Source organism: Tenrec ecaudatus, chromosome 10 (assembly GCF_050624435.1).
Source record: "Tenrec ecaudatus isolate mTenEca1 chromosome 10, mTenEca1.hap1, whole genome shotgun sequence".
NCBI classification, from domain to species: Eukaryota; Metazoa; Chordata; class Mammalia; order Afrosoricida; family Tenrecidae; genus Tenrec; species Tenrec ecaudatus.
The window spans coordinates 7,902,737-8,046,431 of record NC_134539.1 but is presented as its reverse complement, the minus strand read 5'-3'; the positions used below and the strand labels follow the sequence as shown (position 1 = coordinate 8,046,431).

The 143,695-nt window shown below is 49.6% G+C and overlaps 1 protein-coding gene across 1 annotated transcript; it reads left to right on the top strand.

Annotated features, from left to right (window-relative positions):
• The first annotated feature begins 62,825 nt into the window (after nt 1–62,825).
• On the top strand, nt 62,826–143,381 carry GLDC (glycine decarboxylase). Its single transcript, XM_075558915.1, has 25 exons — nt 62,826–63,089; nt 63,532–63,610; nt 82,007–82,142; nt 90,505–90,669; nt 92,033–92,110; nt 93,403–93,550; nt 94,705–94,901; nt 95,916–96,012; nt 98,915–99,020; nt 99,534–99,673; nt 100,223–100,303; nt 101,167–101,264; nt 102,303–102,387; nt 102,550–102,591; nt 103,979–104,121; nt 113,811–113,886; nt 119,247–119,372; nt 120,716–120,865; nt 121,961–122,073; nt 123,754–123,895; nt 129,833–129,944; nt 137,752–137,847; nt 139,875–140,047; nt 142,097–142,177; nt 142,690–143,381. The coding sequence occupies exons 1-25, from the start codon at nt 62,826–62,828 to the stop codon at nt 142,831–142,833; spliced, it is 3,072 nt and encodes a 1,023-aa protein (XP_075415030.1). The 3' UTR covers nt 142,834–143,381.
• The last annotated feature ends 314 nt before the right edge of the window (nt 143,382–143,695 follow it).

Genomic DNA, 143,695 nt, shown 5'->3' with positions numbered 1-143,695 from the left:
GTTCTGAAGAAAAAGTCTAGACACAAGATCCTTATCAGAGGCTCCTGACTGCCTTGCCGGCTCCCAGCAGTCCCAAGAAATGTCTATGAACATTACCTTAGATTGAGATCGACAGTCCCACCATGAAAGCAGCATACAAGAAAGCAAATGGCTGTCGCAATAGTGAATTTGCTGCAAAATACCTCTTCAAAGCATTAGAAACGTAAAAGAGCAAAGGCATCCATTTGAGGACTAAGGTGCACCTGACTCAGGCCATGGAATTCTGATCACTTCACATGATTGCGAAAAGGAATGCGGAAGGCTATGAGAAGAATTGCTGCCTTTGAATTATGGTGCTGGTGGAGAGTAGTGACTGTACCGTGGATTCCCAGAAGAGAGGACGCATCTCTATGGGAAATACAGCCAGAAGGCTCATAGAAGAAAGGATGGTAGGAGACTTTGTCTCACACACTTCGATGCCTTTGGGGGGGAAAAGACCTGGCAATCTACTTCTAAATCTAACACAGAACACAGATCCACATCTAAAACCCAGCCATCGGCCATCTTAGGGAGCTTAAGAACTACCAGTCCAGTCCCACCCATAGTGACCCTATGCCCAACAGAAGGAGACACTGCCTGGTCCTGCATCAGCCTAGCAATTGTTCTTATGGCTGAGCGCCTTGATTTGTAGAAGGCTCTGGTGAAAGCCCAAGATCCGCCTACAGCAGTGGCTCTCAACCTGTGGGTCTTGACCCCTTTGGGGGTCAAACGACCCTTTCACAGGAGTCACCTAAGACCATCAGAAAATACATATTTCTGAGGAACTGAGACACCGTTCCTCTACCCATCTCCAGGAGGGTCCGCCCACATACCGATATGCCCACATACGAGTGAGTACCCCGTGTGAAGACTGACTCATGCTACACCATATGTCAATATTTCATTTATTTGTCATTAGAAATAAATATTTCACAATGTATAATTACATATTGTTTTGTGATTAATCACTATGCTTTCATGAAGTTCAATTTGTAAGCATGAAAATACATCCTACATATCAGATCTTTACATGATGATTCATAACAGTAGCAAGATTACAGTGAAGTATCAACGAAAATAATGTTATGGCTGGGGGGTCACCACCACATGAGGAACTGTGTGAAAGGGCCGTGGCACCAGCAAAGTGGAGAACCGCTGCCCTACAGGATCTCCACATAGATTAAGCCTCCAAGGAATTCTTCCTGATCATGAACCAAGGCTATAAATAATGTTGCCTTCAAGCAGAATACCTTGGCAAGGAGATTATCTCCACCCTTCTCCAGCCTGCCCAGGGAGAGGCAGTTTCTCTTAGGTCCTTGCCTGGGTATGTCCTTGATGGAGGGCGCCATACTGGGGACAGCACATAGGACCACATGGTCATGAGTCATGTCTTATCAGTCTCCTCTGACTGCCTGTGTAAGAAAGTCCTGGACCAGACTTGTCAGCTCTTCTATCTAACACCTTGAACACATCTAGTCATGGCCCTGTTCCTGCTTCTGCAGTCCCAACCTGCAACTGTGATGTAACCAACCATACATCTGTGACCTTTCTTCTGTTCCAAGCCTAATTTAAATAGTGCGTCCCCACTGAATCCTGGGATGCCATTTTGTCCTCTAGCTGATGGTCTCCCTTTTGTGGATGATGTGTCTTTGTCTCTCTTAAGCCTCAATAAGTGTTCTCCTTCAGTGATCCATGACTAGATGTGAGATTGGAGCCTCTTTTGGACCCTCACGGGAGGCAGCCAGTTTTCTGTTAATGGGAGAGGAACAACTTGGGGAGGGAGGACAAGGATGCTTTCGCAACTTTATAAGTGTTACCCAGGCCCCTGAACCATCATGTCAGAAAGGTTTGCATTGGGCGATGTTTCGCTGTGCGCATTCTCAACCACAGCAGCATAAAAACATACAAAGAAATCCATTTTGAACTATTACGTGAACTGTTACATAAGCGACTTCTGTTTTACTGGGAAAAAATGACACACAACCAAAATATATCCCCCTGAAGCTGAGTTCTACTGTGACACACACAGAGTGACCATTGTCAAAGTCAGCGGGACTCCTGGCCACTGGCTTTCTCCTTTGGCTTCGCTTCCTTTCTTTCATGGCTGGCAAATGTGGATGTGCAGAGAAGAATCCCAGTCGAACCAGCACTGTTTCCACAGTTATACTGGCCTAGCATTGGTCAAGCCCGCCTAGTGAACTGGGTTACCCATTGGGCTGCTAACTGCAAGGTCAGCAGTTTGAAACCACCAGCTAGCTCCTCAGAAGAAAGATGGATCTGTCTACTCCTGTAAAGAGTGAGTCTCATCTTGGCAACCCACAGAGGCAGTTCTACCCTGTGCTATCGGGTTGCTCTGAGTGGGATTGGCTCCATGGCAGTGAGGTCGGGTTTTTGGTGGATGTGCTACGTTCTGTTAGAGAAGTGCACCACGGTTGCAGCACCAGAGACTGCATATCCACTGGCACCTGACTTGGCTTCCCTTCCATGGGCCCCTCTCCCTACTTGTCAGGTCCCTGTCAGAGATCATCCATTCATCTCGGAGGTGAGGTTTCAAGGTCCTAGGTCCTGAGTTTGTCCACGTAGGAAGTAATTTTTTTTTTCTCTAAAGACAATTGCTTAGAGACAACAGCTGAGATCGGGAGCCGCCGGTAGGTTGAGACTGCCTACCTTATGGTTAGCCGCCCAGTGCCTCACCCACAGCACCACCAGAGCTCTTCATGAGGATCCAGGCGTCCTGACTCTCCACTCTCTCCACCCTCCCCCAAACCAAACTCACGGCCACCAACTCGTAGCACCCCTGGACGAGACCGAGTGGAACTGCTCCTGTGGGTTTCTGGGGCTGTGATTCTTTATGGGAGCAGGAAGCCTCATCTTTCTTCTGCCTGAGAGGACGATGGCCTTGAACTGCTGGCCTTGCCGTCAGCAACCCAACCAGTAACCCACTCTGCCATTAGGACTCCTTTTCTCCTCCCCCCGGAGGTGATCGTGTTGAGGATGTACTAGCACAGTAAACTATTGTCTTTAAGTCAATTCTGACTCAACATAACCCCAGGTGTTAGAGGGTAGAATTGATCCATTGAGTTTTCAGGGTGGGGGTCGGGGTGTAATCTTTATAAAAGCCATTGATTAGATGAGCAAATATTTATCAGGCTAGGGGCTAACCAAAAAGGGCATGAAACGTCCTTTTTACATGACCAGACTCCGTGAAGAGTTCGTGTTGGTGTCTTAGCGCCCAGGTCCACTCTTGAAGAGTCCGGTCAGCAAGCATTAGCTTAAATGCACATCGAACGCACAACACTCCTGCATCTCCTTTGTTCAAGCTTTCTAAACATCAGTAAACCAAACAAACAAAAACACAACAGCAAACAAATAAGAAAATGAGGTCTCCGTGAGACGAAAGACACAACCCCAAGTAATCCTAGGTCATTAAGACCCTATAGACTCATTGCTCACCTGCCACGTACCACACACGATGGGAAGAAATGTAGATATTTGTGTGCAAGGCCGATATAGGTTGGCCTATATGCCGCGCCCTGAATAGACTACAAACGCTTCTGCCAACAAAACTATTTCTGTCAGCCTAATTTCATTAGCTACATTTAGGGTGAGAGGCTCAATTATCCAGCAGCTGTATTGCTTAGTCTGATTGAAAGCTTGTTATTTTCTTGTTGGGTGATCCTCTCATCAGCCTTCATTTTTCTACCCAAAAAACCCAATGTCTCTTGAGGAAAGCCATATCCATGTCCACTGCTATTTTATATCCACTTTTCTTTTATTGAACTCGGCCTAATACCTAAAGTACCCAGAGGAGTCAGATGCACCCAACCTGCTGGACACGCAGGAGATCACAGCATCCCGCCACAAACGTCACCTTCGCGAAGAACCAAGAAAGGCTGGGGAAGCGTTACAAGTCAAAAGAAGATGCAGTAGCATGGCAGCTGGGTGGAATATGGGATCCTACAGTGGGCCCTGTGCCGCAAATAAACAGACCAATAAATGGAAACTCTGTGAAATATGATCATTCGAACAAGCCACTCGATATAACTGTAAAGATGTATGGCTAAAAAGACAATAAACTAAAATTGAACACCAAAATGGGTTCAAGTTCCCCAAAAGGTAGCAGGAAATGGCAAAGAAGGGAATGAGAAACTGAGAAAACAGCAGAGATGACCAAATGGTACTTAGAAGATGGAATCTAAAATATCAATGATCACAATACCTAGATGTGGTCTAAACATTCCAATTAAAAAATAGAGAATAGTTGATTAGCTTTGGAGGTAGCTAATGTGATGGTCAAAAAGCTTTTGAATGTCATTAGTGTCACTGAATTATATACTGAGATGTAGTGAAAATGGCAAATGTTATGATATACACATGTCTATACACCACGATTTTTTAAAACATAAAACACCAGGACCTGTATTGTCTGTTGGATTTATCATTTTAAATAAGCAACGCCTACTAAGAAAAGAGAGCTGATCAGAGTGAATTTAAACGTATGGCCCAATTATAAGCACTGGGCTGACAGACCTGTGAGGTTGGCAGTGCAAACTCACCGGCCATTCTGAGGGAGACAGACGCTGTTGGCTACGTCATGAAGACTGGCAGTCTTCAAGAGCCAGATCGAGGGTTGCAATAAATGGGAACAAACTACATGGCAGTGAATTTGGGTTATATGCTTTCTACTAGAAACGCACCCAAAATACGATGTTACATAAAAGCCAAGCTAAAACCCACCGACATTCAGACTTACCCCTTAGAACAGAGTAGAACTGTTGGGTCCCAGAATGGCGACTAAAGGGGGGTTGTCTCCCAATGCCCGCATAAGGGCCACAACAAAGGGGTTGGAAAGACAGCAGGCACATTAATTAGACAACTATGGGAAGATCAAAACTGAGCATGCTTGGACACAAGCTCCCCCCCTCCCTCCCTACACCCCAAGACCAGGTGGGAGGTCCACCTGGGTGCACAGACTAGTCCCTGCCACATGACATCACCCAGGTGCATTTAAACCCAGCCAATGAGATCAACCAATACCTTCAACCACGCCTCCCCTGCCGGAGGAGATAAGTGCCTGCGCAGGAAGGGCAAGCCTCATTGACTGCTCTTCCTCTGCTCCCTTGCTCAGGTGTGCTCTGTCAGGTGGGAGGGCGGGGGTGCCATCCAGGCCCTGGGACCGGAGCTCCCTCTCAGGTCTCTCTCTCAGTCACTCTTTTGGGATTTCCTATGACTACCTGAAACTTCCCTTTTCCCCATAAGAATCACTTGGATTTACAAAAATGCGGTAGCCTTATGAATTCTCTCAGTTGCGAAGCAAGCACCTGAGGTATAAACCACTGGAGAACCCAACAGAGCCGCGAACAGCCTCCGCTTTCTGTAAGGCGGTGGACAAGCTAAGGCTGAGCACACTGTGCCACACAGATGCCGTATGATAATATATCCTCCCAAATCCATGGTCATCGAGCGGATTCCCACTCCTCGCCACCCTATGCATCAGGTTCCCAAGTCTGAATCTTTATGAGAACAAACAGCCTCATCTTTCTCCTAGGGAGCAGTTGGTAGGTTTGAACTACTTATCTTGTGGTTAGCAACCCAATACCTCATCCACAGCACCGCTGATGCTCCTTTATGATGATATAAATGATGATATATAGGTAAGTTAAAATTTTATGATGGAAAGAATATGTAAAAATAACTTGAAAAAAATGGAAGTAGCTATAGTAATTTCAGGCAAAATAGACCAGAGGTAAGAAAATTACCAGTCGTTATCTATTTCTGCGTAACAAACAGTCCCAAAACGCAATAGCTTAAAGCAACGATCATTTCCTACGTTTCTCCCACGTCACTGAGATCTCTGGCTCCCACGGTGTTTGAATGGAACCGCGACACTAGCTAGACTCGCTAGCCGCCAGCCCCCTGGCTGATTCTAGGCAGCCTTCCACCTGCTTCTCACAGCCAGGTCCTGATTCCCCAAGGGACCTACTGCCCGTGACTAGTGTGTGCCTCTTACAGGTGTGCCAGAACGACAGAGACTGCCATCAACCTCCAAAGGTTGGTCGGGGCTGTGGTCCCACCCAAATGCTTGACGGGGGAAGGACCTGATTCTCATGTGTTGTCCATGGGATTCAATTGTCCACAGGACTAAGGTTCTCCTTCCTTCACTGACTGTTGGGCAGAAGTTACTGTAGTTCCTGATCATGTGATAGTTCATCCATGTCATCCTCAGAGAAAGCCTGGGAGAATATAGTCAGAGACAGAATGCTTCTCCAAAGGAAGATCTGGAAATCTACTTCTGAAAAATTATCCCCACCATGGAAAACCTGCATGGAGATTACTCTGAAACACACGTGGTTCCCATGAGCTGGAATCAACTCTCTAGCAACGGAGGGTTGGCTGGTCTATCATCTGTTAATCCTTTTGCTTGGGGTCTTGAGATGGAAGAGTCAATCCTGTCCATCACAACAATTAAAAAATTATACAAGAGCCATACATTTACTTTTGCAAACAAACGAAATCCGTAATATCTGAATTTAATTTTTTTCCATTTAACTTCAGAGCCACGTAAACATATCGAAGAGCCTCATATGGCTCTCGAGAGCCATAGTTGGCCTATCTTTGCTCTACAGATACCAAACCTGTGAACCTTATATATGTGTACACAGAGAGAGAGGTTTATCTCAGGAAGATGCAGGCACTGGCAACTTCAGGTTCACAGGTCAGGTATGAAGCTGGAAGCTTCTGTTGACTCGTGTAGCTGCAGGAAATGATGAAAGATCGTTAGGTCAGATGGCAGGCCGCTGCCTCGAGGCCAAAGATATTAGATGACTTGCCAGACGCAGAATCCAGACCCTGCAAAAGCTTTATCAGTGCGTTTTCATACATTGAAAGTGGACCGTATCCTGGAGGAAACTTCAACAATTTATAACAAATCTCACCACGGAAGTGATCACATCATATTTATCTCATTGTGGGGAATGACATCTTAATTGCCAAACAAGTTGACACACAACCTTAATGATCACACTATGATTAAAACCAACTGCGAAACAAAATTAATGCTGTTGGGATTAGGAATTAGAACAGTTAAAACTTCCACAAAGGAAGACTTCATGGTCACCATGGGATTATTGTTATCCAGAAGTATGCAATGATACAAACTCTACACTAGATGGCAGATTTCAGATAAAATATTCTGGGCTATAAATTAATTTAGGCTCTTCTGCAAATCTGGAATCTAACAGATTGATAAAGAGCCCTGGCTGCCTAATGGTTAAGCCATGGCCCCCAAATTTGTTCTTAATCAATCTTATTGAACACTTTCCTCTTTTTCATGGACTTGACCAAGCATGATCTTCTTCTCCAGCAACAAGCGCCTAGCTAATTGACAAAGTTTGTATCATTGTGAGTAATGGGGAGTGCAGAGTGGGGACCCACAGCCCATCTGTAGGTAACTGGACATCCCCTTACAGAAGGGTCCACGGGGAGGAGACGAGACAGTCAGGGTGCAGTATAGCAACGATGAAACACAACTTTCCTTTAGTTTTTAAATGCTTCCTCCGTCCACCCACCACCCCTACTATCATGATCTCAATTCTACCTTACAAATCCAGCTAGACCAGAGCATGTACACTGGTATAGATAGGAAGTGGAAACACAGGGAATCCAGGACAGATGATCCCTTCAGGACCAGTGCTGAGAGTGGTGATACCAGGAGGTTGGAGGAAGGGTAGGGTAGAAAGGGGGGAACCAATTACAAGGATCTACATATCACCCCCTCCCTGGAGGATGGACAACAGAAGAGTGGGCGAAGGGAGATGTCAGACAGTGTAAGATATGACAAAATAATAATAAATTATCAAGGGTTGATGAGGGAGTGCGGAGGGGGGCGGGAGGGGAAAAATGAAGAGCTGATACCAAAGGCTCAAGCAGAAAGCAAATGTTTTGAGAATGATGATGGCAACAAATGTACAAATGTGTTTGACAATGGATCTATGTATGAATTATGATAAGAGTTGTATAAACCCCAAATAACATGATCTTTTTTAAAGAGTGTAATGGATACTGCATTGGGGGGGGGGCTAACTGAAAAGTTGATGGTTCAAACCCACCCAGCCACCCTGGGGGAGAAATACTTGGAGATTTGAGTCTGTAAAGGTTTACCGTCTCAGAAAAGCCCTTGGAGGCCATTCTACAAGGTCACTGTGAGTAGAAAATCTACTACACAGCACCTAGCAACAATATCTGGTTGAAAACGTTGTAGGGAATGAAAAACAAACAGAAACCTCACTGCCATTGAGGCTGTGCTGACTCATAGACACCCTAGAGGACAAGGTAGATCTGCCCCTGCTGCATGTTCCAGACGGTAACTCTTCACAGGAGTAGAAAGCCCTGTGTTTCTCCCGGCGTGGCTGGTGGTCTCAAACTGCTGATCTTGTGGTTAGCAGCTCAATCTGTATCCACCGCTCCACCAGGACTCCTTTGCGGGGCACTACGTAGACCACACATCTCAACTGTGATGTGCATGGGGCAGTTGTAAAGTCGTAAAGAGGACACAGACAAGACACAGACACATCATCTGGATGAGGGAGGTCCTTGGCCTAAGTTCTTAATGGCTTTGACAGGGTTACAGGGCATCAGGGCTTTAAGTGGGACATGGGAGGATAAAGGAAACTCACCAAAGCATGACTGGTGGCAGATCAATTCATCACAGTTTCAGGTGGGAATTGGACCATAATTGAGCAAGGTACCCACAAAGCTCTGAAATAAAATGTAATGAGGGAATTGTGTGTACAGTATTGCCTGGATCGCCCCTAAGTTCTATTTTCATCATGAGAATTTTTCCTATTTTCATTTTATTTCAGAACATCGTTGGCCACAAAAAAAATTACCTTGGGGGCCACATGCGGCCCGCGGCCACCAGTTTGAAACCCCTGCACTAGACCATAGTCTCCCCAATTTATTTACCTATTGACCCTTTTGTTGCTTGCTTTTTTTAAAATTAAAAGCTATTTTTAATTGGTTTTCAAAGAAGCTACAGACGCCATTGGATCTGACCCCTTTTCAGAAAAATATCCCCCAGTGCCCCTGGCAATTAATTTTTTTGTACTATAGACCATAATTCAGGATAAATCATAGGTATCTATTTTCATAGCCCCTCTGTTTCTCCGGGCCTCCCCACACCCCTCTACCAAGGGATGGTGTTGCCCACTGTGGAGAACACTGGGCAAGACAGAAGAGCTCGCAAGATTGGCCTCGGGTCCTCCACCGGAGGCCATCAGCGAGTGACTCCTGACCATGTGACCTTAGCACCCCAAGTTCCATCATGGAAGTACACAGCTGGCCATTTCTTCTCTGAACTGGCTAGGTGAGTGGCGGGTTATCTGCTTTCTAATGCACCTCGCCTGAGGGCAGGGCGCGCATGCTGAGCTTTAATGGTCAGAAGGAATTCAGTGGAGGCTGAAGCAGGTGAAGTTCCCAGGAGATGCAGGTTTTTACTGCACCCTTCACTGAGACAAGTACACTCCTCCGGTAGATTGGAGGCCTACGCGTAACAACCCTGTAACCTTATCCTCCCACAAATACTGCTCCACATTTTAAAACAGGCATCATACAGAAAAAGCCACCCTGGGGAGAAAAGATCTGGCTGCCAGGTCCTGTAAAACATGAGAGAAAAAACAACAAACAAACTCACTGGCCGGGAGTCCATTTCCACCCATAGTGATCCCCTGAGACAGGGTAGACCTGCCCCTGGGGGTGTCCCACACTAACTCTGACCTTGAGGTTAGCAGCCTAATGTGTAACCCCCTACAATACTAGGGCTCCTAGCAACCCCATATTGTTAAGTGCCAGCTAGCCAATTCCCACCCAGGGAGAGCCTATGCACAGCAGCACAAAACCCTGCCGGTCCCAAATCGTTGCTATGCTTAAAGCCGTTGTTGCAGCCACTGGGTCGATTCATCCCATCGAGGGTCTTTCTGTCTCTCGCTGCCCCTCGACTTTATTAAGCATGAGGTCCTTCTCCAGGCACTGGTTGCTCCTGAGCACATGTGCAAAGTATGTAAGAAGTTGCCATTCTTGCCTCTAAGGAGCACTCTGGATGTACTTCTGCCAACACAGGTCCGTTTGTCCTTTTAGCAGTCCGTGGTCCTTTCAGTATTCTTCTCCAGCACCAGTTTAAATGCATTCAAATTCCGTCTTCCGTATTCAGGGTCCAGCATCCACATACATGACACAATGGAGAATACCCTGGCTTGCGTCCTTGCTTTCCTCCATCCTCTCAAGAGATCCTGTGCAGCAGAGTTACCCCCTGGAATGTGTCCTTTGACCCCTTGACTGCTGTTTCCATGAGCATTGATTGTGGACAAAATCCTGGACAACTGTGATCTTTCCTCCATTTATCAGGATGTTGGATCTGTTGGTCCAGTTGTGAGAATTTGAGTCTTCTTTTGTTGTTATTATTTTAAATTTTTATTTTAGATTTCGATCTTCTTGACTCTGGGTTGTAAAGTAAATCTGCCCCAGCGGCAGTGAGGTGACATTTATTGAGCTGCCTGGCTCGGGGCCGGATTGAGTGTCCGATCGCGTGACCCCTGGGAGATGGGTAGGACAGTACTCAAGCTGGACAATCTGGGCATGTTGTCTAGAAAAGAAGTCCCCAAACCAAGGAGTGAAGCCAGGTCTGCCTGCCCCTGAAGATGGCAAGTGGTCGAGGCAGCTCTGTCCTGCTAGTGTTTATCTCTGATAACAATGTATTGTATTAAAATATGTCAAGCTTATTTCTAGTTATCCATTACAGGATAGGAGACTTGATTGTGAAGGGAGGAAACAGAAGTCCATACAAAGCAACCACAGAGATGGGGAGACTGGAGAGGGGACGGCGCTGTGGAAAGGCGGGCTGATTGGAACCGAGGGGGAGGGGGAGCCTCTAGATTCTAAGTTCCAAAGCTCGCCATGCCTGTAAAATGCAAGGGGAACAAAAGAGACCAACCAGTGTCACCTGCACAGAGACTGAATCTCTGTCACCAAATTGATAAGAGATCACCTCCAGGTGTCCTGCTTAGGCAGAGCCTCTGTCCTGGGTTTCTCTGTTCTCCCCACCTTCTGAGTCATCCACCCAACTCACACCACTGGCTCCTCAGTATGCTGGGACTATCTTGTATCATTTCATCCCAACACCTAATTTCCCAGCCCGCTACCATAAGCAACAGCGTGATGAACGGTGACGTTGTTGACGTTGTCAAGGATGTCATCCTGCTTGGATCAACAACCATCACTCATGGAGCATCGGTCAAGGAAGCAGACAGCACACCACATCCCATTGGCAGATATGCTGCCAGGTCTCCTTTAAAGTGTCGTGAAGGAAAGATGTCACTGTGAAGCCTAAAGCCATGGTCTTGTCGATCACCTCCTAGGCATGCCAAACCAGACGATGGCAAAGAAAGACAGAAGAACTGATGGGGAGGAGTGGTGCTGCTGGCAAAGAACATTGAATAGTCCTCAGGCTGTCAGAGGACCAAACAAATCAGTCTCGGAAGGAATCCAAGAACAGCCTAAAGGAAAAAATAAATATAACCAGCGTGTTATTTAGAAGTGAGGATGGCAGGAGTTTGAACCCTTATCAGGATGATGCCTATGTTTTCCAGCCAGGTTTATCATTGTTATTTGGTAATGTTGCGTAGGATTCTATTGTGTCTATATAAACCAAACCAAACTCATGGCCATCCCGTTAATGCTGACTCATAGCGACCCCATGGATTTCTGAGACTCTGCTTAGAAAGGAGAAAGGAGTAGAAAGCCCAGTCTTTCTCCTAAGGAGCTTCTGGCAGTTTCCAACTGTGGACCAAGCAGATCGCCGCCCTTGTGTATATACACCCAAGTTTATTTATCCACTCTTCCGCTGCTTAGGTTGTTTTCATCTCTTTGGATATTGCTAATAGAGCTGTGATGGCTATCGGTGTGCATGTATATATTTGTGTCAGGCCTCTTACTTCTCTAGGATAAATACCAAGAAGACCTATTGCTAGCTAGGATGGTATTTCTCTTCCCAACCTGGTGAGTGTAGTAGTTACATAATCTGGTGTCAAGTTGGAACTTGAGAGGATTAAGACTGAAGGGGTGGAGTCTAGTCTGTCAATTGGGTCACAGCCAATGAGGCCTCTGTGTGGGCGTGGCCTTCTCCTGAGGACTCTGGGAACACTAGTATTTTCCTCCTTGGAGACGTGAGACACTTTCTGTCTCTACTCCCTCCCTGAGAGACACTCTACTGACAAGACACATGGCACTACACTGATAGACCTCGTGCCCTGGGAACCGGAGGAGCCGTGTGGAGACCCCTGCCAGTGCTGAGATGCTTACAACGCCACTGGATCCACAAGACTTCCAACCCACTGCCCTGTGATCTTCCTGCATCATTTCATGTACTCCGTGCATCTGAAGAGAACTTTATAGATTGGTATCAGGCATATGGGCTAATATTTGACTGATGGACTTGATCTGGACTGGGCTGGGATGTTTTCTCAATCTTCAATGCTCTTGTATATCTAGCTCTTTCTTATACACATATGAGTGTCCATGAATTTGTTTCTCTAGTCAACCCAGCCCAATGGCAAGAAAACACAAATGTGGGGAGGTAGCTGCAGCATGAAGAGGACGACGGACACTGACAAGAGACAAGGACCCACTCCTGCAGCTGGGGCCCCAAATCTGAACCCTTAGCCTCCTCACCTGTGAGGAAACAAACTTTTGTTCCTTAGAGACCCCCACTTGTCCTATTTGTTATCACAGCGCTGGAAGACTTAGACATTAAGTGCAGTAGGTGATACCAGTCTTCCCATCACACAGACAAAGAAACTGTCCCCCAGCAAGATTTCATCATCTGGCTCAATTCCACACAAGTCAGACATGCCCCCCGACCCCTCCCCACCAGGGAACTGAATTGGAAGTCTGGAAGCCTATATTCCTGACCCATCTCCACTCCTGGCCAGGTGAGCAATGTTTATGAATTGCACTTGCTCAACAAAGTCTCAATTTCTTCACCTGATAAATAGAGACTCTGTTGACTTCCCCAAGTTATGATCAAACCTGGGAGCATTTTCAAGCCTGTAAAACATTACACAAGGGGGTGTTAGAACATTTGTGGAAATACAGAAGGGAAAGCTCATGGACTTAGCTCCATCTGCTTCTTGAAGCCCCATCGTATGCACCCGAGATGTTATCTTCTAACCATTTCACAGTCTTGGCTAGTACTACCGTATGGCTCCGGTGAGCATGGTATGTGCCCTGTTCACTTGAGAGTCACAATTGGAGTTCACAGGCTTCTTTGCCCTATGGAATAGTTTGTTCATTTAGTTCAGATGACAAGTCACAATTGTTGAAAAGCTGTTACACGGATGAATTACCTTTGAGATCACCCCGAGACACCTACTACCTGTACAGATAGTTCCTCCCTCCCTCCAGGGCATCATCATCTAGCAATTTGCAGTCTCAAATATGGACGTTTTGAAGCTCATAGGACTATGAGAATCCTTGAATAACATTAATTTAAAAAAATTTTAACTTAAAATCCAAACAAAACTATTGTCCCATATTTTCTGGAGAACCAATGAGCCGCGTGCTTCCTTTTTCCAAGGGCAATGTTGTATTTCTGAGCACTCATTCTCCTGTGGCCTCCTGATGAACTTTGAAGAGGCAATGCCATGGCAACGGAGGAAATGACGTGGGGGCCACATCTGACTTCCTCGGAGGGCGACCTGAAGGAGAAGAATTGAAGGTCACATGAGCCCCAGCAAGGGTCTCAGGAGGCGGCGGTCAGCCACACCTCCACCCTCCAAGTTCCTTTCCCCTATTCTGACATCCCTCAAGCGTCCCTTCCATGGCCCTCTGCCTTAGGAAAGCATTGGAATAGCCACCTAGAACTCTCACACATAAACACAGCTAGGGGGTGTAGCCGAGAAGTGAACAAGTCACCTCAAATCCGCATTAGAAAACGGAGGGACGCTGTCTTTTTTGTCACCAGCCCCTCCGGAAATTAAAGAAAGAGTGAATTGAACTCCCCAATGCCTTTAAGAACCATTTACACAATTGAAGTATGTGTGGATTTTGATAGGGGTTGTATGAGCTCCTAATAAAATTATTTAGGAAAAAAATGAGCTGATATCAAGGGCTCAAGCAGAAAGCAGATGTTTTGAGAATGATGATGGCAACAAATGTACAAATGTGCTTGATACATGGGTGTATATATTGATTGTGATAAGAGCTGTATGAGCCCCCAATAAAATGATTGAGAAAAAAAAAGAAAACAAGCGGATGGGGTGGGTGGGGGTGAGCTGATACCGAGGACTCAAGTAGAAAGAAAATGTTTAAAAATGATGACAACATATGTACAAATGTGTTTGACACAATGGATGGATGGATGGATGGTGAGAACAGCTGTAAGATCCCTAAATAAAAGGATTTAATTTTTAAAAATTAAATACATAGCTTGGGGGGGGGGAGAAAGGAAACCAAAGCAACATTTAGGACGATGTGAAAAATGAAACTCTGGCTTGGTACAGGTCAGTATTTACATCTGGGCAAGGCTTGCCCCCATCAGGCACAGAAGCTGTGTTTGTCTGGTGCCCCTGGGCGCAATTGGCACAGCCGGCAGGACGGCAGCTCTTTGGGCAGGGCGTGCACCTGCAGTCTTGGCACCTGCAGGAGCCAGAGCAGCCACCAGTGGCGCAGCAGCAGTTGAGGTTCATGGCCAGGGAGGTGAGGGCAGAAACCAGAAGGCCTAATGTTATTTTTATGGTATTTCCCAACCATACTCCAAAGTCCTCATTTTTTAACAATGTTGCTTTAGTCAAGATGCTTCTTGGTACTCATATAACATGCAGAGTACGGATTGTTCGCCCCAGGGTCTCTGAAAGTACATTCTCAGAGATAACTGCTACCCGGTGGGGATTTCGAAGAGTGTTTATATATAGTCATGAGATCAAGTGATGAGAATTCAGGTTCAATCAGTTCATTCATTGGGACTAACGGGGGCTCTTTGATACTCAAGATTTCTCAAGTTCACAAACTGGCTTCTTTCTCAGGTAGGTGAAGGGACGTGTGATAAGAAATTTGAGGGGAGAAACAACAAAAAATAATTTACAGGGGGGGCCCTGCCTGAGTGTGGTCCTGGTGAGTCCCTGAACTTGGCTGCTACTTTGACTGAAAAGCAGATTTTCCAAGTAGTGGTAAACCAAGGAACCCACCATTCTTACTAAGAAATTTTTTTCTTGAGGTTTTGGGGTTCGTTTTATTTTTGCCACATTAAAAAAACTCATTTTATTAGGGCCTCACACAGCTCTTATCACAAACTAAGGGAATTTAGGATTATTTCTCAGTCTCTCGCTTAGTACCTAAGGGTCTTTGGGTGGCACCAATGGTTAAGTGCTCAGCGTGGAGCTGCTTACCTCAAAATCAGCAGTTCAAACCCAGCAGCTGCTCCTCAGGAGGAAGATGAGGCTTTCTATTGCCATCAACGGGTACAGTGTAGGAAGTCCACAGGGGCAGTTCTCGCCTGTCCTATGGGGTTGTCACAGTCAGAATTGGCGTGGTGACCGTGCGTTTGGTTGTTGATGTTTGATTTCTTATCCAGGAGGAAACTCAGAAGGAAAGCCTAGAGGAGCTACTTCCGAATAGTCACAATCACGGACAACTCCGGGGGCACTGTCCTGTTCTGACGCACATGGGGTTCCCACTAGTCAAAATCTACTTGATGGAAACTGCTGTTTAATTTTTTTTAATTTTTAAATTGTAGCTATCCAAAATAACCCATGAATGAATGAAACTTCTTGGTGAGTTATGTAAACTTTTGAAATGTGTACACTTTTTTAAAAATGTTAGAACCAAAGAGCCTTTGTTCCTGGGAGCTCAAGCCCAGAGTCAGGGGGAAGCTAAGGTTGATGGCATAACATAGTTTGTAGAGTTCTTTATCCTACTGTGGTGAATATTGCCTGAGATCTTAAAAACTTAGGAGCAGTGACCTAAAGTGCAGTTATTGGTGCCTCTTGTCCAGAGGAGCGAAGAGTGCTGACAACTGCCGACACATGGAGCAATTAGTCCAATGGACTACTGGACCCAGTGATCATCAGTCTCCAGGACCCTGAGACCCGCCAGCAGATCATGCCCAGTCACTCCTACCAACTGTTCAGAAAGGGGCCACATTAGGGTGTCCTGGATAGAGAGAGGAAAAGGTGAGGCAAAACTCAAAACCATGTCAAAGACCAGGCTGATGGATTAGTTGGATAGAGAGCGGTGGAACCCCAGGACGATGGCCCTTAGTCACCATTCAGGTCTGTGACTGAACGGACTCCTATGGTTCAATTGTCAGCCAAGCAACAGGTCTGTCTGTACAGGCAACAGCAACACGAGTGAGGTGTGCACACCTAAGAATAATCAGCCACTGAAGATGGCATGGACAGCATGACCCTAAGGACGAAATCCAGATGGGTAAGAAGAGGCAAGCTGGAGGCAGGGAGCACAGAGAGAAGGGGGCCCATGAGCAGCGTGGCACTGAAGGGACTGCAGTGATCGGGAGGAAGCTAAAGATGAAGCTGTGAATGGATGAATGTCAAAGCGATGGTCTGCTCTGAACACCTTTACCCAGTTCACAATGAAAATGTTCAAAAAAAAACTAAAGAGAATTTGCTTTTGATTGAAATAGAATTTAAGAATAGCCTCTTTAAGCATTCTGTTACTAGCTTATTTGAGCTTCAAGTTCCTAGGTTAGGAAAAAGCCTTTCAAAACCAATAGACCGGAATAGGTGATGGGCATTTCTCTCTCTGCCACAAGCTACCTGTTCAGGCGCTGGCCCCAGCTTGTGGTGGCTAGCTGCCATTGGGAAAGCCCAGGATCCAAGGTGCTTAATGGAAAAATGCCGTTGGGTCCTGCTCCGTCCCCAGGACCAGCTGGGACTCATTCTGCTGTGATGCATGATTTTCCATGGCTGGTTTTTCCAAATACAGATCACCAGGCCTCTCTTCCTCTTAGTCTGGAAACTATGCTAAGACCTGTTTTGCATGATATCAATACCAGAAGCTAAAGGGAGGACGGCTGTGCATACCACGCAGTGGCTGGACATTGAACCTGGTCTCTTGCATGGACGGCGAGACCTGCTCCTCATTCCTTCCTGGTATGTCCTAGTCCAACATAGTGGTGCTGACAGCACTTTCTTCCTAAGGCTTGTCTTCTTGTGCCTCGAAAGCCCACTCATTCCTGGCCCCAAACCAAACTCACATCCACAGAATTGATGCTGACGCTTCTGTCTGCAAACTGAGGCTCTTTCGTTCGGTACATACATGTGACTGTGAAGTCAAAGTGAAGTCAAAGTGAACTATTATGAACATGGTGATTTCATTTGTCAAAAAGAAAATCTATTTATGACTCTCGAATAAGTTTTAAATTGTTGCGAGGGACAGGATTGGTTTTCCATCTCAAAAGTTTGCCCACCACTAGTCTATAGAAACAAGACCAGCGGTACTTATCTATGTCTAAGAAAGATGTAATCTTGTATCAAGGTGGCATTCCAGCCCAGTCCAACTGAAGTCCCTGGGCCCGATGCTTGAGGGGATCTCCTGAGGTTCAAGTAGCTGCAGGATGATGACACCAAAAGGTGAAGCAGGGGTCAGGAAGATCCCAAGCCCATGGGGGCAAAGTCCTGTGGATTCTAGGTTGTCCATGGAAACATGGCAGAGTGCCAACAGCTCTCAGGGTCAGGTGGCCCACATGGGGTCGCCTCTGGCGGCAGGCGCAGAGTCCCTGCCAGGATGAAGGTAAAGGGCAAGATACAGAAGGAGATGGGAGACTCCCTCTTCCTTTCTTATTAAAGGGCCACACTTCCCAGGGACACATCACCAGGCTACCACCTGACTGACAGGTTGGATTCCACCCCCACCTACAGACAGGTACCATCAAGTTGACAACAAAATCTAACCACCACAGACAAAGTCAGCCCTCTTGCTTCAGTGACACATCCTGGCTGCCACTATTGCTACTGCAGCACACCACCCATACCTGGTGTCCCCAGACCTCATACACAGTCTACATCTTGAGAAGGACTCCATTCCCTGGGGTGTTGTGATAGGCCAAATTGACCGGAGAAACAAATCCGGTAACACTCATATAGGTGTAAGAAAGAGCTTTAAATCAAGAAGTAATTGTATACAAGGAAAACATCCCAGCCCAGTCCAACTCAAGTCAATAAAGCTGATACTAGTCCCTAAGTCCCTCTTCAGACTCACAGGCACAAGCAATGCTGGAAAATGCAGGAAGATCGCTGGCCAATGGGTGCAGGTTTGTGTGGATCCACTGGCAATGTCTCTGAGTGACTCTGCAGGAGGAAAGTGAAGTAGAGAGAGAGGAAGTTCCCAGGATTCTCCTTATGAGAAGGCCACACCCACAAGGAGGTACCATCAGGCTGTGACCTGACTGATAAACTAGACTCCACCCATTCTTCTTAAGGGCGCCATGTTGGCACACAAAAACCTATCACACGTGTCTAATAAAGCAGGTGCCTGAGCTCAGCGGGAGTCATCAACCAGAGGCCTGGCCGCCGCACAGCAACAAACCTGGTCAGACAGGACAACCTTGTGCTATGAGGATCAGATCATCATTGTTTGGTCCAGAAGTACAGGATGCTACCAAAGCTCAAAGAGCAAGAGGTTGTTGGATACAACTGCTAACCCTAAACACCACGGCAAAGATCAGGCGTGACTTCCAGCCGTGTGGTTAAACAAGCCTGAGAGGAGAATGCCCACAGCTCTTGCCTTGAAAAGGCAGTGAACTAGTTCCTCTGCAGGGGTTTGGGGTTCCTCTGGCCAGCTTTGGGTTGGCCAGCTCAAACCATGAGAAAAGCACAGTCGGAGCTGGATTCTTGAAAGTGCGAAAAGGGTGGAACAGCCGTTGTAAGGTCCATGTCTTAGGGACAGGTGGGCCGAGTGGGCAGGTCTTAAGCCTGCAGTATGGGGTTCCAGAAAGGAGAAGTAGGAGGAGGGATCCGGGGTGGAGGGGCTCGCAATCAAGGAAGTGTGCTGAGGGGCCAGCTGGTGCTTGGCAAGATGCTGGTGGAAGGACTGGGAAGGGTGATGCCCCAGGAAGGGAAATGGGAAAGCAGGCTGTGGGCAGGGGTATGAAGGAACTTGGGGGAGGGGGCTGTCAGCAGCTCAGTGCATCTGGCAGCAGGGATACTGCAGCGGACATGAGAGAAAAAGTCTCCATGCCAATGAACACTGGCTTCCTCGCTGCCTAGGCTGGGGCCCTCCCCGGGCACTAGACAGTGAAAGAACCTGGACTTGGGCTCTTGGGTAACAGCATCGGAGAGCGACTTAAGGTAGAAAGTGCCTTTTCGGGGACTTCCCCACCTAGGAGGCAGGAAGCGCCCTGTGCACCTGCAGAAACATCTGGATGTTGCCAAGGTCGGAGTCATGTGACCCGCAGGGCCTGGAAGCCTCATGTGACTTAGCTCAGTGAGATGGTCCCGGGCTGGCAAGCCCTCCTCAGCTTGGTGGCCCAGTGCCCCTGCAGCCTCCTTTGCAAAAACGAGAAGGCTTCTGCTGGGCGTTGGTGTCCAGCGCCTACCCCGTGCCAGGGGACACTTGGGAGGGTCTGTGTTGAAAGCCTTGGGCACCTGAAGTGCCGAGTGTCTGCGCCTGGCTTGGCCCACAGGTGTGGCCCGTCCACTAGGGGAACGCTTAGACGGAGGCCAGTTTGGGGCTTCCATGTGCCTCCATTCCACACCGTGTATCGCAGTCAGGTTGGTGGCATTGGTGAGCTTTTGCACCTTAGCGTCAGCCCTTCACATTCAGGTCTTTTGTGCTGCCAGGGATGGATGGTCGAGGGTGCCGAAAGGCCAGCCACCATGGAAAGACTTCTCTTAACTGCCTGATGCAGCTCAGCTGCCGGGGCCTGTGGGGCTTTTGCCCAGTTTCCCAGCTAAGTAAGGGTAGCCAGTGCTTACGAGTCAATGGATCTGAGCAGAATCTGCTTGCTCAGGTTCTGATTTCAACTTATATATATATTTAGTATTATATACTTAGTTGTATTAAATGTATCTAATCACATCATACTTGAGTCCCATCAAGTAGAATGGTACCATTGTTCCTGCTTACATTATACTTCGTTGGAAAGGCCCCCTTGCAGTGCTGCAAAACTCGGCCCCGGGTCTGTTGTCTCGGCAAACATCGTTTACTTCACACCTGAAAACAAATGAGAGCGCTGGTCGTGCCGTGGTTTGAATGTGGGGCTGCTAACCACACGTTGGCAGTTGAAACCCCCCAGCTGCTCCGACTGGGGAGAAAGATGAGATTGTTTGCCCTAAGAAAGAGTTAGTCTTTGACCCGACAGAGCAGCTCGACTCTGTCCTCCAGGGTCACCGTGATGCCAAATGAACTAGCTGGCAATGGTTACGTGCCACTGAATCATGTCTCCTCCATAGCAAAACACTGCCTGGTCCTGCGCCATCCTCTCAATGGTTCTTACGTTGGTCACCACTGTAGCAGCCACAGTGTCAGTCCATCTTGTGAAGGGCCTGCCTCTTCCACCCTACCCCCACCTCTCTACCAACATGACGTTCTTCTCCAAGGGCTGGTCTCTCCTGAGAATAAGTCCAAAGCATGTGGGATGAAGTCTCACCATCCTTGCCTTGAAGGAGCTTTCTGGCTGTACTTCTTCCAAGACAGATTTGTTTGTTCTGTGGGCCGCCCGTGGAACTTTCAGGATTCTTCATCGGGCACCATAATTTAGATGCAAGGATTCTTCTGCAGTCTTCCGTATTCAGTGTCCAACTTTCACATGCATATAAAGCAATGGAAAAGGCAATGGCTTGAGTCGGGCGCACCTACTCTTCAAAATCACCTCTTTACTTGCCCACGCTCGAAAGAGGCATGTGCAGCAGATTTACCCAAAGCAATGTGTTCGCTGAGCTCTTCACTGCTGCTCTCATGAGCATTGATGGTGGGTCCAAGCAAGATGAAATCCTTGACCACTTCAATCTTCCCTCTGTTTACGATGATGTTACCTATCGACTGCTTCCGTTGTGAGGATTTGGGTCTCTGAAGGCTGCAATCTTGGATCTTCATCAGCAAGTATTTCCAGTTCAGTGGGTTTAGCTTTTTTTGGTTTAGCACACAAGTGGGTATATTCTAAAAAAGGCATACGATCAGGTATCCCACTCAGGAGGCAAGCTGACATGGGTGAAAAGTGCCATAAGGCTACCAACCACCCGTGGGTTGATTTCAACTCATGCGGGCCCTTGTGTCAGCAAAACAATTGCTCCAGAAAGCAGATGGCTGTGATACCTCTTTACCAAGGCACCTCGGTTACCAGTGCTCTGTGTGGACAGTTGTCCATTAACAGCCCAGTGAGGTGGAAATATCTCTGTCCTACTTTACACAAGAGGAGATTGACAGAGTTTCACTTTTTTTGCTTTAAAGAAAATCAATACAGCTGTCCCTTCCTGGCAATGTAATGAGTCCCTTGATCCATTCTCTTCCTTATGAAAAGGCAGTTGCTCTGAATAAAATGGTAACTAAGACCATTCCAATCAGATGGCAATGACCAGGAACCCTCTTGGTACCCGTTTGTAAAACATGCCAGCCGGGGAAACCTTCTCAAAACTCGCTGCCATTGTGACTCACAGTGACCCTAAAGGACAGGGTAGAACTGCCCCTGTAGATTTTGGAGACTGTAACTCTTTACAGAAGAAAGGTCTGTTTCCCGAGAGCAGCTGAGGGTTTCGAACTGCTGACAGTGCAGTTAAGAGCCCACAATGTCACTGCTATGCCACCAGGCCTCTGTGGAAGTTGAGAAAGGCTTTATTGAGGCAGGGAAAGAACTCCTGGGAGGGAAGGGAGAGCAGAGAAAGACGGGGTTATCTTGAGACCCTGAGTGTGTTCTGAGACCCAAGTTAGGTCAGGGAAATCACGTCTGGCAGTGAGGCAGTGGGACATATATAGGGCTTGAGCCAAGGACATATGTACTGGCAAGGGGACCACCAGACCTCCTATGGGGCAGTTTATTGTCCTATAGCGGTCACAGTGGGTTGGAATGAGCTCCTTGGCAGCTTAATGAGTTAGGTGTCTCTCATCTAAATTGAGCATGTTTAGAACACTTTCATTAATCTGTCATGTTGTGGATCAGTTTTATTGAATGGAAGAATAGCTCATCAGCCTGAGGCTTGATAGTCGGGTACACAATTTATGTAAGCAGGGCAAGCCAGTGAGGTAGGTCTCTGCATATTCTGAGCTTGGGTCTGCAGGTCAACGCTGGCCGTGTTTCTACACTCCGAGCCATGGAATCAGGCATTCCATGAACACGCGTTCATATTAGGCGAATAGCAGTTGTTTTAAATGAACCCCCTGCTTTTTCCCAACAGTCCAACAAACTTTGCTCTTTAAAGGACTTATGCTCGAAGCCTGTTAAACAAAGAGCAAAACAGATGTTCGGGGACCTGTTGACACTGCCAACCTCACCTTGGGATTCGTGAGCCTTGGTGGTTAGCAACTGCGCTCCTCATCAAGGTGCCCCCATCAGCCCCCTCCCTCGCCCCAAGACAAACGGACACCTTTTTATTTATTAAACCATTTGCTTAAAAGGATTTCGCTGTCGTGACATTTGGCGCTATCTCAAACAGCCTTATCAGTGTTTGCTAAAACAAACAGGCATTTCGTGCCTGCGTGAGCAAAACGCCACTGGGGCATGGCCTTCTTCTTACGGTTAATAAAGGATATTTGGGTAACCATCCTAAACTGATGACCAGGGAAGTACGGGGGGCGTCAGCGTGGAGCTCGCAGCACATGTGGGCGCCTCGCGCCCCCCCCGCCCCGCCCCCAGTTTCATTTCCGGCTCTCGCGAAAGCGCCCAGTGAGGGGAGGCGCTGCCAACCGTGGGAGGAGCTATCGCGATAGTCACTGCCGCGACGTGCCCGCCTCCCCTGCCTCAGCCCTGGCCCGGGGGCCTGCGTCCCCGGCGCCCCCGGGAACCGGGAAGAGGCCTGGAAGCGGCGTCGGGAGAGTTAACCCTCCCGGAGGCGGGTGTGGGCCGCGCATGCGCCTGGGCCGCTGGCCCCGCCCACTCGCCGTCCGCCGCGACGCGGAAGTCGCGGGGCAGCTGGGGGCGGGGCCCGGTCACGCGGTTCCGCGCAGTCGGCCGCCGCGGCGGGGAGGGGGCGTTGCCCTCGGGGAGTCACGTGAGCCGCAGGCGCCGAGTCCAGCCCCCCCGGCCGATTGCCGGGCAGCGCGTGTGCGCTGCGCCGGCGCGGCCTCTCCTGTGGTGCTCTCTGGGGACGGGCATCCTCTTTCCCGCCCGCGAGGGCTGCGGGGGCCGCGGGTTCGAGGGCAGCCCGCAGGCCTGGGGCTCCGTAAACGTCCCTCCGTGCACTGGGCCCCCTGGCGGGCCTTTGGAGAATTGTCCCGCACGGTCCTGGGGGGCGTTTGGTCCTCGGGCCGCCCCTGGGCTGTGCCGGCTTCAAGGACCCTGTCGCCCGGGGTGCCGTGGAAAGTCCTGCAGAAGGAAGTCTGCCGCGGACACAGCCGCTCATAGAGCGCTTCTCCGCTATCACTGTAATGGAAAGAGCCCTCCCGAATCCGGCCGCCAAGGGTTCCCTGCAGAGTTGAACTGAACACCCGAGGAATATAGATCCCCACCTTCACCAGACTTCCAGAAAGAAGTAGAGGAAGGAGACAAAAGCAAGGGCTTCTTAAACCCTAGGAGTATAACCTTGAGCAAACCTGAGGACAGCAAATGAAAGGAAAATTGCATCCCAACTTTACTCAGGAATGTCGATGCAAAAAATCCCTTAGTAAAATATTAGCCGAATAGTATTACGTAAAACGTATGCCAGTGTTTTCTCTTTGGATACAGCTAAGACTCTTAAATGATGGCAACAAATGTATAAATGTGCTTGACACGATGGATGGATGGATGGATGGATTGTGGTAAGAGTTGCACGAGCCCCCAATAAGATGATTATATATAATAAGAGATATGGCTAAGACTCAAGATTTTAACAGAATAATGGGGAAAATACTATGTCCACCTCAATACACGTATAAGCATGATGAAATCTGCCATCCCCAATTGTTCCCACAGCCTTTGTTACGATATATTGTTATAATTGTCCTAATTTATTATCATCACATGGTGTCACTTCCATGGCATTAATGCTAACTCGTAGTGACCCTTACAGGACAGGGTAAAACTGTCCCTGTGGGTTTCTGAGACTGTAACCATGGGAGTCATTGCTAATCTCTTACTCTGTCTAATTTATAAAACTTTTATCATAGGTGTGGAGGCAGAGGCCTCCAGAAAGCTTATGGAAAAATGTCCTATGGACTTTGTGAAGCCCCCTTGTACACATAGGTCAAATACTGGGTAACAGGGTCCTGTGTTATCTTCCTGTTCAGGTCTCCATGGGAGTCTTTGAGGGGGGCCTACTGTATCTTTAGAAGACATCCACATTCTACTGAATGTTAAAACATGGAAAGCTTTCTCTTTGAGATAAGATAAGTATGTGGAAAATGTTTGCACTAGATGGCTTCAACGATGTAAAAAAAAGATTGGTAAAGATCATTAATTTAAAATGTGATTGAGCATGCATAAAAGTAAATATACAGATCGTTAGAATGACTAACCTATTCTGACACATTTGCTTAATAGCTGAATTGAACGTGCTGTATGAATCAACACACAAAATTCCATTATCTGAATAGACCCTAACTTAGGATTTTCCAAGTGTTAGTGCACAGCAAGCAGTGCATGTGTGTACTGTCTCACATAATTAAGACATGTTATCAGGAGGGACCGACCAGTCCTTAGAGAAGAATATCATGCTTGGTAGAATACTAGGTCATTAAAAATAAAAATTAAAAAGGAAGATCTCCAGCGAGATGGGTTGACGCTGGCTGCAACACTGAGTTCAGACATAATAGTTCTGATGAAGGCGCAGGACCAGGCAGTGATAGGTTCTGTTGTATGTGCGCTTGCTGTGAGTCGGGCCACTTACAACAACAACATCGTCATCATAGGAGCCTTGGTGTCGTGTCCTGGTGGGTTACAAGTCGGGCTGCTAACTACCAGGTCAGCGATTTGAAACCACCAGCTGCTCCTCTGGAGAAAGATGAAGCTCCACTCCTGTATAGAGTTATAGTCGAGAAAACCTGCAGGGGCAGTTCTGCCCTGTCCTTTCGGGTCACTGTGAGTGAACCTTGACTTGAGGGCAGGGAGTTCGGTTTTGGTTTACCAACTCCACTCCTCTCTGTAGTAATAATATATGTACGGTGTTAAGATTTATTACTTAGTCTCTGACCATCATAATGAAAAAAGAAAAAGACACTTGGCATGTCAGAACTGATGTCTGCCTTGACAGAATGTGACCCTGGCTTAAGTCTTAGACTGATGCGTTCCTGTACACTGGCCATAAACAGCCAGGAATCCAGTTTCGTGAGTGCTCCCTCACCCAGCAGCATTTTCATCTGAGGAAGCCTTGAACGTTTCGGTTGCTTTCCCATTCCCAGTGAAACGGTCCTTGGTTGGCAAATGTCCTCAGGGCAAGAGTAGTTTTTGCTTCTCAGAGTTCTCATCTTCTCTAAACTTTTTTACTTTTATTTAAAACATTTTATTGTAACCGAGTTAAGGTTTACCTAACAGACCTGTTTCACGTTCAATTTTGTTTCATCTCATCGATTGCAGCCCCCTGAATGTAAACTCCCTTATCTCATTTCCTCCCTGTGTTTACTCTTTCCATTCCTCCTTTCTAACCTTTCTGCACTTTGTCCTTGGGTAAACGCTGCCCTTTTGATCTCAAATGTTCTCTTAACTTTTGACCTCACAGTTCTGCAACATCTTGTCAGCAATTGGGTGATTTGAGGGCGAGATATTTTATAGTTTAACCCGCATCTTAGGTTGCTACTCTTGGCCACATTGATCTGAATAAGCTAGCTCACCATAACTGGAAGTGGACATTTGAGATGTCATTCCTTATTCTTCAGTTTATTGCTCTAAGGTCCCCATGACTTGGGATTATTAATTCAATGACAATGAGTTTTGAGTTTATTGCTTTTTTAATCTCAAAACACTTTGCTGGAGGTTAAATTCTTACACCGCACTTTCTTTCTCTACCTGCACAGAGCTCTGTAGCCTTTGCTCTATTTTCTCCTGGCATTGAATTTTCTAAGGAGATGAATCAAGTCAGCCTGATTTCCCACTCTTTATAGTCAACATGCTCTTGTCTTGTAGGTAAACATCTTTTTCATGGTTGGACTTGAATAAAATTTACTATATGAGTCCTTTAACTACAGTCATCTGCCACAATGTCCCTTCAGGCATTATCTGACTCCCATCTGTCTGATTCCGTAAGGTTATAAAAGTTCAGAGATTCCAATCAGAGAACAGAATGTAACAGATGCACTGCACGTCTCTCTGTGTTTTGTATACAAAGTACTTGTGCTGCTACATATACAACACCTATATAGCCTGTGATATGGATGTCTTGACAGAAATTAGAAACACCTGTGACTGGCTTCTGCATGTATCACACTTTCTATCTAATAAGTTTACCATTTACCATGCTTCAACTCATAGGCGGCAGCACCCAACACTATCAAATGTGTGTCTCTTGAGTCTTCTTCTCTCACTTCATTGGTCTTTTGAAAACAGTACCGTGACGGGCATCAGGGCCCCTTCATGCAGCAGAGGAGAAGTTATCAATTTTGGAAGTGAAACAATAGGTCATTAAACAATCATTAAAAAAATCAGGTAATTAAAAAATCAGTGAATGCTATTGCCCAATAGTCAGGCCCACTCATACAACATCCAGATCACCAAATCAACAATAACAAATAAACAAAAGTCAGTACCATCCAGGCAATACTGACTGATGATAATGACCTGCCGGGCAAGGCAGAACTGCCCTGTGGGTTACCAAGCCTGTCGCTGTTTATGGGAGTACAAAGGCCGTCTTTCTCCCACGCTGGTTGTGGTGGCTACATCATATGGTACCAACTTGAGACTATTAAGACTGCAGGGGTGGAGTTTAGCCTGTCAATCAGAACGCTGCTTGATGACCTCATTTGGAGGTGTTAAGGAGATAAATAGCTCACTGGAGGCAGGACAGACACACACTCTGTTTTGTATTCCTGATGCCAAGACACATGGAGAGTTGGAGGAGCCACACGGAGACCCATGTCAGCGCTGAGAGACTTTTACCACCACTACGTCCACAAGACTCTCCATCCAGTGGCCTGTGATCATTCTGTATTCGGTGTCATTGCATGTGTTTTGTGAGTCTAAAGAGGAATTTATAGACTGGTATCAGACATATGGACTAATATCAGACTTATGGACTTGATCTGGACTGCGCTGGGATGTTTTCTTAATGTATGGTTGCTCTTTGATATGAAGTTCTCTCTTACACACATAGGAATGTCTATGAATTTGTTTCTCTAGTCCACCCAGACTAACACACTGGCGGATTTGAACTACCGTCTTTTTGAACTTGCAGATCCCGGCATGGCTGTGTCACCGGCACTCTACATCACAGAACACGAGGCCTGCATCAGGTCCCTCTGACCAGATAACTGGGAAAAGAACAGCCCAACGCCCAAAGCGAAAGCAGGACATTCGTGACATTTCTTTCACTCCGGTTTTATACATGTTAGCCTTCACACGCGGACATGCACACACTATGACCGGAGATGGGCGTCGTGCCATGCGGTCACTGATTATGTCTCCCATGTCTGCTGTGTGCCATGAGCTGTACTATGTGGTGGATGGTAGATTTAAACATGACAGATAAAGCCTTGCTCCCTGGAAGCCCCCAACCCAAAGAGCTCTATTTTAAAGACTAACCGAAGCACAGTTGCTTCACTAGTTGTGGTAGTTAATGACAAAGTGCCGGGTGTTTGGAGAGCACAGAGCAGAAAGACCTCATTTTGTCTGGATGGTTTGGGTAGGTCTCTGTGAATGAATCACACATTAACCAGGGCCTGGGGGGAGGAGGAGTCGGTCAGGTGAGGAGTTGTGGGGTGTGCCTTGGGGGCAGAAAGAGCATTCTGTGTGAAAGTCCTGAGGGTGGACGGAGTCTGTGACCTGCAGCAACAGGAGGGAAAAATGTGTGTTACTGCAGTGATCTTGGTGAGGAGGAAAGGTGGCCAGATGGCCCAGAATGTCGTAAATGTGCAAAGAAAACCAGAAGTCCATCCTCCCAGGAGAGCGACTTGCTGGAAGTTTGTTTGTTTGTTTGTTTGTTGGAGTTGTTTTTAAGCCAGGCAGAGATTGGATTACAGTTGTATTTTTGTCCTTTTATTTGTGTCAGATGTTTTATTGGCACTTTAGCCACATATCATACAACTCAACAGTTCAGTCATCTCCAGAGGAATTACACAATCATTGCCACTATAAAGTTTAGAAAATGTTCTTCTTCCTTGTAGTCATTGTTCTTCTTGCAATTATGGTTTTTTTTAATTGTGGTAGGAAAGATACATAATGAAGCATTTTCCAATCCCACAACTTCTACATGTCTAGTTCCTTGCCATTGTTTATGCTCTTCATGCTGTGCGACCATATTGACACCCCTTTCCACATTATTCCACCACCATTAACATAACCTCTGCCCTAAGCAGAAACTCTCCCTCCTTCATCCATGGTGGTCATCGGTCAACTTTGGGTTCTTTTTTCTTTTCTTTGCTAGTTTTCTTAATATCTATTTGTTTTTAAAATACAGCACCACACTGGTGCAAATGGGGAGTGAACATGGACATAAATAGATGACATTGATTGTGATATACCATGAACACCAAGAAACTTTGTGTCAGGAGGTCAAGGCCGAGCAGCTCAGCTCTGAGCTCCAGATACCCAGCAGCCTTTAAGGATATCTGCCTTAAGGACACCTGGCTGACATAAATTCTACCAGATTCTACCCAGGCTCTATGTTGCTACTGGTTCTGCAGACAGAAGGAACCCATTCATTCACTGAGTTTGTATTCCAGTTGGAGATTCCTGGCCTGTAGTAGCGTCAGAGGGAGAGGACTCTTTCAGGATGTTGGACACAGTATGACAGCTGGAGAATGGAAAGTTTGTTTGGTCACTTAGGTCCAGCAGAGATGGTGAAATTTTAGCATCAACTTCAGTGGGCATTGTGGGTCGGATGCTATCAATGCTGTTGAAGATTTAGAGACCTCTGACTGTATTACAGGCACTGCGCATAGAAATTTAACTGAGAACTCTAGGGAGTTATTGCTGGGGACAACGAGGATCAAGCCAATACCAGCTGACCTCCTCCATGTTACCTGACGTAACTTCTAACTGCAGTAGCTTCTTGGCCATAATGATCCACTGCCACTAAAGACCTTTCAGAAGCCGCTGTTTGGAAAAGGGAGAGGAAGAGCAAGTATTCCGGTGATTAACAGTTCAGCTGTAAGGAATGCCTTGCCTGTGTGGATCTGGAAGTATGCTGCTTGGAACATCTCAACAGGCCAGTCCCATGTTTCTAGAGCAACCACGTTATACTCATTTCCGTTAGTTGAATAGGAGGTAGTACATTCTTGGAGCAGGCATTTAGGGTGTACTGTATTGTGTGGAATCAGTGCCTGTCCTAGTGTAATGCTACTTTACTTTATCATGATGTGGGGAGGGTGGATTTCAATTCATCCCCAATTTGAAAGATTTCAGATCAAATAGTAAGATTAATATCATCTTGAATTTTAGCTGAAGAACTCTTTATCCCATATATTTTTCAATGCGAAAGTACAAAACTCAAGTGAAAAGCTGTATGGAACTCAAGTGCAATGTTGAGTAGACCAGCTAGTGTGTTTTTCTTGAACCATGGTGAGCAGAACGGATGGGACTGGGTCGTGTGAACGGCATCTCATCTCTGAGAGTTGGATGAAGTACCGCCTTGGGGACGTCAGACACCTGGACCTGCTCCTGCCCGTGCAGTGTGCACTTCTGCATGCTATGAGTCAGGTTTCTACCTCAGGTAACACTTGAAGCCAGCCAGACATTTCCATTGCTTCCCTCTCCTCCCAAGCCTTGCTTTGATCCAAGAAAGGATTTAGACCAAGTCACTACCAGCATTTTTTTAACCTTCTGTTTTATTTTATGCAGTTTTTATATTGGTGATGTCTTGTAAATAAAGACAATGAGCTTTTCCATGGTTCCTCATTGATCTTACAAATTAAGTAGCACCTGACAAGAGGAAGGTGGCTTCTTCAGGTAGGAGCACTTAGCACCTGAGGTTTCGACAGTTTAGAGTCGCTTAAAAGCTAAGTGTCCATTCTGACTTATGATGACTCAGTGGGACAGGGTAGAGCTGCCCCTGTGGGTTTTTGAGACTGTAACTTGTTGAGGAGTAGAAAGCCTCATCTTTCTTCTGCGGGGAAGATGGTAGTTTCAAACTGCTGACCTAGAGGTTAGCAGCCCAACTTGTAACTATTATGCCGCCACGGACCCCATAATTACTGGTAGAGAATGGTGACACCTTTGAGAATATAGACCTTCCTCTCCAGGTTGGGAACTCACCTCAGTGTTAGAATGGTCAACCACCCAACATCAGAACCCAGCGTTTACCCAAGGCCAAAGACCAGAGCGTTGGAAAGAAGAAGCAAGGGGAGCAGGGATGGGGATAAGGGAGAGGATATTCAGGGATACATGGGTGCGGTGACTCAAGGCGTGTGAACGGTGGAATGCCAAAACAGAATCTGCTCTGAAAGCCGTCCCCCTAATCCACAATGCAAAGGTTGAAAAGCCAAACCAAAGCGAGCTGCTCCCGCTCCTCCCGCTCCGTACTATGGACAGCTGCTGCCCGGTGGTCTCCGTTCTCACAGAGATAAAGCAGGAGGGAGCTCTTTGGGAAAAGTTAACATTTCATTACAAGCTATTCATCATTTCCCGAGAATTCCCACCATCTGGTTCATTTCTCATAAAGCCGTATTGTCTAAAGTTTCTCGCTTAGATCACTGAAAGTGTGCTGTTCAGGTCTCAAGGGCAAATTTGTTACAAGGATGACAACCCACAGACCTGCGGTGAGTGTGGGTTCCTTCAGGGCGGACTTTCTCAGACAGGGACACCCTAGATGCCGGGGAAGCTATGAACTGGGATTTGTGGGCTGTGTTGGGGAGCCCCGCAACTTGAGCAGGCAGTGGGGTGTGTCTGGAAAAGCTGAAAGTCAGTCTGAAATTGAAAGACAGGGGTGCACAGCTTATTTCTTCTCTCAAGCAGCTCTGCGTAAAGAAGGCAAGTGCAGCCGCCTAGGTCCTTTCTTCTCACATTTGCAGTGGGGCGGCGGTGCTCGCCTCAGAGGGTTGTGCAGAGACTCGAACGAGTCTTGCGGTCCAAATGTCTGATACGCAGCCTGTCTCCCCCCACGCCCCTCCCAACCGGGACCGCAGGACCCACCCCGAGGATTTCCTCGACAGCCCACATCTCTACTGTGCTAGAATCTGGTTGTAATCCTATCAGCCCAGTGTGGGGTCGGTCCCACTCAAGTTTTCGCGAGAATCGCCTTCTCCTCAACCACCAACTCACGATTGTCCAAAGTGGAGGTGTACTTTTGATCAACGAACATCCTCAAAACCAAGGGTTCAATGGAAAAACTTAAATCGTCCTCTTTGAGGGGTATAGGAGCCCTGGGGAGGACTGCTAGCCACCAAGTCAACAATTTGAAACCCCCAGCCCCTCCTCCCAAGAAAAACAAGGCTATCCACTCCTGTAAAGGGTGGCAGTCTCAGAAACCCAGCCCACAGGGCGCTGCTGTCTGCCTGTCCTTTCGGGTCGCTGCAAGCTGCGCGTCAGAATCAAGTGGACAGCAGTGAGTTTGTTTGGTAAGGATGTTAAAAGGCGTTTCGTGTTTTGAAGCGAATAGTAGATGGTAGTGTTCTGACGAGACCAGATTTTTCATTTAATTTAATTTTTTAATTTTGAAAAATTAATCGTTTGACGTCAGATTTTTAAAATCCACCCACTCTACTCCCCCAAATCCAGTGCTCCTCCAGCTTGCATCTGTGGGTACTCTATTTGAGGGACGGGATTTAGGAATGCTCACGGCGACCCTATAGGACAGGCTCGACTTGCCCCCTGAGGGTTTCTGAAACTGTGACTCTTTTCAGGAGGACAAAGTCTCATCTTTCTCTTGCTGAGCTGCTGGTAGTTGCCAACGGCTGACCTTGTGGTTCAAAGCCCTGTGTGGAGCCACCGCACCACCAGGCCTCCAAGAAGGTCGCCACGAATTGGAAGTGACTTGGTGGCAGTGCATTGAGATGTAGAATTGCTGATGGAAGGGACTAATCTAAAAGAGGTACTGCCATTGTGGGTAAATAACAGTTAAAGTTTATATAGCATTTCCTTGTGTCAGGCATTTTTACACATGGTAAAGCAAAGTCTGAAAAGATGAATAAACAAAACCCCAGCCCGCAAGCCCCCTCTGGAACAGGAATGTATGTTCAAACAGCACAGAGGGATGAGGTATAGTGTCAGAATCTGGAAAGGTTGCATTGGAGTTGAATTGTTTCACCACACTTTTATTTTTATTTTTAAAATCATTTTATTGGGGGCTCATACAAGTCTCATCATCATCCATTCATCCATCCATCGTGTCAAGCACATTTGTTGCCCTCATCATTCTCAAAACGTTTGCTTTCTACTTGAGCCCTTGGTATCAGCTCCTCATTTTCCCCTCTTCCTCCCTTCCCACCCCCTCATGAACCCTTAATAATTTATAACTTATTATTATTTTGTTCTTTCCCCATATTTATTCAACCTGTATGCTGATCAAATAACCCAAAAAGCTGGATTATAAGAAGGAGGAGGAGGCATCAGGATTGGAGGGAGCTCATAACCACCTATGATAAGCAGATGACATAACGTTGCTTGCTGAAAACGAGAGGACTTGAAACCCTTACGGATGAAGGTCCTGGATTGCAGCCTTCAGGATGGATTGCAACACAATGTAAAGAAAACCCAAATCCTCACAACTGGATAAATAAGCAACATCAAGATAAACAGAGAAAAGATCGAAGAAGTTAATAATTTCATTTTACGGGGATCCATAATCAATACTCATAGACAGCAGTCAGGGTGGGGGTGGGGGATCAAAAGATGTATTATGTTGGACAAATCTACTGCAAAAAGACCCGTTTAAAGTGTTAAAAAGCAAAGATTTCATTTTGAGGACGAAGGCGTGTCTGAGCCAAGCCATCATATTTTCTCTTTTGGAGGTAGGTTCATTCATTTCTCAGCTTGCCCCAAATCTTAACAAAACAAGTCACATGGAACAGGAGACCACAGACAAGTCTCTTGTCTATATCCCCCACATTCTAACCCACAGAGCAAGGCAGGGACAGTGTCACCTTGCTCAAAATCCACAGGTTTCAAACACCTTGAGGGGTACAACTCTCTCCCAACCAGAAGCCCCACTAAAACCAGGCCAGCCAGGTACTGTACCCTGTGGAGTATCGGGAGCACCGTGGGTTGTGTCCCCACGGAACAGTGTTTAAAGAAAACCCTCCTGTTTTTAAAAAAAAAGTCCTGGATGCTCCGCAACTTCAAACTCTGTGTACCAAGCTTTCCCACGAACAGTATTCCCACGCACCAAGGTGCGTACCCTGCAAACTAAGGCATGGCTCAGAACTCACAGGGCTATCTAGCACACATTGCAGCTACACTGGCCCGAGGGAACAATGTCTGCTAACTGCAAGGTCAGCAGTTCAAACCCACCTGGTTGCAGAAAGACAAGGCTGTCTGCTCTCGCGAGAATCTACAGCCTCCAAAAACCTATTTTAAAAACCCAAACCAAACTCACTGCCCCTGAGTCGATTCCGAGTTGATCTCCACTTCTAGCGATGCTATAAGACAGAGTAGAACTGCCCCTGTGGGTTTCCAAGGCTGTCAATCTCTCCAGGAGTAGAAAGCCTCATCTTTCTCCCTTGGATTAGTGGGTGGTTTCAAACTGCTGACCTTGAGGTTAACAGCCGACTCATAACCACTATGCTACCAGGGCACCGACAGAAACCTTTTTTAAGGTCACTTTACTGGGGCCTCTTACAGCTCTTATCACAATCCATACATCCATCAATTGTGTCAAGCACATTCGTACATATGTTGCCATCATCATTCTCAAAATATTTTCCTTCTACTTGAGCCCTTGGTATCGGCTCATTGTAACCCCGAGAAACCTTATACAAGGTCATACTGAGTTGGAACTGACTTTATTGCAGTGGGTTTGTTTTTCTGCTCATGTTTTTTTTTTTTTGTCTGCTTGCACATCCAAGGCATCCATCCTACTTTGGAAAGTTCTGAACGAGCCACGGACAAGGCCAGTCCCAGCCCAGAGCTGCCGCAGGCTGGTGTCCTCCACAAAGCAGGCAGCTGGACTGGTGGCTTGTGGAAACACTGCCCTCTGCTGGCCTCAGGCACACAGGCCCTGCTGCAGTGGGCAGTGCCAAGCAGTAACAACAGGGGCTGTGCTGGGCAGAGCAGGGTCCTCCCTGAGGGGTGAGGGACAGCCCCAGACTGTGACGGTGTATGTACCCAGAGCTGTGCTCGGAAATACCTGACGGGCCCGGAGGCTAGCACGTTCATACTTCACCTGGCAGGTCCAAGACCAGCAAATCAGAACACTTTAGAAACGAGGCCCTTAGGCACCCCACATACACCGAGCAGCAGTGTGTTAAGGCAACGGAAAGTCACTTTCTCTTGGCACCCACCTTCCACATGCATCCTACCCTCAGCACTGCACACACACACACACACACACACACACACACACGGATGCCTCCACATCAATCATTGGATTCTGCACTCAGGGAGGAGTGGGAGGGAGAGAGGGAAGGGCCAGGAGACCTTGTGCACACTTCCAGGCTCCAGGTCCAGACACCTGAAGGCCAAGGCCTGCTAATTGAGTGTCAAGGTGGCAGAGGAGGGGCCAGGAGCCCCAGCAACCCCTTCACTGCAGTACCCTCACTGCCACAGGCACCCTGGCCGGAGGGAAGGGCCGTTCTCATGGCAAAGGCCCCAGGAGCTCCGTGCCACTCCAGGACCGGGGGTCCTGCTGCAGGAGCGTGTGTAAGGTGGACAATGACTAAGGAAGAGCACAGAAAAGCAGTGGGGTGGGTGGTGCACAGAGCAGGCATACAAACAGCGTTCTGCCTGGCAGAGGGCGGTGAGAGAGGACAGTGGCAGATGCCGTCAGGTTCAAATGGAACCTTAGCATTTGATCGCCCTTTTGACCCATTTCAAAGTTGTTCTAGCTTTTAACATTTTCTGCTTTCTGTTCAATTGAGGCTTTTCTCTGTTTTGTTAGCGCCGTTCGCGTCTGTCTGCATGTTTGGGTCTTTGACTCTTGTGTGTATGTTCTTTGGTCTGCGCAGTCCAGGATGGGTGAGTCTGTGGAGGGAGACAGGAACTGGACGAGCGGCTTCTTAGGGAAAGTGAGGAGATAAGACAGAGTACAAGGAGGAATAAAATGTTCTGAAATGGTTTGTGGTCATGAGTGTACAGCTCTTTTAGATATGATTGAACTGTTCACTTGTATGGAACGTGGAGATACATAAAGCTACTAAAAATTAAAATCAAAACGATACAGCCTAAAGAGAGAACACAATAGATAGATAGATAGATAGATAGATAGATAGATAGATAGATAGATAGATGATAGAAGATAGATAGATAGATAGATAGATAGATAGATAGATAGATAGAACCGTGGAAAGACAGTGGCCTGGCAGAGAAGGAAATTTGTCTTGAGAAAAGTACAGTCAGAGTACTCTTTAGAAGCAAGGATGGTGGGACATGGTCTTACTCCCTTTGGACGTGTTTCAGGAGGGACCAGTCCCTGGAGAAGGACATCATGTCCGGTAAATAGAGGGGCATTGATGGAGAGAAAGGCCCTCAATGAGATGGAGTCCGTACAGTACAGTGGATGGAATAATGGGCTCAGACCCAAGACTAATTGTGAGATGGCCCAGGGCTGAGGAGACTCTCAGAGACCGGGATGCCTGCCTTCATGTAAATGAGCCCCATTCCATTCCATTGTCACTGTGGCTCCTCCCAACCCAGATGGAGCAAGCCCAAGGCTGACTTGGTCTGGCAGTTACATAATTCTCTTGTCAACTTGTGAAGGGGTGAAGTCTAGGCCTCCCTGTGGGCATGGCCTTCTTCTGAGGATTCTAGGAACTCCTGTCTTCCTCCTGGGAGGCGGGACACACACTTTGCCTGCAAGACATTCCTGCTGACAAGACACATGGAGCTACTACACTGAGGGAACCAGAGCCCTGGAGCTGGAGGAGCCACGTGAAGACCTACACCAGCGCTGAGATGCTACCACCGCCACTGGGTCCCCAAGACTTTCCACCCACTGGCCTGTTATCTTCCTGCCTTTCGGCCTCATTACATGTGTTATGTGAGTCTGAAGAGGAATTTATAGACTGGTATTGGACATATGGGATAATATTGGACTTATGGACTTGATCTGGGATGTTTTCTTAATATATAATTGCTCTTGTATATAAAGCTCTGAGTGTCTGTCTGTGGATTTGTTTCTCTAGTCCACCCAGGCTAACACAGTTGAACACTGTGGCAGTGGCTGACCTGCTTCTGGCCCCCAAGCCTTCTCACTTGGCCCACAGCTTCAGGCCATGACTCACCCAAGCCAATGAGATTAAGAGACTAATCTCATCTCTAAGGAGGAAAATACCAAGGGCTTAATGTTCCTGCAGAGCACAAGGTAGGGTGAGGACTGATCCACTTGGCCTGATTGACTGTTTCCAAGAGCTGGAAGTTTGCCTGGAATGAAGAGCCTACCTTTTCCCTCGGTTTGACCCACAGCTACCCTTGATCACCCAAAGCACCTGAATCTTCAGGGGGGGTCTGGACCCCAGAGTCTCTGGTGGACGCACTGGTTTCTCAAGGTGTTGGTGTTTATTCTTCTATTCAAAGACCTGGATCTGTCTTGGCATGACTGTCTGTTATGATCTCTGTGGCCTTACAACCACAGAAGTGGCTGCCCAAGGCCACACTTTGGTGCCTGGGAGAACGAGTCTCTCCCATGCAGAGTGGCTGTGGTAGTCCAGGTAGACCAGAGAAACAAATCCAGAGGCTCATCTATGTGTAAGAGAGCTTTATATCAAACAGCAATTGTATATTGAGAAAACAGCCCAGGCCAGCTCAAGTGCATTAGTCCAATATTAGTCCACACGTTTGATCCTAATTCATAAATTCCTCTTTGGACTCATGCAGCTGATGTAATGAAGCCAAATGCAGGAAGACATAGGCTGGTGGGTGGCAAGTCCTGTGGCTCCAATGATGGTGGATGCATCTCCAAAGCTCTGGGTGCCACCAGCATGGCTCTATGTGGCTTTTCAACAGGAATGTGATGGGGAGAGAGAGAACCTCTTCTGATGGCATAATCAAGAGACAGGAAGTTCCCAGAATCCTCATGAGGAGACCATGCCCACAAGGAGGCATCATCAGGCTGTGACCTGATTGACAGGCTAGACTCCCCCCTTCACTCTTAATACCGTCAAGTTGACACAAGATCACTATATAATTACCACAGTGGCCGCTCAAATCCACCTCCTGCTAGAAATCCACCATGCCCTCATTGCCATCCCCTGAACTGTGGACTGGCTGCTGGCTCTCTTCACCTTCCACTCCCAAGACCCTGCTGGGGGAGCCCCCTCCCCACAGCCTGACTAGGTTCACATGGAAGAGAGCCGTGTGTTTCTCTCCCCTAGGCTCGGCTGGCCTCCCTCCTGTGTCAGGAACACCTTCAAGGCAAATGATTTCAGCTTTTCTCCTCTCAATCTTTCCCTCCTTGAGTTTTTCAAGGACTGTGTTTGCGGGACTCCCCAACCCCACGTCGGAGCAGGTGTCATCTCCCCACACAACACTGTGCTCTCCCCAAATAATTTGAGTCTAGAGGTCACTTCTGTAGAGAGAGTGGGGTTTGTAAAGATAGAGAGAAAATGCCCATGACTTTGTTTGCCTTTTTCACAAGCTAGCCACTGGGTGGACTTTGGAATTGACTTACTGAGCCTATTGGTGTAAAGTTCTGGCTAGGACGTGCCATATTACACCACCGTGGCCAATGTTGGCAGGACACCCCACAGGAAAAGGCCTCCGATTATCTGAGTCCATAAATATATCACCCAGTACCACCAGGGTAGCTTGAAACCATACACTCCCAAACTTCCTGGCCTACTGCTCCCTTTTCAGGTAAAAAACAAAACAAACAAACAAAAAGCGGAGTGCCTCCCTGATAATTGGAAACATCTGCATTACAGCCCGCAATCCAGGATAAAGTGTAGGCATCTGCTTTCACAGCCCTTCGGGGTCATTCCAGGGTCCCCTAGGGGCACCCACATTAGGAACCACTGCTCTGAACTAGACTCAAGCCATCGAGTCCATTCTGACTCATTGGGCCCTCTAGGACAGAGGAGAGCTGCTTGTGTGTTTCCAAGGAGCTAAGTCTTCACAGGACCCGAATGGTCCATCGTTTGTGCAGGGGGCAGCTGGTAGTTTCCAACTCCTGACCTTGAGGTTTCAAGCCCAGCGCTACCAGGACTATTCTTGGCATAAGAGTAGTCTGTCCAATTTTATTCACTCATTCACACTGCCTGGTGGGTAAAACATATACAAAACATTTGGTGTTCCAGCATGTTTGTATCCGTTCAAGTCAGTGCCATTGGTTATGTTCAATATATGTATTACACAACCATCACTGCTATCTCCAAATTTACCCATCACCCTTCATAAAAGCTGAGTGACCCCCAACTACCTCTCTGTCCTCTACTGCCTGCCCCTGGAAACCAACCAGTAGTCACCTTCGCTCTCTCTGCATTTGCCTACTCTACGTATTTCATAGAAGTGCCTTCATACAACATTTGTCTTTTATGACTGACTTGTTCCATGTAGCATGATGCTTTCCCAAGCTTCCTCATGTTATGATTTAAGACTTCTTCTCTCTTTGTGAGTGAGCACTATTGCATTGTATGGATGGACCAGTTTGCTTCTCCATTCATCTGTGGATGGAGAGTCTGCCCATGCTGAAAACCTCCTACCCCCGTGTCTGCAAGCCACAAGGCTTGGGATTGGATTCTGGTGTCCCCTTCCCCTAATCTCTCCTTCATTCATTTAATCCCACCCTGATTCCATAGTGGGTTACAGCTTGAGCTGATAAGGAAAACACACACCACTCCCCAAAAGATGGGGCTTTCTACTCCCATAAAGAGTTACTGTGTCAGAAACCCACAGGGGCAGTTCTACCCTGTCCTATTGAGGCGCTATGAGTTGGAATTGACTCGATGCCTGTGAATTTGGTTTGGGAGTTTGGATAGGCTCAGGTCCTGAACCTGGGGCAATTGCTCTCTCAAAGATCATCGGATATTGGGTGAAAATGCTGCTTCCTTCCGCCTTGATTCTTCTGGAACACCTGGCCACACTGTCCACCCTTCCTGGACCTGATATTCCTCTGAATTTCTCCTGCTCTTAAATCGTTGGGATCATAAAACTTTTGCTATTTGGGGTCTTGTGGGCATTTAGGACAAGCTTTTGACTCAGTAAATACCCAGTGAGGTCTTGTTCCGATTGCATCATGTTGACCTTTCAAAGTTAGGAAACTGTGATGGGAGCAAATGAAACAGCAACATCTTTAAATATTTGGGTTAGTGCAGAAGAGCACCCTGGCAGAGCAAGGCGATGGCTTTCAGGGTCCAGAACTCCCCGCGACTGTATTTTGTGACTGAGCGCCAGGTGCAGAGAGCTGCTCAAGCCTGTACTTGGAGTGTGTGTGAGAACTGGGACTGGACATCAAGGTCACACAGCCGAGTCTCCACCCTGCCTGCCCACCACCAACTGTTATCCCCTCACCTGGCAAAGCACTAATGTCTCTGGAGAGTTGGGGTTTTTTTTTTTTCCCTTATGATGAAACTATACTATAGTTTGTTTGTTTGTTTTATAATAGTTCTCAAAGAGAAGAACTGGAACAGGAAATTTGATTTTCTATTTATCTCTAGCCAGAAAGGAGGCCAGGGGCAGAGTGCGTCACGTGTTGGAGAACCCACAGAAAGGAGGGAAATGTGAACTCGCTAGCTATTCCAGGGGAGGAAGAGGAGGCAGTCGGCTTCCTTAAAGGTTCCTTGGAAACCACCCCCACCCCCGGAGCAGTTCTCCCCTGACGTCCAGGGTCTTTGAGTCGGAGTGGCCCACAGTGGATTACAGACAGAATCAACCTAGCTAACCGTCTGCCATCCTCTCAATCCTGACTCCTGGCGCCCCTGCAGCAGGGTGGAGCTGGCTCCAGAGGAGAGTCCAGAGCGGGGTTCTGGAGAGCAGATCACCACTCATTTCTTCAGAGGAGCTCTGGTGGGACTTGAACTTCCAACCTCCAACCTGCCAGTTGGCAACAGAGCACTGAACTGTTTGTAACCACTCCGTGGACGAGATAGAATGTGCATTCTGATTGTGGCCGTTCATGACCAAGCGGGTGCATGAAAGTCCTGCTGTTTATGTAAGAACCACCTAGGTCTCAAAGCACAGGTGCGGTACTACCCTTTAAGGCAGCGGTTCTCAACCGTCCCCATGCTGCGACCCTTCATACAGGTCCTCATGTGGTGGTGACCCCCAGCCCCTAACATTATTTTCGTTGCTACTTCATCGCTGTCATTTTGCTACTGTTATGAATCAGGCGACCCGATGAAAGGATCATTCGACTCTCCAAAAGGAGTCGCGACCCACAAGCCGAGAACCCCTGCTCTAAGGTATCTGCGTGTCTTCCGTGTTTTCCGCCCTTCCCCATGCAGGGATGACCAATGGCAGAGTTGGGATGAGGCTGATCTTTGTTCCATGTACCTCTTCTCTATCCGTTGCCACCTACCCATCTGTCTCAGTCTGTTTTCCTTCTTTCTTGGAAAATTACTGAGAGATCCGCTCCATCAACTTGCTCTTTGGGAAACCCCAGGACACGGAGTCCTACATTTTCAGGGCCTCAGCTGAGAGTTGAGTGGACTGTCTGTTTCAAGAAAATCAAGCCGAGTTGTTAATGAGGCTTGGCAGGGCGGCAATTGCTTTTAAAGGAGGAACTGGTTAGCACAAATGTACGCCTAATTGGTGTGTGGTGGGAAGGGATATTTTTTGGACAGAGGCCATGTGCTTTCTTGTGTTCCCACGCTCTCCCCACCCCCACCCTTAGTCAACTAGGAAAGAGAATCCAGGTACCAGATGTTAGAAATTGAATGGTGTCCCCTGGATACATGCATGAGTGTGCTGGCCCCTGCCCCCCCCCCCCCACCCATGGGTGTGATTCTGGTTGGAAAAAGTGGTCTTTCTTGTGTTGAGGCCAAACCAGAGCAGGTGGGTCTTGAACCTAATCACTTCTGAGTTGCAAAAGAAGTAGAATAGATGTAGAGACACTCATGGGGGACGACGGCTGCCAAGGGACACCGAGGAATGCCAGGCACTTCTGGGTCACCCACAAAGATGAATCATAGCTTTTCTGCAACCAGAACCACATCCCGAATTCAGACTCCGCACGCCTGGGCTGAGAAAATAAACCTGCTCTCCAAAGCCACCCTCTCCCCAATCAATGTCCATTTCTTTCCCTTTGTAATCGGAGTCTACTGGGAAGGGCCTGCTCAGCTCTAGATGGGAGGTTTGTTGAAGAGTCTTAGCCTGTAACCACAGGTTATGCTCCAACTCCTGCCAATGTGCCCTTTATTCACCTTTCTGTCTGTAACGTCACCACCACCCACCTCGGGACCCTGTCCAGATACATGACGACAGGCCAGAATTGGTCTTGTTGGAAGAAGTCTACTTCCTGGCTACTTGTATATAGAGCAATGGTTCTAAACTTTCCTAATGCTGTGACCCTTTAATACAGCTCCTCATGTTGTGGTGACTCCCCAACCATAAAATGATTTTCTTTACTATGTCATAACAGTATTATGAATAGAGAAACCCCTATGAAAGGTCGTTCGACCCCCAAAGGGGTCTTGACCCACAGGTTGAGAACCGCTGATCTAGCTGGTCAATTCCTCCATTATAATGTAATTGTAGTTTTTAATGATCTGGGCACATGGCCATCTAATTCAGTTTCTACCTCCCAGCATCTCTTGCACGTTTTGTGTGACCACTTGTGTAATTTCTGGCTACTGGGAAGTAGGGGACATTTTCTGTATAAAATCCAAGAAGATTTTATTCAAATGAAGAGGCGACCCTTTTTCTTGCTAGATTCAATGCAGGTGTGATGGCTGGAGCTTGAATAGCTGTCTTGGACCATGATGTAGAAGGCATCTATGTAAAGTAATGAGATAGAAGGTGCCTAGATCCCTGAAATTCGAATGTAGCACCCCCAGCAACCTGCCCCAGACTGTCAGCTTCTGGAACCAATTTAAATGGGAAACAAGTGACTTTTCTTTAGGGCATCGTTATTTCAAGTGTTGGGCCACTCTTGAAAGGGCCCTAGTGGTGCAGTGTGTAAGCGCTCAGCTGCTAAGAGAAGATTGCAGGAGAAAGGTGTGACAACGTGCTTCTGTAAAGACTTATCACCATTGAAACCCCCTGGGGTGGCTCTACCCTGTCCTATACTGGTTCTGAGTGAGGACCGACCCAATGGGAGTAGTTTTGTTTTGCACAGAACCTCATCGATTCTGTGCATGTGGTTTTCAGAGGCTAATTCCTCTGAAAGTGGACAGCCTACGCGGTGTGAGTTGGGGGTGCCAGGCCCCATCACTAATCTCGGGTTCAGTAAGCACAATTGTACGGTTAAGATATATAAGTATATTATATTAAAGTCATCGAGAGCATGAGAGATGAAAGAGATATTGCAAGAATGGAGTCAGGCACATTTCATAGAAGCATGCTCACCTCAGCCCCGCTTAATGGTCCATGTGGAGAGAGGGGGGAGGGAAGGAGGGCAAGGATCAATGGAAGGGAGAGGAGAGGGGGAGCCAAGAGAGTGAGAGAGAGCGTGGGCCTCTCTATTGCTAACCCAGGCCTATATACCTCTGGGGCATGCAAGCCTACTAATTACAGGTAAAGACATACGTCACAGGAAGGGGCTGCACTATAGGTTATACAGCAATGAGAGGGGGCGATCTAGGGACATACACGCAATAGGAAGAGGAGGGATTGGGGTTATACATGTGACAAGATGGGCGGATCCTAGATTTAGGATGGCAGTGTAACTTTGACCTGTTCTCTGGATCCCCATAGGAACCATTATCAGTAGGTGTGAACCCCACCTACAGAAACCAAATAGATGACTGCAGGCATCCATTGTCCTTAACAGCAGGGAGTGGGACCCTCTGCAGTCAGTCTGGCAACTGATCACCCTCAGGGAGGATGCCTGTGAGCATCTGACCTCCCCCCAACAAGCCTATTCCTTCTTTATAGCTTGTTCTTAGTCTGGAGGTGCTGCTGAAACTTGTTCACTTTGGGTAAGGTGACCAGACGTCCCGTTTTTGGCGGAACAGCCCCGATTTTTGGAAAGAATTTACGACCGGCTAGGGAACGGCGCGAGAACGGGAAGGGAATATTCGATTTTCGGCTGCCGTGTGGCTGTTTCGCCAGGGTATGGTCCTATCAATACCAGGCCAGCTTCTAGCAGCGAGTGACCTTGAATCTCCCCCACCCGTGAGGAGCTGACCAGAGCTAGCTGAAATAATTAGTAGTAAGTGACCTTGAATCTCCCACACACACCTGCAGAGCTGACCAGAGCTGGCTAATGGCCCGCTTTATTCTCAACCTGCCGCTCTGCACCCGGCAGGAATACACCTGGACCCAGGAAGACACCTTGCAGTCCAGAAAGCCAGACATACCTGTATCTCCCAATCCCTGACGACTTTACCTTGTATGGCCTCAAAACTACCCAATCACAGGTTCCCTGGATATATAAGCACCACCCCTGTAGCCTGGGGTGCGACTCCCCCGGCCCAGACACTGTGTACCGTGGGACTTTGCCCAGGCTGGGTTTTTCTCCCAAATAAAGCCTGTGTGCTCTAATTCGACTGATTTGGTCTCTGGTGCCTCTCAACTACCTTACAGCCAGGATATGAGTTTTTATATTGTTTTTGTTAATTTTATAATGTTAAACTTTAATAATAACAAATAATTGTTGAGAACTGATTATCGAGAACTGCTTATCAAAGTTCGCATTGTCGATCAGTTGTTAGAATTTGACCACCATTGTTTGGATGTAATGAACAATGGCATTTTTTGGCATTGGCAACGGTGAAAACATTTTGTACCTGTCTCTCAGACGTTACACATCGTACTGCATGCTAGTGCTAGTTAAACAAGTGATGTCAACAAATCAGCTATTCAGGTAATTTAGGTAAGTAATTGATTTATTTATTTCATAAGTACATACATTTTCTTGAATTTAGCAGACAGTACTCATATTATTTATATTTGATAGTGGTGGCAAAAAGTCTAGTGCCAGCCTTGAAAGTGACACATATGACTTACATTATGGCAAATTCAGAGAAAAAATAATACAAGTTAGTATTGTTATTATTTAGAAATAAAAATAGGATTAAAATGTAAATAATTTAAAATATATAGTTACATTATAACAATAAAATTAATTTAATTTATAAACTAACAATAAAATATGTTCATGTAATTATATACCTACTTGCTGTGTTTTTAAGCAATATGTATATAATAATTTATAATATAATTAAAAAAAATTTTTTTTAGATTTTTAACATAACGAGTAAGAAAAGAGGATGTAAATTCAACAATGATCTCAGAAGCCAATTTCCTTTTATTAAAAAAACCAAAAGCGATTACATGGTAAAATGTGAGAAATGTAATGGTGAATTTTCTATTTCGCACTGCGGGAAGAATGATATTTCAAAGTACTTGGAGACACAGGAACATAAAAGATATTTAAATACTGCTGCATCTTCCACCAAAATACAGGATTTTTTTTCAGAAAACAACTTATGGAGACGAAGAAAAGAAATTAGCATTAGCAGAAGGACTTAAGTCTTTTCCTGCTATTAATCACAATCATTCCTTCAGATCTATGGACTGTACATCACAAGTTGTCAAAAAGTTAATCAACAAAAAAGTTGCCTGTGCTAGAACAAAATCCGAGGCAATTATGTATAATGTGCTTTCCCCATATGCATTTTCAGAATTAAACAAAACTCTAGAAACAATTAATTTTATATCCATATATTCTGACATAGCTAATCATGAGGATGTAAAGTTATTTTCAACCATTATTAGATTTTTTTTTATTCGGAAACTGGAATAAAAATTAGAATTTTAGATTTCATTTCTGTGCCCAGTGAAACTTCTGAAATAATTTTCAGTTCCATTGTTAATATTTTGGAAAAAACTATTTAAGATATAAAATGATTGCATATTGTGCAGACAACATGGACGCAAATTTTGGAGGAAAAGCGAGAAGAGGTACAAATAATATTTTTTATAAATTAAACAAAAACCTTAATCAAAACATTATTGGTGTTGGTTGTGCAGCGCACACAATACATAACGCGCCTATTCAAACAGCTGCTAATTTGTTGCCCATAGATGTGGAAAATATTATTAAGATATATTCTTATTTCTATATATACACTGTGTGCATTGAAATGCTTAAAGAATTTGGTGAAACTGCGGAAGTCGAATATCAGAAAACACTTGGATACAGTAAAACGTGCTGGTTTACTGTTTTGCCAGCTGTCGAAAGAATTTTGAAAATATACGATCCTTTGAAATCCTACTTTCTATCACAGGATAAATGTCCTAGAATTTTAGAAGAGTTTTTTGATAAAGAATCTTCAAAAATTTGGCTAGAGTTTGTACACAATCAAGCAGCTCTTTTTTAAAATGCTATAAAGCTTATTGAAGGTGACAAAATTTCAGTAATCAAAGTAGCAAATGAAGTTAATAATTTAAAATTTCAGTGTCAAGAGTGGTTAGAAAATAATTTTCTTCCATTAACTATCCATAATAGTATAAGCCAGCTAGAAGAACAAGGTGCAATAAATCGTGCAGATATCATGAATTACGTTAAAAAGTTCTATAGTAAGCATATAGATTATTTAGAAGTGTGACGGCACATTACAATGATATTGAACATTTTCATTTGGTTTCATTAAAACAAGAACTTAATTGGAATGATGTGCAAAAATCATTCGATCATATTACTCAAAATTTCCCATTTAGTAATATTTCTGAAAATGATCTTTTTAATGAGGTATCATTATTTTGAAAATATATTGATAAGGAAAAGGTTAAATCTTGGGCATCAGCAAAAATAACAATAGAGAACAAATGGTTAGAAGTATTTCATCATTGTGAAACAAACCATGTTCCATACAATAATACCCTAAAAATTGTGGAATACATGCTGTCCTAAGCAGGAACTAATGCTGTGACTGAATGCATTTTTCCTACAGTAAATAAAGTGTGGACATCAGAAAAATCACAATTAAGTGTTGAGACTTTGAAAGCCATTTTATGTGTGAAATATAATTTAACCAATTCTTGTGAAAATTTTCATGACCTTTTAAACGACAGCAATCTACTAAAAAAATTCACTCAAATGAGAAATATGCCAAAGAATAAAATAATCTTTACATAATTTTAATATATATATTTGTAAATTGTACTTATGTTGAAATTTAAAAATATTACAATACTATTTTTGAATTCTATGGACATTTTTGTTGCTCCATATAGACCAAATTTTTAATCAAGAACACCCCTCGCCCTGGTCAATGGTGTCCTGCTTTACCAATGTTAAAATCTGGTCACCTCAACTTTGGGTGACCCTGCTGGCATTTGAAATACCAGTGACATAGCTTCCAGCATCACAGCCACACACAAGCCACCACAGTAAGACAAACTGACGGTCAAGTGGTATCAAGGATTATAGCCTTCGGGATGGACTACAACTCGACGGTAAACAGAACCAAGGTTCTCACAACTGGCCCAGGAGCTAGCATCATGATGCACAGATAAAAGGTGGGCATTTTCATGGATTGCATCCTGCTTGGACCCCCAATCAGTGGTCATGGAAGCAGCAGTCAATGGATCGAACTATGCATTGCACTGGGCAAATGTGCTGTACAAGACCACTTTAAAGTGTTGAAAAGCAAGGATGTTACTTTGAGGACAAAGTAACCCATGCTATTTTCATGTGAAAGTTGGACATTGAAAAGGAAAACGGAAGAGGAATCAGTGTGTTTGAATTGCGGTGCTGGCAAAGACTGTCGAAAGAACCCTGGACTACCAAAAGAACAGACAAATCTATCTTAGAAATGTACAGCCACAATGCTCCTTAGAGGCAAGGATGGTGTGATGTTGTCTCACGTACTTTGGACATGTTGTCAGGAGAGACCAGTCCTTGGAGAAGGACGTCATGTTTGATGAAGTGAAGTGATAGCGAAAAAGAGGAAAACTTGACAAGATGGAGTGACACATGGCTGCAACAATGGGCTCCGGCATGAGAACAATTCTGAGGGTGTCACAGGACTGGGGCGGTGATTTCTTCTGTTGTACATGGGTCACTCACTAAGCACCAACTCAACTGCACTTAACAACACCATGACCTAATCTGAGCATTCATAACAAGATCTATATCTCTCAAAAGGCAGGGATTTGGGGTTGGCGATTCATTAACCCCAAACTAGACCCTGCCACTTGCCTTTGAAGGATCATATTAGATGTTAAATGAGAGTGTCGTTTTGTTCTGGTTAGAGAATAAACTTATGATCTCACACCAGCAAAGAAGAGTTACTGTAGAGAATTTTCAAGAACGTGGTTACATGGTTACTGGTTTTATTCTTACCAGTGGACTTTTTAATGCTTTGGTGAAGAAATTGCCAGCTGGGCCCTCCTGAAGGGCACACTACCAGATGAAGGGTACACCTAACAGATGGGAGAGTGTATTACACATAATGAAACCTATCCAACATTCTTATCTCTCCAAACCTTGGGACTCTTTTCTCTCTTTAGTCTACCAAGGTGTGATAGTTATACAATTTCATGTCTACTTGAAGACATATAAAAGTGTAGGGGTGGAGCCTAGCCTGTCAATCATAAGGAGGGTCTTGGGAAGCCCTCCCCCCACCCCTTCTGCCTTCACCTTCCTGATGGCAGAACCTGGTTGTTGCCAAAGTCCTAGAGATGGGTCCACTGCCATTGGATCCATGGGACTTTGCACCCACTGGCTGGTGATATTCCTGCAATCTGCATCATGGCATGTGGCTGCATGAGTTTTCAGAGGGACTTCAGTATCAGACTTGGGGACTTGAGTTGGACTGAGCTGGAATGGTTTCCTGATATATAATTGCTTCTTTTTTAAAAAAAACAAACAAACATTTTATTGGGGGCTCATACAACTCTTATCACAATCCATACATCCATCCATTGTGTCAAGCACATTTGTACATTTGTTGCTATCATCATTCTCAAAACATTTGTTTTCTGCTTGAGCCCTTGGTATCAGCTCCTCATTTCCCCCCTCCCTCCTCGCTCCCCCGTCCCTCATGAACCCTTGATAATTTATAAATTATTATTATTTTGTCATATCTTACACTTTCCAGCATCTCCCTTCACCCACATTTGTGTTGTCTGTCACCCAGGAAGGAGGTTATATAGAGATCCTTGTAATCTGTTCCCTCTTTCCATCCCCCCTCCCTCCACCCTCTCAATATTGCCACTCTCACCACTGGTCCTGAAGGGATCATCCACCTTGGATCCCCTGTGTTTCCAGTTTCTATTTGTACCAGTGTACATCCTCTGTTCTAGCCAGGTTTGTAAGGTAGAATTGGGATCATGATAGTGGGGGTAGGAGGAGGAAGCATTTAGGAACTAGAGGAAAGTTGTGTTTCATTGTTGCTACATAGTACCCTGACTGGCTTGTCTCCTCCCCCGACCTATAATTGCTTCTTGATATATATGTATATGACTGTCACTGGATTTGTTTCTCTAGTCAACCCAGCCTAACACACCAGGGCATTCCTAACCTAATATCATGAAGGCCATTGCTGAGCCTGGCTTTATTCAACCTCCTGGAGGATTAAACTATCACACTGAAACCAGAACTTCTGTTGGTACTAGCCTATAAACAACGTCAAGGTTTTAGACAAGCTTCTTTGGTCTAGAAGCCACTTCCACCCAGAGATTCTCCAGTGTCCATACATACCAGCATCATGCTCTTGTGGGGCAGGCGCCTACTCACTTTCCTGGCTCATGCTAACAATGTGCGAGTGAGTCTCAAGAAAAGACCGGTCTCATCAGTGGGCTTCCTCATGCTTTGATGATGGGATTGTGCCCTCGGGCCTCCTGAGAGGCACACCAAAGGTTAGGAGACTGCATTCCATGTTTCTGTCTCCTGGGAGTGGATCGGGTCCTTGCAAGGTCCATACCTTCAGGGAAGTCATGACAGGAGCTTCAAGGAAGGGGCAGTCTGCCTCTCCAACATAGGTTGTTGGTGCTGTTAGGTGCCATCAAAGCGGCCCTACATAGTACAGAATGGAACCTCACCCAACCCTGTGCCGGCAGCACAATGGTTGGGCTTGAGCCCAGTGCTGCAGCTCTTGTGTCAATTGATCTCATTGCGGACCTTCCTCTTTTTTGCTGCCTTTTCCAGGGACTGGTCTCTCCAGACAACATGTCCAGATGGGTGGGACAAAGTCTCACCATCTCCGCTTCTAAGAAGCATTCCGTCAGTACTTCTTTCTTCCGAGACAGATTTGTTTGTTCTTACGGCAGGCCAAGGAGCGCTCATCACTCTTCTCCGGCACCATCAGGGGTTCTGTAGTCTTCCTTATCCACAGCCCGGCTTTCACAGGCACGTACTCGCTCACGCACTGCCGTTGCTGTCACTCTGTATGGGAGTGGAGAGATTTGTCTTTCTCCCACATGCATATTAAAAAAAAAACCCAAAACCCTGTTGCCACAGAGTCAATGATATATTTTTTAAATAATTTTATTTTATTGGGGGCTTGTACAACTCTTATTACAATCCATCCATCCATTGTGTCAAGCGCATTTGTGCATTTGTTGCCATCATCATTTTCAAAACATTTTCTTTCTATTTGACCCCTTGGTATCAGCTCCTCGTGTTTTCCCTTTCCTCTCCCAAGTCAATCCTTATTTGTGGCAACCCTATAGGACAGGGTAGAACTTCCCCATGAGTTTCTGAGACTGTCACTGCTGATGGGAGTTGAAAGTCTCATCTTTCTTCTGCAGAGCAGCTGGTGGTTCCGAACTGCTGACCTTCCAGATCACAGCCCAATGCATACTCACTATACCACTAGGGTTTATAAGGCAACTGAAAATACCATGGTTTGGGTCAGGTGCATCTTAGTACTCAAAGTGACTGCCTTGCTTTTCAACGTTTTTTTTAAAGTCTTGTTTGATTTATTGATTGCTGCTTCTATGAGCATTGATTACGGCTCCAGAAAAAGTGAAATTCTTGACACCTTCAATCTTTTCTCCATTTATGCTGTCTATTGGTCCAGTTGTAAAGATTTTGGTTTTCTTTACACTGAGTTGTAATTCATACTGGAGGCTGTAGTCCTTGATCTTTATCAGCAAGTACTTCAAATTCTCCTCACTTTCAGTAAGCAAAGTTGAATCATATGCGTATCACATGTTGTTAATAAGCCTCCTCCAATTCTTTTCTTCATATAATCCAGCTTCTCTGGTTATTTTCTGAGCATCATACAGATTGAATAAGTCTGATAAAAATATAAATTCCTGACACACACCTTTCCTGATTTTAAACCATGCAGTGTTCCCTTGTTCTGTTCACACCACTGCCTTTTGATCCATGTACAGGTTCTGCATGAGCACAATGAAGTGTTGTAGAATTCTAATTCTTCTTCATGTTATCCATAGTTTTCTATGTTACATACAGTTGAATTCATCGCCAATAAAACTCAAGTAAACATCTTTCTGATATTCTTTGCTTTCAGCCAAAAGATTCATCTGACATCACCCATGATATCCCTCATGCTTCGTCCTCTTCTGAATCTAGCTTGAATTCCTGGAAGCTCCCTGGAGATATCCCTTTGTAACCATTTTGAATCATCTTTAGCAACACTTCCTTGCATGGGAAATTGATGATATTGCTCAATAATACTCACTTTGTGGGGATGGGCACAAACATGAGTATCTCAAAAATCCCTTGGCATAGACAAAAAAGCACTTCCAGTGCTTCATTAGCTGGTGGAAACATTTCAATGGGCATCCCATCAACTCCTGGCACCTTGTTTTTCCTCAATGCCTTCAGTGAAGCTTGGGCGTCTTCCTTCAGTACCACAGGGTCTTGATCATATGCTACCTCTTGAAATGCTTGGATGTTGACCAAGAAGAAAAGAGGGACTATATCAACTGGCAAAGGATTTAGGAGCTCAGGATACTCAGATTCAACCAAATTTGTCAAAAATGTCTCCATTTCAAATCCGAGCCTTTCTGATGAATCTCATACTTTCACGATGAGACTTACCACGGCTCTGATTTTGCCCAAGGCTAGAATGGAATTGCCAGAAGTTTAGAGATTCTCTAGGGCTGGGTTCCCAAACTGGCTCCTGAGTCACATGCAGTATGTCTACGTGGCTCTGAAGTACAATTGAAAATGAAAAATAAAACTATTATTCAGATCGTGGTGATTTCATTTGTTTGCACAAATACATTTATGAATCTCAAATAATTTTTACATGCTTGTGAGGGACTGGATTGGCTCTTCCTTCTCGAAAGCCTGCCATCCCTGCTCTAGGACATTGACAATCTCTACGCTGAACAGGCATTTGATTTCATCCACTCCCAGGGCATGTGGAAGCAGGTGGTCCTTCCTGCAAACCTTGTAGGCGGCATGCCTGCCAGGATCTGATATGGCAAATATTTAGTCTCGTAAAGACCTGCCTTCAATAGGCTGCTGATTCCCCAGTGAGTATGTACTAGTTCTTGCCCAAGGCTACCAGCTCACAGTTCCCTGGGGATAAGGAGTTCTGGTGACTCATAGTGAAGGGCTCAGATGCCACCTGGAAGGTTGGTGGTTGGAACCAACTCAAGAGGTCCTGGTGGCTTCTGCTCAGAAATATCATACCTTAGAAAGCCCCCTGGGGTGGCTCTACTCGGTCAAAAGAGACTGCTGTCAGCAGGGCATTGTTACCTTCAAATAGAACCAGGGCAGAGTTCATTCCAGAACCAGATCTCTGAGCATTTTCCAGGAGCTGTTTTTTCCTCCCAGAGAAGATTGAAGTTGTCTAGGATAACGCCTTGCTTGGATCCACAATCGATGCTCATGGAAGCAGCAGTCCAGAGACCCAAGCCAGGATCGTTTCAATCACCTCGTGTGCATGTGAAAGTTGGGCATTGAACAAGGAAGCCTGAAGAAGCATCCATGCCTTTGAATCGTGGTGCTGGAGCAGAATGTTGAAATTACCACGGACTGCTAAAAGAGCAAGCCAGTCACTGTTGGAAGAAGTCTGGCCATTGATGCTTCTCCAGAGGCCCGGATGGGGAGACTTTCTTAGGTACTTGGGACTTGCTGTGAGGAGAGACCAGTCTCTCGAGAAGGACATCACACTTGGTAAAGTGTGTGCAAAAAAAAAAACACCCCACAATAATGTTTCTTCTCAGTTACAATTACTATGTATTCAAGAAAAACAAACAAAAACACTAAGTCGTTCAGGTGGAGGAGAATTCCATGGACAGAGAAAGCCACTGGAAGCCCTCGGAGCACAAAGACAGGAAATAGCCCCACTAGTGCAGTGAAGTGAGAAATTCCTGTAGGCTGGGAAGTGGCAGGATCTTCCTGTTGACGGGGCACAACTTCCGTGTTGTCCTAAGGTGGGGGCTGGTAAGGAATCACACCCTGTCTGCTGCCCCCCCGCACCCCCGCCCGTGCAAATTCTGCTGCCGTCGGGAAAATAGGAACATGCTCTCCGTCTGGGTCCCACTTTCCAATGGAATGCGCACAGAAGTGTGTCTGCTCTGGCTGCTGGTGTTCGGTGCCTGAGTCAGCTCTGAGCCAGGGACCCTGTGCACAACAGCACGGAGCACTGCCCAGTCGGTCCTGCACTGCCCTCACCATTGTCCTTATGCCTGAGCCCATTGCTGCAGCCACAGGGCCCGCCCGTCTCCCGGACGGCCTCCCTCGTGTTCGCTGCCCCGCCGCTTTACCGAGCGTGACGTCTTTCCCCAGGGACTGGTCTCTCATCAGCACGTCTAAAGTATGCAAGACGCAACCCCACCGTCGTTGCCTCTGAGAAGCACTCTGGATGTACTTCTTCCAGGACAGCCGGTTGTCCTCTGGCGGTCCATGGTACTTTCAGTGTTCTTCTCCAGCACCGCCATGCACAAGCATCCATTCTTCCTTGCGCTATGTCTGATTTTCACCTGCGCACGAGGCGACTGAAAAGAGCATGGTTTGGGTACCTGGGCACCTTAGTCCTCAAAGTGACACCGTTGCCTTCAATACTGTAAAGAGGTCTTTGAGCAGCAGATTTGCCTCTTTTGATCTCTGGCCTGCAGCTTCCATGAACATGGAGTGTCTCGTTGGTGGCAGAAGGCAAGTAACAACCGGAAGCCTGGAGACGCAGGTACACGGGAATGTCGTCCTTGGTGTCCAGTCCCCGTAAGACATAGAGGCAAGAATGGGCAGGGCGTGAGTGCAGGTTGCCTACACCCCCACCCCACTGCATCTGGCAGGATGGCGGGGGGATGGTGTTGGGGGGTGGAGTATCTTGGGTAATTATCAGGTTGATGAAGGCTGTTAGGAGTCATGGAGGTGTCATGATTATGCGTTGGGTCAGCAGTTCCCAAACACCAGCTGCTCCTTGGGAGAAAAGATAAGGCTTTCTACTCCCATTAAGAGTTACAGAGGAGGGTGGTGTGTGGGGAGATGCTCTAAAGTTGATGTGGTAAAGATTGTACAAACTCCCCTTGATAGGATTGAACTATGGAATTGTATGATATGTAACTTACGTGCCAATAAAACTATTAAAAAAAAGTTACAGTGTCTGAAACTCACAGGGGCATTTCTACCCCTGCAGGGTCGCCATGAGTCAGAATTGGCCTGATAGCAGGGATGTTTCAGGTGTTTGTTTTGGTCTGGTTTCATGAAGGCTGTTCATTTTCATCGCAAACGGTTTTCAGATGTATCTAACCCAGCGCTCCCACTTCAACCCCCCACCCTGCTGCCGCTGCAAACACGTTTCGGCCTACTGTACCTTGTGTTTACTTTCTGCCTTCTTCTCCATGGCCCCTTCTCGGACCCTCTGGCTAGTAGTCCCTGTGCGTGTTTCTCCACAGAAGCCAGGGTGGCGGGAGATGATCATCGAAGGGGGCAGCTTCCGGCCTTCCCAGTCTAGCCTGTCTGACTTCCCCAAGTTAGGAAGAGAATGGGACTTCCGGACTTCCGTGCAGTGGAGCCGGGACGTGTGCTGAGTGCGCCCATGTATTGTTGGGTGCTGTCCTGCCGATTTCACCTCATTGTCCCTATCAGACAGAGGAGAATTGACTCACAGGATTTCCTAAGCTGTTTTCTTTAAAAATAAAAATGAAACCCCCCCCCATTGTTCATCCTCAATCATTCGCTGATGACTTAAGATGCTCTTACTATCAAGGAATCAAGAGGAAGAGCAAGGAAGCCCCTTTGGCTTCGTTTTATAACATCGTTCACAGTGTTTTCAGTTTTCACAGTCATGCATATACCATTCACATATCCTGCAAGCACACGGTTTAAGCACATTAGAGTTATGTAATCATCGCTTTTCGAACATTTCCTTCACTCTTGTACTCATTCCTATTTGCTCCCTATTTCCCCCATCTCCCAGCCAAACCCTAAGGAAACTATGAATGCAGTTACTATCTCTATAGGTTTACTTACCCTGGATTTCAGATATACTGGAGGATATTTCTCCAAAACATATCCTCCCCCAATGTCGAAAACAAAATACAGAAAAACCTCAATCCAGAGGAAAGTAGAAAAGAATTAAAACCAAAGAAAATTTAAAGCAGGTGCAAAGGAAGAACAAACAGTGAGGTGCTGAATTTTAACTGAACCAGTACTGCCTGAATGCATTCATCAATGCGCTCTGATAGTGAGGGTCGTTACGGTCATTGCAGATCAGTGGTCAGAGAGACTCTTCAGAGCTTAATCCATGTGAACACGCTGCAAAGGGACTGGGGGCTTCATTTCCATCCATAGTCTTCTGCAAACAGGGTGCTCAGAATTTTAAGTTCTAATCCTGCTCCTTCTTCCACTCTTGTTTATTATTATTTATCATCCTCGGATCACACAGGCTGGTGGACTTCTTCCATGTGGACTTAGCTGACACCTCACTTAGACGGTTACTTGTTTTAAGACGAGCCTTTAATAAGACCCCAGATGCTCTTTTTAAGATCATTTTATTGGGGGCTGTACAACTCTTATCACAATCCATCCATCCTTCCATTGTGTCAAGCACATTTGCACATTTATTGCCATCATCATTCTCAAAACATTTGCTTTCTACTTGAGCCCTTGATATCAGTTCATGTTTTCCCACCCTCCCCGCCCCCACCCCCATGAACCCTAGATAATTTATAATTAGTATTATGTTGTCATGTCTTACACTGTCCAATGTCTCCCTTCACCCCCTTTTCTGTTGTCCATCCCCCAAGGAGGAGGTTATATGTACATCCTTGTAATCGGTTCCCCCTTTTACTCCACCTCCCTCCACCACTGCTATCGCCACTCTCAGCACTGGTCCTGAAGGATTCATCTGTCCTGGATTTCCTGTGTTTCCAGTTCCTATCTGTACCAGTGTACATCCTCTGGTCTAGCTGATTTGTAAGGTAGAATTGGGATCATGACAGTGGTGGGGAGGAAGCATTTAAGATAAGGTGACCAGACATCCTGTGTTTGGTGAGACAGTCCCAATTTTTAACAATTTTCCCTGCATCCCACAGAGTTTTAAAAAGTCCCGATTTTTGGAAAGAATGCACGACAAGCTAGGGTATACGGTTTTCGGCTGCCAAGTGGCTATTTCACCAGGATATGAGTTTATCAATGGTGTCCACTGGTGTCCCACTTTACCAATGTTAAAATTTTAAGAACTAGAGGGAAGTTGTATGTTTTATCCTTACACACTGCACCCTGACTGGCTCATCTTCTCCCAGCGAGCCTTCTGTAATGGGATGTCCAGTTGCCTACAGATGAGCTTTGGGTCTCCACTCCGCACTCCCCCTCATTCACAATGATATGATTTTTGTTCTTTGATGTCTGATACCTAATTCCGTCGGTAGCTCATGATCACACAGTCTGATGTGCTTCTTCCATGTGGGCTTTGTTGCCTCTCAGCTAGATAGCCGCTTGTTTACCTTCAAGCCTTTAAAACCCCAGATGCTATATCATTTGGTAGCCAGACAGCATCAGCTTTTTTCACCACATTTGCTTATGCACCTATTTGTATTCAGTGAACGTGTCGGGAAGGTGAGCATCATGGAATGCCAGTTTAATAGAACAAAGTGTTCTTGCATTGAGGGAGAACTTGAGTGGAGGTCCAATGTCCATCTGCTACCTTCATACTAAACCTGTAAATCTATGCACACAGATCTATTCCCCCTCATCATATATGAATATACTTACATATGTACATGCCTGTATTTAGACCTCTATAAATGCCGCTTGCCTCCTAGTTCTTTCCTCTATTTCCTTTTACTTTCCTTTTGTTCCACTATCATGCCCAGTCTTCATTTGGGTTTCAGTAATTCCTCTTGGTTATGTTACCCTTGATCACGCCCTACCATGCCTCCTATGACCTCCTCACCACCGATTTGGATCACTTGTTGTTCCCTTGTCCCTGGGTTTGTTAACATCACTTCCTTTCCTCCAGGCTCCCCCTCTCCCATGTCTCCCCCCAAACTGTTGGTCTCATTGTTTTCTCTTCCAGATTGTTTATCCAGCCTATCTTATCTAGATAGACCTGCAGAGATAATAATATGCACAAAAAACAAAAACAAGACAGAGCAAAACAAAGCAACAAAAGAAAACAAAACAACAATAAAAACCAATGACACAAAAAGAAAAACCTGTAAATAGTTCAGGTCTGTTTGTTGAACTTTAGGACTATTTTCTGGTGGAGTCTGATGGGAGGCCACGCCCTGGCCCCAAAGTCTATTTTTGGTCTTCCCTCGGGACTTCCTTGCTGCTCTGTTGCACGCCCTTTGTTTTGCCTCGGTGTGGCAGGGTCAGATCAGGGCACAATTCCCACACTGTGTCTCCAGCGTTGTCCCCTGTAGGACTATGGGTCAGTGAGGGATGTCGTGTCTAATAGTGGGGTTGGCCATATGGCCTTCTCTGTGCATTGGCTGCTCTGAGCAGGAATATCGTCCTCAAGGCCTGGTGGGCCAGGATATGCTCCACTCTCTTCCTCCCCCCTCATTCACTCCCCTGTTTTCTTTTTTTAACAATTTATTGGGGCTCATACAATTCTTATCACAATTCATACATATACATACATCAATTGTATAAAGCACATCTGTACAGTCTTTGCCCTAATCATTTTTTTCTCCTCATTTCTTTTTTTACATTTTATTAGGGACTCATACAACTCTTATCACCATCCATACATATACATACATCAATTGTATAAAGCACATCCATACATTCCCTGCCCCAATCATTCTCAAGGCATTTGCTCTCCACTTAAGGCCCTTGCATCAGGTCCTCTTTTTTTTTCCCTCCCTCCCCTTTCCCCCCTCCCTCATGTGCCCTTGGTAATTTATACATCGTTATTTTGTCATATCTTGCCCTATCCGGAGTCTCCCTTCCCCCCTTCTCTGCTGTCCCTCTCCCAGGGAAGAGGTCACATGTGGATCCTTGTAATCAGTTCCCCCTTTCCAACCCACTCACCCTCCACTCTCCCAGCATCGTCCCTCACACCCTTGGTCCTGAAGGTATCATCCACCCTGGATTCCCTGTACCTCCAGCCCTCATATGTACCAGTGTACAGCCTCTGTCCTATCCAGCCCTGCAAGGTAGAATTCGGATCATGGTACTTGGGGGGAGAAAGCATCCAGGATCTGGGGGAAAGCTGTGTTCTTCATCGGTACTACCTCACACCCTAATTAACCCATCTCCTCTCCTAAACCCCTCTATGAGGGGATCTCCATTGGCCGACACTTGGGCCTTGGGTCTCCACTCTGCACTTCCCCCTTCATTTAATATGGTATATATATACATATATACACATACATATATACATATACACATATATACACATACATACACACACTTACATCTTTTTTTTTGCATGATGCCTGGTCCCTTGGCACCTCGTGATCGCACTGGCCGGTGTGCTTCTTCCATGTGGGCTTTTTTGCTTCTGAGCTAGATGGCCGCTTGTTCACCCTCAAGCCTTTAAGATCCCAGACACTATCTCTTTTGATAGCCGGGCACCATCAGCTTTCTTCACCACATTTGCTTATGCACCCATTTGTCTTCAGCGATCCTATCATGGAGGTGTGCAGTCAATGATATGATTTTTTGTTCTTTGATGCCTGGTAACTGATCCCTTTGGGACCACTTGATCACACAGGCTGGTGTGTTCTTCCATGTGGACTTTGTTGCTTCTGAGCTAGATGGCCGCTTGTTTATCTTCAAGCCTTTAAGACCCCTGTCACTATCTCTTTTGATAGCCGGGCACCATCAGCTTTCTTCACCACATTTACTTGTTCACCCACTTTGGCTCCAGCCGTTGTGTCAGGAGAGTGAGCATCATAGAGTTCCAATTTAATAAAAGAAGGTATTCATGCATTGAGGGAGTGTTTGAGTAGAGGCCCAAGGTCCTTCCGCCACCTTAATACTTGACCTATACATATAGACACATAGATCTATTTCCCCATCCTCCTATATATATTTGCATGTACATGTTTTTGTCTAGACCTCCATGAATGCCCTTTGACTCCTAGCTCTTTCCTCCATCTCCCTTGACTTTCCTCCTGCCCTACTACCATGCTTCGTCGCCACCTGGGCTAGAGTATACCTCTTCTCTAAGCAACCTTACCCTTGATCATTTCCCACCAGGCCTGCCACTCCCCCTTCTCTACCATTTGGGGTCCCATGTTTTTCCACTCCCCTGTTTTCTGATCAGACATGTTGTTCTCTCTGAACTACAGCTTCAGTGCTGTCCTCTGAAGTAAATTCTTCTGGTGGGAGGGGCAGCTGCCCAAGTAGCTGGGATTGGGGCCGGCCCCTCAGACCTCTCTGCTGGTTCCCTGCTTCATGGTGGTATGTTTTATTCACATCTTGGAGCACCGGGTTCAAGTCTGTACCCTTTCCCTGTCCAGATTCTGCCCCCGCCCCCGCTTTTAAAAAATCCTTTTATTGGGGGCTCTTACAGCTTTTATCAGAATCCATGCATACATTCATTGTGTTAAGTACATTTGTACATTTATTGCCATCATCATTTTCAAAACATTTTCTTTCTCTTTGAGCCCTTGGTATTAGCTCATTTCTACCCTCCTCCTCCATCCTCCCTCCCTCATGAGCACTTGATAATTTATAATTATTTTTTTCATGTCTTACACTGACTGCTGTCTCCCTTCACCCACTTTTCTGTTGTCTGTCCCCCTGGGAGGGGCTTATATGTAGATTATTGTGATTGGGTCCCCTGTCCCCCACCTTCCCCTTACTCTTCTGGTATGGCTACTCTCATTATTGGTCCTGCAGGTTTTATCTGTCCTGGATTCCCTGAGTCTCCAGCTCTTATCTGTACCCGTGTACATGCTCTGGTTTAGCCGGATTTGTAAGGTAGAATTGGGGTCATGATATTGGGGTGGGGGGAGAGGAAGCATTAAAGAACTAGAGGAATGTTGTATGTTTCATCAGTGCTATACTGCACCCTGACATGGCTCATCTCTTCCTTGTGACCCTTCTTTAAGAGGATACCCAATTGTCTACAGATAAGCTTTAGGTCTCCACTGCATTCTCCTCCTCAGTCACGTAGGTGTGATTTCTTGCTATTCTTTGTGATAGGCAGTGAAGGATCTTAGCACAAGTAACTCCATTTTGATTTTGGAACTATGTTAAGTTCTTGAAACTTACCCTGTACCTACTCCCCCTCCCTTGTATAAAACCAGCATATTTTTACTTCTAGACGCTTGCTCAGCTAGTTTGCCCAACGCCCACCCAATTCCCAGATTACTTCCTTTTCTTACAATCCCTTGTGTAAGCTTAGTTGTCCCCCTTTTTTTCCCCTGTGCCTGTCAGGGGGGGAGGGTATAAAAACACCACTCACACTTCCCTCTGCGCAGCTTCAATAACTCAATGCCCTGAGTTGCTGATCCCGCCCGCAAGCTTCTCAATAAAGCCTGCTTCTAAAACTTTCTTAATTGGATCTCTGGTTCTGTTTCGCGCCCAAATAAACCTTACAGGCAGTTGCTATCTGACTCCATCACCACACTTTGCTATAGCACCCATATCTTTAGTGATCTCTTGACGAGGGCAAGTATGCAGTAGGGCCACTTCTTTAAAATGAATTGTTCTTAGATTAGGGCTGTGATTAAGTGGGAATGTAGGCTGTTATCTTGAGCAGAGCAGATGGCTAGGCCTTTTCTCCAGCAGGGCCATTGGTCAGTTCCAAGCACAGGTTTTGGAGCTAACAGTCCGGGGTTTAAATATTGTATTTCTAAACCAGCACAAAACGAAGCCCATTGTTCTCAATTGATTCCAACACCCAGTGACCCCATAGGACAGATGGGAACTGCTCCGTGTTTCCTGAGCTGTAAAATCTTTATGGAGCCGAGAGTCTCCTCTTTCTCCTGTGGAAAGGCTGGTGGGTTTGAACTACTGACCTCCCCCTCACTGCCATTCAGTCGATGCTGACTCATATTGACTCTACAGGACAAGGTATGTGCTGCAGAGAGGCTGTGGTGGTTGTTAGGTGCCACCCAGTGGCTCTGACCCGTAGGGATCCTCTGCACAAGAGGAGGAATTTCTGCCGGTCCTGCGCCACCCTCCCCGTGATTCCTGTGCCTCCGCCCATGGATGCAACCTCTCTGTATCTGTCCATCTCATTGAGGGCCTTTCCCTCCTTTGCTGTCCCTCCAGTTTACCAAGCATGATGTCCTTCTCCAGGCCCTGGTCTCTGCAGACACCATATCCAAAATATGTCAAGAAGAAATCTTGTCCTCTCTTCCCAGAAGCACTCTGGCTTTCCTTCTTCCGACACAGACCCGGTTGTCCTTTTAGCAGTCCATGGTACTTTTAGAGTCTATTGGTTTCCAACTTCAGACCTTGAGGATCACAGCCCAACCCGTAACCACAATGCACCAGGGGACCCGTACAGAGCCACGGGGTTCATAAAACGCAAACTCTTTGTTGTAGCACTGATTCTGATGATAATGATGCCACAGAGCAGCAGTCCTACCCTAGAGAGTTTCCAAAGCCCCCCCCCCCCCCACCAATTTTTAAGATCATTTGTATCAAGCATATTTGTACCTATGTTGCCATCGTTATTTTACAAACATTTATTTCCATTTGAGCCCTTGGTATCAGCTTCTCTTTTTACACTCCCTCCCTCGTGACCCCTTAATAAGTTATTATTAATTTCATATGTTAGCACATACTGCTGGCTCCCTTCTTCCGAGGTTTCTTCCCCACTCCTTTCCCCACCTTCCCCCTACCCTCCTAGTATCTGCCCTGGATTCCATGTGTCCTGAGCTTTTATCTGTACCTGTGTATCTGCTCCAGCCTTGCCCCCAGTGAAGGGCAAGACTGGCGTCATGATAGTTGGGGGTGAGGAAGCCTCAAAGAAAGAGAGGAATCTTGTGTGTTTCATCGGTGCTATATTGCACCCTGGTTGGCTCCTTTGTGACCCTTCTGTGAGGGGGTGTCTCATTGTTTACAGATGGGTTTTGGGTCTCTGCTGCGACCACCCTTGTTCTCAACAATATGTTGTTTAATTTGTTTGTTTGTTTGGGGTCTTCTGATGCCTGCTACGTGATCCCCTCAACACAAGGGCGAAATCTTGATGGAAACAGACAGCCTGCTGCGTCTTTCTCCTGTAACGTGGCTGGTGGGCTTGAATCACCACCCTTTCCTCTAGTGCCCTGCGCTTCAACCACTGCACCACCAGCCCGTTTCCCGCCGCACTCAGAGAAGGTGGGTCACTTGCCCGAGGTCCTACAGACACGCGAGAGCCCGTCTGCCCAGCTGGCCTCCAGAGCTCCCGCAGGGGCAGCAGTGCTGCTGCGAATGGACGCCGAAGAAGCCACCTTTCGCGCCAGGCTCCATCTCCACCCCGCGCGGCCACTCAGCGCGCGGCAGGGCGGTCCTAGACCCAGGCCGGAGACGCACGGGGTGGGGTCGGGGTGGGCGCAGGGTCCCTAGCAGGAAGCATGGCTGAGGGTGGCCGTCGTGACCGGAGTGGCTGGTGTGACCTGATGGCCGATGTAACCGGGGATGCCCGGCGTCACTGGCGGTGCCTGCTGTGACCCAGGTGACCAGCGTGACCCGGTAGCTGGCGTGACCTGGGTGGCCGCCTCGGGGTCGCGGAGCAGGGGGCGGGGGTAGAGGCGGGGCTGTACCGGCCCCGCCCCCACCCTCCGTGCATCCCCATTGGCTGAGCGCGCCCTGGCTCCATCCCACCGCCGGCCCCCCCGGCGCCGCTTAAAGTGTGCGGAGCAGGTGGCTCGCGTGGAGCCCAACTTTGCTCTAGTCTCGGCACTCGCGGGGCCATTCATCGGCCAGAGGCCCGCGCTCCGGCCGCGAGCAGCACGAGGCTCGGGCAGGCGCGCCACCCGGGGTCCGGCCGCAGAGGCATCCGAGCGCGCCATGCAGACGTGCGCCAGGCCCTGGGCTCTGCGCCTGGGACGCGCGACCCGGGGCAGCCGGAGCCTGGCGGGGGTCGCGGGGCCGCGCGACGCCACCCACGGCCGGGACAGTGGCGGCGGCAGCGGCGGCGGCGACGGGGACAGCGGCGCGGGGGCCTCGCGCCTCCTGGAGCGCCTGCTGCCCCGCCACGACGACTTCGCTCGGAGGCACATCGGCCCGGGGGACAAAGACCAGCGGGAGATGCTACAGGCCCTGGGGCTGGCGGTAAGGACCCCGGCCCGACCTCCAGGGCCCCGCCCGGTCCCTGCCCCGCGGCCTCGGACCCCCGCCCCAGGCCGGCTGCCCCGCTTCCCCCGGGACCCGCGCGCTCAGGTTCTGGGCCCCTGCGTTTGAGCGTCCCCCACCCGCTCTCTTTCTCCGCGGTCTCCCAGCTCCTCAAACCTGGCACCCCTGTGGCCAGCCCGACGGGACGCTACCTAGGAGTGGTCGGCCACCTTCCCGCACCCGGACGCCCCTCCCTACGGTGACTCTGGGTTTGCTCAAGAGTTTTTCTTCGCTCTTTCCAAAGCGCCCCAGTTTAGCAAGGCGGCTCACTCGAGCCTCCCGCAGCCTTTGTAGATGCAAAGCGCAGAGATTTCCCCCTCTCCTTCGCTCTCTGTCACTTGGCTCGGCCTTTGGTGGTCACCTACTTCCGTTCGACTTTCAGAGCATCGAAGAGCTGATAGCCAAGACGGTCCCTGCCAGCATCCGCTTGAAAAGACCCTTGCGAATGGAAGACCCAGTGTGTAAGTGGCCCCGAGGCGTCTTCTGCCAGCCTCCGGCCTATTTGCTTTCTGTGGGCTGGTTTGGCTTAGGCTGTGAGGAAGTGGATTAAAGTCTAAGGGAGGGGGGTGAGGGGTATCAGGGAGGGCGGAAAGGCCCCCCTCCCCACCGGGGTCCAGCCATCCTGCAGGCGTGGGGAGGAATGGCAGTAGAGGACACCCCAGGTCCCTGGCCAGGGTAATCTTGGAAGCTGTGGTGTCAGCAGCCCCTTTGTTGTTTGGGGGCTAGCAGCCATCAGTGGTAGATTCCTGCCCTCCCTGTGGGTCAGTGCTACCCCGTGCACATGGGTCACCAGGAGTCAGTATCTTCTGGACAGTGAATACCAACAGCGAGCACCTTACAGGTCAGATACTAAACCCAACAACCACCATATAGGGGTAGGGTAGAACTGCCCCTTAGTTTATAGGGCGGCAGCGTTTCAGCTTATTCCCCAACGGGGCAGTTGGTGGGCTTGAACCACTGACCTCCCTGTTTATGGGGGGATGATGAACCACTACGAGGGCTCTTTCTCAGTGCAGCTATTCGATTTGCCCTCTTGTATCACACTGACGTTTCAACAGCGCTGCTTTTTAGGTCTGAATGGTTCTCTAGAAAAGCTCGAGTCAGATTCGGCTTCCTTAGGAAAGTTACGGACTTTGAGTGGAATTTGATTTTATACGGTGGGTTTTAGTTTGTATCTTTTTATTAAGGCACACGTCATTCTGGGGACATTGGACATTGCCTTAGCAGGCTTCCTCCGCCTGCTCCCCAAACAAACAAAAACTAGCCACTCAAATTCTCCGTCCTCCACCAGCCTTTAAGGGGGTTTCATTGGGTGTTTTCTGCCGGAATTGCCCAGTGATTGTCGGCTCTTCATATTCACAGGAGGATATCGGTTCTGCTAAACCTTGTGTCTGGGCCTTTTATTTATTGCTCATTTTACCATTCCACCAAATCATTAAACACAATTTGAGAAATCATAGCCAAAATGAAAATGTGCTTATAATGACCTGACGGACTTACTATTAGGTGGACACTTGACATCTCAGGCCTGAAGGGAGAAGTCCAGGGGGGTCACACACAGCTGGAGGACTGCTGTTAGCGATTTTGCTGTTTTCACAGGAAAGACTTCCTTTTGCTTGTTTGTTTTGAAACAAGAAGAACTTCAAGTCATAGATATCTCAGATCAAGGTCTTAGGATTAAAAACAATATCTACTTTGTGCCTTAATTATCTAATGTTGCTTTAGCAGAAATACCACAAGTCAGTGACTTTAACAAGCATTTATTTTGTAGGAGCCCAGGTGGTATAATGAGTTGTTATTTGGGCTGCTGACTTCAAGGTCAGCAGTTCGAAACTACCAGTTGCTCTACAGGAGAAAGATGAGGCTTTCTACTCTGGCGCTCATGGGGGGTAGTTCTACTTTGTCCGATAGGGTTGCTGTGAGTCAGCCTTGATTCAAGGGCACCAAGCTTGGTTAGAGGAAGCTGGAAGTCCAAACTCAGGGTGCCAGCTCTCACGGCTGGGCTTCTCTCTAATGGCAGTGGGGGCAGATCCTTGTCCCTACAAGTTCCAGACCTTGACACCATGGTGCTCTCCATGTGACACAGCGTCTGTCCCCCACGGGGTTATACTTTGAGCCAACTACAATGCCAGGTGTCCACACCCACCAACCACTCCCTAAAGATGTACAGTCTCATAAAGCCACAGGGCCAATTCAACTCTTGCTGTGAGTAGGGATCATTGAATTCTGCTTCTTTTGCTTGTTTGATTAAAAGCAAAAACAAACATTGTCCTTCACTTTCTACAAGAACCACGCTGTCTTAGTAAATACTGCTAAATACAAGCCGAGAGGCTTCCTATCTCATTGCCCTATCCCTCGGGCAATTCTGGTAGGGTGGGAATTGTCTGGAGGGCATGTGGGAATGGTAATCTCTTACTGTTTCATTCACAAAGGAAACCCATTCACAAGTGGGATTGTAACACTCCTCAGGGGTTAGGATTTATGTTAGGGATTTGGGGGGTCACAGAGCAATCCATAGCACCCGGCAAGCCCTATTATCTCTATACTCAGTGTCAAAGGAGACAATTCCAGGGAGGGAGCCTTTTGGGAGCCAGATGGTTAGGGTAGGTGGCCTGTACTGGGGAGACTTGCTGCCCTTGCTGGAACTAATAGAGGCGCAGGGCAAGAGGGAAGAATGTGGCTTTCAATTTTGAGGAATGAAACAGAATCCTGATAATACCGAATACGTAGAAAGTGAACCCAAAGCCAAACCAAACTGCCCTCGAGTCGATTTTGACTCAGCAACCCTGTAAGACAAGGGTAGATCTGCCCCTGGGGTTTCCCAGACTCCCTTTTTACAGGAGTAGAAAGCCTTGTCTTTGGCCCTCAGAGCGCCTGCTGGTTTTGAAGTACTGACCTTGCAGTTAGCAGCCTAGTGAGTTCCCCACTAAGCCACCATGGCTCCTTGAAGAAACTGAGGATTTTACATAGATATAAATAGCCTTGAGTGAATATTTGAACAAGTGGACAAAAAATATTAGAATGCTCTGGCACCTTCGACATGAGAATGCTGAGTTGAGCTCTGTGTGCCATAGTCTTTAAATGAGACACCCCTGAAAGGCATTGATGGGGATGCAGTGGTTAAGGGCTGGTGGTGCTTCCCACCTGTCAACTGTCCAGAGAGAGAAAGCGGTGTATCTGCTGCAGCTGTTCAGAGGGGGAATGCTGTGTGTGTCTGCTGCAGCTGTTCAGAGGGGAAGCTGTGTGTCTGCTGCAGCTGTTCAGAGGGGAAGCTGTGTGTCTGCTGCAGCTGTTCAGAGGGGGAATGCTGTGTGTGTCTGCTGCAGCTGTTCAGAGGGGGAATGCTGTGTGTGTCTGCTGCAGCTGTTCAGAGGGGAAGCTGTGCCTGCTGCAGCTGTTCAGAAGGGAAGCTGTGTGTCTGCTGCAGCTGTTCAGAGGGGAATGCTGTGTGTGTCTGCTGCTGCTGTTCAGAGGGGGAATGCTGTGTGTGTCTGCTGCAGCTGTTCAGAGGGGGAATGCTGTGTGTGTCTGCTGCAGCTGTTCAGAGGGGGAATGCTGTGTGTGTCTGCTGCAGCTGTTCAGAGGGGGAATGCTGTGTGTGTCTGCTTCAGCTGTTCAGAGGGGAAGCTATGTGTGCTGCAGCTGTTCAGAGGGGAAGCTGTGTGTCTGCTGCAGCTGTTCAGAGGGGAAGCTGTATGTGTCTGCTGCAGCTGTTCAGAGGGGAAGCTGTGTGTCTGCTGCAGTTGTTCAGAGGGGGAATGCTGTGTGTGTCTGCTGCAGCTGTTCAGAGGGGGAATGCTGTGTGTGTCTGCTAGAGCTGTTCAGAGGGGGAATGCTGTGTGTGTCTGCTGCAGCTGTTCAGAGGGGGAATGCTGTGTGTGTCTGCTGCAGCTGTTCAGAGGGGAATGCTGTGTGTCTGCTGCAGCTGTTCAGAGGGGAATGCTGTGTGTCTGCTGCAGCTGTTCAGAGGGGGGAGCTGTGTGTCTGCTGCAGCTGTTCAGAGGGGCGAGCTGTGTGTCTGCTGCAGCTGTTCAGAGGGGAAGCTGTGTGTCTGCTGCAGCTGTTCAGAGGGGAAGCTGTGTGTGTCTGCTGCAGCTGTTCAGAGGGGGAGCTGTGTGTGTCTGCTGCAGCTGTTCAGAGGGGGAATGCTGTGTGTGTCTGCTGCAGCTGTTCAGAGGGGAAGCTGTGTGTCTGCTGCAGCTGTTCAGAGGGGAAGCTGTGTGTGTCTGCTGCAGCTGTTCAGAGGGGAAGCTGTGTCTGCTGCAGCTGTTCAGAGGGGGGAGCTGTGTGTCTGCTGCAGCTGTTCAGAGGGGAAGCTGTGTGTCGGCTGCAGCTGTTCAGAGGGGGGAGCTGTGTCGGCTACTCTGTGAAGACTGGCAGCCCTCAGGACCCTCTGGTTTCGTAACTAGATGGCAGTGGGTTTCTAAGTGCACTTGAGAATGGTATCAGTAGAAGGGATGGGACATGTAGACCACACTAAATAACAGTGTCCAAAGGGTGTGACACTAAAATGACTAAAGGTCCCCCCCCCCCCCGTACTCATTGTTATTCATGTGTCTTATCAAGTTTTGCACAGTGTTTTAGGAGAAACTTATTTTTAACAAAAAGATCTTTGTAGTTATAGCAACAAAATCATTTTTTCAAAAGCTTAGCTCGCACGTATCAATGTACCTACAAGGCTAACTAAAACTCTCTTACTTTATTTTGTGAACCTTCTAATGTGCTCCAAAAACAAATAAATAAAATAACAGACTAATTCCGTTTTAGCCTTGTAGCTATATTGATGTGTTGAAGCTAAGCTTATGGAAAATATTTTTGCTGTCATAGCATGGTGGCATAGTAGTGATATGTTGGGCTGCCACCTGCAAGTTTCCAAGTTTGAAGCCACCAGCTGCACCTTTGGGAGAAGGGCAGGGCTTTCTACTCCTTTAAAGAGCTGTACTTGGCAACCCGCAGGGACAGTTCTCCCCTGTCCTGCAGGGTCGCTATGAGCTGGCGGTGACTGGAAGGTAGTGAGCAAAGGTCACACAGTGGCGCTGGCCAGAGCTGTCATTGAATTGAATCACGTGCTGTCCCTGCGCTCGCTGCAGGCATGCTCTGTTGTTGGTGTTTTCAAAGTCACCGATTTTGCTGATTTTTGTGGTTGGTGTTTGAGCTGCGTGGTTGTGGTAAATAGTATTGGTGAACCTTTAGCAATCATCTTTTTGAGGTTGAAGCACTAATTGATAGAAAAGGAGAGCAAAGGTCTTAGCTAAGTCACTAATAATGGTGTAAAAAGATGTTATCTATCGGTTTTGTTCAGGATTCATGTAAGAAATAGTACGCCTAAAGTTCCAACTGTGATTCTGTGCTTCTGGAGAAAGATGGGGCTGCTGCGTCGGAAACCCACCGAGGCAGTTCGACCCTGTCCTAGCGGTTCACTAGATTGAGCTGCCATCCCCTTGATGGCAGTTAGTCTCCTGTGATTGATATGGATGATGAAAAGGGTTAAGGATTCTGTATGGTCTGGTGTGGGAGAAAGTCCCTGGGGGGCTGGGGTGGGCTGACTGAGTGACTCACCTCTGAGCGACACCCACTGCAGGGATGTCACCTCTTTAGGGGCTTGGTGCCAGCTGACTAATGTGACCAGTAGAGGAGTCCGCTCCCCTCTTCTCTCCTTGGAAGCCGCTCCCAGAAAGTAATTTGCAAGTGGAGGGTAAACTTTAAACCCAGCAGCTTCTGTGCAACTTGGGCTGCTTCCATGGGGTTAGTTTGTTTGACTCAGAAATTACTGCACACTCAGGAGTCCCCCCCCCACCCCCCATCCCCACCCGTTGGGCTGAAGCGGACCAGCTCTGTTTCCAAGCCAGCCTTCCGGAAGAATGAGTTTGCGGGATGACCCTGCCGGAGAAAGGCATTTGTGTTTCCTGATGAGGTGTGCACTTGTTCTGGTTAATGGTTGCCCCCCCCCCCCGCACCGCCCGCAAAGGAGGGTCCTGGTGGCTTAGTGGTTAAGTGCTTGGGTGCTAATTCGAAGGTCAGTGGTTCGACCCCTCCAAGCCCCTCTGGGAGAAAGATGCAACCGCCGGCGTCTGCCATGGTTTACAGTCTTGCAGGGTCTGTGTGAGTTGGGTTCGACCCGATGGCCCCAGTTTATCTACACTTGGAGAGACAAGGGGAGCAGATGCTCCAGTGGAGGGAGGCATCTCCTTTTGCTGACGGAGCAGCAGCATCCAGGCGTGGCTGGGTATACAGTGCTTCACGGGCGTCACCGTTCACCATTCCACCCAGGCACCTTGCAAGAAAAGCCTGGGGCTCTACTTCAGTTCTTCTCCGATGCACAAGGGGTCACTATGAATTGGTAGGGGGCACTAACCCAGGGGTCAGCAGTGCCCTACCCCATGGGAGAAAGAAGAGGTTTTCTGTTCCCGCAAAGATTTACAGCCCCAGAAAGGAAAAGGGGCAGTTCTGCTCTGGTCGCTATTGCGGTGAGTTGTTAGTGAGTGGGGCGTTGGCATGGCAGTGTTGGATGGCCCAATAACCAAGCAAGCACAGGCATACTTGTGTTTACTTATTAGCCTGTTGTGGACCATTTCTCGCATTTTCACTTATCAAAGATCCTGCTTCCTGAACACACGGGGGTCAGTCTCTTTCTCAACCCCAGAGAACCTTCCTACAGGGTCAAACCTCCTTTCAAACATACAATGCCTGACAATCCCCTGTAAGAACAGGCTTGCTGACTAATCTGTAGTGAATGTGTTCCGTGATCCAGTATCAATAAAGCACGTGGAATTGTGGAGTGCACAGGATGTACTGTCCCGAATGGGCCACCAGGACAGTACAGGTGTCTCTCCATCCCATGGCCACTCCCAAAAGTGCCTTGAATCTTAGTTGGCCTCTCAATAAGTCACTTTCAGAGCAACAAGCAAAACCACTCAGTTGAAAGCCATCTCAGCTTTACCCTGCTCAAGGACACACACACACACACACACACACACACACAAACATCACAATCCATACATTCCTCCAGTGTGTCAAGCACATTTGTACATACGTCACCAACATCATTTTCAAAGCATTCTCTTCCCACTTGAGCCCCCTGATATCAGCTCCCCATTTCTTCCCCTTCCCTTCCCTGCCTGCCCTCCCTCACAAACCCTTGATAAGTTATAGATTTTTCCCCCATATTTTACATCGTCCTCCATCTCCCCTCACCCACTTTTCTGTTATTCGTCCCCCTGGGAGGGGGTTCTAGGTTCATCCTTGTGGTTGATCCCCCCCTCCCTCCCCGCACCCTCCTGGTATCGCTACTCTCCTTGTTGGCTCTGAGGGGTTTATCTATCCTGGATTCCCTGTGTTGTGGGCTCTCATCTGTAGCAGTGTGCATGCTCTGGTCTAATCCGATTTGTAAGGTAGAATTGTGGTCACATCCCTGTGAGAACATGGTGTTCCAGGGTGGCCTGCTGAGTGAGCATACTTGTTAATGAATGGTTAATGGAGGGCGGGGTCAGGGGGAGGAGGTGTTATGCAATGCTGCTGCACGTTGTGACGCTGCCACCCTGATCTGCCCTCCTGCGGGCACCTGCCGCAAACCTGCACCAACGGAGAAGCTCTCTGTCCACCTAGAGCCTGCAGGCCTTCCCTTGTGTCCAGCCTCCTCTTTCCATGTCAGCTCCCGCCTCTGGGTCTTGAGTCTGGCAAGTTCTCCCTTAGCCTCTTCTGGCCCCTCCCACCCCCATTTGAAAGTGTTACTCGTTCATCTTGAGGTTGGATGCTTCCCGTCTGAGTCAACGATTTCTATGTGTACAACTCAGTGACACTGATGAGATTGTTCTCATTGTGAAACTGGCCCCATCCTCCTCCTCTGCCACCTAAACTCGATGCCACCGAAGGCTCCGATGTGTCGTGCGAGTTAGTTTTCCATTGGACCCCATGGAGATAACGAGTCTTCAAAGAGCTTAATTCCCAAGGCGGAAATTTCTTACCAGTTAAACTTTTTTTAAAAACCATGTATTGGGAGCTAATGCAGATATCACATCATTGTGTGGTTCATTCACATCAGGCAGTGGCGTACAGTTGCTACCGCAATCAGTCAAACATTTAAAATAGAAATCACTTGTGTGTTTTTGGAGGAAATAAACACAGCATATTTGGTCCCCTCTGAATGACTTCCATAGACACTGTTTAGTGACACTGTCAGTCCGCATGCTCATCATGAGTGTTCCAATTGTCGACGGCTATTTTGCCTTTACGCACTGTGGTTACCTCTTGTTATTAAATCCCTCTGAGACACTGGGCAGTCACCCTGTTACCTAAATTATTAAGTGTTAATTGACGGAGAGACACAGAGCTGGTTCCACCTGGTTTGGGGACAGTGCCTATGAGATCCTAGGCTGGGAGGGTTCAGGGTTCCTGGGAAGCAAACAGCATGGTTTGAGACGCACTAGAAAGGTCCTAGAGATGGGAACAGGAGCGTGGAGGTGGTGGTAGTGAGTGAGTGTGAGTGGAGTGGGGGTGTGGGGGGAGGCCTGCAGACCAGGATGCAGGGTGGACACCGTGGAAGGGGGAGAGGGAGAGGAAGGAGAAGTGAGTAGGCAGACTATTAGATTGCAGCATGGACTTTGTCAGGACTCTAAACTTGTCCCCTGGAGGAACCCCAAGGAAGGAAGGGAAATCCAAGATGATGAGACACTTTAGAGCAGGTGAATAAAATTCCATCGGACATCAGTGCAGAACCATATTCTCAAACCAACCAACCAAACAAAGCCCACCTGACTGCCATCGATTCCAGTTCCTGGCGACCCTACAGGACACAGTACAACTGTCTTGTATGGGTGTCTAAGACTTACCTCTGTATGGGAGTAGAAAGCCTCACCCTTCTCCCTTGGAGCAGCTGGTGGTTTCAAACTGCTGACCTTTTGAGGGAAGAAAGTCTACACCAAGACATAAGGACACAATGCGGTGAAGGAGTGGAGGGGCTGCTGGTCTGATGACTTCTCTGAAGTGGGGGTGGGGGGATGGGCAGGAGGCGTGAGACAGTCAGAGCATGGAGAGCCAGTGTGAGCACCTGAGTGGTGAAGAGGAGCCTATCCAGCTGCAGGTCCCCTCACCCTGGCACAGTGTGTGCTAGGAGTAGGACCAGAAACACGCAATGACTGAGTATAACTGAGGTCAAGAGTCGGCAAAGTCAAAGTTCACTGGTCTACACAGGGCAAGTGCATCGAGAGAGAAAAGTGAAGCAGTCCCCCTCACATTGATCCTAGAAGCTGAACGTGAGGGTCTGTGGAGCTGAGCTCACCTCGGCATCAATTCAGGAGCTTTGAAGCACGCGGACAAGGCGGCTGTGAGGGGTGGGTCTTATTTTCTCTGTGGGTTCATCCCACCTCTGTCAATAGCACTGCACCTAATACATCGCAGATGCGTGATGGGCAACTTGTCTCTTTATTTCCTCTGCTCAGGCTTCGTTACTTCTTCCACCCAAAGAATTTTTTTTTTCATCAAAATACAAACAGGATTTTAATACGGCTTCCTAATGCCCATGCCATCCACATGCTAATTGAGGGAACTGTGAGGGAATTCAATCAGGAAATGCTGGAATCACTGCAGGCATTGTGGGAATTCCAGAGGACTTGCTTAATAGCTGTGTTTTTCCCTTTTAAGAAATCTTGCTCTCAACCCCTTGCTTTCAGGGCTGTGATTGACCTGGATCTGAGGCCTCTTTTGTTCATCAGATCGTTCTCATGGGCTCCTGGGACATGTGAGCTACTGAGAAGGTCTCTAGCTGGATGGAGAAGTGCAGGTGAATGCTCACTGTAACACAGTGATTCTCTTAAGTATTCGGAGCACCTATTTTGTGCCTGGTGACCTGCTCTGAAGGGCTTACGATTAGGCTGGTGAGCTCCTTGGTTAGACTGCACATTTCTCCAGGTGCCCATTTCTTGAATCCATGAAAAATATCTCTTTCCTCTAAGTTGGACTGAGAACTGACTCAACCGACCTTTCTAGTTCTTCCTTTGCGGGCCAGCACACCACCACACCCTCAGGGCAGCTCAGAGAAGGAAACAACACTGCCCCTCATCCTCCCGGAGGAGTGGTTGGCCCTTTGGCCCAATGACCCAGACCAACTGGGCTTCCAGATAAAGACCAGGAATCACAGCATTTCTTTAGCAGATGTTTGTAGGTTGACTGTAGAGAAACGATGAAGAGGGAGACCCTTCTTAGAAAGCACAGCCCAAGTCCAAGGAGTCAATCTCCACAAAAGCAGACTGGATTTGAACCAACAACCTTTTGGTTGGCAATGTTTCGTCACCACACTGCCAGCATGCCTTTAAACCCACTCACTTCACTAGCCTTTAGACCCTACTGGTCAAGTACCACACTGGGCAAGAGAGTCTGAGAACCCAAGTCTCTGGAATCATAGATTTTGTTCATTCCAGGAAGGCCAATCCAATCCATAAACTCAGTGGTGGTCACTGGGTTAAAAAATACCCAACCCCAAATTCCCTGCCATTTATTTCAACCGTATGGAAGGGATAGGACTGCCTCTGTGGGTTATAGGAGTAGGAGCGACTGGTGGTTTCAAAGGCCACTGGGGCGCCTTGGCCACCAGTGCTCCCTGTCTTTCTAAGCGGGTTTAATCCAGACTGTTTGGGGGAAAGGGTTGGGATGCTGTGTAAATGATTAGATACCTAAAGCTCTGTTGTACTTGCAATGATTCAATTCTATCAGAACCAGGGACTCGATAACAAAACAGTATTCAGGCATGTTGAAGGTCAGCAGTGTAGCCCTGACGCCACAGTGGGGTTAAGCATTGGGGTGCTGACTGCAAGGCCGGAAGTTCGAACCCACCAGCTGCTCTGTGGGAGAAAGATGTGCTGGAGGCACAGTGCCACAACCCTTCCATCAGAAAAACCCACACCTGGGAAGTGCAACAAAGCAAAGTTTTACATGCACTTGTTCTTTCTTTTATATATATATATATATATATATATATATATATATATATATATATATGTAGATGTATATATATATATATTACACATACTAGTTATGACCATATATGTAGCACTTTTAGATTGTCAAAGAGGCAAGAACAAAGCATGGATACATTTCTTCATGTAATTGATTTTAAGGGGCAGAGAAGGAAAGCTATGCTTTAGGGAGTGGGTGAAGGGTAAGGAGACGTGTGTGTGTGTGTGTGTGTGTGTGTGTGTGTGTGTGTGTGTGTGTGTGTAGCCAGTATGTTGACTTCGACACCTTGCCTGACTTATTCTGGGGACATTTGGAAAATTCACTTATCTGGGGAATTGAAATCTAGTCAGAGCAAAGCATTGAGGATTTAACCACTAAATCTATGTGTTCCTGTTAGAAAGCGTTTACTTGGGGTGGTGTTTGGCACAAAGTTCTCTTGGATGTTCTAGGCACAAGTAACAAGGCAGTTCTTGGAAAGACTTGTCTGAGGAATTGTGTCAGGCAGAAGCCTTCATTCTGGATTCCCAGAAGCAAGACAGTGCCAGGCGCACCTGCCAGTTCTTAGGTGGCAGCTTCGGGAGGCCACTGAACTCTCTTCTTGGTGCCTTGGGACCTGGCCTTATGCTCCTGGCCAGAGGGATACATGCATATTCCACCAGTCATGAACTTCCTGCTTAGCCTCCGGAAGTACTTTCATGGCTGGGCATGCCAGTAGTACACGAAGCTGAGGAAGACTGGGGGCTGGGATCTGAGCTGGGGAGAGGGGCGAGGCAGCCCCAGACCCACGCACATATACATACTATAGAACTCCTTTTATTAAACCACAGACAGGTCATAGACAGAACAAAGACAAATCCGTACTAGATGAGGGAAACTAAGTTCCAGGCCCATGGATTTCCACTGACTCATGGACATGAGCCTAATTCTATGTGATGAAAAGCGATGATCACAGAACTAGATTGATGAGGGACTACCGAGGGGGAAAGGGCCATGACTGGCATGGGTACACACTGTAGATTGGTTCTGGGGCTTCGACCACCTGGCTATATTGTGGTCAGGGTATGACTCCCCACTAGAGCACCATCCCCACCCCCACACCCCCGTATGTTTGAAATGAACTTGTAGGTCACTAAAGACTTCCAAGTCCACTTCAGTTTGACTTTTCCTCCTTCGTTACCACTCAGACCAGTATCTAGATATGAGAGGTAAGGAATCTGGAGGGCTGTAATTTAATTTTTTTTTCAGGAACCCTACTTTTAACTTAAACTAGGTCATCTGCAGCAATCTTCAGTAAATCATCTAGGACGCATCCAAGCAACTGCCCCAGTTCCCCAGGTCTGCCTGAGGGCAAAAGTGCCCGAAGATTGTAGTCTAGCTTTTTCATTAAGCACACTCACTGAGGGCAAAAGTGCCCGTCTCTGCCTTCCCGGATTTGTGACGGCTCAGAGTCGTGTCAGATGGAGTCTGAATTCGTGTCAAGATTCAGAGTGAGGACTTCACTGTAGCTCCCAGCCTTTCCTTCACAAGCCAAGTGCTTTAGAATTAAAGTCTAATACAGATTCAGGAATGGTGGCCAGGATTGGGGTACGACAGCTGGGATCTGAACTGCTGGCTGCTTTCCAAGTGTCTCTTTCTTTGAATTAAAAAAAATTTATTTTATTGTCTTGAAACTATCTGCAGCAGAATATACATCCATTCAAACATTTCTCTTAGCAGGAAGTTCTATTCTGAAGGGAGACAAAAAAGGAATTGACTGAAGTGCAGTGCTGGCATTGGGTGCTTAGGATTTTATGTAGACTGGCTGTGTCCTCAGACTTGCTCTTTGAATCACAACAAAGTCTTCATCAGGAAAGGAAATGCCGGCGGAAAAACCAAGCTTGAGAAGCTAGGCTGGGTCATCCTATGGTGCCTGTGTTCTTCTCCACAGATCGAGAACCTCCCCCGGTAACACTTGACACAACTTATGGAAAGATGTATTTAGCAATGAGGTCCTGGGTGGTGCTAATGGTTAATACACCTAACTGCTAACCAAAAGGTTGAAGGTTCAAGTCCTCCTAGGGGATAAACCATGCTAAGATTATATAATAACGAGGTGAAAACATTTTATTTGGTATATGCTAGACTGACACACCTTGGAGGCCATGCCTGGGCAAGGCTGAAAAGCCCCACACAATGTGCTCTTTTTCTGCAGTCTGTACACAGAGGAGATAGAAACAGTCATTTCTGCAAACCTTTTGTCAAAGACTTCATGATAAAGACAGTCAGGGAGGGGTCTTTTGTTGACCAGGATTATGGAAGACAAAGGAGGTGGTTGGCTCCATTTGCATATCTTGATCTTGAGGGAAGCTTCCTTATGTTTGCCCTTATCCTGAGTGCTTGGTCCTCCTTCACCTTTCCATTCCCATTAGTAACCTGCTCCTCCCTGCCTTCCCAGATAACCAAGATTACTCAGGGCCATTGTCCTTTCATGTCACCTTGGACACTTCACTCTGGCAGAAAGAGAGCATTGGGACTGATTTTCAGGCTTAGGGTACAACCACAGCTCTGTCAGGAGTGCCTGTACGTTTAGTGCCCACCCAGAGGCACCTTGAGAGAACAGACCACCTTTCCTGCTTCCAAACATCAGAACCACTGAACACAGGATGGAGCCCCGTTCTCCTGGGACACCTACAGGGCTGTCATGATTGGAGCTGGCTCCCCCTGTAGCAGGGAACCGGCGTTTCTCATAGTCGAGTGATTTCACTGGCCAGCAGGACCTGGTGGTGGCACAGGCTATTCCGACAATGGATGCCACTGGGCGCGCTTCCCCGTTGTCTATGATTGTGCTGGGCCCTCCCCTCTTCTCTCTGTGGTTACATCATCAGTAGATTTATCTTCAAGCATGGAGGGAGCATCCTATTGCTCTCCAGCTTGAACATACGCTGTGACTTCCTTTCCCAAGCGGACATCTTGGATAGGCCTGTTACCTGATTGACACCTCTTGATCACACAGGCTGGTGAGCTTCTTCCATGTGGGCTTGTTGCTTCTCTGCTAGATGGCCACTTGTTTAACTTCAAGCCTTTAAGACCCCAGATGCCATATCTTTTGATAGCTGGGCACCATCACTTTTCTTCACATTTGCTTATACACCCATTTTATCTTCAGCGATCGTGTCGGGAGGGTGAGAATCACAGAATTCCAGGTTGTTAGAACAAAGTGTTCTTGTGTTGAGGGAGACCTTGAGTAGAGGCCCAAAGTCCATCCACTTCCTCAGTGTATTGCCATATAAATATATGTACACAGGCAACCCCTCTATTTGTGTGAATTAATATGTTTACATTAGTGTACACCTATGTCTATACATCTATAGCTTTGCTTCTTAGATCTTTCCTGTTTCCTTTTACCTTCCTCCTTAGTAATTCCTCTTAGCTAGATATTGCTGTTGCTCCAACACCACTGGGATCTCTACATCCTCGTTGTTTTTAATTCCCTAGTTGTTCCCGTCTATGGTGTTGTTTGCTCACCCCTCCTTTCCCCCGCCTCCTCCTCCCCCCATTCCCCCCAGAACTAGGGGTCCCATTGCTTTCTCCTTGAGCTTGCTTCCCATTGCCTATCTTGTGTAGGTAGGCAAAACAACAATAACAGAAAGAAAACAAAAGATTAAATAAAAAGGAAAAAAAACTTCGCTAACAACAAACAAACAAATGAAAAAGCATGCATAATTCCAGGTCTGTCTACTGAACTTTATGACTATCTCCCCGCCAGGCCTGGGGGGGCGGGGTTCTGGGAACTGCCCCTCCTGGCCTGAAGTCTATTTGGGGGTCTTCTCTGGGCCTTTGTGGCTTGGCTTTGCTCCCATTGCACATCTCTTATGTTTCCTTCTTGGTTCGCCCACTGTGGGAGTGGTCAGCCTGGACTTACTCCCTGCCGTGTGTCCCCAGCAGTCCTCTGTAGCACCTACTTGGGTGGGGGTCGGGGTGGTGTCAGTTTGGCTCTGATTGGGGATGGGGGCTGGCCCTATAGAACTCTGTTTGAGTTGTTCCATGTGGTTACGTTGCCCTCAAGGTTTGGTGCACTGCGGTGGGTCTGCACTCAGATTCCCATTTCTGTGGAGACATAAACTAACCCCCCCCCCGCCCCTGGGTGGATTAGTGCCCTGCTCTCCCAATGCCATCATCTCTTTTTTCCCCCTTTCTCCCTCCCCTCTTCCATTTGTTTTAGCTACCCAACAATTAAAAGCAAGTGTCAGAGTCTCTTCTGCTATCCATGTTGATCTTTTTCCTTTTTTCCCTGTCTTTTTAATGCTTTCTTCATGAATTATGGTCTTGATGTCCTTCCACGGCTCATCAGGTCTTCTGTCATCAGTGTTCAAAGCATCAAATCTCTTCTGGAGATATTTTCAAATTTCAGGTGGCATAGATGCAGGGTCATATTTTGACTCTTATGGACATGTTTTTGTTTTCTTCAGCTTTATCCTGCACAAACATATGAACAATTAATTATCCGTTTCACAGTTAACCCTTCATCTGGTTTCAGCTGCTGACATTGAATCTTTCCATCACATCCTCAGACATGTGGTCAATTTGATTTCTGTGTATTCCATCTGGGAAGTCCACATGTATAGTCACCTTTTGTTTTGTGGGAGAAAAGGTATTTCCTATGAACAAATAGTTGATTTTTCAAAATTTTATCATGTGATTTCCAGCTTCATTTCTATCACCACGTTCATATTTCCCAACAACTACTCCTTCCAATTTGTTTCCAACTCTTATATTCCAGTCACCACTACTTATCATTGTATGTTTAATCAATTTCTGACTGAAGTCTTGGTAGGATTCTTGAATTTATTCATCATGAACTTTGAGGTTGGTGCATTCATTTGAATAATAGTTGACTGGATTTCTTTGAAGGCAGATAGATACTGTCTTATCACAAACAGCCTTGTACTTCATGATGGACTTTGCAGTGTCCTCTTTGACAATGATTCCCACCCCTTCCTCTTGTATTCCCAGGCACAGTAACTTGTAAAATGTTCAGTCCATTTCAGCTCACTAATGCCCTAGGGTGATGATCTTCATACATTCTACTTCATTTTTTTTCTCTTTTTTTTTCTACTTCATTTTTGACCACCTTCCATTTTCCTAAATTCATCCTTTGCTCCTTCCAAGTTCTGATCATTAGAAGATTTTTGCAGCGGTTTGTACCTTGAATCAGCAAATGAAGATCCCAAAGACTCCACTCCCACGGGGCTTTACCGGACTCACATCATCATGGTGGGTCTCCTCCAAGAAGTCAGCTCCTCTTCAGTCCCATTTCGAGTGCCCTCAGACCTGATGGGGCTCGTCCTCCCCCATAAGGTTTTCAGTGGTTCTTCCTTCGAAGACGGGAGCTGAGTCTTTCTTTGTTGTCTTGCTTAGTCTGAAAGCTCCACTGAAGCCTCTTCCCTCTGGGTGACCCTGCTGACATTTGAAATACCAGTGACCTAGCTTCCCGCATCACAGCAACACACAAGCCACCACACTGTTGGTGGCTCTGTCTGATAGGAAGATTATTCACATTCCTCAATTACAATTCAGAAAGAATTCACCAGAGGCTTAATCCATGCAGGGTTTTGAACTTCCGTGGTCATCTACAGCCTTCTGTGAACCGAGTGTTCACAATTTATGCTCCTTCCTCCTTTGGATTTGGATTTTATTCTTTATAATCCTTGGATCACACAGGCTGGTGTGCTTCTTCCATATGGACTTAGATGGCTGTTTGTTTGAAGACAAAGCCTTTAAGATAAGGTGACCAGATTTTAACATTGGTAAGCGGGACACCAGCGGGACACCATTGATAAAACTCATAACCTGGCGAAATAGCCACATGGCAGCCGAAAACCATATACCCTAGCTTGTCATGCATTCTTTCAGAAAATCAGGACTTTTTTCAAATGCCGCGGGACATGGGAAAATTGTTAAGAATTGGGACTATCCAGCCAAAAGCGGGACGTACGGTCACCTTGCTTTAAGACCCTAGGGTCTATTCTTTTTGATAGCTGAGCACCGTCTGTTTTCTTTACCACATTTTGCTACAGCACCCACATTTTCAGTGATCTCTTCATGGGAGCAAGCATCGAGCAAGGGCTGTGTCACCAAATGAAATTGTTCTTAGATTGGGGCTAGAAGGATCACTTATTTCTTAACACCCGTTCCCAATGAGCAGGTTAATTACCAATCAGCCTGGCTTATACGTAGCCCCAGTTCTCTTTCTCCTTAACCTTGTTGTTGGTTCTGACTCACAGGGACCCTATCTATGTACAACACAGTGGAACACTGCCTAGTCCTTTGCCAGACTCACAATTGTCTTCAAGTTTGAGCCCATTGTAGCCACTGTGTCATTCCAACTTACTGAGGGTTTTCTGGTTTTGCTGCCCCTATACTTTACCCAGCATGATGCCCCCTTTCCAGGGACAGGTCTCACCTGGTACGGGAAAATGACACAAGCCTTATGCACTCATTTTCTATAAAATCGCGTGGAGTGCGTGTGGGGGGTGAAAAGGGGAAAGTGTAGTGTGTTCATTGAGGATAAGAACAGATCAATGGGAACGACATTTTTATGGAGTTCAGTAGGGTTCAAAGAAGGCGCCCTGGTAGAACAGTGGTGACAACACTCCATTGCCAAGGGAATGGCCAGCAGTTCAAACCCACCAGCTGCTCCGTGAGAGCAGGATGAGGCAGTTTGTTTCAATGAAGATCGATAGCCTTGTAAACCCTATGGGGGCAGTTCTAGTCTGTCCTGTAGGGTTGCTATGAGTCAGAATTGACTCCATGCATCAGTTAGGCTTAAGAGAAGAGCGGCCGTGGTAGCATTTTGTTCTGTTGTGCACGGGGCCACCAAGTGTTGCAGGTGGACTTCACGGCCCCTAACAAACAGGCTTAAAATAAGATGACGCTAAAAAAGAAGAGGAGGACCTAGCTTTCTACCCAGCTTGCAGTCTGGGCTCTCTAGAGAATGCAAACCGGTGATTCTTGTGTGTGTACTACCATTTATATCAAAATGGTTCACGCAGGCGTAGACGTGGTCGAGTTCAAGTCCAGGCAGGTTCTAAGTCTCTGGGTCAGATGATAAGCTGGAGGCTTTCCTTTGCTCACAAAGCTTCCAGGGCAGAGGAGCCCAAGGCCAACAGGAAGACTAGACTGGCAGTTGAATCCAAGGTCAGCAGGCCAGGCCTGTGGCTGCGGTCAAATGAATCCAAGAGAAGCAAGGCCGGTGGCAGACCTCTGACTCCTGGGATCGGCAGGCAATACGGCAGCAGTTGGCTCAAGTCCAAAGAACTGGCGGTCCATGAGCCAGGTGCAAGAGCCTGAGCAGCAAAGTGCAAGCCAGCTCTTCCCCAGCTTCCACTTCTAGGAAGCCAGCTACACGCACAAGGATAATGAGGCTGCATCCCAGGCTAAGCTTATCTGATTGTCAGTGATTGCAATGTGTTTGTTAGGTCAGGCCTTGGAGAATTGCAAGTTATTTATTAACTGTCCTGTCACTGAGACTCCTGACTCAGCCTTCCCTGCTTCCAGAACATGAGCTGTCTATAAAGCAGCGTAAAAAGGGAGACGTGTGTTTTACTTAGACAAGGTAATTACTTAGAATTAGAATGGAGCCCCTGGAAAAGAAGTAGCAAAGAAACTTGGAGCCAGGCAGGTGTGAAAATTGGCCAATTCTGGCAAACAAAGGGTGAGGGAAAAAAAATAAGTCAGAAAAATTACGTGGAACCAGCTTTGAGGAAAACGCGAGTGTATTTCTGGAACTCCGGATTATTATTAGTGTTGGTTGGAACCTCCTCACAGAAATAGTCAGATGAAGCGGAGGGTCTGAGCACTGTCCTGCAGGCTTCCTTTTGAGATGAGATGGTTTCCCTCTGTAACACCTCTCTCCTTCTCACACTCAGGTGAAAATGAAATCCTGGCAACTCTGCATGCCATTTCCAGCAAAAACCAGATCTGGCGGTCATACATCGGCATGGGCTATTACAACTGCTCGGTGCCACAGACAATTGTGCGGAACTTACTGGAGAATCCGGGATGGTAATATATTTCTTTTGTTTCTTGGCTTTAAAGAATTGAATTTTATTTGCTCACACAACAGAAGGCTAAAAGCCCAAGTTCAGGTGTGGCTCTTGGGGCGGGGAGGTCCTTTCCCTGTTTAGTTTCACTTCTCCTTCAGTTGCCTTGAATCTATCCTGACATATAGCAAGCCTCTAGGATTGCCCAGGTAGTGGACTTTTATGGAAACAGACTGCCGCACTCACAGTTCTCCAGTGGAGAGGCTGGTGGCCCCAAACAAAATCTCATTGGTTGGGAGCTGAAGAACTCACCTCCTGCACCTTCAGGGCAAATTCAGCTGCCAGCAGTACTTGTGAAGACATCTGTCTTCATCTTCTCTCCGTGTGTCTCCTCACCTCTTTTTTGCCTTTTAGAAACCAGAAGTGATTAGATTTAGAGCCTACCCTAATTTATATAGAGCCACCCTAATTTATAATTTATATACACGCTTTGTATAACACGTGTCTGAGAAGGCTAGAGACAAAGTTGGCTCAAGAGACCATGGCTGAAGACCAAGGAGAGGTCTGCCTGTGGGCATGGCTGAGAAGAAGCTGTCCTGACCGAAGAACTGTATCCTGCATTGCCTGATCCTGTTTTGTAACCAGCTACTTCTGTAATTTACCTCATAACTGTGAGGATGGTGTGTCAGTTCTGGGTGGGCAATGCAATGAATTAACAAACCCAGTGGCTGTCAGGATTCATTTTTTAAAAAGCTGTAGAGAAGAATCATGTCTGACGTCTACCTCATAAGAATAGGCTGTTGGTCTTGATTCCCAATTTCCCTTAGGAAATTAAAGGAGATCAGTATGCCCCAACCAACGACTCTAGTTTTCCTCCATGAGATTTTTACAGTGCCCAAAGCAATGAGCCTTAGAAACATGCTGAGCATTGTCTTTTGTTTGTTTTCCCATAGTTCAGGTACAGTCATGGCTGGTGCGAACTTGATCTTAAATGTTGTCAGTGCCATTAAAGAACCAGGTCTCCTGGCCTTCTAAGTGCGGTGTGGGAGGCACATCGGATTCCCTTTGACTTTACAAGGGTGAAGTAGAATCCAGGTTAACATTGGTCCAAGGTCAATTCATGGGAGTTGGAGGTCAAACATGCTTCTACTGTCCAGTCTTTACCAATCGTCCCACCTATAGGGCTCACTTGTTTCTCTGGTGGGCTCAACTATTCATCTCAATGGTCACACAAATCACCCACCATACTCATGATTATGGGGTATATTAGGGAAGTAAACAGGTTAAAAGTCAGGATCAGAGATGTTTAGGATATAGTTCTTCAGCTAGGACAACCTTTTTCAACCGGTCTACAGGCATGCCACTCAGACATGAGCACCTTTTCCTCTGTCAACAAGAACTCAAAGGCACTCAGCATCAGCTCAATGGGTCAGCAAACCTAGCTCCTCCAATTAAGTGCCTGGAGGTCCCCCACTCCACAGGTGACCTTCCTCCCCAAAGACACCGTTTTGTTGGCTCCATTGCTGAGCAGCTCACCGTGCTGTCTTGAGTTTTGGTCTTGGGTACCGCTGCTGCCATCCCTCTGCCACTCCTCCAGTGCCACAATTCTGTCTCCTGGGAGACAGATTCAATGCGCAGGGATCTCTAGGTCCTGGCTCCACGATGGAGCCTTCTTCCTCATGGTAGTGAGGCCCTCTGTTTCTGCTTCTGAGATGGTTCATGAAAGCTCAGTGGGGTGGGAAAACTGGCCACTCCCCAGGTGAACATTCCACACAACCTGCTATGGCCCCACCCAGTCATGGGGGGAGGGAGTTACAGAGACTGGCAGAAGGGCCATGGCAAGTAAATGGTCACAGTTGCATTCCATCCTTGTACAGAACTTTAGTTTCACTATGCTCTGCTCCTTTGTTGTTTTGTCATGATAAAGGACGTGCCGGCGAGAGCACATTGCCATTCAGCGTGTTTGACACGCACGGTCCAGTGACATTCTGTCCATCTGCTGGGCAGCTAGCACCCCTCTAACAGAACAGTGGGTTCCCTAAGCAGTGACTGCCCCCGCCACCACATTCCTGGGAAACACTGGTACATTTTGGTCTCCCTGTCTTTGTCTGTTTCATGTCAGTGGGGGCTGTCGGGGGCCATGAGTTGACTTTCCGCTCCAGGGGACCGGACATGACAGGGCAGGGCTGTCCACGCTCTTTGAACTGCAGTCTTGGCGCAGCAGGTTGCCAGCCCTTTCCCCCGAGGAGTTGCTGGGTGGATTAACAGTACCCAAGAGTGGCTTTTCGTGTAGGTGGGATTGTGCACCACATGTCCTTCGGTGACCCGACAACAGAATGCTCTCCAGAGCGACAGTTGTGCCTTCCTGGCGGCGGAACGTTTTCAAAGCCCCGTGAGGTGGCATAACTTTTTTTTTTTTAAAGTTAGTTAGCAAAAGACGAGGTGAGCGTAATTGTCCAAGCGTGAGTGATTTCTGCTTCCTGAGTGTGAACTGTGGCTTCTCTCCCACGGTGGTGTTGCTCCGAATCGGAACGCTAAACTCCAAGTTGGATTTCAAAAGCAAAGGGCCAGATTCCCCTCCCCCTGAAAAATGAGCTTCAAACGCCCATGAACCAGCCGCCGCAGCCCAGTCGTCTGAGCCCTGGCCGGCCGCCTGGATCTTGGTGGCGTACAGAGCGCTCTCCATATTGCCTCCCGCCTGTGAGCAAGTGCGCTGTCGCATTCACTCACGGAGCCCAGGGAGAGCCAGGGGAGGGGGCTCGCTGCTTCTCAGCCCCTGCGCGGGCTGCCTTTTCAATGTCCCTTTCCGTCCTGCCATGGCGGTCGCTCCGATCTGGCCGTGGGGGGTGGGCGTGCTGGTAGAGAGGGATCTGCACATGTTGGGTGGGCAGACTTCACATTATCACTCTTTGAATGGTTTCCATAGAAACGGAACCGACACGTTTCCGGCAACGTGAGATGAAAATAAATGGAAACCATAGCTGGAGAGAATTCAAACAGTTGGACTCTCAAAAGACAATTTACATCAAGCCCAAGATGTGGGGTGATGAGGTCCTCCTCGGTGCCAGAGGCTTGCCCGTTGACGGCTTCAGGGGCAGTGTCCCAACGGCAGCCTTTTCCCAGCTTGATATGAGGCATGAGGATGAAAATGAGAGAATTCCATGAGCATTCTGCTGCTAAGCTCCTACCACCACCTCCTCCCAATTCCAGAAGAGAGCCACAGCCCAATGATAGGATCTTGGAAGAAATGTTCATGCGCTCTGGAATAGACACAGTGTAACTTATTTTAGTTAGTGTAGTGTGGAAAATCCCCCTTACCCAGTGCAGTTAGCCCAGCCTATTTTACTGAGTGCGGTTTCTGGGGGAATTTTCATAACTCACCACGTTGCCCACAAGCAGGCTGGCTGGATGCGAATAGGTCCTTCTCAGAGCGCTCTGTCGGATGGTTAGTGATTAAAAGCTTGGCCCGGCTCTCTCGATAGTCAACATCCCGAGACTGGCCTGAGACCTAATGAACTTGACTGTTTTGTTTGCTTGCTCATAGTCAACAGCTTCTTGTGGTTGCCCTGAAACCTCAGTTCCTGCAGAACATCTGTGCCTGATTCCCCAAAGTGTAATTTCCAAAGCCAGAGATTTCTGATGTCAGTGAGGAGGCCACAAGCGCAGTCTGTTGTGCACGGCTGTGGCCTCCTCACTAGGACACCTTCTCAGTACAAAGACTTATGACCTCAGGGAGGTGTCAGGTCTGACGTCCCCCCCAGGCAGGAGTGTCTCCTTGGCAGAATCCCTAGCAAACACACTGCTCAAGGCAGATAATTCCACTAGTTAAGCTTGTAAGTGATGGTAGGAAGAAGTATTCTTGGTTTAAGGAGAGGACTTCAAAAATGTGTGGAAGAATTCCATTAATTTTTAAATTCCACAACTCTTCCCACAAACTCTTGAAGCCTCCTTGTAGTTCCAGGGGTTCATCCACCTTCTATGGCTGCAGAAAGTTCCGAGTCCATGAAGATTTTTGATTCTGTTCTGATTTCTCCCCCCTTTTGGTCAGAAGTCCCCTGTAGAATCCTTGATCACAATGTTCAGTGATGTTAGCACCATCCAGTCCTTCTGTCTGGCTGGTGACAAAGGAGGCAACTGGACAAGCCACCCATCGCATACCCTCCCTCTGTTCTCGAGTCTCCTCCTCCCTCTGTCGCTCCCGGTCAAGAGAGACCAATTCCAGTGCCTTGAACGGTCACTCGCAAGCTTGGGAGACCCCAGGCACTCCGCAGCCAACTAGGAAGTAGAGCAGAGGCACCAAGCACCTTATGAACAGGAAAGTCTCATGAAACCGCCAAGCCAGGGGACCAAATCTCCTGCGGCCTTGGGGTCGCACGTAAGCAGCTGACACCCTACTTTTAAAATGAATAATATCAGGGGTATTTTCCATGCCTGGAACTATTTTCTTTAAACATCATTTTAAATGAATACCTAATATATTATCCATGTGGTCTAGTTCTGAGATAATTTCTCCCACAAGTGGTCACTTAATCAGTTACATCAGTTACTCAATTTAAAAAATATCATTCATTGGAGGTTCTCACAGCTCATGACATTGCAGACATCAATTGTATCGAGCATATTTTGCCATCATTTTCTAAACATTTACTTTCTGAGCCCGTGATATCAGCTCCTCTTCACACTCACACCCCCCAACCCTCATGACCCCTTGAGAAACGATTATTTTCATATCCTCCTCCGACTGCTGTCTCCCTTCACCCACGTTTATGTTGTCTGTCCCGTGTGTGTGTGTGTGTGTGTGTGTGTGTGTGTGTGTGTGACTTTTCAATATTATATTTAGTGCTGTAACGAAATCTTTGGTCTCTCTTACCCTGTCCTATATTCTCTGTCATCATTATAAAGATACCGAATTTTCTTCCTACTTTTCAGAGGGCCTGCCTTGTGCGTGTGTACAGATCAAGCCGTGATTCTGGGTGAAGGACAGGCTTTGTGTTGGACAGGCCCTGTGAGCGTGTGGCAGGGGTGGTGCTGGGCCTGTCCAGGGCACAGCTGTGTAGGAAAGTTCTGTCTGACCTGAGGTCAGTCATGTCTCATAGCCCGCTGTCTCCCCTTTTGGCTAGCCCTGTCTCAGTTCCGATCCCTTGCTGCACGCCTGCACTGGCCATTGTGTGCCCAATCATTCCAGTTCACTAGCCACTGACAATCTGGCCAACTGATTTACAGCTGCTAAGCCAGCCGCTCCAACGCATTGATGGAAGCCCAAACTCACTCAGCTGCGCGTGTGCAAACACAGACAGACACACACACATCCACACAGCTGCTACTCCAGTAATTGTCATAGGAAGGTATTTTACATTCTTAACAGTTGCACTGCTTGGGGTCAGGCTGGCTCCTCACTCCACCCCCGAGTTAAGAAGGCATGGAATGTGCACTTGATTCCAGAGCCTTCCCAAAACAAAAGTGCATGGGAACAGCCTGAGAGGTTATCCTGAACCTGGGGCAGGCGAGAAAAGACCAACAAAAACAGAACCAATTTAAAACTGGCTTGGGATGCAGGCACCGCCGACAGAGGACAGGATGGAGCCACACACAGGTACACGGACCTGAGCTCCTTTGTTGGGGGTCAGAGTTGAAGGGTGTTAGATGAGACGGTGGCAGTTCTGTCATCAGCCTGCGGCTCCCCCGAGGCCCTCTCACCTTACTCCATTTCGCTTAAAACATGTAGTTCTCTAAAATGGCTTTAGGAAAAAAAAATTAAATTAAATGGCTTTAGAGACGATCTCATTCCCTCCCTAGAAGGCACCCGGCAGGACAGAAATGCTCAGCTGCTAACCAAAGGGTTGTCGGTTCAAACCAACCAGAGTCAGTGGGAGAAAGATGTGGTAGGCTTGCCCAGAAAGCCTGGAGAACCTTCTGGGGGCAGTTCTGCTGTGTCACGTGGTGGTTATGAACAAGAATGGACTCCGACAGTCCCATTTTCCTATGCGCCACACGAACCTGCACCTTTGTAACTACCTGGGGGATAAGTCCATGAAGGGAACAAAATCGGTTCCTTCGCAAAGCGCCATGCTTGACCAGTTCAAGTCAGTGCCTCTTCGTATTTGAATTTTGATAGCAGTGGATGGACATCCAAAATCAATCAAAACGCATGCCACCGAGCCAGTTACCGCTCATAGCCACCCCGCACGACAGAGTAAACTGCCCCCGTGGGTTTCAGAGACTGTAAATCTTTATGGGGACCGTACGGCTCATCTTTTCCTGCAGAGTGGCTGTGAAGGTCTAACTGCGACCTTGTGGTCAGCAGCCCAGTGAGTAACCCAGTAAGCCTAACATCCATAGACCTGTAGTAATTGGATAATGAGACTCTTCCAATAGACTTTTGTTAATTTGGGGGAACACAGAACTTCTCTTGGTTAGTCTCAAGCAAAGATTAAATACATTTAAAAAGCCTAAAAAACGCGGAAGGTTTTGAGCGTCGGGTTGTTAGATTCTTGGGTGCTGTTCTCTCGTGAACTTGAGTGAGGGGAACTTGGAGTGTAAGAAAGACAAAGGGGTGATCTTTCTGTGTATTAACTCGAGCAGGCCGTAAGAGCCAGCTTCCAATAGCACACATAGACGCCATCCCAGCACTATTCCCAATAGCAAGATGACAGAAATGACCTCAGTGCCCATACTGGTGGAAGAATGGATAAACTTTGGGACATAGACCGATGCATAAGTACGTGTCATTAAAGAGTAATAGAGACTGTGAAACATCACGACCCAGGTGGTCCCGGAGGCCATTATACTGAGTGAGGTAAATCAGTCACCAAAGGACAAATACTCTGAGACCACTGTTAGCAGGAAGAGGTTTTCATACCAAAAGAAACAGTTGGAAGCTTCCCAAGGGAGGGAAGGGCAAAGAAGGAACAGGAAGCAGGAGGCAGAGAGTCAGCGGGTGTGGATCTGGGTGAAGGGTAAGATAATGTCTTATAAGAGGAAGATGGGAAAATGCAAACAACAAGGAGTGGGGAAACGGTTTGATAGGTTATTTAAGTTGTTGACTGCAAAACCGCAGAGCTGATATGTGAACCCCCACCTGGTTTGCAATAAGTACTTAAGTGCAAAAGTTCTGTAAGGGGCGGGGGACATTTTAGCCGTTCTGAGTTTTGTCCTTAGGGAAGCAGGGAGGATGCCCCTAGAAGTTCTGCCCTCTGTACTTCCCTAATTTAAAGCTGCGTTCAAGGGCTTTAGCCCCAATTCCTAGGTCAAGATAAATTAAGTCCAAGTTGGAGACTGGAAACTGTTATTTGCAAGCATTACTGTTACCATTTAGAAACGTGTGCACTACTACCCAAGTTGTGTCTTTTTTGAGAAAAGCTATCCACCTGCAAAAATTGCCTTGGTATAGGCAGTTCTGGTTTGACTAATCATTTTGAGTGTTGAGTGTATGCAAGGTGGGTCTTTGATGAGCCACAGGTGCATGGTAGATACAGACCTATGTTTACATGCTGTTAGACCTGAAGGCGACTTCAGTAGAAATGTTTCTCAGAAGCAATATTTGCAAAACATGCAAACTGCTGTATTTGGGGGGGGGGGCGTGGAATAAAACAGGTTTTTGTTGCTAAAAACAAAAAAAGTTAAAGCAAGTCAACAAACCCTACAGGGCAGTTGTCTATCATATGAAGCCACTGCGAGGCTAAATGGACTGATGCCCCGCCCCCCAAATAACACAAGTATACCCACAAGAAGACTGTAAAATGGAAAGGCAAGGTGAAGCCTTTCTGGTGGTCTTTGAGTTGATTCCGATTGGTGTAGAGAACTGTTCCCCCGGGGACTGCACAACCTCAGGCCCTCCTTCTAAGCCGCCTCTGGGTGGATTCCAACCCTGAACCTTTCAGCCTTGTGCTGCCCCTGCCAGAGGGTTCCAAAGTAAGTACCCTCCAGCCCATGCTGTTTTCCCATGAACTAATCTGTGATGGAGAAGTTACAGTCAGAATGCTTGGATGTTTAGAAATGCGAAATGAGGACGGTGAGGGTTTGTCTCCTGTACTTTGGATGTGTTGTCAGGAGAGACCAGTCCCTGGGAAAGGGTGTCACGCCAGTGAAACAAGACCCTCAGCAAGCTGCATCCATCATGTGTCCCAACGGACATGTCCTATTGTGAGGCCTGTTGAAGACGAAGCTGTTTTATTCTGTTATCCACTGGGTTTCTATGAGTCTGAGTGTTGACTCGAACTCGCCAGCACTGAAAGAGCGCAGACTTAACTCTGAGCTTCCTGACAAAAGCCACCGCCTATGAGGTGCTCACTGCGTCTCCCCAGAGAGGCAGGAGTTGGCGCATGCTTGGTGAGTTCGCTGTGCACAGAGTCACAGCTGGGACCCCGGCTCTGCTTTCCCCACAGGGTCACCCAGTACACCCCGTACCAGCCGGAGGTGTCTCAGGGCAGGCTGGAGAGCTTACTCAACTACCAGACCATGGTGTGCGACATCACGGGCATGGACACAGCCAACGCATCCCTGCTGGATGAGGCGACTGCGGCAGCTGAGGCCATGCAGTTGTGCCACAGGTGAGACCAGCTTGGGATGGGGATTGCCTCAGTGAGGAGGCCCTCCAGCCATCCCAGTGAAGGTCTGTCTGTCTGTCTATCTTTCTACCCACGCACCCACACCCATTATATGAGACTGCATTTTGTTGGCTGCTGGTAACAAAAATATCAGAAAAGATTTCCAGCCTCTGTCTAGACCCTAGGTGCCCTGGGGCTGTGTGGTTATGTGTTGGGCTGCGAACTGCAAGGGCAGCAGTTTGAGGCCACCAGCCGCTGCATGGGAGAAAGAGGTTTTGGTTTTGATTTTGCTTATACAGGCCCTCTATGGGGCCACCGGAGAAAGACAAGGCTTTCTACTCCCATAAACAGTTACCATTTTGGAAACTCACAGGGTCAGTTCTACCTGTTCTGTAGGGTCACTGAGTCAGCAGCGACTCAGTGGCAGTGAGATCTATATAGAGCCTCTTTGAGTTAAAATCAACTCAGTGGGTGGGCAGTGGGTTGTGTTTGGATTAGGATTAAGGGTGGTTCCCCCCCCACCCCCACAAAGAGTTTTCTAAGGCTCTCTAGTGGTGTGGTGGGTTACGCATGGGGCTGTTAGCCCAAAGGGCAGCGGTTCGAATACACCAATTGTTCAGTGGGAGGAAGATGAGTTTGTTCCCCGAAAGATCTATAGCTTCAGGGCCCCTATCCATGGTCACTGTGAGTCAGACTCAGAAGATATTGCTGATTCAGTCCCAGATCACCCCAATAGAGTGAATATCACAGTAAAGCAAGCCCCACAAAACTTTTCATTTCCAAATGCATAGAAAAGGGATGCTTACATTCTACCTTCGTCAATCCAGTGCACCAGACAGGATACCCCCTCCAACCATTGTCAATCCCCCTGACATAACCCAAAGCAAGTAAATCAGACCGTGTCCATAGTTGTGCACTGGTTCATTTTAGAAGGCCTCTAGACCCTTTTTCCTAGTTCGTTTTAGCTTGGAAGCTCTGCTGAAAATGCCCAGCATGGTGTTTAACACATGGGTCTCATGGCTCCCAGCAGGCAAGAGAACACAGTAGGATCAGCAGGCAGGTGGGTGGTAGGTTGGTTTTTCTTGGAAGAGTAGAATGCTTGCTTCTCATTTGCACTTAGCTACGACCTTGCTCTTTCTTGTTCTTAAAATACTTATTTTTAAAATCTACAGCCATTTTAAGGGTGATGTTGCTAAGGAAGGTTCTTACCAGGAACTGAAGTAAGCAGAGTTTTGATCATGAATGCCATTCACGCCATTCACGACTCAGTGTATTTCACAGTGCCCCTGAGTGCCGCCTTTGCCCTGCGTTCTGAGAGGGGCGCTGGCTCCCGTGTGCTCAAGCTTGACTGTACTTTCTCTTTCAGACACAACAAGAGGAGAACGTTTTTTGTAGACCCCCGTTGCCACCCACAGACGATCGCTGTCATCCAGACTCGGGCCAAGTACTTCATTCCATTTGGGTTTTGAACACTGGGGGGATGTGTTTGTCTTTGTCACATCTGCGCCGATTGGAGCTGACCCTGGTTGAATTGGAGTGGCTGCAATTTACTTTCAGCTCACTTCTCTCCTGCTTCCTTCTGGGACCTACTATTGCAGAATTTTTGTCCAAATTGAGGGGAAAGAATAGACACACAGAGGGAAGAGTCGTGTGAGGAATTCTCTAGAAGCCAAAGCATGCTAAGGAATGCCCAAGGCTATCAACAAGGAAGGACCTTCCCTTAGAGACACCGCGAGACAAGACATTTTTGTTTGAAACCAACCACACGGGGCAGAAATACTCGGCTTTGGTTGCTATTGTTTCATAATAAGGCATCGTGTTGGGCTCTGCTGCTGCTTCGGAAGCAGTAATTAAAAGTCTGAAAGCAATTTCTTTTTTTTTTTTTTTATGAAAGCAATTTCAACAGGGCCTCAGGAAGTTTTTAAAAATAAGATAATGGAGCCCTTGTACAATCATTAATGATTTTGGGGGGGTGGGGGGCTGTTCTCTGCAAACCTAGTGCTCGCACCATGCACTCAAAGGCACCAGAGAAAAGTCGCATGAGATGTGCTAGTGATTTTATCAAGCAAAACCAAGGCAGCGTCCCTCCCATTGGAGGAGCGTTTATTTGCCTTTTGTAAAGGCAGGCTCATCTCACCCCTGTTTCACACCACCATCCCTTCCTTGGGGTTTTCGGATGCATAGTTGCAATGAGATGATTTTGGAAACCTAAGCAAGGCCTTCCTCCTCATCTTATTGTCAGATTTCCATTCACCTAAAACCGATCCCTGGTGGTTCTGTGAGTTAAACAATGGGCTTCTAGCTGCAAGGCCAGGGGTTCAAACCCACTGGCTGCTCTGTGGGAGAAAGTAGAGGCCACCTGCTCCCTCCCAATAAGGTTTAGGGAGCTATGAGTTGAAGTCAACTAGAGGCTAGTAGGTTTGGCTTGAGTTTAGGACTGATTCCAGGTGTATGTGGCATTGTGTTTGGTGGCCCTGGTTATCAGGTTTTTAGGCCTGGGTCCTCTGAGGAGCATGCTCTGACAGGAAAGAGGGACAGGAAGTGGTCAGGATTGAAAAGAAAGCCAGGCTAAGCTGTTGGGAGACACCTTGGTGTGAAGCATTGTTGCCCCAAGGATCCAGGTCTGGGGTGCGGTAATTGGAGGTGGGGAGGTCGAGGGGTAGCACACAAATTAATGCAGCAGCACTGAAAAGTAACCAGATGGTTCCGTTTCCCGCTGGTCTCCTGTCTTTGTAGATACGCCGGAGTTGTCATTGAGCTGAAGCTCCCTCATGAGATGGACTTCAGTGGGAAGGACGTCAGCGGCTTCTTGTTCCAGTACCCCGACACCGAGGGCAAAGTGGAGGATTTCACCGAGCTCGTGCAGCAGGCCCACCAGAGTGGGGTACGGCACTTCCCTTCGCTGCTGCTTCATATTCTGGCTGTTGTTACATGAAGTACTAACGCCGTCTCCTTCCTCCGTCTTTTCTAAATGTGTTTGGCTTGTGGGTTCCCAGCACATGGTAGCTGCACAGTACATGTCTGCTGAATGAGTAGATGAAGTTCATGGGTGTCCCAAGGGGGAAAAGACCCCCAAGCCCAAATGTATTTTATAGAGACAGGACGAAAACTAGACAAAGACAGATGGTCCAGATGAGGGCAGACCATCAGCACGAGGCCAAAGGATTCACCATCAGCTGGTTCCTCACAGAACATAGAAAGCACGGAGTTCCTCACCAACTCGTGACCGGTGGCGATCAATCCATCCTTGTTACAGGCCGGAGCACGCAAGGGGGAAAGGGAGGACCGTGATGACTGCAGATTCTAAAAGCTTAACAGTATCTAAGAGCTGTGAGAGCCCCCAATGAAATGACTAAACTATGCAAATGAATTCATTTAAAAGTTTGCAGGATTGGTTCTGGGGCCCTCTGACCACATTGGTTAGGGGTAATTCCATCTCTACTATATGAGTATACAGTCACCCCGCCACCCCCCTCAAGCCCCACCAACACACACACACCAAACATACAAACAAACAAACAAACAAACTCACTGCCATCGAGTCTATCCCAATTCACAAGGGCTTCATAAGGCAGAGCAGCGCTGCCCTTGGAGTTTCCAAGGCTGAATGTCTTTATACTTCATCTCTCTCATGAGGGGCAGCTGGTGGGTGCAATCCACGGATCCACTGTACCCCAAGGGCGTCTTTGTTCCCCAGTTTCCATTAAGGGCATGCTGAGACAGTCCCAAGTCAAGACTTCCTCTCCGCGTGCTGTTACGGGAGCCGTAGCGTACTTTCAGACACACTCAACCTAGGACAAAACTTGCTACACTGCAGTCAGAAGGAGCTCAGTGGAGATGGCATTTCTGTCGAGACTCGAAACGGACCTATCCTACCGTAAACAGCCACCATCTGCAAGCCAAGTGCTTAAAATGGAAGCTGTAATGCACAGACTATAACTCCATTCTGACTGTCAGCCTTTGGGGGTGCTGTTTCAACGCGCCCACTCTCAGGCAAGGTATCGACCTTCACCACTTCTCTCTCGTTTCACTTTCCAGAGTCTGGCCTGTTGTGCTACTGACCTTCTAGCCCTGTGTATCTTGAGGCCTCCTGGAGAATTTGGGGTAGACATTGCCTTGGGAAACTCACAGAGATTTGGGGTGCCCCTTGGCTACGGGGGACCCCACGCAGCCTTCTTTGCTGTCAGAGACAACCTGGTGAGAATGATGCCTGGAAGAATGGTGGGGGTGACAAGGTAACGTATCTCGTGTTTCTCCCTTTGCATCACGGTGCGGACGCTGTCTGTTCCTCCTCCCGATCATGGAATCACTGGTCTTAATCTGAATTTAACTGGGCCATGCTGGGCTCATTAAGGGAAGGGAGAACATAGTGTTTATTGCTAGCCACGGCAGCTCTGATTCACGGCAACCCCAGGTCCAATGAAGGGACATGTTGCCTAGTACCCTCTTCACAACGATTGGAGCCCGCTGTTGCGGTCACATGGTATTGTGAGCGCCTTCCACTTGTGCTAGGGGAAGAAAGACCCTAGATTCAAACATATTCTATGAAGACCCTTTTATTAAGCCTCACAGAGGACCAAGGTAAATCAAAGACAGTCTTCCCGAATGAGGGAAACCATTGGAACACACACAGTACAGAGACCAGTGGAGCCTGCTGACTCACGACCTTGGTGTTCCCTATGTGTGGTAGAAAGCAAAGGAGACTATCACAGGGTCATGATTGGTGGCAGGCTCATTCATCCATCACTGGTAAAGGTGGGAATTCAGAAGTGAGGAGAGGACCGTGATTGGGATACATGCATCATTATAGATTAAAAAAAACCCACAAAACTACAGATTGATTCTGTGGTTTCTACATGGTGGTTGGACTAGGAATATGATCATGTGGCCCTGGGTGATATAATCTCCAGGGCCCCAAATTTTAACTTAACACACAGCTATCAAACAACTTATTACATTGGGTAAATCTGCTGCGCAAGCTCTTTGAAGCATTGAAAAGCGAGGGTGTTACTTTGAGGACGAAGGTGCGCCTGACCCAGGCCCTGGTCTTACCCACGGCCTCATATGCACATGAAGGTTGGATTCTGAATAAGGAAGACTGGCGAGCTACGCCTGTAGAAATCACAGCCAATCTAGATGAGGAAGACTGGGAAACGGCTTCCCTATGACCCTGCTCCTAAGCCAGCTTGCTGAGTCCACTTGGGAGGCAGGTTGATTTGTGGTCACTCGAAGCTTCCTTCTTGGTCCAGAGACGCCGTTGGGAAAGAAGTGTACCGCCTCGCTCTGCAAACCAGGGAGCAGCACATCCGGAGAGACAAGGCCACCAGCAACATCTGCACAGCCCAGGTAAGTCACGTACACACCTGCCCTGGCCAGGGAGCGCCCTGACAACCCAGAGGAGGTGGCTGCTCCAGCCACTCACTCATTCAGTATCCACCTGCGGAGCAGAGTGCCTGCCAGAAATGGCGAGATCTCGGGATAGACAAGTCTCACAAACTTGGCTCAACCAAGACCACGCCTTTCAGTGGTGTTCAGTGTTGGTGTACATACCACCAGAGCATTCCTGCTACCCAAATTATTTCCATTTAAAAGATAGGAAAATGTTAGCTCATACAGCCAAGCTTGGATAAACTATAGAGGACTTTTAAATTGTTATCATATCTATTGCTATAGCAGAATATAGTTAATAACCATCTTGCTGGGTTAATTGATGGTCAGAGGAGTCCAGGTGGCCCAGTGTGGTTCAAACCCATCAGCTGCTCTGCGGGAGACAGCCGAGCCAGTCTGCTGCTATTAAGATAGACAACCTTGGAAATCTACGGGCAGCGCGGTAGGTTGCCTGTTGTGAGTCAGGACAGACGCAGCAGTGATTGTTGGGTGTTAGCAGTTCATCCTGGCTAACATTGACATGAACAAGCCAGGCATTAGTTACATTCACCGTGGCACACGGCCGCCACCACAAACCACGTACAGAAGCTAATCATCACCCATCACCCAACCACAATCTCGGGCCTTCTTCAGTGAGCACCCTCTCCCACCACCCCTCCTACTCCCAAACCCAGGTGCTGTCTGGTCGATTCTGACTCCGGCAGCCCTGTAGGACCGAGGACTGCCTCACGAGGTGCCCAATGCTGCGCTCTCTGGAGGCAGACTGCCAGAGGCTCCACCTGTGGAGAAGTGGGTGGGTCAGTCGGTTAGCAGCTGCGTGCTGCACCAGGGACCCTCCCTCCCTGGAAAGCACCAATGAACTTTTGTCTCTAGGTATTGTCTAGTCTCGATGGTTCACGTAAGTGGGATCCCGTGTGACCTTTTCGTCTGTTCATGTGCATGGACGCCATTCTTGTGTTGTCTACGGTGCCCAGTGCCGTAGCGAACACTGGTGGACACGGTTCTGGTTGCGTCCCTGCTTCCGGTTCTGCCTATCTCGGCATCCCTGGGTTAGTTAACGAGCACCTGACTTATGGAGAACCGTAGCTATGAGCCAACCCCTAAAAACCCAGGGTTCACACAAGGGCTCATCGGAACCAACAGCTCTCGTGGCATTGTGCCAACCCGTTATCACTGCAACATGTTACAGATGTAGCGTGTTTGGAAGTGCCTTTAACATGCTTTCATGGTGGAAAAAAAGGGCACACCACACACTGACGTTAGACAGGCAGCATGCAGACCTGTCCCAATTTACACATAAAGTCATCTTAAAGACAGGTTTGTAAACGGAACCCACTCGTCATCTGGGGACTACCTGTACCCAGGAGAGCGGTGGCGCGTCAGATGGTAGCTGGGATTCTGAGGACGGCAGACTGGCTCTCCCAGCAGCCGCAGGCTTTGCCTTCCCCACAGCAATGGGCGGGGCCTCTGATGTCTGCCTCCTCCCCAATGGGTTCGTTTCGCTGCACTTTTTCTCGGCCCCTGGAGCTCTGGTGGCACCGTGGGTTAGGCCAAGTTGGGCTTTGGACTGCAGCGCCGGCACTTCAAACCCAGCAGCTGCTCCGAGGGGGCACGATGAGGCAGTCTGCTTTGAAGGGTTGTGGGACAAACTCTGCTCTGTCCCGGGGGGGTCACCGTGAGCTGGGCTTGACCAATGGCCGTGGGGGGCGTGGAGGCACGGTTTGGGTGCCATCACAAGGGGGCGCACTTGGTTACAAGCTTGGCCGCTAACTGAAAGGCCTCCCATTCCCTGCTGCCGTAAGTGGCTCCCCAGGAGAAAAGCGTTGACCATCCGCTTCTGTAAAGGTGGCAGCCTCCGAAAGCCTCTGCCTTCCCCCAGTCCAAATGGACTCGATGGCAGAGGATTGTGAGGGGTTAAGCAATAGCGTGCAAACCACAAGTCAGACTTCTTGAGAAGGGGGTAGGGTTTTTTGTTGTTGTCGGTACCATCCCGGTGGGTCCTCTCCTTGTTCCAGCGTGGGGCTGCCTCCTGAAAAGCCGCCCCGGGGTTTCTCTTGACCAGAGACCAAGCTCTCATTTCGGCGAGAAGCCAGGCCATCGCCCCCTCCTGTCACACGAGAGCACACACTTCCCATTCAGGCTTGGTCTGAGCCCTCAGATTGTTACCTTGCTGACATCCGAGAATAAGCCAGTCGGTTCCACTTTCTTCTTTCGCACAGATCCACTGCCAGCTCCCTCTGGTTTCAGTCCCACTGATCCTGCAGTCCTTTGCCAATTAGCCTCTTGGCGGCCAGGAATTCAGTGTAGGGTGCTTCACTTATATCCTCAGGAGAATTGTATGGTAGCAGAACCTACTCACGGATTTCCACAAACACAGGGTGATAGACACGTGGTAAGAGTGTACCCTGTCAGAGGCGGAGAACATGGGAGACCCAGAGTTCTGGGTTTCACGGTTTCACCATCCTCTCTGGATCCTTGTGTGTTGGAAAATACCTTGTTTCATCCAGCCTTGAAAAGCTCCTTGAGTATATGGCTCTTGAGTTTTCTTTACTTTTCCAGAGGCTGTTATTGCTCGGCGGTCTTCCAGTGTAGAATATTGCTTCTTCGTGTTCATGTCCTCTTGCCCCTTCATGGGTGACTTGGTGGTGGTCTAGGTGGACCGCCTTCATTAATGGTGCCATTTGGAGAATGGGTTTGGTGACGGGAAGGTATGTCGGCTGTTGTCCTCCCCCCCAAGGAAGCTTGGGGGAGAAAGAAATTGAAATTTGCCTCCAGCTTTTGGGGAAGGAAAGCAACCCTATACTCTCGCCTGGCCTTGGCTTTCCATGTTAGCGCACCAATCACCTCTCTGTCCCTGTAGGCCCTTTTGGCAAATATGGCTGCCATGTTCGCCATCTACCATGGTTCCTGGGGGCTGCAGCACATTGCACGGAGGGTTCACAACGCCACGCTCATTTTGTCTGAAGGTGAGTCCTCCGTCCGTTTGAAAACACACACTTACATAAAGTGAAAAACTCCCTGCATCATAATACTGTGCGCACAGCTAAATCTTCACGTCGGAACCCCAGGGCGGGGGGATTGTATTTCCACATCAACGAGAGAGCGAGGGTTAGAATGTTTACTATAGGGTCTAAGGAACTCTTCCGTATCCCCCCAAGCCTCCAAGCCAAGAAGGATGCCCAGTCTGATGGGAAAAAATGCTATGGTATCTGTATTAGCTCCCAGTAACACGGTTGAAAAGTGAAAAATGGGAGGTGCCATTGACCATGTTTTAAAAGTACACCTGATCATGTTAGAAGAGGGAGGAAACGGAAGCACACAGATTGCTTCAGGCCTAAAAGGAGAAATGAAAAGATGTGCACGACACCCTGAAGTTCTTTCCCAAGCACACACTGGCACACGCGCACTGCTTTTAGAGGGACACGAGTCAAAATGTGCCCAGCGGTGACTGTTGGCCACCGTGGTGATCTCCGGCCTAGGTCTCAAGCGTGCGGGGCATCAGCTGCAGCACGACTTGTTCTTCGACACCGTGAAGGTCCAGTGTGGCTGCGCCGTGAAGGAGGTCTTGGACAGAGCTGCTCAGAGGCAGATCAATTTTCGGCTTTTCGAGGATGGCACCGTAAGTCAATTACAGCCCCCCTCGCCCCATCCCCTGTTTTTTACAAATTCTCACAGTGTTCATGAGTTTCTCGTCCAAAGCTGCTCTGGTTCTGAAAATCCCTACTGGAAAAAATATCAATGTCGGAATTTGTGATACGGTCTTTTTTTGGTTAATGTTTTTCATTTCCAATTTGGATCACTGACAATCTTGAAGGGCTAATTCAGGCCAGGCTATCTTTTAAGACACTGCGTTCTCTTCAGGGCCTCAGAGGCTCATCGTTTGCTAACAAAGCTCCTATGAATCCCTCTCTTACCACTCTGAGTAAAGGCTGTCGTAAGTCACTGCCAGGAAGGGAAAGGTGGCCACAGCCAGACCACATAGGTGTTCCTGAGCTAGTCAGTGGCCCCTTGGCTTGCAAAACAAAACCATGCCCAGTTTAGAACTGGTCCAGATGGCTTTCTCTAGAGGTCAAGTTGACTATTGGGGGATGGATGGAGAGTTTGTCCGTTTCCCCAGGGGTTTCAGAGCTGAGAACTGATGCTCTCCTGTTTGTTTTCATTTCCGTAGATTGGTATTTCTCTGGACGAGACTGTGAATGAGAAAGATCTGGACGACTTGTTGTGGATCTTTGGCTGTGAGTCATCGGCTGTAAGTGAAGTCAAAATGGGAATCCTCTTGGGGTGGAGGGGCCCTGATGCTGCAGGGTTAAGCATCGGACTGATAACCGAAAGGCTGAAGGTTCAAACCCCCCAGCCGCTCCAGAATAGGAAAGCCCAGAATAGGAAAGCCTCAGCGAGAGCTTCAGAGCCCTGGAAAGAGGCAGTTCTCCTCTGACCTATGGCGTCCCTCTGCGATGGCCTGGGCTCGGTGGCAGGAGGTTTCACTCTGTTTTTTGTTTGAGGTGGTGTCAAAGATGGCGTGGCCTCGTGTAGACTTCACGTGTGATGAGGAAGAGGGTCCGTTTCTCTAGACCTGTGCGCTGAATTTAATGCACCATTTGTTCCATGTGTTTGATTCAAATGTATAGAGCAGCATCCACCAGGGTTCTACGTGACTGTACTGCCAGCCGGGGGCAGAATGAGGAGCAGCCCCGGCATTTCATTGGGATTGTTTTCCAAAATAAAAGACCCAGGTCAACCCAGAATCCTTCCTGTAGGATAGTATCTCCTGATCACTTATATGAGCACCCCTTAAAATCTACTGGAACTTGCGTGCTCCCCAGTGAACGAGAGGAAAGGCCAATGTTAAGGTCCTCTGTAGTAAATCGCATACTTTGTCCTCATCTCTTGTGGCCAAGGTCAGTAGAACTTAAACATGGTGCCCTGGAGGATGTCTTACCATTCTTCTGCCTGACACGCACTACTACTCGATGGGGGGCGCTCAATGGGGCGATTTCCTGTGTTCTGTTAGAATATCTATAGACTCAGGTTCTTTGGCGCTGAAGCAGGGATATCTCCACATGCGTCCAGCCATGGTGCTTGCCCTTGACTTTCTGTCGTCTCTGCACGCAGGAGCTGGTAGCTGAGAGCATGGGAGAGGAGCCGCGAGGGATCTCAGGGACTGCGTTCAAGAGAACGAGCGCCTTCCTCACACATCAGGTGTTCAACAGGTCAGCGAGGCTACCGTGAAGGCGGCGTTCTGTGCTGTGGTCATGAGCTCGGGAGCTGGGGAGGGAGACCTGGAGACCTGGGACGTGGTGAGAGTTTTTGGGACGATCCAGGCCTGTTAGTTGCTGCTGTGTCGGCTCAGATTCCTGGCAACATCCTCTGTGCAAGAGAAGGACACATCGGCCACCCTAGCCATCACCATGATCATTGCGACATTTGAGGCCACGTTGTGACTGTGAGAACCCACTTTTTGGAGGGTTCCCCTTGCTTTCAGGGACCCTCTACTTGACAAGTAGCCGTGTCCTTTTTGCATTATTAGTTTAGTTGGTTTTTAATGATGTGTCCCAAGCGAGTGCGGTGAAGCCTCACCACGCTCACCTTTAAGGAGAGTTCTGGTTCTACTTCTTTTATGTGTTTGTACAAACAAAACCTAACTCACTGCCCCTGTGAGTTTCTGAGACTGTAACTTTGCAAGGGGGTAGAAAGCCTCATTTTTTCCATTGGAGCTGGCCAAAAACTGCTGACCTTGAGGTTAGCAGCCGAACCCATAACCACCCCGCCACCAGGGCTCCCTTGGTAGAGTCTGTATTCGGGGGCAACGATGCAATTAGATGTCATCACACCTTCTGCCTTCCTTTTTACTGTCCAGCTTCCACAGGCCTGAGAGGCATGGCTTGGGTCAGGTGTACCTTAGTCCTTAGATAAAGCCGTGGTGAGGATCTCATTCCTGACGTGGGCAAAGATCACCTAGCTGGCTGCCGGTTCCCTTCCCTTGTTACAGCTTCAAGTTCATGTCCACAACCTCAGTCTCTCCCCACCGCCCACACACACCTTCTGAAACTCCACCTCATACCCAAATGCAGCTTCGTGTCAGGGCATCCTCAGGGCATCCTCGGAGGCTCGTGGAGGTTCCCAGTTCCCCCCACCCCCCCAGCAGTGTTGACCTGTTGCGTTTGCATTTTGTAGGTAGCGAGTCTCAACTCCAGGGGGACTCCTCTAATTTCACAGGCCCTAACCCACCCTGTGCTCGCTGTTCACAGGTATCACTCGGAAACAAACATGGTGCGCTACATGAAGAAATTGGAGAACAAAGACATATCCCTGGTCCACAGCATGATTCCCTTGGTAGTCATGACCTTCCTTCCGGCACCCCAACCCACCCTGCTCCCCACCCTGACTGGGTGGCTGTGGGAGGGCTGAGAGGGGGCGGTTGTTTGTGTCCTGAGGCTTGAGGGCTGGCCCCTGGGGGACCAGTCATGTGATGCTTGTTGGATGTGTTTCTTAAAGGGATCCTGCACCATGAAGCTCAACAGTTCCTCTCAGCTCACAGTAAGTAGGTCCCTCGCTCAAGAGGGTGCTTCGTGGGGCCGCGTTCTCGATGTACTCTGGCAGTGGACTAGACACAGCTGCCAGACTGCGACTTAGCAGCTACTTTAAGACTCCTTTACGTTGCTATTACGTAATGATCTTGGGGAGGGGATGGGAGAGCCTACTATTTCCCAACTTTTGATTATCTACATTTCTAGACAACTAAAATGACCAGTTTTTTTAAAATGTGAAATGATTCAACGTGTAGCTTTCCTGTACTTCTAACCTTTGAAAACAAAACAAGACCCCAAAAGCCAACCTGCCATCATGTTTGACGCTTTTTGATGTACCTGTTTCTAAGCCCTAAACTCAGGGAGGATTGAGAAGCCCGAGCCATTTTCCTCCTGGAAGTTGCTCCGCCTCCCGTGGACAAGACAGCTAAACATTTAAGGCTCTAATGTCTTCGTGGTGCCAACAGACTTGTGTCACCTGTCCTTGCGGTTGGCAAGACTCTCTGAGGTCCCAGCCCCCGTGGGCACGCCAGCTCATGGTGTGCGGCTGAGGGTTTCAGTGATGGACGAAGCCCACCAGGCACAGGCCCTGGTTCTATCAAGTGGGAGGAAGGGCTTTGAGTATTGTTTCCCGCTCTGCATGACGTGCTAAATGGGGTGAATCAACCCCGGCGGAGACCACTCAGCTGGCCTCTTGAATATCAGCCTACTTTGAGACGTTGTGTGCGTGTCTGAAAAGATAGGACGGGCTTATATGTCCACCTGTGCTTTCTCCCTGGGTCTCTGGGTCCCATTGTAAAAACACCGCGGGCACTAGCCCTTCCTGCGAAGCTTTTCGTGAAACTTAGCTGAATGAATGCATTGAAAGCACTTAGGACCATGGAATATAAATCGCTTTGGGGTTTTTCCCCCTCTGCCTTGGAGTTGTTTCCAGCTCACAGCGACCCTCTGGGACTGAGTAAACTGCCCCTTTGGGATCCCGAGACTTTATAGGAGTCGACAGGCTCATCATTCTCCCCTGCAGCAGCTCGTGGGGTTGAACCACCGACTGCAGGGTTAGCAGCTCAATGTGTAGCCTGCTATGCCACCAGTACCCTAATGAGAGCCACCCCCACCCCCGCTGCAACAGTTTTATTGGCATGCAATTTACATATCTTATAATTCAATCATATCAAGGAGAGTTGTACAATCATCACATCCGTTTTAGAGCACCCCCTACCCCCATGGCTAAATCACCTTCCAAATGAGTTGTGCAGTTTAATGATGGTAATCGTTGCCATCATCATCATCAGTCTAGTTGTGCTCATTATTATGATAAAATATTTGTATTCTCTATATATGCATATAAATGAGAATCTTTCTCTCCACCCCCACCCCCTTTTTCCCTCGCCATTCAGCCTATCACATGGAAAGAATTTGCAAATATCCATCCCTTTGTGCCCCTGGACCAAGCTCAAGGGTACCAGCAACTCTTCCGAGAGCTCGAGAAGGATCTGTGTGAACTTACAGGCTACGACCGAATCTCTTTCCAGCCTAACAGGTAAGGGGATTTCGGCTATTGTCTCAGCGGGCAGTCGTTGCCCAATGATCCCCCCCCCCACCCCCCTAGAACCTAGAGGTTTCATCAGCGATGGAGGATTGCGTGCCCTGCAAGTTGATGGGACGGGTGCATTTTACACGGTGTTGCCTGCCATGGTGGCAGGGCTGCAAAACCCACGGCGGCCTCCCGGGTGAGGCTGGAAGATTGGTGCTGGGCCATTGGCCCGGGAACTCGGTTGTGGGTGTTGGCTTGTCTAGGTTCTTCCCCACGTGCAGCTCTCCAGGCTTCCTCACAGCATGGTGTCGGGGCCCCAAACTAAGTGTCCAAGATGAAGCATGGGGGTGCTGCCGGCCTCTTAGGACCGAGCCTCTGAAGTCTCCCAGCATCACTTAGATGGTTTATCTGTTCGGTTGAGACGAGTCGGACAGCCGGCCCGACTCGGTATGAGCGAGGGTACTAATTGTGTGACTAAGAGGAGAGTTCGATTGTGGACCATCCTGGGAAAGCAGTTCTCCATCAGGCACGATCCTGTACCGGTGGCATGGTGTCTAGGAATAACACTCAAGCCCACATGTCAGTCAATCCCAGCAAGAGACCTTGGACACGGCTTTGGTCCTGTCACTAACATTGAAAGGTACCTTCCCCTCCTCTAGCCTGAGTTTCCTTGTCTGCAAAATAACAGCACTGCAGAGTGCATTCTGAAAACACAGGGTTCCATCCAACCACACAGACACTCGTTAAATATACACATTTCTGGGCTCTATTCGGTAGCGGTTAACCATCATCTCCAGGGTTTGAGACTAGTAAACTCTTTTTAAGGAGTCACCTGAAATAACCTAAATGCCCACCAGTGGGAGGATCAGCTAATAGACTTTGGTCCACACACACAAGGGAATACAGCGCCTCGTTAAAGAATCCCGACAGAAGTGTGAAACAGCATCTCATGGTGTGATGGATCTGGGGGACATTCTGCTGAGTGCAAAGGACAAATCTTGTACGAGACCATTACGACCAAAGAAAGAAATCACAACAAATGCTTCTCATACCCAAAGACCCAGACTTTGACCGTGACCAGGAGGGGGGGTGGAGGGCAGGAAACAGAGAAGTGGGTTGGATGGTAGACTAAGGTGAACCAAGGTGCGGCAAGTACCATGTTCCACAAGAGGGAAAAACGAAGGGGGGAAGGACAAACTATTTGGAGGGTTGATAAATTACTTAACTCTTTTAAATACGCAAATGATCATCTGGAGTGTAAACCCCCACCTAATTTGGGATGCAGCAAGTCCTGAAGCCTACTGGACTTGTGACCCTCTGCCAGCATTGGAAGCCTGGAGAGGCATACGCACACACAGGTTAATGACATACCAGCAGGTCACCTCTGGATGAGGTGACACGGTAGCATGGGTTCAGAGGACAGCAGTCGCCCGGGAGGTTCTCTTGCTCCCACCTTGGTCTCCCAGCAGCAGCTTCAGCGTTTGCACCACTGTGTAGCTCGCCGGAATCGTTTCTGTTTCAGTATCTGAAATTCAAAAATGTTTTGAAACCTATGTATTTAGTGGCCTTGTTTAAAAACTGGTTTAGATTTCTGTGCAGGCAGCATCATGCCTCCCAATAGTGTGCATCTGGGATGAGGGTGGGGTCTTCTTTGGACTCGGTGGAAGTGCTGAGCGAATTGGTTTCCTGTGCGACAACGTTTGACGGTCACAACGTCCGTGACGCAACAGCCCTCCTCCCACTTCCTCCCGGGTCCTCCAGCTCCTCTTTCAGCCCAGCTTGCCTCCTGAGCCCGTCCCTGGGCAGCGGGTAGGGTCTGCTGCTTGAAGAGTGTGGTGAACCCTCCCGGTGTGACGGAAGGACCTCTGCAGGGACCGGGCTGCTTGCTGCTCACTCTGATAAGTGTGCCACCCAGAAAGGAATCAAACGCTAATCTGACACGAGGGCGCCCTGCCTCCTGTTTGCTGGACAGATGGCACGGCCAAGCCCTGCGCTTTGTGAAAACAAGACACGAGAAAAGGCAACCGCCACAGGAAGAGGATTCAGGAAAGGCCTCTGTAGCTCTCGTGTCCCCGCCCTTTTTGCTCTCTTTAAGAAGAGAATAAGAAAGTGTGTTCTTCATGATACACATACCGAATCTTGAAAATGCAGGCACTTCTCTCTCCATGTCTCTGCGATGGAACATGCTGACATCTGCTGTGTCGTGTGTGACCAACAAAACGAACAAATCCACTGCCATTGAGTAGCATCCCAACGCTGCGTGACTGCAAGGGGCCTCCGACACTGGCTCTTTACCGGAGCGGGCGGCCTCTGCTTCCTCTCGCAGGGCTGTGGTGGGCTTAGGCCGCTGGCCCAGCACCTCACCCACGGTGCCTCCAGGGCAGTGTCCTCTTGTTAGAGGCCATCGAGCTGTTCTGACTTACAGTGGCCAAGCCTGTGCCGGCCTCATACTTGTTAGGTTTCAGCCTGCTCCTTGGGCTGGCAACCGCAAGGTCAGCTGTTTGAGACCACCTGCTGCTCCGAGGGAGAAAGCTGGGCTTTCCACTCCCTTTTTGGAAGTCAGCGTTATGGAAACTCACAGGGGCCATTCTATCCTGAGTCTGCATTGACTCGAAGGCCGTGAGTTTGGGGCGTTTGGGGAGACTGTTGTAGCCACGGAGTCCCTCCAGCTCATCAAGGGTCTTCCCCCTCATGGCCATCTTTCTTCTCTTCTCCTCTTGGCTAGTGATGTTTCAAGACTCAGCTGTCAGCTATGAGCTCTGACCAGTCGGGGAGATGGCATGCTGACGCGAGGAGGCTTGCTTTCCCTGGAGGCAGTGGGTCTCCATCTTGGCTGAAGTGACAGTCGCAGTCCCCATGTCCACACCACAGCCCCAGATAAAGTCATCAGCTCAGTGGGCAGGAGCTGGCCAGGGGAGGATCCCAGGCAGGAGGATATTTTGTAAGCTCCCGAGCGACCCCTATTGGCAGCCGAGGTTGAGGCTGCTGGGTTTAGTGTCTCCGGTCTTCTCTTCTGAATGCACCATCCCTGTTTCCCTGCGTGTGTGTGTGACGTGCAGGAGACTCCGATCCCAGTATTGCTACAGGTGAAGCAGTGGTGCCTTCTTCAGAGATTCCCAGACGTAGGCCCATCCCCACCAGCTGTTTTGACAGTGCTAAGTCATATGGGAGGAAGCCCTGGTGGGTTATGGGTTGGGAAGCTCACCCTCAGGTCTAGAGTTCAAACCCACCAGGTGCTCCAAAGGAGAAAGGTGAGGCTGTCTGCTGTCAGAAACATGTATAGACTTGGAAACCGCAGGGACAGTTCTCCTCTGTGCTTCAGGGTCTCTTGTGAGTCAGAATCGACTCAGTGACAATGAGGACCATATGGGCAGGAGCTTTGGTGGCACTGTGGGTTGGGTATTGAGCTGCTAATGCCGAGAAACCCAAAACAAAACACTCGCTGACTCATAGCGACTCAGTGAAACAGGGCAGAGTGGACCTGTGAATTTCCCAGTCGGTCACTCGTTAAAGGAGTGGAAGCCTATTCTTTCACCGGAGGAGCGGCTGATGTTTCGGAACTGCTGACCTTGCTGTTATCGACCCCAAACATGGCCACCAGGGCTCCTGATGGGTTAAGCCCACTGACTGCCTCTCGGGAGGAAGGCTTTACCATCTCAGAAAGTGGAAACCTACACAGGGTCGCTCTGAGTCGGAATCAACTCAATGGTAGCGGGCTTGGGTTTGGGGACTCTATGGGGCAGGCCTGTTCCATCACACGGGGTCACTATGAGCAGCTAAGCGCTCCAGCTACCTACGCCACCCAGGGACCGCAGCCGGGTTTAAAGGACCTCAAGCAAGAAATGCCAAGAAGCTCATTTTATTTTCCTCCCATGTGTTGGCTCAGTCGCCAACCCCGGAGAGTGTTTCCGCGTGGAGAAGGAAATGGTCTGAGACTTTCATTACCTGCCCGCTTTCCACTCTGCCAACCATGACTTGCTCCCACTTGTGCCCCGGAACACCTGGCTGCCCTGATAATCATCCTGCAGCTCACAAGCCCCTCCAGGAAGGGTTAGGTTAGAATGTGAGGCCCTGCGGAGACGGGCATTAACAATAATTAACACCTTTGGTGAGTCTCTCAAGTGGAAAACTAGCTGGAGTTGCCGGAACTCAATTTGCTTGACTTCTGACATTGAGGAAGTGGAATTCACCTCTCAGAGCGAAGTAGAAGGGTCAAGGGCTGGCAGTTGCTTCCCGCCAGTTTCCACCTGGGAAACAAGTTGAAGTCTGAACACGGGGGTGTTGAAGGGCCTCAGACCTAATGGGGCATGAGAATGGCCTGGAGGGCTTGCTCACTGGCTAAGCCCAGGTCTTCTGATTCATTAGGTCTGGGTGTCACGTGAATATGCATTTCTCATACATGCACAGAGGATGCTGACACTGCTGATCTGGGCCATACTGTGGGAACAAGTGGGGCTGTGGGGTCCTTGCTCCCGGCTACACATCCCAATGACCTGGGGAGCTTTTCGAGCCACCAGGGCCCAGTGCAAAGAAAACCAAAGTCCTAAAAAAAAAAAAAAAGAAAACCAAAGTCCTCACAACTGGACCAGTAGGAACCACCAGGCAAATGGAAAAAGTTTGAAGTTGCCAAGAAGTTCCTCTTGGTTGGATCCACAACCAGTGATGATGAAAGCAGAGGTCAAGAGGTCAGGTGACACATTGCATTGGTATGTCTGCGGCACAAGACCTCTTTAGCGTGTGGAAAAGCAAGTAGGTCCTTGGAGGACGAAGGTGTGTCCGACTCAAGGCATGGTATATTTTCAGTCACCTTCTATGGAAGTTGGACGTCGAACAAGGAAGCCCAGAGAAGAATCAATGCATTTGGGTGAAGGCGCTGCCAAAAGAACAGACAAATCTGTCCTGGGAGAAGCCCAGCCAGCATGCTCCTTAGAGGCCAGGATGGAGGGCGAGGCTCACGTAATTGGGACGTGTTGTCAGGAGAGACCCGTCCCTGGAGAAGGCCATCCAGCTTGGTGAAGTGAAGGGCAGTGGGAAAGAGGGTGACCCTCAGCTAGGTGGATGGACACCAGGGTTGTGAGGAGGGCGCAGGACCACCCAGTGTTCTTTTTCAAAGATTGTGCTATTTGACTTTATTTCACACTAGGTGGTGGGCGTAAGCTTAGCACAGAACATTTATAATGCACACTAAAAAATTCATCTTACAAATTGTGCGATCCAAGTGTCCAATAGCTTGGCAAACAACAGGTAGGAAAGAAAAGCCCCTATAAAAGACAGGTTACAACGACGACGAGAAGAGCACAGGTGGATATGACTCCGATCTTCCAGTTTTCTTACTGCCTCATCAATGTCAGAAACCTGTTCCTTCAGCCGGCGCGGCGCCACTGCTCGCGGTTTAAAGAAATAGCCGTTCTTCCTGGTTTTATTTCACCTTCTTGATCCACCCAATATTCTCTAATGTCAACAAGGACTTTCCCTTTGAAGCCCCAAACACTGCCATACCTCGCTTTCCCAGTCTGGAGCGCATTACCATCTGCAGCCCCTCAGGACCTCGGGGCCCTGGAAGTCTCCCCCGTCTCTTGCTCCTTGACAAGTTTCTCTGGAGCAACCTGCTTTCACCATCAGCGTCACTGCCACATGAGCTTGAAGCGGGGCTGCTGTGTTCTTGATGGCCTAACTAGCAACATCAACAAGTGCCCCACCCACTCCCAAGCCATCTTCCTGTTTACTAGGTTCTTTTACAGGGAGATGCTAATGTGTAGCCATTGGGTTGGGAGGAGTGAATTGACCTTGGGGCAGGGGTGGACACCAAAGAGTTCCCAGGAGCATCAAGATGGACCAAGATCCCGAGGGATTAAGAGGATGACTCTTCCACTGGGGTGGCTGTTGATGGCTAACCACTACACAATAAGGCATCAAGACACACCTGGAACGTGAAGATCAAACCCATGAGACTCTCATCCAAAATGAAAGTAGCCCTGTGAGCTTGGTACATGGGCTACTAACCACAAGGTCAGGGGTTCAAACCCACCAGTTAGTTGATCCACAGGAGCAAGATGAGGCTGTCTGCTCTGTAAAGATAGGCAGCCTTGGAATCCACCTGATGGTGGTGGTGGGGGGGGGGGGGGAGCTTTTTCAGACCATGATCCAATTGCCAATATTCCAAAGCAGCCACACCTGAAGCAGTTCTCTTGGCATCCTGCCAGCCAGCCTCCGTGCTGTTTGTAGGAATGGAAGAAGGTTGGACCAGGCTGCCTGCTGCATCCAGGTACAGGTATACACCCGCACTGACCAAAGCGCGTCCTTTCAAGGATGCAATGGCTTGAGGATCTTGGTGCATCTTGCTGCTCCCAGGTAGGCAGGGGCACCTTCATCCTGTGACTGTCATCAGCCATGCTCTACAGCGGCCTCTCTGAGAGCAGGGTGTCGATCCCCATGCCACCAGGGCAACCAGTAACAACCAGAGCACCTTCTCCATTAGGGTTAGAGGTCGCACCTGCAGCATGTCCCGAAAGCCAGCAGCACCTTCCAAGAATTCCTGGGGGCTGATCTCTTCTGAAGATCTAACCCAATGAGATTCCAATATGCGACAGTTGTGTACGCGCGTGTGTGTGTGTTGGGGATGGAAAAGGGCACTGGTGCACCGTGTCCTGACATTCTGACCCTTGTTTAGGCTTTTTCTTGTGTTGAGCTCTTCCCTGCCGTGCCATCTATACTCGCCCCCCACCCCACCCCCATGAGCAGCTTCCAAACACAGACGCTGGTAGGATGCAGGCTCAAAGCACCCCAGAGGTGTCCAGTCCCATCAGCTCCCATTTGTTTTCTCCAGGTGGATCTGCTTGACCTATAGTTCAAGTTTTTCTCCTCCGAAATCTCTCCTGAACTCTTCGGGTCTGGGTGTTCGAAGGCGCCTTCTCCCAGTTCCCCTTGTTCTGCATTAAACGCTGCAGCAGCAGCCCAGCAGCTGAAGTAGGCGCCTGCAGGTGGAGGGCTTGTTTGACGGGAGGGTCTGAGTGGCCCCCTGGTGGCGAACAACTGCATCTTACGTCAGAAAACCATTGTCCTTGCTTCTCCTGGAGCAGCGGTGATTCCGAAGGGCCTTGAGTACTCTGTTCAAGGTAGAGGACCAGTTCAGTTTGCATACAACTTTTCTACCCAAAGGTGGCACTACTCACCCCTGATTTTAACAGCATCCCGGCAGGAACCCTTGTGAGATCAGAGCATGTGGCTTGCGTTACGGGGTTGAAACCCAGACGGCTTGCAGAGCACCCGGGACAAAACCAGCCCAACACAAAGCCGTGCGTGTCTGATGGAGCGGTTAAGGAGCTAGCTGCCTTGTGAGCCCCAACAGTCTCTTTTGTTCATTGCCAGCTCGAACACCTGCACTAGCTTTCCAGCAAAAATGACAGAGAATGGAAGACAGAAAAACATGGGGGTGGGGGAGGGGTAGAGAAAACACCTGTGTGGAGGCTTTGCCCATGGGGGAAGATGATCTTGCTGTGGACTGTCTGCCCAGGCCTCAGTGTTGAACCTGATGCTGGCCACCTGAACCGAGCGTTTCTTGTAGTGCTGCTGCTGCTGCTGCCGCTGCAGCGGCGTTAGGTCCTTTTGCACATTTCCTGCGGGAAAGGGGCAGGGAGAAGCCCTAATGCTGTTGTCACTGCTGACCCTTAGCTGAGAGGTGTGGACCCAATGTCAGGTGTGCCCAGCGATTCAGGGTACAGTCCACGCGTGTGGGGTGGTCACATGCGATGTGGTTAATGCACAGGCAAACACCCACCGTGCTTACTGCCTGGTGTTTGGAAGTAGATGTCCAGGCCAAGCGCCACCGCCGGATCCAGTTCAGCACCATAGCAACAGGCAAGCCCCCTCCTGCGTCTAGTGGGGGCTGCTCGGGAGGTGCGGAGGGGTCGGACAATGGAACCCAGCTCTCCTGCGTGATGGGCACCAGTGCTTCCTGAATCTGGCATGCCAGGGGGCTTCAAAAAGTGTGGGAAAATGGAATTTAGAAGATAGTGGAAATTTTTTTCACAGGCTTTAAAAAGCCTCCTTATTTACCCAGCCAACCCACTGGCACCAAGTCGGTTCCAACTCCAGCAACCTCGTGGGACAGAGTGGGACTGCTCCAGCCTGAGCCTGTCGATCCTGCCAGGCTCGGAGAGCCCGTCTCCGGTCGCTATAAGGCAGAGCTGCCCTATGGCAGTGGGCGGGGCTCCGTGTGGGGACTCTGGGAAGCACACTGTTACCTCTTCTTCCTGAGCAGCAGTTGCTGGCTTGAAAGGTGGGCCTTCCGCTTCGCAGTGGGGTGTGTAGCCACTGGACTCCCCCAGTGCTGTGTCCACCAGCGCATCCACACCAAATCCACTTGTGTCATGTCCACTAAACTGCGGGGAGACCCTGGAGGACGGAGTAGGACGGACTGTTCCCCTGGGCGTCTGAGGCTGCAGATCCCTCGCTCCCTCCGAGCGGCTGTGGGTTGAACTGGCACCGTCTTGGTTAACACCAACCGCGTAACCACTGTGTCTCCAGGGCTCCATCCGATGCAGACATGGGTGTCAAATTAGTGGAGCACTTTCTACTAAGATTTCTCCCTCAGCTCCTTGAAGGCCCAGCCTACATCCCAGGCTTTGCCGCTGCTCTTTGGCCCTCCGCCAGCCAAGGCCCCCTGTCACCAGCCCTGCTGCCACCTGACAAACCAGCAGCTCCCCAGGATCGTTTCCCTATGTTCCCCCAAAAACAAGCATTCTGAGACCTGCAGTTTTAGCTTTTGCTCTGGAAATCGAAACAGAAACCACCTTGGCATTTATTTTAGCTTTCAGCTTTTGGGAAAAGCCAGTGGTATGGGCCAACCAGAAGGATGAGCCCCCAGCCCGCTCCATGCTTCCAGATTCACCGTGTGCCACTGCCTCAGCCTGGCCCTCAGGAATGTCTGTCAGTCACAAGCTGTCTTGACAGTGACCCCTGAGCCACCGGGGATTTGTCTGTCCAGACGGTGGAATGTTACTCAGTCACGTCGAGAAAGGAAGTTCTGGAACAAACCCCCACACGGATGTCTCTCGGAAACATTACGCTGAGGGAAACGCACCAGAAACCAAAGGAAAGTAGGCAAATACCTAGAGGCCAGAGTTCACCAGGACTGGTGGAGCATGCAGTCTCGGCTCTTCCCCATGGGGTGGCTGTGGGGTCGCTTGGCATTGGAATCCCTTCGATGGCAGTAGGGTTTGGTTTCGTTCTATGAGAATCAAAGCAAATTGTTAACTTTGAAAGGTGTTGACGTACTTTGCTGAGGATACCAGGCTTCGTGCTTGTTTCCCAAACAATCCTGCTCAGAATGAGCCGGGTCCGTGAGAGACGGAGCTGAAAGCTGACCGTTGATCGTTGTTGAAAGTTGGGTTCGTGGGCGCTCATCATCGCCTGGCTGTTGTTGTGCCTTCTTAATGTTTTCTACCACCACAAGAGGTCTCTGAGCGCGTGGTGCGGGTTGAGCATCTGGAAGACCATCTCTGAGCAGGAGGCGGGAGAGGGGGGAAGAGGGGACTTGCCAGGTGCTGCTCCTCGACCCTTGAAGGCCTCTGGCACCCACCGAGGACCAGAGTGCCCAGTAGGGTGATTGTGTCACTCACTGGTGAACACTTGGCCAACAGTGCCCGGTGACTGCAAAACCCCCAAGCCCTGTCCCTTCTCCTGTTGTCTTCCAGCGGCGCCCAGGGGGAGTACGCGGGGCTGGCCACCATCCGAGCCTACCTGGACCATAAGGGAGAGGGACACAGAACAGTAAGTATGGGCGATGTGCCTGTCCACTAGGGGGCACCAGCGTGCCAGCCCACAGGCTCCCGCAGCGTGGACACTGCCAGAGGCGCATGTGGGGGACCGCTAGCGGGAAGATGCACCATTCTGTGAACTAGCCACCAGGCCCAAGGCATTTGCATAAAACGTATGACCTGTCTGGTGCCTAGGGAACTGGGCCTCCCAGGGAGCAAGGGGCAGAGGGGGCCAGGAGGCCCTTATTCCAGCCATCCTCTCCTCTGCTGGACCCTGGCGCCAGGCCTACCTGAAGCCAGCGAGCACACTGTCATAGTTCTGCAGCCCCTGCTGGGCCCAGACCCATACCTGGCCTCAGCTCGAACAGCAAAAAAAGATATCAAGGCAGTAAGTCCTGGCAGCTCAAATGAAGAAGAACCTGGCTGTGAACCAGAAGTTCTGTGGTTCGAACACATCCAGCTGGGACAGTCTGACAGCCAAGAGACCCCTCAGGGGCACTAGGGACCCTATCACTTGGGGTCTCCATGGCCTGAAGGCACCTAACAAGAAAAGATTTGCCCCCAAATGAATTGGCGTTTCTGCCTCTTGCTTTGGGCGTGAGAGTCTGGAGTCTCCTAGGAGCGCCGGCGTTCATTTGCTTGGCTGTGAACCTGGCAGTGGCTGGTGGTTCTGGTGCACCTGCTTCTGGAAATCCAGCCACGGGGAGCCTTGTGGAGCACGGTTCTAGCCTGACACACATGGACTAGCTACGAACAGGCCCTGACTTGATGGAATCGATGGTCTTATTTGTTAGTTTGGCCTCCGGGGGCGCTTCCTGGGGTCCACCTTGCCTCATGGAGGCCCTTCCATAGACCAGCCAGTGCTAATGGGCCTGAGAAGGCTCTGCTAGTTCCTCCCGGCACAGTCATTGACTTCAAGTTGTCGTTGAAGGCCCATGTTCTGGGGCTCCTTCCTCCTGGTGCTCCCCAGCAGGAAGCTGGGGCGTCTACTGAACTGTGGAAGTGGAGTCACAGGCGGACTGAAGGGTGAGCAGGCGAGGGGCTAGAGTAGTGTGCTTGGGGGCCGCGTCTGTGGTCAGTGTGCGGGATGAGGTGAGCGATGGCCTCACCAAAAGGGCCGTGCGTCATGAGAGGGAGACCGTTCCTTGCTGCACTACAGAGGGAGAGAAGCCGTGGTGTGTACCTCGGGGGGGGGGGGGGAGAGAGAGAGAGAGAGAGAGAGAGAGAGAGAGAGAGAGACCGGAGAAGGACACCCCATGACCAAGCTAGTGGAAAATACAGAAGTCACAAGTTGGGAAACGTTGGCTTCCTTTCTAGATTAAGGGGCTTAATTAAGACCAACTCGCTAGAGAAGAAAGTGACTTATGATTCAAATAATCAGGGAGGAATTTTCCACGTCTGTGATGTCGGAGGCAGCTGAACAATGGAGTCTAGTGGGAGCCAGTAAGATGTGCTTCTCTCTTCCGAGAGGAAGTGTGGGGGTGGGGCACGACAGGCACCGCTGACCTTCCTGCGCCCCTGCTGATTCTCTAATGGAGAGCCTCGCCTGGGCCTTCTTTTCAGATTTGCTGTTGGTATAAATGCCCGTGGATCCTAAAATGTATAATGTTCATGTTCTTGACCTGCCAGCTGCGTTTGTAGGGATTCGACAAACATCTGCATCAGTTGTCATGCTCTAGACAAGATACTCACACACACACACATCACCACCTCCACCATCACCACCACCACCCCACCCCACCCCCACCCCGCCCCTGGTCAGGAGATGTTTTTGTCGTCTCTATTTCCTGAGGCAAATTAGTGGCCTGGAGCTGCTGGATTTCATCAGTGGTAAGGAACCAGTCTCCCTTGTGCAAGAGCACACCTCCTTACTCCTCTGCTGGCTGAGGGAGGCCGTGCCCGGCATCGTGGGGAGTCAGGGAAAGCTGGCATCTGCCCCACTGGACAGAATCACGCTGGAATCACCTTGGAGAGGCCAAAGCAGCCATCCTGAGCCTGGTGGCTTCCGTTGCCGCACATCCCCCCCTCCCACCCGCCCCCGGGCACACTGCCAGAAACTAACAGCGGCTCCTGCAATGGCCCAGCAATGAGCCCGACAGTCCCACTAGGGTGGCTTTCTTGTGCTGTTCTTGACATCTGCAGGCCCAAGTGGTTCCCACGGGGGCTTGGATGTCACTCAAGGTTGGAGGATCGAGTCCACCCAGGGACATCTTGGGAGAAAGGCCCGTTGGTTGACCCACTGAAAGCCACTGCAGGGCAGTTCTGGACCAAGGTGGTCGCAGCAACCACTCTGAGTTCACAGGTAGCACGGTGTTTAACAGAGGCGGACGTCTTTTCTTAGACTTCTGGAAACTGGAAGACTGGGCTCAAGCCTTCACATCAAGGTGTGGGCAGGGCTGCCTCCTTTCAGAGACTCAGGGAGGAAAATCTGCTCTCTTGCCTTTTCTGGCTCGGCTTAGGACTCGCCCTGACTGCCTTTCCTTTAAAGACCGTCATGCTTTGGATGACCATCTACAGAGCGATCGGCTGACCCTTCCCCACGGCCTTTACACTTGGTGGCACCTACAGTCACCACATTCTTCTCACGCCCTCCCTGCCTCCCTCCCTCCCTCCCTTCTGACCTTGGTTCCTGCAAATGCTGCCCTTTGGCCTGGATGGTTGTTGGTTCCCAGGTGTGTGTGTGCGTCTCTTTCTCGGCCTGTCTAGTCTCTGGCTGAAAGGGGTGAGCCATGGCGAGGAGTTCAGTTCTCGGCTCGGAGGGTCACAGACTCAGGGCTCCACTCACCTGTGTCCAACCAGAGACTCTCAGAACCTCCTACCTTAGTCTTCCCAGCTGCTTTCCCGGGCCTCTCTCTGGAAAGGACCATTTGATATCTCTCTCTCTCTCCCATCACAAGATCTTTCTCATTTCCTGTCTGCAAACGCCTACCTGCCAGGACAGTTGCTGACCACAGGTCCAGGGACGAGGGCTTGGGAATCTTAGGGGTCTGTTTATCCGCCTATCCTATAAGATTGGGTGACATATTTTGCTGGTTTGGGTTCTGAATTTAGGCCACTTACAAATCTCTCCTCTTCATTTTTACTATTCCGTTTCCTGCCCCAAAGGGATCCTATATTCAAAGATCCTTTTGGTTTGATACCATACCTGTGAGAGAGATCCAAGCTTTGTGGAGAAGACAGATTCATTCCTTCGGCCCCGAGAAAGGAAGAGGAGGAAGAGAGGGGTGAGGGGAAGCTTTTTATCAAGAAGAACGTATAACCAACACAGTGGCCCGCACAGCCAGGGTAGAACTGCCCCTGTGGGTTTCCATCTACGGGAGTAGAAAGCCGCATTGTCTTTCCAAGTTGTGGCTGGTGGTTTCCAACTGCTGACCTGCATCTAGCTGCCCAACACATCACCTACTCTGCCCCCAGGGACCTTCAGGGGACAAGTGTCCAGGCAGCAGAAGGTGGGAAGGTCAAAACAGGTCCACGTCTATCTGGTTCAAGTTCTCTCCTCATCATACCTCTGCGTTTTCTTACACGGACTCTTGCACCGTTCCTGAGGGAACAGCTGGAAAGAAAATACTCCCTGGATGAGTCCCCCTTTTTGATACCCACCCACTTTGCTTCAAGAGCTTTTGACGTGGTTCTGGGATCAGAAGTCATTTCCAGACGCTCGTGGTGTCTTGTTTCCCATTGGGCAAACTTGGCGGCGATGCAAGTTTCCACAGAGGCGCACCGTCTGACCAGCCACAGGAGGGTTGCCTGCGCCCATCTGCCAGGAGGACACGAGAGGGCAGATTGAAAACAGGGAGCTCTGACAGTGCCTTCAGAAACCCAGCTTCTCTTAGGACCCAGCGTTGGCTCTAAGGGCTGATGCGCTTTCTGGGCCTCTTAACTTGAAGAGACGCCATCTTCCGTGGAGCTCTGTGCGCCTGCCACTACCAGTCAAAGGACCAGGACCAGCTGCCACTGAGGAGATCACAGCTTGTGGCCACGCATGCCGGTCACTGTAGAAGCGTGCTCCTTAGGGATATCCGGGGGTAGATCGCCAGGCCTTTCTGGGGAGACCTGACCCCTTTGACCCAGTGCGTCACCCAGGAGCTCCTCCTGCCGCCTCTGGACATGGCTTCCCGAGGCAGCAGGGTGGTGTGAGCGGAGGGCAGGGGGTGATTGTTTTACCTCCTCAGGGCATGACTCTCTGGGCGACCAGCAGCCTGTCGCCCACAGTTCACTGCACCTGGGACAATAAGCAGAGCCGGTGCTCTGAGGGGCACATTTGAGTTGTGTTTCACACTCTGCTCCCGTAGGGTGCCAGCAAGCGAGGGGAATGGGATGCAGGGCCGCCCTGCACTGTCGCCGTTTGGTGCAGCTTGGGCCTAGTTCTGGAGTGCTGAGGTCAAGGCAGAGAACATGGGTATTTGGAAGTCTTGAGGGGACGGTATTTTGGGATGAAATGGAAACTCCTCTTTTGAGGAAAAAGAACCTCTCATTATGAATTTGGTGAAGGTTTACAGAGCATCCGGCGTATTTTGCTTCAACTCGTTGGAGTCCCCACAGGGCAAAGCATCCCTCATCCTACTTCCTCCCTGTGGTTCTCACTTCCTTTCCTCCTTCCTGCCTCACCCTTCTGCATGTGGTCTCTCCCCTGCCCACCCTGGTAACCAGTGATAAGCTTTGGCTTCTATATCTCTGCTTACCTCGTACATGTGCATTTGTGCAAGGTTGGTCCCCGCCTGATCTCCCGGGTCCACTTAGCATGTTTTGTTTTATAACAATCCAGACATCAATTGTATCCGGCACATTTGTACATCATTTCCAAAACATTTTTTTCTATTTGCGCCCTTGGTATCAGCTCTTCTTCTCCCTACCCCCACCCTCTCACCCTCATAGGCCCCTGATAAATTATAAATTATTATTTTAAATGGCTTAACACCATCTGCTGTCCCTTCACCCTCATTTCTCTTGTTTGTACCCCCACCCCAGGGGGATAGATGTTTATGTTGATCATTGCTGTCAGTTCCCCCTTTCTGCCCCCACCTTCCCCCTCCCCTCATGGTATGGCTACTCCCATGACTGTTACGGAGGGGCTTATCTGTCCTGGACTCCGTGTGTGGAGAGCTCCTAGCTGCGTGTATAGCACGGGGTTTTCAGGTTCATCCCTGTGTGATTTCCCATTGTCCGGAACCGCCCCAGTGCCCCCCTCCCCATATGGATGGACGTCTGGCTGGGTTTCATCGGTGGCCACAGTGAGCGGTGCTGCCATTCCCACTGGGGGACAAGGGGAGCCTGGAGCCTGCTCCCTCTTCGGTGGGGCACATTCCAGGCCTTCAGGCAGGGGGGTTGCTGAAGAAGGATTGTTGTTCTTCATCCTTTCCCTCCATCCCTAAGGTTTGCCTCATTCCAAAATCCGCTCACGGGACCAATCCGGCAAGCGCTCACATGGCAGGCATGAAGATTCAGCCGGTGGAGGTGGACAAATATGGGAATATCGACGCGTCCCACCTCAAGGCCATGGTAAGAGAGGTCTGGGTTGGGGACCAGCTGGAGAATATCCGGGAGCTTCTCGTATGCTAATGAGAAGAATTGACCCCCTCCTGGGGATGAGTCTAGGGATAATGAGCAGAAGATAGGCCATCTGACAGGCTCGATTAAGAATCAAGAGCAATCCTCTGTCTCCAAAACACTGACCACCAGGGTCCACGTTCCCTTTCCCCTTGTCGTGGGGGTGGGGGGTGACCCTTAATCAGAACTCCCATCCTCATGATTTATTCATGAAGGTAGTAAGGCTTGAAAGTCCTCCCCTGCCTCTCTGCCCAGCCCTCTTCCTCCCTTTCCCGCTCTTGCCTCATTAGCAATGCAGCCGGCAGTCACACACACACACACCCACACACACACACACACACACGGAGTCCATCCTGTGATGGGCGTTGGAGCACACACGTTGGCTTTGCCATGTCTGCGGCTGCCCCAGCCACTACCTGCTGCATCTCATTCCTGTCATCCTGCTTCATACGCCGGCCCCCACTCCCAACCTCCAGGAAGAGGTTACTTAGCAACCGTATCTGCTTTCCACCGGTGGACCAACCGGAGGCTGCGCCCGAAGAGGGAAGGAAATCCGCTGAATAGCAATGCGATCCTGTCGGGGTTATCAGGCTCAGGGACGGAGCTCTTCATTTGTGTATAGGCCTGCAATCTGCAAACACAACCCTCTTCATCTACGTCTCCCCTCCCCTTCCCCTTCCCCACAAATTCCCCCTCACCCGTCACCCACCCCAACAAACCTTCTGGGCCAGCACGTGTCATGATTAAGCCGCTCCAGTGTAGGGCACCAGCGTTTCCTTTTGGTTGCCACATGAGCCTGCTCCGGCTTGCTGGGCGTAAAAACTGGAGCTTGCTCTTGTAGGTGCTGGGCCTCTGTCAAAGGGCCACCCCGAGGGAGATGGCTAGTTATCAGAGCAGGAGGGCCCCTGGTGGGAATTCTAATTTCGATGGAGCGTAGAGGTCAGCTTGGCGAGAGAAGCAGAGGGCGGTTAACTGAGAACGCACAGGCATCGAATCCCACTGCCGCCACCCAAAAAGAACAAAACCGACGAGTCTGGAAACAAAGGGGTCCGTGGTAATTTGGGGGATGAAGTGACCCAGAGAAGGATGGGGCCACGCTGTTCAGAATCTTCCCAACAGCCTGTTTGGTGTTGAGCATGAAGACCAAGCCTGAAAGGGCGGTCTTGTTTCTGGGGAGTGGTTTATGAAGGGTCTTCTCTGGGTGCCTTTGTGCTTTGAGACAGCTCCGGGAAGGAGAAAGGCACGGAAGCAGCCTCTCCTCCCCTGCCCCTGCCCGCCCTTCTCTGTCCCCAAAGGTGGAGAAGCACAGAGAGAACCTGGCCGCCATTATGATCACCTACCCGTCCACCAACGGCGTGTTTGAGGAGAACATCAGCGACGTGTGTGCCCTGATCCACCAGCACGGAGGACAGGTCTACCTGGACGGCGCCAACATGAACGCTCAGGTGGGGAGCGGGACAGGAGTGCCCCAAGGTCCTCACAGTCCTCCCCCCCCCTGGGCTTGCTGCCCGCCATCCTACAGCAAGGCACTGGCCTCAGCACCCAGCCTGGCTTTGTGGCCAGCTCCAAAGGCAGGCCTCCGCGTCACTGTGAGGACAGGTCCGGGAGGAAGTGATGGCGGAGGCTGAGACTCTGGGAGGCTTGAAGGGTGGATGGAAGCTAGAGTTGAACTGAGTTTCCCTGGACCGTGTTGTCCGGGAGGATGAGCCCTCTGTTAGGTGCCTGATGCTTCCATGAATCCAGACCCAAGTGGAGCCTCCTGTCGGGGTTGAGCCCATGGTCTTGGGCAAACCCCTTAAATTGGCCTGAGCTCCCGCAGCTGTTAAATAGCGGGGTTGCAGGGTCCCCGAGGGGCCCAGCCTGAGGGTGTGGTGGCTCCCTGTCACTGCTCTCCCGAGAAAGTGCTGGCAGGTGGGGGTCTCCTGAAGGGAAGAGAATTGCGTGTGCTCTGTGAGGGTCTCTCTGTTTCTCCCTGGTTTCTTTCTTACTCACGGCCGATGAATGGCCATCGTTTCTAGAGCAGAACTGCCTTTCTTGCGCTTGGTCACACTCAACACTCCCTGAGGGCCCGCCTGGTAGCAGGAATGCCCGCTAAGTGCCCATAGCGGCATCTGGACCACCTCTGGGAAGTTGCCAGCCTTGCTTCCTCTTCCACCCTCCACCCAGGGTCCTCTAGGGCGCTCTCCAGGCCTTCTGCCAGAGTGTCCTGAGGGGTTGGCCTTCCATTAGCCCCCTGTCCCCCAACGTGAGCACGCAGGGGCCACAGAGCTGCTGGGAACTCGTGACCTGCTTCCTTCATATGTGTGTTACTGGAACAATACAGAGTTGAAGTTAGACTCTCCGTGACTTGCCATTTCCATAGAAACCTGAAAGGCTTGTGCTGACTGCTGACCTTGGCCCCTCCTGAATGCCAGCCTGTTAATGCCCACCCCATTGTCGGTCATCCGTGCCCTGGGGACAAGGGAGGTGGGTGCCCCTCACCAATTCACACAAGCCGGATGGCGCTCTTGACTCTGCTCTGGCCTCTCCCTTGGTGGCAGGTGGGGCTATGCCGTCCTGGAGACTTTGGATCCGATGTCTCACACTTGAACCTGCACAAGACCTTCTGCATTCCCCACGGTGGGGGCGGCCCTGGCATGGGGCCCATCGGCGTGTGAGTGCTGGGCCTGCGGGGGGTGCACCTGGCTTTGGGGGTGAGGAGGAAGGAAGGGCTCCACATTGTCCCCTCCCCGTCTCCCCGAGGCGAGGCTACCTGCCTAGGGAGTCAGTCTGGGTGGGTGGGGTGGGCCCCAGGGGAGGGGTGCTTTAGATGGGGCAAAGAGAAGTCTAGTGGATTGTATTCATTGGTGTTTGAGTGGCCACACTGGACCAAGGATACACAGAGACTTATTATAGGGAACTTAGGTGCCCTGGTGGGGGAGGGGCTTAAGCACCCATAGGAGAGAAAGATGTGCCGATCTGCAGAGATTTACAGCACTGGAGCTCAGGGGTGGGGGTGGTAACACACTTGGACCTCTTTTGGCACTGTTAGTTGGAATTGACTCTGTGGGAATGGGTCACTTTGTGTTCGTGGCCTTGAATAACCAAACCCAGTGCTGTGGAGAGGGGAGGGGAGCCCAGGGCAGAGAAGAGAGCTGGCCGGGTAGGGGATGGGGGAGGATCCAGTTGATTCCTACTACTCAATAGATCAGTTGAGGTGCCTCTATAGCTTCATGATGGAGATAGAAACCTCAGCTTTCTCCTGTGGAGTCGCTGGTGGATTTGGACTGCTGACCTTGAGGTTCGCAGGCCAGTGCTTAACTATGCCCCCAGGGCTCCTCTGAAGAAGGAGGAAGGAGGCCTGGGAGGCGAGGCTGGGCCCTTCTGGCTGTGCGTCCAGAGCTCCACACACGGGCTTGGGTGCCTGTCAGGCTGCATCCTCCACCTTAGGGTTTGAGAAAACTGAGGTGGGGTTGGGCATCGGAACACTCCCAGGCTATGTCCCTCAGCCAGTGGTGTCACTAGTGAGGTGTGGGGGTCACGGGCCATACCAGGTAATACTGTCAGGGGGTGACCCCAAAATAATTCTGAAGTTTTGTGCGGTCAGTGTGTTAGAAATATAGTACTTGTTCTGCAAGCATCCCTGTAGTGAGTTTCCCATCGTCCATGCTGCAGCTCACCTCCGCCGCCAGGACTCGCGGCTAATTTACTGCTCTGAGCCCTTGAATGCCCTTGTCACCCAGTTACACGGAGGTGGCCTGATCTGTACACGCTCTTAGCTTTTGTTACTGCCGGTGTTTTGTTTTGAAACGCGTAACTGGTATGTAATTCACGTATCGTACATTTCCATAGTTCACAGGCTGGTGTTTTCATAGGCACTGATCTCGTCAGACTCTCGGGTATTTAGGTGAGCCTACAGCAATAACTTTTTGGGGAAAGAAGCCATTAAGTAGAAAACAAAAATCGAACCAGGCTTTGGCTCGGTTACCAATCATGTTGTAACTGGCAAGGTTGTACTTCAGCGTAGGACGGTGTCACAAAACACTTCCATGGTTAGCGTTCCATGAACAAACTAAGAAGAGTGACATCGAAGCCATTCATAGCCGTATTGCTCACCCTGTTCTGAGACTGACATTGAGAGTAAGCTTTACTAAAAATTCTGTGTGGTCTGGCTCAGGAGGAAGTCCAGGGGGGCGGGGGCACACACTGAGTTAGGGCCCTGGGTGCTCAACCCTCGTGACACTGCTGCTCAGGTGCTCTGCGGAGAGCAGAGTGTCCCTATCCAGTCCAGCACCTGCCTGCTGGGTGGGGTTTTTTATCATCTCATGAAATCCTACTTTCAATGTACACACAGGAAGCAGCATCTTGTCCCCTTCCTGCCCAGCCATCCCGTCGTTACAGTGAAGCCGACGGGGGACGCCTGGCCTGTGGGCACCGTGAGCGCAGCACCCTGGGGTTCCAGCTCCATCCTGCCCATCTCCTGGGCTTATATCAAGGTGAGGTCCAGGGTGGGTGTGGGGCAGGGGCGTGTGATGTGGGAGGGGTGGAAGGAACCACAGACTCCCTCCTGACAGCAACGAAGACACCCCCCCTCTCGCCCCCCTCATCTGAGATGAGGATTGTTGAAAGAATCCGCCCAAATATGAGAGTTCAGCTCAGGCTCTTGAAGTGCGTTCAGACAGACCGAATCAAAACCTATATTGTAACCGTCCCCAGGGGGTCCTGTATGCGCACCGATTCTCGTGGATCCCCAGGTGATTCTGATGTATACGTAGAAGAGAGGGGGCTTCAAAGAGTTCGTGGGAAATAGCTGATTCTCTTCTTATTCCGTTGCGCTATGAACTTTTCGAAGTCCACTCGTATGTCTTTTTCACAGAGACCGCAGGGGACACAGCAGGACTGCCCCTGTGGTGTTCTGAGCCTGTATATCTCCATGGGAGTAAATAGGCTCTTCTTTCTCCCACGGAACCAATGGTGGCGTTGAACTACTGACCTTGCAGTCAGGGCTCACTCTCAGTCAGAGTGGACTTGGTGGCGTTAGTAAGTTTGGCTTTGGTTTTCATGGGCATCACATTCGATTCTTAAATCCTCCAAACAGCCAAACTCACTGCCACCAAGGTTCGCTGCCTTTGGGTCGATGCCTACTCACAGCGAGCCTGGAGGACAGGAGAGAACTGCCTCTGTGAGTGTCTGAGATCCTGACTCTCTACGGCAGCCTGTGGGTCGCAACTCCTTTGGGGGTCAAATGACCCTTTCACAGGGGTCACCCGATGCATTACAGTAGCAAAATCACAGGAAGTAGCAACGAAAATAAGTTTATGGTTGGGGGCGGTCACCACAACATGAGGACCTGTATTACAGGCTCGCGACATTAGGAAGGTTGAGAACCACTGCTCTAGGGGAACAGAAAGCCTCCTCTCTCTCCCTTTCCCATCACGGGATCTGGTTAAAACGTAGGGTCTTAATCCATCGTCTGTGGAGGGTGGGGAGGCAAATTTCTCAGCTGGGTGTGGAAGCGCAAGGAACCAACGTGAAGCCCCAGTTCAGTTCTTCCACCTTGTCTCCACCGCTGCTTCCTCTGGCCCCCTCGTAAGCCGAACCTCAGAGGGAATGACACACCAGCCGAGTTTCCAGACAGCTCAGTTCCATGAGTCAGACGGCTGTTCGGACCAGTCATTTGGTTTCCTGTAGGATTTTTGCAGCCCCTCGCAAAAAAGCAGAGCCATGTGCGTGCTAATGAGGACACTTGGTTGTTGTGATCCGGGGGCACTAGAGGAGTGGGTCTCACGTGGTTTTTTTCTTTCCTGGCGGCCTGAAGAAGATGATGAGAAGCAGGAACGATTTGCTTATGTGGTGCTTTCCCCAAACCTCCCATCCCTTTAGCGGCAGCCGAATCGTGCGCTCTGGGTAATTAGACTGTGTTAAAGAACAGGCCTTCTTCATTCCATCTTTCTCTCAAAGAGACATGGGGCCAGAGTTTCATTTGTACAATGCTTGTTCAAGCTGGCTTGCCCAACACCCCGGCTGACAAGACAGTGTCTGGACTGGAACAGCAGACGTTCCAAATGAGGCGGCCTCTGGTTGCCTCAGCTATACCCCCCTCCCCGAAGGTTCTCGAATGTTGATTGACACAGTGGGGCCTGCGTGATCTTTCAAAGCGATACTGGATGATGTTCTCGGTGAAGGCTCTCACCTGACTACAAGTCCACATGGGCCCCCGTGTGATTCCTGTGAGGCACAGGGCAGACATGCCACCGTCCCCCAGCCTACTTGATCCGACAACTGTCCTCGTGGCCCTCGACCCCCCTGCTCCCCTGCTGGGTGTGATCATCCATTGCAGTGGCCACACACAACCCACAGGCAGTACTCACGGTTTGTAGAGGCTTATCAGGGGCCTTAACGGGTTACAAGTCAGTATCAGAAATGGCCAGGATACAGTTCTTTTGCCGGCAGCACCTCTTCTCAGCCGTGTTGGCTAAGCTCATCTCTCTGATCGTAAGCCTCTCCACCATGTGGCTGTGTCCCCTGCCCTGCTCGGGTAAGTGTTATCAAGCTGTCCCACTCTGCATATCAGCCTCCTGCCCAGAGACACTCAACCAGCTTCACTTGGTCCATGGCCGGGAAGCCCCCAGTCACCACTTCTCTGAGCAGGGATCTCAGTCGCATCCAGGCCTTGGCTATTCTTTCTGCTGTCACGGTATTGTCCTTTCTGCTTCTGAGATGGCCCGCTGTAAGCCAGGTGGAATGGCACAAAGGACCCAGCCCTCCTCATCAGAGCCCTTTCCACCTTGTTGGAATGTTCCCACCTAGTCGTCTGGTGGGAGTTACCCACTGGAGAGAAAGAACGAGTCATTTCACTTCGGAGCACCATTCAAGAATTTCGACACAAAGCTGTCCGGTGACGTTGGCCACACAGTTCTCAGAGTGTGACCATTCTCAGTGGGTATGTTCTGTTTCCGGGGATCTAGTTGCAGGCAGCTCCATGGATCTACATTCTCTTCTCTGCTTCGAATGAATTGCCGACCATTTGGTCACCCGTAGGTGGTTATTCAAAGGAACAAAGTACATATGGGGACATTAATTGAGGGGGGGTGTATTTTTCTCTATTTTTTGGTGAAAACCTAACACTAGCCGATTCATTTACTATGCATCAATCCATACACAGTGGTTCTGTGACTCTGTCCCTCTCCTTGCAACAGACCAATAGTCTCCCCACTTCTACCAGGCCGTCCCTGTGTCCGTCCGTCCTTCCGGCTGCTTCCCTGTCCCTCTTGGTCTTCTCTGTTGGCTTTTGGGCAAACCTGCCTGTTGGTTTGGTCCTAGACAGTAGATGAAGGCGTATACTTCTCTCGGGTGTAGATTATTTTCCAAGCTGAATCTGTCATTTGGCTGAAAGGCGTCCCCTGGGGGTGACTCTAGTTCCAAGCAATCCTTTATGATTCTTAACCAACACTTCTTGGAAGCCGGAGCAGTAATTCTGCATTGCGGCACCATTGGTGCTGAAAGCCAGTCCATTCTGACTTGTGGGGGCCCGAGTTGCGCAGAGAACCGCGCCTTTCCCAAGTGACAGTAGGGGGCTACATTTGCCCCAGCACGAAGCTCAGCAGGCAGGAGGGGTTGGTTGGGAAAGGGGGAGCCCTGGAAACACAGGGAAGCAGGCGGCAGGAGTGGCAGCAGTGGCAGGTTACTCGGGAGCGTTTCACCCAGAGACATGGAACAATGTGTACCCGAGCTGTTCAGTGGAAAAGACGACTTGCTAGGACCTGGTCTGCTCCGTCATGCGTCGCCTAATTCACAACAAAAAGTTTTAAAGATTGACGATACAATTTCTACAAAATGACACCCAGTTCTTTTGCAAACTGAGGTGACATAAACGGTAATGATTACTTGCTGCTTCGGGGACAGGATCCAGTTCCCAGCTCCCTCTGACTCCCCGCCATCCAGGTGGTTGTCGCCATAGGCGGGGAAGTGTTTCCCCACGGGTGGGAAAACCAATACCGTGCCCAACTGCTGTGAACATTGACCAAGGACACCAGGCAGAGCTTCCGGTAAAAAATCAAATGACTACAGTGAGGTTTGATCTGGCGTCCCCAGGGGGTGGGATGGGGAGTGCAACCCAGTTAAGCAGTCACCTGCTGGCTGAAAGGTGGACCGTCCGGTCTGGACTAGGGGCACCTCGGGAGTCAGGCCTGGTGACGTGCTTCTAAAAGCCCCAGCCTTGAGAACCCTCAGGAGCGGGTGGACACTTGGCGGTGCATTAAAGTTCTTTCATTGTTTATTGATAACTGAAGTCGTCCTCTGTGAAGAAGGCCCCCAGGAAGCCTGTGGGCCTGCCCCCAACAGGTGGAACCCATAGGGGGTGGCTACAGTGGAGTGCAGGTCCATGTGCAGAGGGGCCCTACCCTGCACACACAGCGTCACTGGGAGCTAACAGCAGCGCTGGGGCTTCACCCATGGGTCCGAACAGGGACCTGCCGCTGCCTGCCACCTGGGTTCACGGACCGCTCTTCTCTCTCCACGCTGCCCGCCATCCTTCCCAAGCAGTCCATGCGCAACTGCCAGGCGGGCCCACACCTTGTCCTGACCTCCCGCTCGCGTTCCTCCTGCTTCTCCTCAGACTGCACAGGATCCTTGTTCTTGTCACCGGGTCAGTTCCCACCAATGGGCTACCCCACCCCCACCCCGGTGTCTCAGGAGAGGGCTGCTCAGCCCCGTTTCCAAGGCCGTGGGTCCTTTCAGAAGCGCAGCACCACACCTCTCTTCCCACTCTGGTTTAAGCCCCGACCGTTGGACCAGTTCATGTGCCCGACCCAGGGTCCCCATCAGATAATTCTTAGGGAATTAAAACAAAACAACAAAACCCACATTCGTGTCTAGGCCTTATCCGCCAGGCTCTGAGACACAGAGCTGGGCTCAGCCCACCGGAATTTGGCAAATGTAATCTGATGACACTGACTCACTGGTCCCGGGCCAGTGGCCAGCTGAATCCAGTCCAGTTCCTTCCCAGGGAACACTCGAGTCTGAAAAGAGGTAGGCGCCATCCCACTGGCCTAAAGCAGCTCCCAGGCTGGCCTCCCCCCTTCCCACCTTGCTACCCGCCAACCTCGACACCTGCAGGGTCTTCCCCCTGCTCTGCTCCCCCCTGCCCTCACGTGGGACCCGGTCCCTTCACCAGAGCTTTGTATTGATTAGGCATTTATCTCAAGCCCACGCTGTCCGTGCACTGCGCTGGGGAGAGATTTCAGAGAAATGGTTGCACTCTTGACTGAGCGTCTCTTCTGGTGAGGAGGCTGATTCTGAATGATCACAGGCTGTAGTAACCACAGTGAAGGATCAGAGGAGGAGGGCCTTGTGGCTGTGAAACAGAAATAGCCTTGTCCATGGACATCCGGCAGACAAGCCATACGAGATGGATTAAACCTTACAAGATCCCGTGGGCTCCCTGGCAGTGACCAAGCCGTCTCAAATCCACAGTGAAACACAAATAACATGTGTGCACTCTCAGCAATCCTCCATTGTAATCAGCGCAGCCGTCAGATGTCCACTTGTCCTACTGTAGGACCGGTGACCACAGTCAGCCAGAAAAACCAAACCCACCACCACCAAGTTGATTCCAATTCCCTCTCTAGGGTGTCCAAGGGTGTATAACTTTATGGGAGCAGATAGTCTTTCATCTTTCTCCCGAGGAGCTGCTAGTGGATTTGAACTGAGGACCTTGTTAGCTGCCCAATAAGCAACCAGGGCTTCTTGGTTGTTATGTAGGAGGAGGAGGGGCGGGGGGGGTGCGGCTTTTCCACTCACGTGTGAGCTGCAGGGAGTTAAGTGTCTGAGAAATCCACAGGGGCAGTCTCAGCATGGACTTGATGGCAGTGGGTTTGGTTTGTGGTTTTGTGAACTGCAGAGTTGGGGTGTGGCTGACTTCTGTGTGGGTCATGGATCTGGGGCCGTCTTGGGCACCGGAGCCCTGGTGGCATGATGGTGATGAGTTGGAGTGCCAAACACAAGTTCAGTAGGACAGACAGCCTGTCAGCTCCCACATAGCTAGTCTCGGGCATTCATGTTGGGGCAGTTCTGTGCTGCCCCAGAGGGATGGCAATGAAGTGGGGGTTTTTTTTGGTCTTAGATGCAAGGCTTTGGACTGGTTCCCCAGTTGGGTCCCCTACTTTCTGCCACAGAAAGGGGAGCCAGAGTCCACATTTGAACAAGTTCACTGAATGGTTCCTCTAGGTCCTGGGAAGATAGTGACACTGATGTAGGAATTGACTGTCTGCTGGCTGTAGATTCCAATTCCGTCTCTCTGGGGTGGAAAGCAAACTCTCAGCAGGGGTGGAATGGTAAGGGACTGGTTGGATGCCCTGCTCCAGTGAGTGACTTGCCTGCTGGCCTCTTTTCCCTTGCTCAATGACTGATGGCTTCTCTTCTCTCTCTTGCAGATGATGGGCGGCAAGGGCCTGAAACAGGCCACGGAGGCTGCTATCTTAAACGCCAACTACATGGCCAAGCGATTGGAAAAACACTACCGAGTCCTCTTCAGGGGCGCAAGAGGCAAGTGTCAACTTCTGTCCTTTTCCTGTCACCTTTGCTTCGTTTCTGCCAAACCACATTTGATGGGGCAGATGGGGTTTCCGAACTAAGTGAGGACCTCAGCGGAGAGTTACTGGGAATACCTTCAGTTTAGTAGTCTTGAGGGATGACCCGTGTGCAAGGACAGGCTGGCCAGTGCTTCTCCACAGCCCATGTCAACAAGGAGTCCACAGGATGGAGAGGTCAGTCCTAAAGGCCCTTTCCCTAACAGCGCACTCTGGGGATGGTCTGCCGTGGAATGACGTGTGGGAACAAAGTTGGGAGGAGGTCCTCGGGGGAGTCCTTCCAGGAGATGACCTTGGAAGGAAGAGAAGGCAGAAGCAGAGGGCATTGAGGTACAAGCCGAGCCTGTTACCCGGATGGCTGGAATGAGGGAGAGCTTAAACTTTAGGATAGGAAGAGAGCACGCAGATGAGGGTGAAGGTGGAGCCGTAGACCTTGGTGATTCTGCCAGAGGTAGACAGGGAATGTTTTCAGATTATTTCACTTCATTTGTTGTTACTGTCGTTGAAACTAGAGCAGAACAGATGCCAACTCAGCCATTTCCACGTGTTCTGGTTCAGTGACATAATGGCAGTCTCCAGGTTGTTCCGCCATCTTCACCCCCTTTCCTGAGTTGCGGCTCCGCCCCCATAAACTCGCTGCCCCTAAACTTCCTGTCCGACCGTTTGAGTTGCCATTGTCAGTTTCACCTCTTAGAGACAATTCTGTGAAAGTATTCCAAAGTCCAACTCCCTGCCATCGAGGCCATGCTGACTCATCGTGCCCCTGTAGGGCAGGGGAGAACTGCCCCCTGTGGATTTCTGAGAGTGTTAACACTTTGTGGGAGAGGGGAGCCTCATCTCTCTCCCAGGCTGCGGCTGGTGGTTTCAAACTGCTGACAGCAGCCCAACGTGTAACCACTACGCCACCAGGGCTCCGAAAGAGCACTGGTTACCTATTAAAGCTTAAAAGGAACTCTCAGGAGATACTTTGGATTTAAGATTAACAGATTCTATCATATCAGGGCAGCCCTTTCAGGGACTTAAGTTTTATCTACTATTTATGGAGCAGAAACCCACAAGTGGACGGCTACAAGTCCTGATTCAGGCTGAGAGCCTCAGCTCGAGGAGAAGGTCTCTCTCTCTCTCTTTCTCTCTCTCTCTCTGCTCTAGGAGAAGGTCCTGGCTTCCTTCGGACGTCTGTGGGCCCAGCAAACCTAGGCGGTCTCTGTATAGCTTGGTATCAATCTTCCCTGGGTCCTGGAGGTTCTCAACGCAGCGACCCTGGCTCTTTCTTGTGTTGGCGCAGAGGCCCCGCCTTTGCTTCTCTCCTGGTGTCTCTTGTAAGATAAATGGCGATCCAGGCTAGCCCCTTGGCAACTCCCCTTACACGGATCAGGACTGGGACCTGAGTGAGGGTGGTGACTTAAGAAAAGGTAACGCATTCCACCTGAACCCTGCTTCATGACCACGTAAGCCTCTGTAGCCTGTCTGCTCCCCTCCCCTAACCCTGCCGCATTTGCTCCAGCCGAGGTCAGCCTTCACAACTCATCACAAAAGGTAGGGCAGTCGTACAATACTAGGAATCATGACCGAGACAGGCTGACGTGTGTGTGTGTGTGTGTGTGTGTGTGTGTGACACCACTGGGTCCACGACTAGAGCATTGTAGGCCTTTGAAGGGGTAGGATTCATTAAGAAATGGGGACAATCATTCAAATGTTGGCAGTGTAGAAGTAACAGCAGTCGGAGTTGGTTCCTGTGTCATTGAGTGTGGGGGAGAAACTTGAGGGGACCCTCATGTGTTGGAGGTGTCCCTAGCCAGGGTGTCGCATCCATTCGGCAGCCAACTGGAGGGTTGCTGGTTCAAGGCCACCCAGAGGTGCTTTGGAGGAAAGGACTGGTGAATGGCTTCCCACCAACCCGCCGTGGGAAGCCAAGGGAACACGGCTCAGAGTCAAGCTGACGATGGTTAAGACATTTTTCCACGTCCTGGCTGGTTTTGCGCTAGGAATTGTATCCAAAGGGTCAGTTCCAGAATTAGAAAATAGAAAGGATCGGAGTGACCTGGAGCTCGGGTTTGGAACACTCCCCAGAGAGGAGGGAAGAAGGCTTTGCGCGGTGTGTCTCCAGGCAACGACATGAGGAGCCTCTGAAGCGGGCGTGAAAGCGACTGCAGACATGGCCCCTCCCATGAGCCCCGCTCCTGTGTGGGCGCTGGGCTTCAGGGCTCTCCCACCACCACCACCCCTCCCGCCTGCGTGAGTCTGTGCCAAGCAACGTGAAGATTCTGGACAAGAAAGACCGTGTCCTTGGCCCGTGGCACCATCGTCCCATCACAGATGAAACCACTGTTAGGACTGTGTTTGTCTCCAGGGCGGTTGGACATTGTCTTCCGGGTGGAATTTATATCCTGGGCCTTTTCTTATTCTGTGAGTGTCTCCTCCCTTAGCTCCATTCCGACTCCCGGTGACAGAGTGGAGCGGCCACCATGAGTTTCATCGCTGTCGCTCAGAGCAGCTGGTGGTTTCCACCTGCTGACCCACTGTGACTCCAGGGCCCTGTGTCCCTGAGCGCGTGTAGGGATTGCTCAGCCCATCCTGTCACGAGCTCTAGGAAGCTCGTGCGCACACAGGCCCCAAGGAAACATCTTTCCTGTAGGCTTTTTAAATGCAGTCTTGAAGTAGATGGCTTCCTTTCCCATCTCTTCCCATAGAGATGTGGTGTCACGAAACTTCACGGGGAACATGTATGTGCGTGTCCACTACACCAGTCCACCTGTGAGCGTGTCCACGTGTGTGAGCGTCCTCCCTGCGAGTGGGCATGTGTACGAATCCCTCTCTGTGAAGGCCCCTGCGGAAGTCCACCATTGGAGTGCCTCCCGCCCCCCCCACTGTGAGTGGCCCCCGTGTGCCTGCTGTGTGCGTGTCCCTGCACCCGGGCCCCGAGAGGACGGAGTACCAAACTGAAAACCATGCAAGCAGAACTCACAGAGGTCGGCCTACTTGCTGGTGAGCGATGAGCGCATTGTTTTCATTTGGGAGGCAGAAAGGGCTGGTCTTAGTGGTTTTCTGTGTGTTCCAAGAAGGGCGTGCAAAAGAAGGGTGGATTTTCAAAGAAAAAGATCAAGTTATCCAATTGTGTTGGGGCAGGGCGACACTCCAGCAGTGAGAAAGGGTGGTGGGGGGAGAGGCCCGTCCAGTGCTCCCCATACCTGCCCTGAGCACTTGGCTGCTAGTCCTGAAGGTGGAAAACAACCCCACCCCACCGCCCCCGTGTGACTGTGCATGTGAGAAGCCTGTTGGTCCCAAAGACTTGCTGTTAGGTGCCATCAAGTCAGGGCTGAGTCCCAGCTACACTGTCCTTGCACCAGCCTCACGGTCTCCTGTCGGAGCCCATTGTTGCGGCTACTGGGCCGTTCCACATCCTTTCCAACACCACCCCGATGACTCACTGCCCTCCATTTAGCCAGGCATGATGTCCCTTCTTCAGGGACTGGTCTCTCCTGTCACTTGTCCAAAGTATGTGAGCTGGAGGTTCAGCCTTGCCTCCAGAGGGTGCTCTGATCTGGCTGTACTTCTTGAAGACAGATTCCGTGGCACGGCCATGCCAAGGCTTGATCACGTCCTCTCAGTCTTCCTGATTCGGTGTCCCAACTTTCACACGCACACGGGTGGCTGCAAACGCCATGGCTTGGATCTGGTGCACCTTAATCTCAGAGTGACATCGCATGTTTCAACACGTTAACGAGGTCTTGTGCAGCAGGTGGACCGCATGCGACGCGGTCTGTAAAGAATACAGCCCCCGGGACACCGTTCTGTTCACTCACACGGGCCACGACGAGTTGGGTTTGAACAACGTTCAGGGCGGGGTGGGGTGGGTGGGTGGGTGGGGTGCTGTGGTTGTTCAGTGGGAAAGCCACCACCCTTGCTTGTTACCATGATGCTGAGTGCGGTTCAATTCAGGGGAGCTTCCAGATTAAGACTAAAGAGAAAGATCTTGCCGGCCCACTTCCCCAATCAGCCAGTGAAAGCCCTATGGATCACAATGGTTGCAGCCTTTTGTGGGGTGCACGTGAGCATGGGGTGTCCCTGAGTCTGTGTGTGTGTGCGCTGGAACACAGCTGTTGGCAGAAACTGCTCCCTAGCTTGGGTTGGTGAGGGGGGCCCCCCATGCGAAGGGGTCGGGGGGAGATCTGTGGCACAAAAAGAGGGAGGACATTTTATCCTTGGCATTTCATCCCAGAATTAAATCATGACGAGCATGTCTCCTCCCACGATGGGTGATTACAGACTTTCTTACTCAACCTCCCAAGTCTGTGAAACCCAGCGCGGTCTCGTGCTTGGTCTGGTAAACACGTGCATTGAATAACGGGAGGTCTCGTGGTTTTTAAGGCTTTAAAAAGAACCATCGCCGTCCTCTCCCCCCACCCCCGACCCCGCCGAAGGCTCAAAATAGCGCCGTCCTTAGTAAACAGGCTGTTCCCCACAGGGCGCTCCCCATTGGCATCGCCCCCCAGCCCCAGGACGGTTTGGGGGTTGAGGAGGCTGAGGCCCTCCCTGGAATGGACTTAAGGCTCATCTTCCTTAACCCTTTCTTGGAGGGACTCGCACAGCGACACTACCCAGGCCAGCTGGGGCAGCGGCGGAGGGAGATGTAGGAAAGGATGCAGCTTCACAGGAGGAACTTTTAAAAACCTCATAGGTCTCTGCTCTTGGTGGTGGTGGTGGTGGGGGGTGTCCATCTCCCGTACTTGGGGGGCGAGGGGTGGTCCCAGGATTTCACTGTGTTCTCAATGCCCATCGCCTTTTACCTTTGACAAACCCACCTCTGCCTGGACCTTCCTGTCCCGAAGGGGTTTCCTGGTGGCCTAAGTGATACCCAAGGCACTCAGTCCCCGTCCAGGGAAAGTGACCCTCCTGAGGCCAGCCCCTCGCTGACCTGAGCCCACTCTTCAGGACAGCAGCCAGGCATTTGGATTTTGTCCCTCACGGGCCCCTGGCTTGGTACCTGGTTCTTTCCAGGCCTGTGGTGTAATTAGCTTGTGAGCGCTGATTCTCTACAGATTCTCTGTAGGCATAAGCAAGGGGTCCCTGCTTTCAAGGTGAGTGGGATGGCGTTGGAGAAGCCTTATTCTCTGATACTGTGAATGACGCATGTCCTCCCTCAGTCCAGCCAGACATGGCTCGGAAGAAAGTCCTGGTGATCCACCTGAGAGCCTCACAGAAGGAGCAGTTTGAGCTCTGAACACACAGGGTCATCGTGGGCCAGAAAGGCCTTGTGGTTCTGTGTTCATCTCCCAGGGCCTTCCCCCTTGGCATCTTCTGCTTCAGGAGATGCTGAAGGCATGCAGGTTTGGTTCAACCTTAGAACCAAGCCACTTGGGTTCGCCTCTTTTCTCAGCCCGCCTCACCTCCTTGCTCTTGTGACTTGAGAGCTTCGCAGGCGCCACAACCACGGTCCTGCGTGGTCAGTGCCACGGACACGCGGGCTCCTTGAAAAGGCACACACTTCCACCCGCCACTTTGGATACTTTCTACTTCAGACCCTCCCAGCCCGCCATGTGCCCCAGGAAGCCTCGCATATCTATTTCCTGCCAAGCTGGAAACAGAGACGCCAACATCTGGTATCTGGCCTGTGACCGCCACCGAGTTTTGAGTTCATCTCCGCAGAGAGATGGCGCAATCCCACTCCCGTTTCCGTTGGGAAGCAGCGGGAGACGGATTCAGAAAACATCTGAGTCTCATTTGGCACTTCTTTTCCAAACCAGTATGGGGGTGGAGGTGGCGGCGCCCTGCGGATGGAGGCTGGTGGTGGGCAGGGCCGGGGCTGGCTTGGCAGCTTAATGTCGTTCAGCTGTTGCCGCTTGGTCTAGACGGTCTTTGCCCTGCCTCTCACCTTCTATGTGTGCCTGGCGGGCAGGCTGCATCTTCCTCTGGGATTTTTCCAGGACTGCATTCTCAAAGGGCCCCAGAGAAGTGGCTTGTCTTTAGGTGCTGACTCACAGCGGCCCAATCGATGTATGGAACAAAACACTGCCCGGACGTGCGCCGACCTCACAGTTGTGCCTGAGTCTGAGCCCGCAGACCTAGCCCCCGTGTCTCCCCATCTTGTCGAAGGTCTTCCCGTCTGCTCCCCTGCGACTTTACCGAGCATGACGTCTACTCCAGCGACTGGTCTCTCCTGACACCATGTCCTGGATTCCAACTTTGTATGCTCCTAGTTCCCATTACTAACCGCTGGTTGCTGCTGTGTCTTCTCGTTTTGAGTCATGCCCCATCCGCACATGAAGTCCCAAAGGCTTGACTCCATCCACGGCCGTATGGTCGATGCCAGCTTTGAGAAGTCCACTCTTCTGCGATCAGACTCTGCATGCCTTCCGACCCGGCGGGCCCTTCCTCTGGCCCTGTCTCCGCCTTGTTCTGCTTCTCAGTACCTGGCAGCGTTTCCATTGTGTCCACAGATTTTCAGTGGCTGAGCCCTCAGAGGTTCACAGCCCATTCTTCTGTGTGGTCTGGGAGCTGTGACCCTGCTGGCATGGGAAGTACCAGTGTCGTCGCTCCCGGCATCACAGCAACACACAGCCGCCACAGTACGACAAATGGACAGACAAGCGGTAGAGGTGGCTTACAACGACACATATCTGTTGTCTCACAACGGTGGAACCCCCAAGTCCAAAGTCAGACTGCCACTGTTGTGGTCTCAGGTGGCCGCCGGAGGCTCTGAGAAGCAGAAGCTGAGGCTGGACTCCCAGAGGGAGGAGCAGGACAAGATCTTTAAGCTCCCTGGACAGATGTCCCTCCGTTGAACATGTAGAAATGGTGGAACTGGAGCATACTACGCGTTTTAGTCCAGGCTAGGCCCCAACAAGCAACTATCAGCGTGAAGTGAGTCCCAGTGCCTTGAAAAGTTAGGGTCACGCAGCACTGTGGTATATGAAGAGCCCAGGTGAGGCAGTGGTTACCTGTGGGGCTGCCATTCACAAGGCTAGCAGTTCGAAACCACCAGCCGCTCTGCAGGAGAAAGACGGGGCAGTTCTACTCACAGGGCTTGCTGTGAGTGAGCATGGACTTGCTGGCAGCCGTGGATCGATATCGCCTCGAGCAGCCCTCTAGGACAGGGCAGAACTGCCCCAATGAGTTTCTGAGACTAACTAACTTGGCAGAGTAGAAAGCCCAGTTTTTCTCCTGAGGAGCAGCTGGTGGTTTGAACTGCTGACCTTGAAAATAGTGGCCTCACACGTAACTCCCTCGCCACCAAGCCTCCCAGATGTAGGCAACAGCGTCAGGAACAAGTTCAAACTAGAGTGAAAAGGGGCCACTGTGTGGCCCAGAGACACCGAGAGAGCGCAGGTTGTTGGGAAAAATGGTTCCCATGCCCTCTGATGTCCATGGCACTTGGACAATTGTTAAATGGTTGTGTGGGACAGGATGGGCCCCTCCTCTATCTCCAAAGGCTGCTGGGCCGAGCCCGCACGGGAGGGTGGCAGTGACCGGTGAGCAATGATCGCAGGCCCTTGGAGCAGGAATGGCCTCTGACAGCTTTGGTGAACGTCCCATTCCACCAGCCGCCTGGCTCAGGGGTGTCTTGAGAACTGAGAATCAAACACATTGGCCCGACTTAAAATTGGCACTTGTCACAAGGGCACAAAGTATTTATTGCTAATGGACCAGCGGCCCACAGCTTCTTGGTCTTCACAGAACTGTAGGGAGCCGAATTGCCCACCCATTTCCCTGGACAAAACAGTAAGTGGACCGCCCTCTTCAGTTGACGCCCTTTTCCTGAACAGGTTACGTGGCTCATGAGTTTATCCTGGACACTCGGCCTTTCAAGAAGTCTGCAAATGTTGAGGCTGTGGATGTGGCCAAGAGGCTCCAGGATTATGGTGAGTGGCGTCTGAGTGGGTCCCCCAGGCTTCCTGTATGTAGCTGTCCGGGCCTGCCCCTCTGACTGACATCAACCTCCCCCCAGATGGACGTCCCGGGAGCTTACCTCATGTGTTTCCCTGTGTGGAGCTTTGCTTTGAAGACGCCCTGGTGGCACAGTGGTTGAGCGCTTGGCTGCCAACCTGAAAGTCTGTTGAATGCAGGCCGTGCGGGCTGGGCGTTCAGTGAGCAGGCCTTGCAGCTTCTCTGTGCGACGAAGCATTTGAATAAGCTAGCAGGCTCCAGGTGGTAGGGCACATGGCTCAGCTGCACAGCAGAACCTGTACCCACCAGGCAGCTGTGCTTCATCTCACGTTGCACAGAAGATGTGTGTGACATGGGAGGGAGTCGGTTTTGCTTTGGTCCAGGAGTTTTTATTTAAAAACAACTTCATTGAGTGTTATTACTGGTGACATTACCATTCCATAGTTCCATCACATCGAGCAGTACTGTACAATTGCTTCCACAGTCAGTTTCAGAACATTCCCTTTCTCCTTGAACGCCTTATCAGCTCCCCTTTGTCCCCTCCCGCTCCCACCCGACCCCTCAAGAACCCGTCTCTTTTTTCCCTTTTGTTTTGCCATGTCTTACACAATCTTATCTATTCACAAGCAATTGTCCAGAATTTTTTAAAATGAAAAAAAAATGTTTTTAACTCTTTAAAATTAATCATTTTATTGGGGAGCTCTTCAAATCTTAGAACAATTCATCATCCCGTAGTATTAAACACGCTTGTACACATGTTACCAGCAACATTTCCAAAACAATTTCTTTCTACTCGAGCCCTTGGAAAAATCTGACTTTCACTATGCGATTTGGATGAAGGTTCACAGGGGATTTTGTTTTGTGACGTGGATCCCGAGCCCTCCCGTGGCACCGCCCTCTGCCCCCTTACTCCCTGTCTCCCATTTCCGTTTGTCCTTTCCTGCCCATCCCCACCTGCTGCGCCCTATCCCTGGGCAACGGGGCCCTTATGCCCCAGTGGTTGCTTGCTCCCAGGAATGTGCACTTCTGTGGTGCTACTCTTATCAGCCTATCATTCGGGGACAGTGGCACCACCGGGGTGAGGTCAGTGCCAGGCCTGCAGGGTGGCTATGCCATTGTCTGGGGTGTCCACGCTCTCAGACGGACCTCCATACCTGTTTAGATCCCTTACCTGAGGACACGTTGACACATAGACACACCTGGCCTGTGCTCACTGTGAAGGCACAGGCTTTCCTCAGAGAAGCTGAGCCTCCGTTTTCCCCTCTGGCTCCGACCTAAGTCAGGCTCCTTCATGCTTCGCTACCTCCATTACAGAGATTCTAAGACCTCACGGCAATGGGCGAGCAGGCTCACTGGTCACATAAAGGCCTGGTGGGGTTCCTGAGACCGTGGTCTCCGGTTCTGGAACTGCCCTCACCCCACTGGTAACCCCCTCAACCACTTACAAGCAAAATAGCAGCCTTTGCTCAAGGGCATTGTTCAGAGCTTAGCTTGTTGGATTGAAAACGGATGATCTGCTCTGGAAACCTAAACATGCCAAGTTTGCTTGTTTTTACAGCTTCATCCAAATTAAGCGACCCAATCCTGGTTCCCGGGGATCGAATGCCTGTGGACGTTTCACACATGATCTTCCGGATATCTTCCCGGACACACACACTTTAAAAAAAAAAAAGATGGGGGTGGGGGGATGGGGGAGCTGCTATCCTCCTTAGCTTGATTCCCCTCCCCCATCCCCCAAATCATTCGAATGCTTCTCCAGTTTCCCAAATCCATGCTTTGGAATGGCGGCACACAGTGTGGGTGGCCTGCAGTCTGCTCCACCCATCTCCTCTTGTTGAACACAAATGGCTGACTGGTGCTTCTCTTACAAAGCAGTTCCAGGGTGAATCCGCAGACACGTCCATTTAGCTGATCGTTTCTGCAGACAGAACTATGGGAAGGGGAAGGGGTTTACATCATGGGCCAGTATCAGCAGTGCGGATTTCCCGGTCTCCACTTGCAGGATTCCACGCCCCTACCATGTCCTGGCCCGTGGCGGGGACCCTCATGGTCGAGCCCACCGAGTCGGAAGACAAGGCAGAACTGGACCGCTTCTGTGACGCCATGATCAGCATTCGACAAGAAATCGCAGACATTGAGGAGGGCCGCATCGATGCCAGGGTCAACCCGCTGAAGGTGAGTATGATTGGCGCTTTATCCAGGTCCTCCGGAGCAGAGCAGGGGGTGGACCTCGTGCCCACACCCTGGATGTCCGCTTAGAAGACACGCGTGGACCAGAGCCAGGGCTCGCCTTTGAGACGCTGCAGTTTTGACCGAGTTTGGAGCTTCCCAAACAGCACGACCAGCTGGGCGCTTGAGGGGAGGGCTGCTCTTTTTCTGCTGGTTTTCTTGGTTTATGGACTTCTCTTTGGGCTTCACAGGTGCCCAGAGGGCTGAGGAACGGAGCTACACTTGGCTAAGTTTTATCGCTCTGTGCTGTTTGATGCAAGGTTGTAAAATGCCTACATGCATCATGTAGTGATCCTCCCCCCTCCCCCAGAGGAGGATGGCCACAGTGGCTGCACCAACGGGCTCAAACCCAACGCTGGGAAGACGCCACAGGACCGGGCAGTGATGGGCTCTATTGTCCACGCGGCCACTATGAGTTGGAACCAACAGCAGCAGCCGCAACATGTATTGACCTCAAAAACCCCGAATACAGAAAAGGTCTTGTCTCGGAACGGTTCCCTTTCAGAACGCTGGATGGGCACTTGGCTGGGATGGTTGAAGATGCCTCTGACTCAGCGTGGAGAAACGCATGGGAAGCTTGTTGATTTTCTATCTGAGCAGAGCCTAAGTTTCTCCTTAGGTCCACACAGCAAGCTGAGGGGCTGTGGACTGAGGGTGCCAGGAAGGCCGGGGCGATGTGGTGGCCGCAAGCCCGAGAACAAGTCTGAGGTGGTCAGAGAAGCCCAGATAAGCACGCCCTAGCGCACCTTGCTGAAGGGTAGAGGCTGGAGGCCAAGGGCAGCGGCCAGAAGGCACCCTGGCCGCATGGGTGCTTCACAGGGCCGCCGAAGAAGCCGAGTGGACAGTCTTTGCGGTTTCACCTCCTGTTTCTTTGAGGCCGTTGCTGGTTGTTTCAGAAAGTAAGGTAGTTTTGAAAGTGGCCACGCCGCTCTCAAAGAAACAAAGGTTGAATTGCAAAAGCATGCAGAGAGCAATACTCACAGGAGAATATAAAGTTTAACAACCTGCCGAGTCATGCTGTCTGCTGTGGTTACGGGTCTCTGACTCGTCGGGTTCCATGTGACAGAACTGCCCCCCCCCCCCAACTCCCCCCGGGTCTTCCTAGGCAGTTAGCTTTACAGGGCTGGACCTCTAGGTCTTTTCTCACCCGTGGCCCCCAGTGGGTGGGTTTGAACTGCCAGCCTTCCAGTTAGCTGTAAAATGCACCCAAGCGCTCTGCACGCATGTAGGAGGATGTCTCTGGGGCTGGCACTGGCAAAGACTACGGGAACTGCCACAGAGTGCCGGAAGAACAAAGAGGTCTATCGTGGAGGACGTACAGACAGAACTCTCCTTACATGTGAGGCCACCAAGACTTCTCAGACGCGTCGGAGACGTTAACAGGCGAGGCCAGGGCCCAAGGAGGACACCATGTGTGGTGCAGCAGAGGGCCAGGGAGAACGAGGAAACCCTTCCATCATGTGGCTTCACATTCTGTTGTTCGTGGCACACTGTGATTTTAGAAAAGATTGACGGCACCTGGCAACGACGACGATGGGTTATGCATTGGGCAGCTAACTGCAAGGTCGGCCATTTAAAACCAGCAGCCACTCCTCAGGAGGACCAGGCCGTCTAAGCCTGTCCAGGGTCGCGGCGAGTCGGACCCCTTGGCGGGAGCGAGAGGCCCCGTCACCAAGGAGGGAGCGCAATGAGCTCCCAAGTGGGTACAGCAGCGCCTTCAATCGTATCTGTAACATCTTACTGTTTTGACAGCAGAGGCCCTCTGAACCCTGTGGGTTCTTTGACACCCCCTCCCCCCGAGAGGAGATTGTACTTATTGCTAAGGCCATTAGCATAGCCCTCTCATATTTGAAGTACCACCACAAGAAAACCCGCTGCCCCAATCAGTACTCCCCTCAGAGTTGAACTGAACATCCCTCTCCTCCGTGGTTGAGGAGGGCCATGGGAGAAGATGATGCTCCACACTGACCCTCTGCCACTCTCCCTCTGTCCCAGATGTCTCCACACTCCCTGACTTGCGTCACAGCCTCCCACTGGGACCGACCGTATTCTCGAGAGGTGGCGGCATTCCCACTTGTAAGTCCTGCCCCGAGGGTGGGGGGGGACACCACCACGACCCTGGCTGCTTCCCATGCGTGGGTTCTCACCAGAGCAGTCCACGTGTGGACACGAGTCGTGGGAATGGCCAGGGGTGTGGGTCAAGGACTTGCTTCAGGAGGCTCTTGGGACAATCAGTGTTATCGTCCCAGGCTGGCCAGAGGGGAGCCCACAGAGGGAAATGGAGCTGGCCCCATCGTGTGGGCCACAGTTAACTATCACCCCCCCCCCCCCAGAGAGCCCCTCTGTCCTTCCTTCCGTGCTGATCAGGCTGTGGAGGAGACTGCACCCCACAGCCTGTTGGACTGGGGCTGGTGGACGGAAGTGGGGCTGTGCTGACCATAGTGCAGGGATGGGTGTTTTGTGTCTGGACACATCACTGGGGCGGATGGTGTTGTAGGCTCTGGGCACATGGTTGCAACCCCTCTCCCCGCCGAGGGAGGCCTCTCAGAATGCCTCCCACACTTCCTTCCACCCTGTGTCCCTTGCAGCCCTTTGTGAAGCCGGAGAACAAATTCTGGCCAACCATCGCCCGCATTGACGACATCTACGGAGACCAGCACCTGGTGTGTACCTGCCCGCCCATGGAGGTGTACGAGTCCCCGTTTTCTGAACAGAAGAGGGCCTCTTCCTAGTCCTGTTGCCGATGCCTGACCAGGTGCCACTCTGGAGCATGCGATATGCAAGGAGTGATCCATCTCCCACCCCAGGATGAATTCGGGGGGGGGGGGGGGCGTTGACAGACTGCGTTTATTTTGTCATTTCTGTCAAGGTAGGTGTGGAGATGGACTCGCTTTTACACATAGCCCATGACGTTCGAGTTGTCTTGACAGGGAGCACTTGTTCGGTGTTGGGTTGCTGTTTGTTGTATTTTTTGTTTTTCTTGGGGGGTGGGTGGAATAGAACACTTTGGGTGTGCTACATTTTAACTTTCCACGTAGGGAATTGGCTAATGTTATAACTAATGGCTCTGCTGGAGACAGTTTTCTTTTTGTTGTTGTTCCAAATAAAAAGTCCTCTTGGGCTGAGCCATCAGTGGGAACTCCCAGGGCAAATGTTTACATTTTCTATACACGGAGGACGTGTTTCTCCTCTGACTAACCTGCCTCACCTGAACTAGCATCTCCGAGGGGTTTCCCCATTATGTGTTTTTATCTCCATTTATTAGGAACCTAATAAAAGCCTCTGCATTTGAAGAATGCCTTCCTTTTGGTTGGTTTCTCGTCTTACCAGGAATAACCTTGTTCTTGGGTTCCGTGGACCCAGAGTCTCAAAGGGTAATGAGCAAACTCAGACCCACAGCCATCGTCTCTGGCTCCTGGCTGGCTAACGGGATGTTTGTGTGCCTGGTCGGCAGGAGCGCCCCTCCAGCACCTTCCTTCGCATCACACCGAGCTGCAGCACCGCTTTGTGCGGGGCGCAAGGCAGGGGGGGCCCAACGTCGCCATGGGTCACAGAAACCCGCCACGTAAGTCTGAACCAAGCGCAGGCCCGGCT

What these genes read in the sequence shown, in the direction of transcription:
- GLDC (XM_075558915.1), top strand. Translation starts at nt 62,826, where the DNA reads ATGCAGACGTGCGCCAGGCCCTGGGCTCTGCGCCTGGGACGCGCGACC. An exon ending in TCCACAGCATGATTCCCTTG is followed by an intron (nt 102,388 to 102,549) that starts GTAGTCATGACC and finishes TGTTTCTTAAAG; the next exon opens with GGATCCTGCACCATGAAGCT. An exon ending in AGGTGGCGGCATTCCCACTT is followed by an intron (nt 142,178 to 142,689) that starts GTAAGTCCTGCC and finishes TGTCCCTTGCAG; the next exon opens with CCCTTTGTGAAGCCGGAGAA.